Genomic DNA, 121,896 nt, shown 5'->3' on the forward strand with positions numbered 1-121,896 from the left:
ATACTGTCAGTGATTTTTTTGTGTTGAGGTTCCCCCGTTTTGCTGCCTACTTTGGCCCAGTTTTCATTCAGTACTTGGGCTTGGCTGCATTCTTTTTTTTTTTTTCTGTGGGGATTACAAAGAATAAACATTTTCTTGCAGATAAAAAAAATAATTTTTTTTTTTTGCCTTTTTAACTGCTCTGATGTTGCCTGGTCTAGAGAATACATTTTGTTTCAAGAGCTCTCTGGTATTCCGGGTAAGTCTTTTGTATTTGATGCATAAACTCAGCAAGCCCTGTCAGTGGGCTCTTAGAAAGGAAAAAAACCCCAAAACAAAAGGTAAAGTTCTTTGAACTGCAAAAGTACATCTCTAGGTTCAGCCTTTGCCTTTCTAGCCGCTCTCCTTACTGCAAAAGCAAAGCTGAGGTGGGTGATTTGGAGGTTTAAGCATCGTCCTTGTCTACACAAACCCAAAGAACAACTTGTCCCTGGTTTCGGTCTCTCTGCTTCATTCTCTCAGCAGCCACTGATCCTGTTGCCATTTTTTAATTGGGAATCCTGCAGCTGCATTCAGGGAACAGGAGCTGTCATTTCCATCTGTGCTTTGGCTGCTGCCCCAGCTGGTCCTGACATGGGGGTTCTTCTCCAGGTAAAACTTTTCAGGTACCACGATACTCCAGCCTCAGCTATTCCGTGATCCTGCTGCAGGCGCTGCCAGAAGCTCCCAGTTCCCTCAGGACACACTTATTCTTGTTTTCTTCTCGAACCACCACCAGTCTGACATACACATAGATCATTTCATAATCAAAATACATTATAGATAAGTTTGCCATTTTCACAGCTCACGTTGCAGTGCCGCAGAAGCTGCTTCTTTAGTAGCCTCCTCAGTTCAGATGGAAATGTTCCTTTAGGAAAGAGGAAAGTATTTGTAGGCACCAGTCAGCTGTGCAGGGTAAGTGAAGTGAGTGGAAGGAGGTAATTTAAGCACTCAACTCTGATACCAGCCAGCCTCTGGATCTTAAAATATTTAAATGCCTGAAATGGAAAATATCTTAATGACTCATCATAAATGGTACTTGCAAGATTAATTTATGGGGAATTTAAGAATGTAAGAGTGCAGAAGGGTCACTTAGGATATTCTGGTTTTTCTACAGTTGATTTTGAGATATTACTGCAGTATAAACACTAGAGAGATCTGCCAAAGAAAGACTGAAGTATCCAGAACTTTTTCCAGCCAGTGTAAGCCTAGGAGGAAAAGGTAATGGAAAGGCAGGACTTCTACGCAATGGTTTTGAGTACCTTGGGGTTTATCCTCACTCAAATCTGAAGTGGAGTGGAGAGCAGTATGCCATTTTATTTTTAATATTTAACAAAAAGCTGCTTTATTTATAGAATCTATTAACTGTACCAAGATGAACTGACTCCCCTTTCTTAGCATATTTCATGGTGATGGGGACGGGAGGGCCTAAGTGCATGTGTTGAGTTCAGTCTTGCTTCATCATGTAACTTCCAGAAAGTGAAGAAGTGCTGCGTTGGCCTCAGTGTCCCTCTGGCCAGCTGGAAATGAAGCTGCAGGTACCAGCTTCAGTGCAGGACAGCGGGTGAGCTGCCATGTGCCTGAATGTAGCTACTTCCTCTGAAGTGTTTAACCAGGACAGACTTGTGGTTTGTTTTTCCTTTTCCTTTCTTAATTGTTAAATCAGATTTGAAAGTTGTTTGCTTATCCCAGCATTGCCTTAAGCACACTGGCATTGCACACTAGAGTAACTGGCTCCAAAAATGATTCTTAGACCAAAAGAAACATGCCTTTGGCATGTCCTGATCCTGCCATTGTGTCCAGGAGCTGGCTGCTCCACATATGTTGCTATTGATGGCATTTGTATGCAACAGATGGGTTTTTTGCAATTCGGAATAAAAATCAGACTCCTTCCAATAGCATTGGATAGAAAAGGCTCTATTAAAAAGTTTAACCATTTCCTTTACCAATAGTGCCTGCTATTGAGAATAAGACTGTTCCCAAGATTAGCATCTGAGAGTGGGATGAGAGCCTAAGCCAAAGCCTGCACCTGACCTCCAGACAGGTTTTGTACTGGCACTGAGCACCACTGCACTGCAGCAGTGCTGCTGGGTTGGGGCTTGTTTGGTTTGTTTGCAGTTTTTAACAAACCTTACAAGTTTTGGTCACAAGCTTGATGGTTGTTTAATACTCCTCAGAGTTGCTGTGCAACGGGGGATGTCCAGTAGTTTCTTACTACTGGACATTGCCTTTTTCTTGGCATTTGGAAGCCAAGGTCAGAAATAGACCTTCAGCAAGTTAATACTAATACATTATACAAATTAAATCTGAGATGCCTCAGTATCTTAATTGAATCAGCTTCTGTGATGCACTAATACACAACCATTTGCATCATTCTAATAAAGGAGAATAGGCAGAAAAAAGGGCGAGAATCAATCAAGTTCAAATGCAGGTGGCTCATGTGGCTATAATTTCTGAGTGGTAATGATGCTGTTCTGGAGCATCTTGTCAGGTTCAGAAAATACTGTTTTTTACTGCTTACAATGGAAATCTTACCTAATTAACAAGAAATTATTTGCCATCAAGATTTAGCTGGTATGAACAACAATGGTTTGATTATAATAACACAATAGTGGCAGTTAGGGAGAGTGTAGCCTGCTCCTTTACCTTGCTAGAAATGCTCCAAGAGCAGTACACATTTTGTGGGGAAATACACCTTTTTCTTGCTTACCCCAAAGCAGCAGCCGAGCAATTTCCCTTCCTGACAACACAACGTAGTATCCTGGTCATAAACCATGTGTCAGCTTCAGGTGAATTTTCTTACCCTTTGCTTTCAAGCCATTCCATTCAAAGTCTGATTGAAACATTCCTTATGCAAAATGCATGACAATCATGTTAAAGACAATTTAAGATGGTGCTAAACCCAGGGGATTATTGCAGGATTGAAAGAACCAGCATTTTACAATCTTTATCTCTGTAATTGCTCACTTAATCTGATCTGTTTCTTCATATGTTTGCCATTATCTCCTAACTTTCATTAACACTGACTAAACAATTTGGCCTCTCGATGATCTTTTTGGCAGTCTCTATTTGTTTGTAACCTTTTCAGGTGTATTGTCACTGAAACCCATCTGGTTGGTTGTAATTTCTTTGGATTTTTTTTAAATAGGCTTAGTGTTTGTGTTTGGTTGGTTGGGTTTTTTCCTTAGACCTCGCTATGAATTACCTGCCATATAGAATAATTGCAAGCAATTTCTATCATGGGAAGATTTATGCTTCATCTGCTTTTAGTCCCATTATCAAAAAAGCCAATTGAAGGGATTGTATAAGGTACATCTGTTACCTTATGCATGGGAACATGCATTTCTGTCTGCAAAGCCTCTGGGCTCTTTGGAGGACATTAGAGCCCCCATCTGTAAAGAAACCAAATCACAGCCATCCTGAGAGACTGAAGCTTTAAAATATTGAACTGTTTTGGGGGGGGGGGGGGGGGAAGAAGTTGAAGTAGTCTTTTATCCGTGATTAGCTTGAAGAAGAAAAAAATCCAAATCCCCCTAAATCCCAAGTAAATCTGGATCTGAAACCAGGTGTTGTGATTTACAGCGGTTTACAGTGAGAATATTTGAGAGCTGGAGGGCCCAAACCCAAACCAAAGCTGTCGGAGTTTTCTGAAGGGGAGAACTCGAAAGGAAAAGTCCTTTGTGTTGTCTCCAAACAGCCACGAGAGGGCCCAGGCAGCCTGTGCTGAGCCTGGCCCTGCTGAGCGCGCACCAGGAGCACTGCTCAGCCACCAACACACCTGGAAAAATGCCATTTCTTTTCAACCAGCCATGCGATGTTATTTCATAGTCTTTCTGTTATGTGAAAGAACAGGAGATTCATCTTTGGAAACCCGAAGAGCTCAGAAACACATGGATTTGCGTGCTAATAAAAGTATAATCAATATGCCAACGTTCTCTCCCTGTGAGACTATATTATATAGAGATTCAAAGAGAGGGAAGAAAGAAGGCTTTGCTTTATCCTCCATATCTAGAAGCCTTTCTGTTGCAGAGACCACTCCAATACAGACCCTTGGTTAAAGTTTGATGCAAATACAGGAAACGTTGCACCGTGTGTACACCTGTAGTATTTCACTCGTGTCCATGGCAATGGTAGTTACCTGCTCAGCTGCCTTTACTGGGTGTCTGCCTGTCCAGCTGCAGCTTGCCTGTAGCTCTTCTCTCTACCTGCTTACCCATCTGTAAAATGGGATTTTTGTTTCTTGGCTTCTCAGGGATACACTTTAAAGCTTGCTCCATGTTTATTGCTGCTTTAAGGGACTTCACTGAGCTCAGACATACAGGAATGCAGAGGGTGAATGTAATAGTTTTCAGGTAGGAATTTCTCTGACAAATATTTCGTAAGATATTTTGCTTCCTCCTATGTCTTATCGTGCCCATAGCAGCAAAACTTCAGTGACAATAAAATGAAAACTTAAATATATGCATATTTTCAACAGAAGAGTCTGGTATCTTCTGGTATCTCTTTTACATTTGTTACCGATTTACCATAGCTAAAGAAAAAAGGAGGGATATGTAGTAATATGGTGGATGGAGACCAGCAGGACCCCCACTTAAAGCGCTGACAGGGGAGAAGCTGGAGGAATTGAAACCATGAGTTTTACTGCTTATTATGGCACCAAGCAATCATAGAATCATAGAAAGGTTTGGGTTAGAAGGGACCTTAAAGATCATCTAGCTGCAACGCATTAACAGTCTAATTTTCATGCTGTGTTTCTAAATGGCAGCAATACTTAGAAAGTCAAAATGCTTCTCAAGTATTCAGACACAAAGGCGAGAGTTACTCACTGCAAGAGGGAGCTTGATCAGTTATTCCACATGTACAGAACCACTCAAAAGGGAGCATTATCTGGTGGTTTAAGCAGAACTCTGCAAAGCTCTGAGTTCTGCTCTCAGCCCTGTCACTGTGACTTGCTGCCAAAAGGGGGTTTTAATTGAGAACTGGTAAGGCAGCTTCTTGCCCCCTAGAAACTGATCTGGAGAGATGCTGGGGAGACGGAGGAGGATTGAACAGGAGGATTTTCTCAGCACTTGCTCCTTATTTTGTTCAGCACGGCCTGTTTAGCAGTAGTTACATTAACTAACGCTTATTGATTCCCCTCTGCCTTTAGCCGAGTTTCCTTTGCAATGTCTTTGTATTTCAGTTGTGCCAGCCATGTGCCTGCCCTGCTCTTAAATAGATGGTGATCCAAGAAAGCAAAAAAGTAAGGGTAAGAAATACTGTTGAGTTCTTCCCAGCTTGTGTATCTGGTCTGGTTGACTCTTTAGCGAGCTTGTGAAACACCAAGTTTATTTGTTCCATGGTAGACTTCAAAGAGCTGTTGGACAGGGATTCAAAATGGTCACTGGCAGCTGAGCAGTGGCATGCATTGGGGTCCCTCTTGCTCTTTTTTGTGACCTTTAAAATTACTGGGGCTCTCAGCATGGCTGCACAGTCCCACAGGCCAAAGCAATCCCTGAGCTGAGGTATCTTGCTTGACATGTCAAGTTATTCCCCTTGAGCTGGGCTCTCTATGCAGTACAGCTCCAAAGATGTACATCTCCCTCCACTCTTTGCTTGGCTCTTTAGAGAAGCAGGTCCCTCAATCTAAATGAGTTAATTTGCTTTGAGTTAATTTGGACCTCTGTCTTCATCTCCCTTGCTTTTTGCAGCCAGTAAGCAGCTGATGGAGTTTCAGCCTGTTGAAAGTTTGTGGTCTGTCTTGATTGGGTTTTGGCTTGTGTGGCTGCTAGTAATACTATTTCTCAAAGCCCAGGCTTTGAAAATCACTTAGCCTTATGCTTGGCGGTTCAGTTAATAAGTTGCATAATTGCAGTTCTAGGAGCAGGTCCAGTACCTCTAGAAAGTGCAGGGGAACCTAAATACCTTCTTCCTTCTCTGCTTCAAAACGGTATTAATTTCTTTCTCTTCTAAATGGCAACAGAATTAATTTTGGAGAGACCTGTTGCTCGAAGTGGAATCAGTGGATTAATAAAAGCGTTAATTATTAAAGCCTGCAAATGCTCCCTAATGATTGTTTACTGCAAAGTTAATGTTTGATTGGAGAAGGTCACCTGCAAGCCTGAGTAGGAAATCTGTCTCTGTAATAGCAGGTAAAAGCACAATTACAAAGCACAATTCTCTTCATGATACACACTGGTGCTCTCTACTACACTCTGCCTCACCATCCTAAACAATAGGCTTGAAAGAAGGGCTCGTTTGCCATAGGGCAGCTGCAACCCAAAGGATCACCCTTGTTAATGAAGTGGGAGCAATTACACCCACTACTGTGCCTCCCAAAATGAGGGCACCTTTCTGCAGCCCTACCTGCAAGTGAGCCTCAGGCTGAGGGTGGGTGCTCATGTCTTGCACTTCACACAGTTTCCTGAGAGCTCAGTCACACATGGCAGGTATGCAGAGGAAATAAGTGGGTGCTATGGTTTTGCACCCATAGTCTCTGCTGCAATGATGTGCAAATGGAAGTGTCCGGCAATCATCTACGCTGCAAAAACTCAGCCTCCATGTGGCTGGGGCAGAGGTGTCATCCTCAAACCTCCGTGTGCACTCCTCAGGGGTAATTGAACTGAATGGCACCAGCAGGTATCTTCCCCAAAAGAGATAAGCACCCCATTGCTCCAGCTGAAGAATGAGTTTATCTATTAATTCTAGGTCTAAGGCATGCTGCTGAGCCTTTCTGATCTTGTAGGGGCAGGTTAACTGCAGGCTAGCCAGAGCCTGTGAGTGTTTCAGTACCAAACCCTGTGCTTTGACTGGTTTCCTCTACTGGTAATTAATTAGAAAGGACATCAAGAACCTGGCTTAACCTGGGTTTGATTTTCCTGGAATGATGGCTGGCAGTGCTGAGGATGGGAGGAGACCTCAGTTTTTCCCACTGTGCACTCACTGTGTTTGTGGTTTTGGGCAAACCTGTCTGTGCTTTGAACTGTTTTTCCTATTTAAAATGAAGATGATAATGTACAACCTTGACAGCACCCCTCAGAGCCTCAGAGGAAGGGCGTTGTCACAGTGCTGCCAAGGTCTGTAGTTGTTAGAACCGATGTTTAACTTTACAACTTCAAACAAAACAAACCCCTCTTTGAGTAAAGCATTGCATGTAGCTGCTGGGGTTTAGGCATTAATGTTGCAAGTCCCCGTAGACACTCCCGAGCTCATTGCTTCATCAGAGCAATGAAATTAGCGTGTGTTTTGCAAAAGGAAGCATAGTAAGAGGAGGAATAGTAAGAGGGGAGCCTCCGCCAGAGGTGAACAGTCACAAACAAAAAGGAGGGGAGCAGCCAAATGCTGTTTGGTGCAGCTTAACCTCAAGTGAATAAGGGACACAACCTTCTTTATAGTAAACAAGGCAGTATGTAAAAGCAGTTGGAAGGAGTGGTTGCTGACATGAAGAAATAAAAGCTGCTGCTTTAACTTTCAGAACTGACAAAGGCTTTGGAAGCGCCAGCTATGAAAGCACTGTTCCCCAGGAGGAAGAGAATGAGGACTTCTGAGATGTCTCCTGTGACACGTAGCACCAGGAGAATCCCTGTCAGTCTGATAAAGGATTGTGAGAGATCATCAGGTGGGAGAGAACAGAAATAATTCTGACCTTTTGGGATAGGAAAGCTCTTGCACTTCATGGACTGTCCATGCAATTGCTGCAACTTTGGGGATCTCTCCATTAACCTCCTAGATGTTCACAGGCAGGCTCAAAGCTTCTGTTTCCTGGGATTTTGGCCCCTTGTTTTGCAGCTTCAACTTAGCCAGTGAAAGGGAATTGAGCAGGATCCAGGCTGCGCTTTCTCCCATCATATCTCCTAACAGATTCTGACAAGAGGAGCCACAGTAGCAAGAAAACAAACACACACTGTCTGGGACTTCAGGGGGTTTGTGTATTCAGCCAATGAGACTTATCAGCCCTCTTTTCACTGTAATTCACAGGGACATGGGAATGTGTCCGTTACACCAGCACTGCTAGGCAGTGAATGACTGTGACTCCAGGAGCTGGGGCAGTTCCTGCTCGTAGCTGTGACTACTCGAGTGTGGGGTGAAGTAGCCTGTCTGTACTCTGCCAGAGCCTGCAATTAAGCCTATCAAGCCTGTTCAAATGATGTCAAGGCACAGCTCCAGTGAGGTTTCTCCCTTTCGCTACCCTAATTTATGCTTCTTGTTGATCACTTAATATCCCCCATTCAAGCATTTCACTCAGCAGAAGAAAGGTCAACAAGGGAGAGCAGAGTTCTTGGCTTGCACATCTGCTATGCCAGGCTCTTGAGGAACTGTCTGACACTTGTGGATCTTTACAGTGCCTGGTGGAGGATGTCGGTACTTTAGCAGTGAAGTAGGTCAGTATTTTTAAGCTGTCTGGGCAGAGCCTCTTGTTTCTGGTAGAGTGTGGACAGCAACTGACAGAGGGACCCACACCTCATATGTGAGTGCCTTCCAGAGCCTATGAAGATGACTGATTTCTTCACAGAACAGAAAAGACTCCAAATCCTGTATGCAATTGAAGCTGCAGGAGGAATTAAGGTTGGCAGAACGTCATTATCTAAATTGGAGTTCAGCCAAGACCTGGGGCTCACCCTCCTCCTACTGTGAAAGTGCCATTAGATATTTGACAGCTCTATTGGGTCCAACCACTTGGGTTTAGGTATCCTATGAAAGACTGGAGTTGCTGGAGCAGGAACCCCCCTTGGCTTCTTGCTGGAGCTAAGACTATATAATAGCACCTACCAAATCCTCCCTAGCTTGCAGCACCCAGGTTCTCTTTGGTAATCCCTATCCAGGTTCTGGCAGCTGAGAGCCTGCTTCTCCACATGTGGGGTCAGGCAGGATTGCAGCCCGTGGCCAGTACATCTGCAGCTTTGTCTTTATTACTGCTATGGGAGGTGACCACATCTTTGATCTGCTTCTCCCCTGCACCCTCCCATATTCAGCTGAACACCCCCAGAGCCTGCAGCAGGAAGGGAATGCAAGATAGGCAAGTTACTCTGTGTCTAAGGCTGTGCAGTTCCCCAAATCCCCTCTCTTTTGGCCACATCTGGAAGCATCAGTGCATGAAGAGTCCTGGATTCCCTCCTGAGGGATGTGACTGCGGGCTCTGCCCAGCCACTGTCAGCAAACATGCTCCCTCTAGCTGGGGTGGCAGAGGGTGGTCGGTGGCTGCAGGTCACTGCTTTGTCCCAGTGGCCACAACACACCAGAAAAGTTCTTTCTTCTGATTCTTTGGTATAAATATTTCATGTGACCCAGGAGAGTCCCAGCGGGGGCTGTGCTGTGCACTCTGAACACGGGCCACGTGAATGGAAGTGGTGGATTAATTATTATGAAACAGCTCTGAGAAATAAATGCAGGTTGCCATGGAAGCACCAGCAGCGACAATGTCACCTCATTTTTTTAAGATGCTTTCAATGTTCCAAACACAATTTCCCTTCTCTTTCAAAACAGACAGTGGCAAAATATTCCAGCGGAGTGGAGATGGGGCTGTGTCCATAGGCTGTGCAAAACTGGGCTCCCTTTTATTACAGCTGAGATCAACTTCATGCCTAAGCCATAGGGAGAGGGCACAGGGGCTGCAGGCAGAGGAGCTAACCCAGGAGGCAAAGGAAAGTGCAGGCTGGAGATCAGGGAATAGGCTGTTCCTTCCCCAGACGGAGATGTACGGGCTGGGGATCCACTAAGACAGCTAGTCTTGTGACCCCTGCTCCTTGGGAGGTTTGGGGTGTACCAGGAGAAGAGTTAAACATTAAAGAGGGTTAGAATATGACACAGGGAAGTGTCTCTGAGGATTTGAATGGAATAAATTGAGATCTTGTTTGAGAGAGGAAAAGAGGTGAGCAGTGATGTTGAGAATTGTTAATGCTGATTTAATGAATGCAAAAATTCAAATTATTGGAGAGCCATGAAAAAAAACACAATAGTAAATGCCTGGAAGCTGGGTTCTTCCTGCCGCCTTCAGTCATCCAGATGAAGCAAAAAGGTGACCTTTTAACCCACTTTATTTTAATGAACCTTTTGTTGCCTGTCTCGCCGCAGGAACTTGTGGGTTCGGTGCGTGTAGCCAGCACCAGCAAATCCAAACGAATAATCACTTGTAGCCAAGTCTTGACTTGCCTGTTCCATCTGCAGGCTACAAGTGTGCAATGGTGTTTAGCTGGTGGTGTGGTGCCATCTGCCAGCCGAGCCACCCTGACCAAGTGATGGCTTGGTCCTTTCTGTGAGCTCAGGCAGCTCCTGCAGCACCACAGGTGCTGATGGATTTACTGAGCCACTGAAATGTGACCACCACAAGCCAATGTCCTGCACATTTACAGGTGTTAACAGCAGCATTAGTCCTGTTCTGTCTGCGCTTGTTCTCTAACAAACTATTTTTGCCTTCAGAGCTGTGCTTGTTTTGATCCCGCAGTTAGTATCTCACTCACTTCAACTGCCTGGTTTCTCGATTCTGTGGTCCCTGTCTCATTTTTGGGGTTGTCTTCGGTGTAGTACCAGGCATGCTTAAAAACCTGTGCTGGCAGCTGCCTAGAAAAGACAAGGGCCTTAAAAGGATATTTGTGCAGTGCGCAGGGTATGAGTAGAAATAGATTCGAAACTGGTGGGGGGAAAAAAACATTAAAATTTCATAGATTCCTAAGAACCAATGTCTCTGCTTTCTGGAACCTTCCAGTGCAAGGATTTCTGCTGCCTTGGACGATCTTCATGGACACCCTAATTGCTAACATCGAGGACAGCAAGATTCATCCAGGAAGCGAAGAATCATGGTCGGGGAGCTTGGGTCTGGCTCTCAGACATAGAATCATAGAATAGTTAGGGTTGGAAAGGACCTTAAGATCTCGTTCCAATCCCCTGCCATGGGCATGTTTGCACAAAGGGGATTGTGTCCCTGTGTTTTCATCCAAACCCTGAGAGGGGCTACTCCACCGTTCATGACTGGCCTTAAAATCTTCCTTGGACTAAAAAGGAACGCTACAACCCACTGTGTGTTTGAAAACCTCACACATATTCAAGGAGAGTTACTGGAAAAAGATGCATTTTAACCAAGTAACTAATGACATAACTTAGCTCAGCCTTAGTTTTGTGTTGTTTGCTTTTGAGGTGAGGAGGTTTTATTCTAGGCCAAAACCAAAATCAAAACATAAAACCTTGCAATGTTTTTCAGTGACCTTGGATGACCATGTGCAGAAGGAAGACTGCAATATTCCAGCTGTTAAATCAAGTAATTGTGGATGCTGGTTATTTGCTGACAGGCAGTGATACCTCCCTGCAGTAATAGTGGGAGCCAGAGCCAAGCCAGCAGGCAGCAGGAGGGCAGAGATGAAAAGTAAGTACTCTCCTTAGATTCATTTTCATTCTCTCTGTATCTTGTGATAACTGCTAAATCATCAGTGTCAAGGATAGCATGTGTGGTTATTAAAAGCAGCCTCGGTTATTAAAACGGTTATAGCTGTCAGTCCGCCTAGCCACTGTAGCTGGTGCTAACCCCAGTCTGTCTGCTTTATGCTCCTGCTGTGTTGACCCTACACTCTGCAATGATAACAGGGATGCTGATTTAAAAAAGAGGATGGAAAGCAGAGAAAGATGCACAAAGATGATAGCCAGATGTCTGATACCTAAACCAGCCATGGAGTTCTGGAGAAGTCACCTGAGGCCTGCTTGGCTCCAGCTCCACAGAGCAGCCCATGACCGTCATCCTTCTCTCAGACCTTCCTCTCCTACTCAGCTTCCCTCCCCAGGGTCCATTCACACTTCATTTCTGCTTTACTCCCATATCCGACGCCCAGGTTAGTGCTGTGCAGTTAGAGCTTACCCAGGGCTCCTAACAGGGAACAGCAGAGTACAAGGAAGATAGTGATGGTTTCATGTGGCCTCATCCAGCAGAGGTGTAAAGCATCATCCTCACGTCCCATCAACTGCAGTGAGACTTAAAAGCTCCCAGCACCCTTTCACAAGCGATTTTAATGCTTTGGCATTGAGCTTGGAGGCTCTGGGGTAAAAACCCTTCTCCCAGAATGATGAAGATGGAAACCTCCTATCCCAGAGAGCAAATGTCAGCCTGAAGCTCAGGAAAGGGAGGGAAATAAACTCCCAAAGCATCAAAGGGGACACAGATGGTCAAAAATTGATGGTCAAAAACAACTCCCTGGCAGTGAGCCTGTGGGCATTAATATGAAAGCGATTGTTCTACAGATGCACAGTTCTTCTGATAAACCAAGTTCTAGCAGCTAATGAGAAGCCAGGAGCCATTTAACTAAAGAGCAATGCAGATTTTCCACTACATTTTTGATGGATTTTTTAGAAACAATGAGGTTTTGGGGTTGGTTTGTTGTTTTGGTTTTTTTTGTGTATGTGTGTGTGTGTTTTAAAAAGCTGCCTCTTTAATTTGAGTTTAAAAAAAGGTTCCAGTATTTCCTACCCCTTCCATCTCCAACCTGTTTGTGCAGCAGCTGCTGAGGAGTCCAACTCCATGTGCGGATGCCACCCAAGTGTGCAGCACCAGCAGCAAGCAGTTTTCAACAGCCTGAGTAGTCAATGGCTTTTCTGTCTGGTGCTCAGCTGCTGGCAGTGCCCGTGCTGCTGTAATCAAGCTGCTCACGAAGCCAGGCTGGGCTGGGTGATGTGCATGGGAAGCCAGCTCCACACCGAGCTGCTGGCAGCGCCAGGGCTGGGGCTTGCTTTAGCCTCCAGCGTGCAGCGAGCAGAGCGCTGTGGCCTGAGAGTGCCCTTGAACTCTTGCCATTGATAATTAGCCACGTGATCTCTCTCTTATGCAGCATTCTTCATCAGTTCATTTGTCTTTTTCTCTTCATTTGGCAGACGGAGAACCTAAAACACAGCGGGGCAACATTTTGGCCAATTGTTATCCGTTGAACCCATCTGCAGCAGCCAGAATAAATCAAAGTTCTCCAAATGCCAGCCCAGCGGTTAACCATGAGGTAACGCTGCTTCCATCCTCTTCTCCCTATAAAGTTTTATAAAATTAGCCTTATTTCTGCCTTTGACTCCTCTGCAGTACTAGAGTGCTACACACATGATTCCCAAATGACTCCCCAACCTAACTCAAAACTTCCTGCCTCTTTCTCTGTGACAGAGCACAGATATCCAGTGTGTAACATGGTACTAGCTGAGCCCACACTGACAGGGGGATTTGATGCTCCTTTGCCAAAGATGGGCACCTGGGGCTGTAGCAGTTAGTCCCTGCGCCAAGCTTGGGGGGGAAGGTCTGTCCTCACTACAACAATGCTCTAAATTGCTGATTGCTCATACCAGACACAGACCAAACATAGATTTCTTACTTACTGGGCCTCTGGTGGGCTGGAGGAGAAGCACAGCATCCCCCCTAATGCCCAGCACACCAGATGATGTTTCTTCCAGCCTGGCACTCTCCACCCACCTCCTGGAAACTGCACAGAGCTGTTCCAAAAATACACAGGATGCAATAGGAGCCCAGGCTTCAGCACAATCCCTCTTCAGCAACTGGAGAAAACGAACACTGACAAAAGGTGCCCTTAAGGGTATTTGCTTCCCAAAGGAATGTACTTAAGGGCTCTGTGAAGTGCACTGATGTTATTAAAAGGATGTGCGAGGGAGGCTTGTCAGCCCTAAGTGAAATTGATAAAAAGATGTTTTATGCAACAGGCTGTATTTAAACCTAAGGGACAATTTAAGCTGCTTTGCGGGTAATAGCATCTCTTTGATTGAGAAGCCGTGTTTTAAATATGGAATTAGTGAAAATGAGCGTGCTGGTGACCCTGTTTTCAGGGAAGGCACTGTTATGCATGTTGCAGTGAGCAATGGGACTTGAGGCACAGTGGGGTGACTTTAACCGTTCAGTGGCATTTGCCTGACTAAGAACAAGCCCCTCGGCTCTTTCCTGGCATGTCCAAGGCCTGGGTTTGGTCCCTGACCACTGTGTGGTGGCTGTGCTCAGTTGGGAGCACCAGATTTGAGAAGTGCAAGTGTCCAGCTGCTGACAACAGTGAGGCAGATCCTCACCAGCCTGGATCTGAAACCCTCCCCTGGTGAACTGCCTCCTGCCTGTGTGAGATCAGCCTCTGTTTTGGACAACTATCACATTCATTATCATCTCCGTTCTGAGCTGTCATCTGATGTTACTGTTCCCCGCCACGTTCCACCGCAGATCTTGGCTCCTTTTCAGTGCTCCCTTGATGCAGTTTGGCATCTGCCTGGCAAAAAGTGCTATTGCTGCCACCTTCCCCTATCAAGTATCTCTTTCTTGTAGTGCCCTTCTGCCTTGGTGTTCAATACTATCAACTCAGTAATTAGCATCACATTATAATTGAATTGTCAAAAGGAGCTTGCATCAGTTGAGCAAATCAGCAGGGTTACTGCTGTATGCTTTGGTCTTTAGGCATCTTTTTAACATCTCTTCTTCATCACTTTATCATTTATTAGTCATTACAACAGCTAAGGATTAGACTGGGAGCCTGCTGGGGCAGGCTCGATGTCTCCATAGTCCTTCTGCAGCATGCCTGCAGCACTGCAGGCAGCCAGAAACGTGTGTCAAGGGCTGCTGTTTGGTCCCTACCCTGTCACTGGCTTGCAGACTCTTCCTTCAAGCTGTGCTGAATCTCCAAAGCGACTGAGGAGGATGTTTCCAGAGGCGCCTCAAGTGGCAGCAGATGTGCAGGGGTTGTCCTGCCCAGCCAGGTAGAAACAGCTGCTAAAACCACAGCTGGGAAGTGCCAGTAAAAAGGGCTTGAATGAGCTCTTGTTCCCTGCTGGTGCCTCTCTTAAGAGCTGCCCCGTCCTCCTCTGTCCAGTCCCACTCGTGCTGGACTGTGCTCCATGCCCTGGTCCTGCTTTCAGCACTGAACCCTCAGCACTTGCCAGGCCAGGGCTGGCTGGTGAGCACCTCTCCTCCTCTGCCAGCGCAACTCTGGTCCTCCTCAGTGCAGATGTATGTACGAGCCCCTGGTGTATCGGGGGAAAGCTCAGAGCCTGGCACTGCTGCTTGCTTCAGCCTAATATGAAACAACTTCTCTGCTGCTGCAACTTGCCCTCTCAGCCGTGAATTTTGGGTTTCCCTTTTGGCAGCAGCATCAGAAGATTTATAGATGAAAAGCAGCGCAGCAGAGCAGCGGGGCTGGAGCAGGAAGGAACACGCTGTGGATTTGCCAGGCCCCACTGAACTCGCCTCTTGTCTGCTGCCACTTTCTACAAGATTAACACAGAGAGCACGTAGAAAATGCCTTGGCAGAAATAAACACATTTTCCATCCATCTGGGAATCCCAGCAATCTCTGTTGATGCTCCTGCTTGTAGCCAAGCCACGAGCTTTCAAAACACCACTGGGACCCATTTTACAGTAGCATTTCCAAATAAAGAAATCAGTTCTTACACAGCAGTATGCAGGGCTGAGGAAGCAAAGCCGTGTGTTGTCTCCTTTGCAGGTGCTTTGACCTCCTTTTCCTGAGACTGTTTAGCAGCAACACTTCCATTTTCCTCTCCCTTCATATCCCCACTCTGGGAAGCTCCGAAATTCCTCAGGGAGTTCTGTTGCTGTTCACACAACACAAGACTGCAGGGTGTGGAGAAGAGCCCGCATCGCAGGCTGGACAGACTGAGGCACCCGGCTGCAGCGATGGCTCAGGCATGGCTGCTTTGCACCCAGCAAAGCTTTTCAGCAAAGATGGGCACTTCTTTGAGGATTAGGCTGCGGATTCCCAGCGGATTCACGTGCTGAGTGAGGGTGGATCTGTGGAAGGCACATAAGAAGGTAGAACCGCCCAAGGGCTAGAGCAAGAGATGTGATCCAGGAGATGCGCTCTGTGCCAGCGGCTGGCAGGCCAGGACAAGTCCCTTTAGCGCTCCTGTCTACACAAGCGGGTGTCAAATGCCCCGAGGAACATCTGAGGAGGGGGATACAGTCACTCCTGACGTCGAAGCATAGCTCCAAGAAACTACTTGTGTACTGGCCATCAGCAGTGACCCGGTGCTCGCACTCAGGGCTGGCTCTGACAGCCCCGTCCTCACTGCTGGTTGCTGGGAACTTGAAGAAGTCCTCCTGCAGCTGGGGCTAGCGGGGTCCCTCAGGGCCTGTGGTACCCAGCCTGGCTCTGCACAGCCCCTGCCTTGCTGCAGAGCAGCAGCCGGTGCAAGCAGCACCACCGCAAAGCCTGCGCAGACGGGGGTTCATGTGCCAGCACAGCAGCACTTCGCCTGGTCCTGTGCTCGAGCAGACAGTGTGCTCTGCTGCTCTGTGGATGCTGCATCCCCCTGCACGTACATCAACTGGCCAGTGCCCCTACAAGCTTCTCAGCTGCTGTGTTTCTTTCCTCGCTATAATTTAAACACCCAGACCCCTGTGTTTCAAAGCCTTTCCTGTTCTACACTGACTGAGCTACCTGGCTCTGCACTTTCAATCACCCAGCAGGGGTTTGCTCAGGAGCAGGGGCTTCTGCTTTGCCGCTGGCTGCAGGAGTCAGAGCTGCTCAGTGCCTGGAGGACACTGTCCCCTGGACGGTGGGGCCTGCTTTGGTTTCCATGCAGCACCAGTGAAGGAGCTCCCTCCTCCTGCATGGAAAGCCAGCCAGCCCTGCATCCCATCCCCAGGGTCAGCGTGGAAACCTGCACCCCAGGGCTGCTGGCCAGAGAGAGGACAGCCAGGGCACAGCTCCCACACCACTGCTCTCAAATGGAGCCTCTTAGCTGGGCACGCAGCTGAGGGCTCGTCACCAGCACCCTGCTGAATGCATTTCCCACATTACAGTGCACCCCAGCTTACACACGATTAATTGAAACCTCTTGTTGCTATGGGACTGACATATCCCTGCCTCACCTTGTCTTCCACTTTTCTGTTTTCCAGGTAAGTGCTCTCTGTTCTTCCATTTTCCTGCTCAGATGTGGTGGAAAAGCTGGGACTGGGGGAGGTGAGGGGGTGGGAAGGGAGAGCTGGAGCTTGTAATAGGAAATGATGGATTTTTGTAAATACATAGACAGCTTTTGCATACAGTACAGCACGGACAATCTGCTTTTGGTGGATCAAGAGCCATGCAATTGGACTGAGGCTGCCAGAAGGGCTTCCCAGATGAGAGGCAGCAGAAGGGACCTGGTATGCTGGGCAGCTGGGGACAGGGCTGAGGAGGGTCACAGGGTGCATGTTAGTCCATCCCTGCTCTCACATGCTCTGCTGCACCCCCAAACATCCAAGTCAGCCAGCCTGAGCATGCCATAATGTGAAGAGCCAGCATTTGGCACTAGCCAGACTCAAAGCTGCACATCAAACCCCACATTTGCTGTTGGGGTGGTCACGCACTTGTTGCATGATATTATTATTATCTGTCCTGGAAACAGCACTGTAAATAGCAGCAGGGCTTAACTCACTGCCCCAAAGAGCTTAGTGTGGCAGCTCCTCCTTTCCCCAGTGGGGAGCAGAGGAAGGGACCTCCTGAGGAGATGCAGCCCCTGGGAGCTGGGTTTGGGTCTTCAATATCTGTCCCAGGGCTGTAGGGAGCCGGGGTCAGCCCCAGCACAGGACTCATGCAGGGTGGCTGCTGTCTTGGTGTGGTGGCAGAGCTAAAAGCAGCAGCAGGGACCAGTCTGGCTTCCTTTGGGGTTAGTTAGTTGGTCCCAGTGCTGAAAAGAGACCTGAGTCCAGCTGTATCATTTGTGGTGGCAGAGGCAGAACAGGAACCACTCCTCATGAGCCAAAGATGCTCATGAGAAAGGTGCTAATCCCTGCCCTGGGGAGATTGCTATTCTAACACCTTTTGTCTTTGCTCAAGGACAGTTATCTTTCTTCTTTTAAGTTATTAACATAGAATTATCGATACCCATATTCTGGTTTGTTATACCTCCTAGCAGGGTTCAGAGCAGATAGATTTCCAAAGAAATGTAATTGATGCAGTGCAAATGAGCAGAATGACATTCAGCATCGAGTTGGAGTATGAATCAGCGCTACCCAAGGCACAGGATATAAAGGTGATGTAGGGACCAGCAGCCCCCAGAGGAGCCATTGAGGGGCACGGGTGGATGTGTAGCTCTGCAATATGACCAGGAGACCAGCAGCCATGGGAAAAGGAAGCTGGATTCAGAGCAAACTGATTTATCAGATGTACCTGGCATGAAACAACCTGAAACCCAGTATGCAGCCAGCTGAGTGATTGAAAGGTCAGAGGGGAAAGCTGGGATTGCCGCTCTGGATTCCTGAATAGTAGAAGCTACAGGACTTAATTCTCCCTTTCAGCAAGGCTTAGCTTAAGTTTTTCCACTGCTGGAGGATGCAACCCAATTCTTGATAAATTGCTCCAATGGACAGTTGTCCTTATTCTTGAAAAACAAAATGCCACAAAACCCTCAATCTGTTCTGAGTCAGATGATTTATCTGGCTCCATCTTTCAGTGCTTGGATATGATCTCTTTGTCTCCCAGGCTGAAGAGCCCCTTTGGTCAAGCTACTGCCCCCCATAATGCTGCGCTGCAGATCCAGAGCAGTGGCTTTGCTTGAAGGGGAGAGAAGAGAGAATCGAGCTCATTGTAGCTGCCCCTCTCACACAAGGATCTCAAACTGCTTCCGCATGAGAAAATTCCTTTGCTTTGCAGCAGAAAGGAAAGAGAAGCCAGCAAAGGCCAGGACTTTTCCAGCAAGGATTCACTGACTTTTCAGAGCGGTCGGTGCCAGCCGTTCGCTTTGTGGTCACTCAGACCTGAGCACCAGCCCTGGCAGGGCCAAGCTCATCAGCATGTGACAGATTCCAGTATTACTATTAAAAGCTCAAGCCCCAGAGTCAGCTCCTCCCCCAGGCCTAAAGATCAACAACAAAAGTCAGATTTCTCTGCTTGCTCTCTGGATTTTTGAACTTCATATTTTCAACCACAAAAATCCAGAAACCTCATGTTTTAATGGAAGGGAAGACTTGTAATCTGATAACATAACCCTTGGGGCTGTGTGTAAAACAAGGAGGCTTGTAAGAACGGGCCACTCCAAAAGCTACAAAGCACATCCAGAGCAAAAAATGTGACCCCTGTTCTCTGCATGTACTCATCATGAAATGTTGATTTCTTTTTTAACTTGCTGGCATCTTCTGCACTGCCAGCTCTGCCTGCCCGTTCTTCACGGGAAGCTTGGAGGATGTTTTGCTGGGAAAGAAAATCCCTAACGCAGGCTTTGTCTGGATGGTTGGGCATCCCTCACCGAAGGCAATGTGCATACAGGGCTGGCAGAGGTGTCCTGGCTGCAAGGAATGATCTCAGCACACAAAGAAAACATTGGTCTGGACTGGAGGGTAAGGAGATTATAAGGATTAAACAAGATGGAGAGAGATGTTTACAGTTATTATTAGCTTCAAATTCTGCCCAATCAGAGCAGCAAGACACTGCCCATCTGTTGTCTTACATCGACACAACCTCAGTGGTTTTGTTCCTGTCTGCACCTTAAATTTGGTGTTCTGGTACAACCTGAATGTAAAGCAACACCAGCAACAGCACAGTCTGACAGTGGTGATGCACTGCTGGAGGTATTGAAACTGCCTTGTGAGAAAAGCTTGGAGAGAAAGAAATAGCCTCTTAAATGCAGTAACATAACAGGAAAGAGGACAGGGAGAGCTCTGCTGAGCAGAGACAAAAGGCAACCCAGATAGTTTTCTCAAGGAAAAACTGAGAAATCGTTATAATTAAGAAGACATTAAATTGAGCTGAGTGGTAACATTACATGAGGCGGTCGTGGCTTTTCACACAGTTCAACTTAACTCCCTTGGCATCTGTATTATAAATTCCCTTATCCATGTCTGCTCTGTAACATGACAGAGAAATGTTGCTCTGGGCTGCCACAGCAGCAAAGCACATGAGTGAGGGGGATGGAGAATCTGCCAGGAGCTTGCTTTAGGAGATGGGAAGAGGATGAAATCTTTTTCAAAGGAAATACATACAAATTAAGGGATGGATTTTCCAAGGTCTTTCCTAAGAAATCCCCATCTCAGCAATGGGGCTATTTCCTAGGGGAAGACTTGCCTCTGAAAGGGGAGGATGCTGGACCCAGTGCAATCTTGGAGGGTTGGAGGGGTGTTTGTGCAGGGGGTAACGTACGTAAACCATTCCTCAGACACAAATTCATCACTATTTTTCAGCTCATGGCAGTCAACTCTTTCAAAACACATAAACACATCCACGTGAGCGCGGGAACCATCCTCTGCAGTGCCTGGCACCGAGCATCCCTGGAAGCGAGATGCTGCACTGGTGGTGCGTGTGCTGGAGCCGCACTCCAGCCTCATCTCTGCAGCTTCTCAAAGGCAGCTCCCGTGTCCCTGCAGTGCTCAGCTTGCAGCCCTGGCCCATCAGCTGCAGCTGGACAGGCACATTGACGAGGCTGACAGGCCTTGATTGCAATTAAGTTGCTGCTACTCATTGCCCTCGGCCTGTTTTCCATCAGCACAGGCACTTCAGCCTGCGCAGCCGTCAGCCTGATTTTATTGGTGATCCAGGCAAAGCTATGGAGAAGTGAGAATAGCTCCAGAGTATGATACAAAAGCATGGCAAAGAATAGGAAACTGAGGCCATGGTGTTTGGGAGAGCACATGAGGCTGGTGCCAGCAGTGGGCATGGTAGTTGGGGTGTCACTTTGGCATCACTGGGGTGAGCCCACGTGCTGTCCGTCTGCGCTGTGGCGGCTGTAAGGGAGGTGAGAGCAGCGGGGGCTCTGCCCGCTGTGTTTGTACCAAGGACAAGGAGCAGCATGAGCCAGACCCCCAGAGGAGATCCAATATCCCTGGCTCCAAGAGGGGCAGGCTCTCAGTTCTGGCCTGGCTGCAGCTCCAGGGTTCTTAAAGATGATTAAAAACCTTACTTTTTAGCTGGCAAAACCTTCAGGATGGAAGCAGGGCCCCATGATGTGCTCAACAGCACCCATCCGGCTGCTGTTCACATGAGTGGTTCATCTCAGACTGTTTCCCACCTCCAGCTTGGTGCTGCTTTCCAACCAGCGCTGATCCCGGGCATCTGGCACAGAAAGTGTGTTTGGTGCTGCTGGAGCTGGTCCCATCCACAGCCTCCAGAGAGCCCTTTGCATGGGTGACACCATGACTGACACCCACTCCCGTGACACGCACTGCAGCCAACAGCAGCTCCTGGCCCAATACCGGTACAGTGACATACTGATTCTGCTGTATTTGACACTACGCATATTTATAATGCCCTTTCTCCGTAGATCCCAAAGCATGCTAATTGACTCATTAACAAAGTGTTAATGACTGCGGTAATTTAAGTCCTAAACACGCCCATAAACTAGAAGTTTGCTGAGGATCTGAGGCCTGGGTTGGTTACAGCTCAACCTCATAGCAGTGGGTGAGTTGAGTGATTCCTGCTGGTAGGGAGCAGCTCGGCCTTTCCTGCACAGTCCTGAGACACTGCGCAGCCGTGGGAGCACTGAGGGGAGTTTTGTCATCCTGGAGACAAGGAACATCGCCCTCACAGCTACTCACTTAGCCAGGGCAGCTCACATTATGGCAAACGAATGTCAATGAGAGCACATTTGTAGGTGCTGGTTTTACTTTCTCCTTAATGAAATGTCAAAGGAAGGGAAAACAGCAGCAAATGTCAGCAATTGGTCTTTTATCACACAGCCGGTTAGACACAGCCCTTTGCAGCAAAGATGCCAATTTGTTCCGAGGCAAACCTCGGATGGATTTGACAGAGTGGAAAGAGCTCAAATTTCCATTAGTGATCACCTTTTCGCCAGACCCAGATGTGCTAATTTGCTATAAATGCACTTTGCTATAAACATGAAGCCATTAGAGGGCAGGAGCAGAGCCGCAGGAGCGTGCACTGCCCTGGCCGGGGGGATGCAGCTCTAATAACTTGATTAATCAAAGCAGGGAGCAACTGAGCTCTGGCAGAACAGCACAATGCTGGCACTGAACTCAGCCTGGGGCTGCGTGTGTGTGTGCCGATTGCTCCAGAGAAATCAGGGATGGCTCCGGGGGCTGTGGCCCCTCCAGCTGCGGATCTTTCCCTGTCAGAATCGTGTCAGTAACTGCCCTGGGAAATTGCTGCGGAGGAAAGGATGGGAAGGAAGCAGCAGAGCAGCACACAAGTGCAGAGCGAACCAGAGCACAGAGTGATGGATTTAGTACCAAAATAGGAAACTAAATCAGGGCTGTTTCCAATACCTGCCGGTGGCTTTCTCAGGCTAGTTTATCAGTGAATTAACTGCAGAGGTGTCTGCCTTAACTCATCACGTATTGGCAAGTGGGAAGCCCTCCAGAGAAATGCAGGCTGCTGGATGAGAGCTGAGCTTCATCAGCGATTTAGTGAGACATTTGAGCTTGTGCTTAAACCTCAACCTTCAGTTAAGTCTGAGCATGTGCTTAAAGCGCAGATGCTTGAGTTCCTGCAGAGATGATCCATGTGTATGTTTAAATGTGTTCCTGACACAGCAGGTTTTCTGGTGTTTCCTTCGAGAGCTGCTCCACGTGGTCAGTGCTCAGGGGCATTCCTTCTTTCAAGTTTCATTCCCCATCCCCAGCTCACCCCCTGTGTGCTCTCGTTTAAACCAGGCGCTAAGTGGAGGTGTACTGGTGACACCTATTTTAGATACGTCCTATGGGGCTTTTTGGTCCCCATCTAAATTCTGCTCAACCCTTCCAGCACCGCCAGTGTCCTCGAAGGGGAACCGGTCATGTTGGTGACTTCAGTTTGTTGGCTCCTGGCCACAATTGTGAGGGGGAATGTTAAAATTTAACTAAAAAGGCATTTTCAATTCCGCAAATGTTTCTGTGGATAATAGGCTTTGTAAGGCATTATTCCGCAAATCCTAAATACGGGGTTTAACCTCCTGCTTATTATCCCTTTAATTTTGGAAAGCCTTTCAGGCCTTTAATCTTCCATACAATTATGTTCAGGCTGAGTTAAAAGCACGCTGGTGGCCGCGGTGACACGGATGCTCTGGCTAAGCTTTATCAAACGTGTTATTTAATATCACGTCGCATTTTCTCGGGGGGGGGGCAATCAAACACCACTCGGGGTAAATTCAACTGTTTTGGTGTTTCTTGCTCTGAATCTGGGTGGGAAAGGTGGCACCCCCCGTGGGAAAGGTGTTTGCTCTGGGGACCGGGGGGGGGGTCCGGGCCGCCGCTCACTGCGGACCCGCTCTCAGGGAACCCCCCCGCCCCGGGCTCTGCGGGGTCCCGGGATCCCCCCGCGGGTCAATGGGGCTGCTGCGGGGCGGGGCCTCGTGACGTCACGTCATTTGCATGCGGGCCCCGCCCCCGGACGCGGTCAGCGCTGGCGCCGCAGGAAAGTTTGCAGCGGGGCGGGCGCGGAGCGGGGCCGGGGCCGGAGCGGGGCGGGCGGCGGCAGCGCCGGGATGGACGCGCTCAAGTCGGCGGGTCGCGCCCTGCTCCGGAGCCCCAGCGTCCACAAACCCTCCTGGGCCAGCGGCCGGCACAAGAGTGAGACCCGACCCCCCCCGCGGCCGTGTCCCCCTGCGCACCCCTTGTCCCGCGCCCTCTCTTCTTCCTTCCCGGCTTTATCCAGCTTCGCACCCCCCGCGACCACTCGTCTCCCTATTTGAGATTCCCTTTCCTCCCTCCAGCACTCTTTTTCACGCTGCTTTGCCCCGTCCGCTCTCCTCCCCCTCCTTTTTTCCGTGCGTCCCTGTACCCCCTTTCTGCTTTAGTTCTCTGTCTTGCACTTCTTTCTTCACCCCTCCTTTTACCCGCTTTGCTCCCACGCTGGTCACCCTTTCTCCCGTACCCCGGGGGGGCTCTCCCTGTCCCGGGTGGGGGGTTTGTTCCAATTCCCCAGCCTGGAGCGAGGGCTGGAGCCCGGCTGGCGGTTTCTGGCCTCGTCCCGCTGCTGGCTCCGTCCCGCGATCGATGGCCCCTGGGCGGCCGCTCGGGTACCCTGTGGCCGGGGAAGGGGGGGCCCAGCGCGGCTGAGCCTGCCCGGCCCGCGGGCGAGGTCAAGCGTCTGGGTGTTGCTGATCTGCTGAGACTTACCCGGCCCCGCTGCGCCCTTTCACTGGGATTAAGGGCCTGCGGGAGGCGACGGGGAGCTGGCTGGCGGCAGCCGGGGGGGCTGAGCCGCACATGTGGGGTGCTGCGCCGTGGGGCTTTGCGCAACGTGCCCCATAGAGGCCCTTCGGGAAGCAGCAGCCCTGACCCTGCTATGGGGTGACCTTACAAACCACCCTGTGCCCTTTGCTGCGTGGGGCATCACATGGGATGGATGCGCCCTTGGCCTGGCTGCAGTCACTTGGTTAACGGGAGGACAGTGAGGTGGTGGTGAACAGTGCAGAATGGGATGTATGGAGGAGCATCTGTCTGTCTGCTGCCTTGGGTGCTCCTTCCTTTCTGAAAGCAGCACTTAAACCACCCGGTTTTGTCCTGTGCCAGTGTAATCTGTGGGTGGCATCATCCCGGGCAGCATGGGATGCTCGGAGGGTCCCCGTTCTCAGCAAGGCCTGGAGCTGCCCTGCGCAGGATGCAGGAGCAGTGCCTGGCAGGTCCATCACCCTGTGCGCTCGCCTGGCTGTTTGCTGGTGTCCTCTGGTTCTAGCTGGGATGCGAGGTGAATGCAGCATCCCATGTGTCCTTGGGTTTTCCTTTCCCGCTCCTTGTTTGGGACCCACATGTCAGGCACAGAGCCCTCCCGTAAGCCCTTGTCTCCCCACGGGACCGCTCCCATTTGGCTGCCGTCACTTCGACTTCAGGCCGCGGTGGTTCCTGGCACTGGGAGTGGTGCTGGCTTCGTGGCTGCTCGTCCCGGAGCTGAGTCATGGGTCACCCTGGGGTGCGGCTGCCCCGCAGCCGCCCCAGGTCCACAGGGAGCTGCAGTTCGGCCCCACTGCACTGGGGCAGCCGAAGGGGACTGAACACAACGGGCGAAGCCTTCAGGGACGTGTTTTGTCTGTGGCGTGTGGAGGCTCCTCTCTGGGGGCCCCGTTGCTCCCCAGGGCTGGGAGGCACCTAGGGAGGGCTGTGGTTTGTTGCCTCCGGCACAAAGCAAGGCCCTCCTTCAACACAAGAGTGGCAGATCCTGGGTGTCAGCTCCATGTCTGGAAGTTAGCTCCTGTGGTGTGGTTTCAGGCTTTGAAACACCCATGTGGCTTTCAGTTTGGTCCCAAACTTATCTCTGTATTTAAAACCATTCTTTCCACCCCCCCCAGCATTAAGAGAAGAGGCCGATGGCCTCCTTGGTGGTTTCCAGGGAAGAGCAGAGACTTTGCTGAGACTTCACCCCTGCAATGGCTCCTTGGGGCTGCTGGTGACTGATTTAGCAAGTCTCAGCACATCACCTGGATACCTGCAGCTGCACGTGGGCTCAGACAGCAGCAAATCCCATCTTAACCCCAGCGGGTGGGTGATGGGTAGCACAGGGTAAGGTTATCCCCGTGATGGGTAGCACAGGGTAAGGTTGTCCCCGTGATGGGTAGCACAGGGTAAGGTTATCCCCGCGATGGGTAGCACAGGGTAAGGTTATCCCTATGATGAGGCAGCCCCAACCCCTCCCCTGTGCATGGCTGGGGCTGATGCTCAGGATCAGGTTATGGTGTGGGCTTGGGCACCCACAATTAAGCTGAGGAGCTGATGGATCTTAAAGGGTTGCGAGGCTGAAGCGTGCTGTCACCCTCTTCTGACAGCCAGGTCTCTGCCCCATCTCTTTCCCCCAGCACCTTGTGAAAGCTGTGGTCGCGCTGCAGGAGCCCAGGCAGTAGCTAAACCAACACCCTGCTCATACCTAAACCCTCTCTCAGGGGTGTCTTGGGCTGTCTGGGAATCCAAGAGCCTCTTTGTTGTCTCTCTAGAGCTCCCAGAGAACTGGACCGATACCCGCGAGACGCTGCTGGAGGGGATGCTCTTCAGCCTCAAGTACATGGGCATGACACTGGTGGAGCAGCCCAAGGGAGAAGAGCTCTCCGCGGCCGCCGTCAAAAGGATTGTCGCCACTGTGAGTGTCCGTGCTGGAGCAGAGCCCTGTCTCCTGCTGTTCAAACAAACCTGTCACTGGGGAGTGCATCAGAAGTCACAGGTCTAGAGACTGTGCTGTGCGTCTGCAGGTTTGGGGTGTCCGGGCTGCAGGTCCAGCCCTTCCAGGGCTGAGCGGGCGCCTGGTGGTGTAGGTAGAACTGTGGGCACTGGGGAGCCTGCGGATGGGACAGGCTGTGGAAAGCTGTTGTTACACGTCTGAGCTCTGGCTTCCCTTGATAAGCTCGGGTGACCCTGGGTGTGGAAGAAGCCTTCAACGTGGTGAAATCAGCCTTCCCCGAGGCCGTCTCTCTTCTTGCAAGGCAGGGACAGTGTTTTGAATGTGGCCAGCATGTGGCTAAGAGCTGGCGGGCAGTTCTGGTTTCTCCTTCCTGGGATTTGGAGGGTTGAGAGGAGCAGGGAGCAGGGCAGCTTGCTCCCATTCCCAGCCAATACCACCCATCCCACTGTAACTCAGAGGTTACAGCCATCCTCTAGCATGGAGCCTCCCTGGAGCCCCTGCTCACCGGGCTCCAAGTAAGATTAACACTTCTTTAAGCCCTTATAAAAGGGAATGAGGCAAAGCCCCAGTTGTACAGTTAACTGTTGTAAAGTCAATGGGGTGTCCAACTGCGCTGGGTAATGACGGATCCATGCCTGGCACGTGCTGAGCTGGACAGAGGGAAGTGCTCGCATGGAATGGGAGCTGCTGGCAGAGCCTTTCACATCTGCTCTGAGCAACCAAGGATGGAGCCTTTAAATAAAACCCCTGGGGCTGAGGCCATTGGAGGGGCTGAGCCCGCCTGGGCATGGCTCACATGAGACCACTGGGGAGCGGGGCTGAGGACCTGGCTCTGCAGGCTGTAACTAGCTGGCTGTGTGTTACTTTTGGTCGTGGTTTCCATGTTTTCATTTTTTGGAGTGTGGGGAAAGAAGCTGGGCAGTGAGCTGAATGTAGTCTGAAGGTTGAAAGTGTGAGACTAGTAAATAAGAGAAAGTGGCATGTAAGAGTCTAGTTACTTTCTAAGCTGGCACCCTGATCTTGGCATGGAGGATGCTTTGCCACTGGGGTCTGCCAGCACAGCTTGAAGCCAGCTGCTTGGGAGCCCACATCCTGCAGGACCATCCTGCTCCCGGCACAGAGTGGTGGAGCCCCTCTGCTCCAGAGCTGGCCCTAGAGACAGAGCTCCCCAGGGTGTCACCAAGCACTTGCACAGCTCAGCCAGAACAGCCGCTGCCTCCTGCAGTGGCCACAGGGAATCCTTATGGAGCGGCTGGGCTGGAAGTGTCTTTGCACATGTGGGGTGGGTGGTGTGTGTCCTGTCTCCTAAATGCCAGCAAAGAGCTCTGCTTCAGGGAAAGAAGAGTTTTAGCGAGTGCCTTATCACACCTGGGAGTATATTCTCTAGTACTGACAAGTGCTGTTAACATGCCTATCAGGTAGTGCGTACCTAGAGCCTGTGGTCTGCTCTTGTACCTTTGGATGTATCAGTGTTAAAAGCCTGTAACTTTCCCCTCCCTCTTTTCCTTCCAAAGGCAAAAGCAAGTGGAAAGAAACTGCAGAAAGTGACTCTGAAAGTGTCCCCCAGAGGGATCGTGTTAAACGACAGCAGAACGAACGAGCTGATCGAGAACGTCTCCATATACAGGTGGGTTATGGGGTGCATGGCAGTGGGTGCACACCCCGAGGCTCCTCATCTGCCCTGGTCTGCACCCAGGCTGAGCCAGCGCCTCACTGGCCATCATGTCTGATGGGAAGCAAAAGGTGGGGAAGGAGGGTGGTGGCTAAATTTAAGGTAAATTTACATCATCTGCAGTTAAGTAAGGAAAGGTAAAGAAAGCTATTGTGAGCCTGGAGGTGTATGTGCGGACTGCAGATCCTCAGCCAAGTGCTTCATGGCCCCATGTGACTTTACAACCTGTTTGTGGCTATAGAAATGCCAAAATATCTGGGGTGACAGGAGGAGCTGGACACAGAGAGTGGTGGGACCATCTCTGAGTGGGTGAGGACACAAACAGCAGAGCCTGGGCTGCCCTCCCGTTGCTGGCTGCTCCGCACTTCTGATAGGGTTAAACAGCTCTGGCAAAGAGCAGGGCTGGGGCAGCCGCGGGGATCCAGTACCAGTGTGGGGAGGGCGAGAATGGGTTATCCCATATCCACTCCTCTGGCTTTGACAAGTATTTCATCCAAAGAGGCTGGAGGCAGGCGCAGTCTTGGTGGAACAGAGCTCAGCTCCAGTCCGGCCCTTTCCATCCCCTCCGTCCCTTCTCCCTCTCCATCCCACACTCTGCTTCCATCCTTCACCTGCTGCTCTGTCCTCCTTTGCTAAAGGTGGGGTGGGAGCACTGGGTCGGGGCGCTCTCTGTAACCAGGCTACTAACCCGCTTGCTTTTCTCTTAGTTCAAACTAAGCAGTTGTGCAGAGCTGCTGGTGCTGAGCCCCAGCCCTCCCCAGGAGAGGAACTGCTAAAGAGCAGAGCCAGGATGAGGGTCACTGCACTGGGTAACAGCAGGCAGAGCCACGGGGCTGCGCTTCTTAGACGCTGCCTTCAGTTCACCCCGGACACTGTTAACAGCCATTATAAAGCTGCTCCCCCTGGTCCGTGCTCACCTCCAAGCACCCCCTGATTCAGCTGACTGAGGTCAACAGGCTGTGGGTGTGGGGCCTGGCGCTGCAGGAGCAGGGGACACAGCAAACACTGGTGTCTGTGTGCTGGAGGGGGGTTCATGTCCCCACTCTGCAAGCATGACCTATCAGTGGCAGTCCCAGGGCTTTCCTCTAACACCTCGGGTCTTCTCTTGGGGTTCTCTGTGCACTGCAATGTTGCTGGTTCTGAGCTCTTGCCCAGTCGTGTGCTGGGGCAGGACACGGGGACCATGGCTAAGCCACAGCCACCGAGAGGCATCGGTTGTAACACAGGCTCGCTGCAGAGGCGGGTGCGAGTGACTCTTTCCCTGGAAATGAATGGCCATCAACTATGGAGCTGGTGCTGGGGGTTTCTGGGAGGGCCCTGTCTCTGCTCAACAACTTTCTGCAGCTTTGTTGTCGTCATTAAGAGTGGCCACGCTGTTTTGTGGGAAAATGGGAGAAAGGGGTAAACTTCCGGGTACCTCTTTAATCCAGAGCACGGCTCAGCTCTGGAAAACAACATACAGGCCATTGAGCAGAGGCATCCTCACATGCAACAAGAAACTAATGCAGTGTAACACATTTTGAATGTGGCTTTCTGGAAGTCATCTGGTGGGAACTGGGACCTTCCAGTCCCCTCCTGCAAACTCTGAGGGGCAGTGGGAAACCATGGGAAAACTTTCACCCAAGTGTCCCACTTTCTCCTCAGGTTTTCTTCCCTTTACCCCCATTTCATCTGTTGTGTGCTCAGGGAAGAGGCTTTGCTCGCTGCTCGTGCCTGCTGCTTTGCACTAAACCTCTGGGGCTGCTCCAGCCTCCGTTTGCTGGCTTCGGATGAGATGCTCAGTCCTGCAGCTCCTGGCATGGATGAGCCCCTGGGAGATGGTGGTGGCTGATACTGAGGGACCCACTCGCCTGCAGCAGGGAGCTGAGCCCTCAGTCACAGCCTGGGCTCCCCTGACAGGTCAGCCTGTTGCTCTGCCAGAGCCTTGGTCAGCATTTTGGAGTCAGCCCTGCCCTGGAGAGACGTGGCCATCCCAGGGAGGCTGAGCCTCCTTCCCCACGTCCCCTGTGCTCAAGGATCTCAGAACATCCTGTGCCTCTGCTACTGAGGCTCTTGGAGCCTGAATTTCAGCTTTTCCAACAGCTTTTCCTGGGCACCCCTGCATCAGTTTCTTTCCCTGGTTTGAGATGAAATCATAGGCTGAGGGCAAGTCCTTCTCTCTCCTTGCAAGCTTATCCTCCAAAGCAAATCTTGTGAGTGTCTCTTGTGGAGGCAGAGCATTCGTCAGGTGCAGTCCCAGGTGGGACACTGCAGAGCCTTCACCTTCTCTAACCTGCCGTTCCCCACAGGGTGAAACACTTTCTCTTCTCTCCTGCCCCTGTGCGTGGTGCCTGTGGCTCATGCCATGGATGCCAGAGCTGCGCTGCACTTCTCTTACATTCAAACCAGCGGCATCCACTCCTCTGCTTTGGGAAGGAGTTGCATTGAAGCCTGTTAATACTCCTGTGCTCCCTCTGCCTTCCCTGCTTGGCCCTGGTGCTGGAAGCCTTGGGGTAGGCGCTTCCTGGCGGATGAGAGGAGAGGTTGGTTGATCTCCCTCGCGCAGTGCCCCAGACAAGACGTTTCATTCTGTCTTTCAGGATATCCTACTGCACGGCAGACAAGATCCACGATAAAGTGTTTGCCTACATTGCCCAGAACCAGCTCAATGAGAACCTGGAGTGCCATGCCTTCCTCTGTACCAAACGGAAAATGGTCAGTCCAGAGGAAGAAATGGGGATGTGGCTGTAGGAGGAGGAAGCAGAGAGGGTCTGTGCCGGTGAGATAACAGCTCTGCCCCTAGAGAGAGCGAGGGGGCCCTGCCATGGGGGAGCACCCCCCTCCTGCTGCTCACAGGCAGTGATCCTGGCAGTGCTGCCCGGTGCCTGGCCATTGCTGTCAAGCGGGCATAACTCCGGGCTGGATTCAGCCCACTTGGCAGGTAAAAGCTTTCCTGCCCCAAGGTCTAGGGCAAGGGTGGGAGCACCTGGTCCTGCACCCACCTGAGCCCTGCTGCAGTCTCACCTGATGGGACCCTTCCCTGCTCACATCCACGTCCCCAGGCTGCTGGAGAGGCTTTGGCAGGCGGGAGGTCTCTGGGGAGCTGGCAGCAAGTGCCTAGGGTGCCTGTAGCCAGCGGTGCTGGGCTCGCTGCCCTGGCTCCCATCCAGTGCTTCCCATTCAAGTTCATCGTCTAGTTTTTAGTGGCGTCTCTGCAGACAGGGCCATGTGCTCCCCATGGGGGCAGCACAGGAGACCCCGCTGCGAGCCGAGGATGGGGCTCGGAGCAGAAACCTGTGTATAGAAAACAGTCTCTGGCTCTTGCTTTGAACCCGCTCATGGGGTTTTTTCCTGCTGATTCAGTACATCAGGATGGGCAGGAACCCACACCAGTGAGCTAGAGAGGGAGCAATGGGGGTCACTGCTGCAAGTGAGGCAAAGAGAGCACTGGGGGCCTCTCCAGTGGAGCCAGAGCTGGGGCTGAGCCCCGTCCCCACAGCAGGAGGGGGCTTTAGGGGAAGAGGAAGGGCAGGTCAGACCTATTTGCCCACAGATATCCTTCCTCTGCTGCCTGTTGTGGGGTCCAGGTGGAGGATGAGATCCGAACCCACAGGGAAACAAACCTGAGTGCTGGTGCATTCCAGTGTGGTGGTTCCTGGGTGCTTATGAGCATCCCTGTGCACAGCTCTTAATATTCTGCACTTCTCCCAACTCCTTGGTTGTTTTTTTTCCTGGGGAGAGAATAATGGGAGCTACAAGTTGTCTCCTTTCCGCGGCATGTTCCCAGCCGTGCAGGCAGAGATAAGCCTCGTTCTGCAAATTAGAATTCAAATCTCTCCAGTGCTAAAAGCATTATCTCGGTGGTCCATCAGCTTGGAGCATCTCCCTCCCAGTACAGTTCTCCACAGCTTTTTGTAGCAAAAACTAGAACTGATTGATTTTTTTTTTAGCTTGTCTGTAAAACACACGTGAGGTGATGCCCTGCTCCAGGGGCAGGTCCCTGGATGGGCACATGGCTTCCAGGCTCAGGCGTGTAATCAGTCCGTATTTTTAGTCCTTGGGTAATTCTCAGCAGTAGCGGGTCTATTAAACTTGATTCAGATGTGACAGCTTAAACTGTAAACAGCTGTGAGGAGTTTCATACTTAATTACGTATTTAAGGTTCTGCCATAAAGCGTTTGCACTCCATCAAGGGTGTAAATAGCTCCAGTGTTGGATGAGCTCTCCTGCTTGGCTGGGCTGGCACTACTGGCTCTCCTCGCCCATCCACAGCTCCATCCTCCGGATCCAGGGCTGCCGGCTCCAGTCCCAGCTCTGCCTTTGGTTAGTTTGCAACTTGATAAAACAAGCTCCCGCCTGGAGGCTCCTGCACCAGCCTCGCAGGGTGCTCCTGGTTACCCCTTTGTGCTTCAGCTGCTCGCGAGCTGTGCCTCTTCCTGATGAAACTGGTTTTCGTGTCACACTCATGCACCTCCAGCCGCTTGGGCTGGTTAGGGTGGTGGGGTTTTAAATGCTGCTCAAGCTCTCGGCATGGGGAGGAATGGAGGGACTGAAGGGGAAGATGCTCCTGCTCAGCCCTGGCTGTTGCCAAACCAACCCATGCTGGTGGTCTAAGCCAGCGAGACCCCAGCTCAACTCAGGAGAGCCAGGAGAAGACCCTGGGGTTTCTCTTGTCCTGTCGCATTACACCTAAAGACGTGTCTACAACAAGCTGCGTGTCCTACACGGAGCAGGTCTCTGCTTTCATCCACATTCGATGATCCCTCCCCAGCCAGAAGGGGAGTGCGCGGAGCTGAGGACTGGCTGGATCCAGGTTAACATGAAGCTGCAAAGCAAAACCTCCAAAGGGTTGAACCCCGCATGAGGAGCCGTGGGTTAATGCTGTCTTTCTCACCACTGTCTTTCCAGGCACAAGCAGTCACCCTCACTGTGGCCCAGGCCTTCAAAATCGCGTTTGAGTTCTGGCAGGCAGCTAAGGAAGGTGAGGCTTTTTCCCCTCTTCCCACTCTTTACATGAAAGCTCAAGGGATGACTTTGGGTTTTTTCCCAGCTTTCAAGTGCCTTTTCCCCTCGCCCTCTAAATTTCGAGGCTGCTGTTAAGGTTGATCCAACCTCTGGTGTGATTTAAGGCATCTTCCAGGTTTCTCTTGACAGCCTTATAAATCCAGCCGGGTTTTGGCTGTGCTCCTTTCTTGCAGGTGGTGAGTGAAGGTCTGTGGTACCCAGAGCCCTGCCACTGGCAGGATTTTTGCTTTCACCTTCAATGAGATGATAAAAGGCACCCAGAGCCTGGGCTGCTGTGAGCAGTGGAGACCTGATGGCACATCCTCGCTGTACCCACTGTCCATCCTCCCTAAAAGCTTGTGGGGAACCCCTCCGCGGGCAGTGACACGGTCTCCTCCTTTTGCAGAGAAAGAAAAGCAGGAAAGGTCCATCTTGGAAGGAGAAGGGACAAGCAGCCCCAGCTCAGAAGCCCCTGCACACCCTGACACACGTAAGTCACCAACAGCAGAGCTTTGCTTCAGGCTCAGGGATGAGGAACAGCCTGAGGTCTGCGGGGTTTGCCTTGACCAGGGCACGCTCCTGGGCGGGTTTTGGAGACCAGCGAGGAGCAAACACTTCTGTCATGGTAGAGATGCTGCCCTCAGCAGAGCGCGTGGGGCCAAGTCATTCCACACCCCTGAAATATCTCCTGCAGCCCCTTATACACAGCTGCCGCCACCCCAAATCCGGTTACTTCTGCCCCAGGCATATTGGCCGTAATGTCCTTACGAGCTTAGCGTGAACCCCCACATCCCAAGTTTGGTTTTGGGTTTGTCTTGGACCTGAAACACTTGCCATCCCGTTGGCTGAAGGAGATGGACATCCAGATGCCACTCTGCCTCTGGCTTCCGTAAGGAAGGAGAGGTGTGTGAAAATAAAACCATTAAATATAAACCTGCTCATAATTCAGTGCCTGACCATAGGTCCTCTGCTGCCTCCGAAACACAAGGTGCGTGGCCAGGGAGAAATGGGACAAAAGGCTAATCTCCCTTCCATGCTGGCCATGGAGATAAGAGGATTTGGCACAGAGGAAAACAGCATTAAACTGGGCTTCCTTCCAGGATGGCACATCTCATTTCTTCATGTGAAGGCTCAGGACTGGAGGAATTTGTCACAAATAGTGGCATGTTGGGATGAGTGAGGCCTGGGGCTGCCACGGGTATAGGAAGGGGCTCCAGCCTCTGCCTGGGGGATGCTCCACAGTTGGGGCACTTTTGATCCACCGTTACTGCAGGGTGAGGAGGAAGATTTGAGGCTTCCCTGAAATAACCAGCCTGTGGTGTACCGGCAGCCCCAGGCTGTGAACTGTTCCTCACCCAGGGCAGGATTTGTCCTCAGTCCTATAAAACAATGATGCATCTTTTATAAGACACTGAACCGTACGCAGTGGGCTGAGCTGGGGATATCGCCCAGGGCTGTTCCTGCTCTGGGCTATGAAGCCCTGGGGTGGGATCTGTCAGCTTTGCCTGGGGCTGATCCTGACTCATCCTGAGCATAAGCAGGTATCTGGGAGCTTCCCTGGTGGCTGCTGGAGGGACAAGCTGGCTGTCTCTCCCCTGTGTCCCTGTCAAGAGGTGCCTGAGCTGGGCGTCAGTAATAATTCAGGCTGAAACCACAGTGAATGGAGCTCCTTCCTGCTAAAATTTAGGGCCATCTTGAAGGAATTTGATGGAACCCTTTGATTCCCTTCTAGAGGGGAAGCGATTCCTGTAAAAAGGCTTGGTTTTATGGCATCTCTGCTTTCCTCTCCCTTGTCTCATTCCCTTTCCTCTCTGTTCACAGCAGCAGCCACGGGGAACTTGCTGGATTTAGAAGATTCTGCCAAATCGCCCGTGACGAGCAGCACAAACTCCCCACACTTGGATAACAGCATGTTTGGGCCCAGCTCCTCTGTAAACAACAACGTAGTGTGGGTAAGTGCATGCCCGGGGGTGCGATGCCACCTCTGTTTCCTTTGCTCCAGGTCCCATCACGGGGCTTTTTCTTGGATGAGACACCCCTGGGTTCAGGCAGTTCAGGGCTGCCCAAGCGAGCTGGGTTTGGTGTCCTTGAAACGATCGATCAGTGTTCAAGCACCTCCTGCCTTTCTGAGGCTCTGCAAATAAATGAGCTCGCCAGGCACCCTGAGAAATGCCACTGCAGGTGAGTGAACATTCCTTATCCTCACGCAGCAGTTCTCAGTGGTTTGTCACTTAATTGAGAGACCACCCGACTGTTCTGTTCGGGGGAAAAAATCATTATGTTGATGGCTTTCGTTTCCCGTTCACTAGAACCAGGTTAGATGTATGTTCATTGTTACTCTTATTTTTCCCTTGTTCTTGGTTGTGGCTGTATCTGGTTTGTATGAGCATGATGACTTCTCTAAAGTGTCCTCGGTCATCCGGCTTAATTGTTTCATGGACCACCAACGACCCAGCCCATGTGTCCATCACCAACCAGGCTGGGGCTGATCTTTGAAGCCCCAACCAACCTGGGACCTCATCCCTGCCACATGTTTCCCAACCTGGAAACAAGCTGAATTTTGCTAGAATTGTGGAGAATTGGATGCAAAAGGCCTTTGCCTGTTTTTTGAGTCTGCCAGGTCTGAGCCTGAGGCTTTTCAGGTTAAGCCTGAAGATCAGCTTAAGTCATATCAAATCCTGGAGGCTTATCAGCGCTCTCCAATCCCTCCTTTGTTGCAGAGTTTTCATACTTTACATATTACATTAAGTCTGTGAGTGCATCACACGATTTTTGGGAACAGTCAAGTCTGTCCATAGCAAAGCCCTTGCACTGCATGAGAAACCTTTCTCCTGCAAGCAACTCAAATTGAGAGCAGATCAGAGATAAAGAATCCCAGAGCTGCTTTCAAGCAGTGGAGGTTCCCCCTGTGCTGGTGCTTTCTGGGTTCCTGATCCAGATAAACCCTGAGGGATGCTTGGAGCATCTTGCTGAGCTATGTCCAGGTCCCTCCCTCCAGCAGAAACCTGCAGCACATACCAGTCACATGCCGAGAGCTGGAAGAGCTGAGGGCTGTGGTTAACCCCAGAGGGGGATGTGGTCCAGCTGACAGGCCACATCCAGCCCGTGCAGGCAGTGGGACAGAATTAGCCTGGTTTGGAGATGGTGGAAAAAGGCCGAGCCCCTGCCCCATCCCTGGGCTGTGAATGGAGTGGGGCATCCCTGACCTGAGCCTTGGGATCTGCTCTGAGGAAGCCTGGGCCACCCGGAGTTACATCTCTTACGCTGGGGCTTGTACAGAGAGTGAGACAAAACCTGCTCGAGGAGGCAGATTGCTGAGAGGGCTGATGCTTTAGGCACTCAGAAGTCAGTTTATATATATATACTTTTTGTCTGCTTTGCTGAAGTGTGGAGTCAGATCCCTAAATACACTTTTGTGCGTTCTCTTAGCAACTACTTCTCTCTCTTTTTATCTCTTTAACAAAGGAAATGGATGATGGTCTCGACGAGGCATTTTCAAGGTAATTCTAATAACTCCCTTTACAAGTTCAAGCCACTGGGGGCCAGCCTGGGAGACTTGACTAGTGAACTGGCTTTTAATAATGGTTCTAATCTAATCAGCCACCATGATCTGACCTGGGCAGCTGCCCCATCAGTGCCTCAGCTGTTAATTGAAAGACAGGCTTTGAGGCTGGCTCACAAGCCAAATATTTTGACAACCTTCTAAGGATGGAGGGAGGCTGTATGTGATAGGGAATTCAATTCCCCAAGTAGTCGGTGTGTTCGTTCTGCTTGCTGGCGCGGTTTGAGGCTGTGCTGATGCTGGTCCAAGCTCCTGGCACGGTGGGGCTTTACCCTTCCTCGCCCCTCTGTGAGGTTTGGACTAACTCTGGGGCCTTTTTCCCATCTGTTCCCAAACCAGCAGCAGCTGCTGAGGGCAGCCTCCCTGCTCCACTGGCCCTTCTTGCAGCATGGTTGCATCAGGGTGAGTCTGATGCACCAGTTTTGAATTCACGCACCTGAGCACAGAGTTTGTGGCCATAGCTTGATGTGCCTTAGTGCACTTCCCAATCCAAATGAAGAACTCCCCTGCACACATATGCCCAGCAGTCCAGTGATGTTAAACAAGTCCATTTTCTTTCAGCTGAGCTTTCCTGTGTGTGCTCGTGCAGACAGCCCCTGCAGGGTGATGGGGATGCTTTACTGTACGTGCATCCCAGCCTCCAGCTTTCTGCATGAAGCCACCCAGTCGGGTGCTGCAGAAACCCCAGTTTGGGCAACGAGCTGCCTTGAGTGCAGCTGGTGCAGGCAGCAGAGAGCTGCCAGGCCCCTGCTCCAGCTGGGATGTCCCGGAAGAGGGAGCTGAGCCCAAGGCTGTCACCTCCCCAAGAGCCACTCGCCTCCGCCCAGGTTTACAGCGGTGCAAAAACTGCATGCTCAGCCCTAAGGAAACAGACCTTCGTGTTTTGTTTGGCTCTCAGGAATGATTTACAGCTTCCACTTCCACAGTAGCCCTGTCCCAAGTCGTATTCGATAAAGGGGCTGCTTGAATTTATGTCTTAATGTCATCTGTTTTTCTCACCTCTGTTCCTTGCCCTACTTAATGAAGCAGATGTTGTTGGTTGCGGTGTTTTGTTTTGCCGTGCTGGGTGCTGACTGTCACATCACCCTTGGCCTTGTGGTGACTCAGTATTTGGGCAGCTCATCCACTGGGGCGGGTGCTTCTCAAAGCGTTCCTGCCACAGCATCATCGCTGGACACTTTTCTTCTTTATTAAAAGACGTGTTCAAGCTGGGTCAAGCTGAGGCCGTGCCTCCCTGGATGAAGCATCAAATACTTGAGTTAACCTTTGGCCCTGGGAGAATTGATGCTACAGTGGTACATCTTCACAGAGGTATTTAATAATACAACAATAAATTGGGGCTTGTTAGGTTTTGCAAAACATCTTATGATTCTGTGATTGGGGATGTGCTGAAATGACCTCTTCAAGCTGATCCTGTGGGTAGTAAACATCATCCTGGGTCCTGCTGTGTCTTAACCCACACTGTTAAAGGCTCAGGCTGGGCAGCACAGCCTGTGTGTGCACGCAGCACCATGAAAACTCATCTGTGGTCAGCAGAGCCCTGCACTGAGATAAAACCCAGCTCAGTATGCACCCGCCAACAAGAGCTCAGGGGAGGAGAGCGGCACCGTTCTGCCAGACCATTAATACCTGGGATGTCCAAGCTGTAAATTCCCTGGACGCCTGTAGGGGAAATGTTAGGATAAAGCAGCAGCAAATGTTATGTGCCAGCTCTCCCCTTACTGAAATATTTCATTCCATTGGAGAATTTTGAAATGTGGAACTGCAGCTGGGGTTCAGCATTACGGATGCAGTGAGCATCCAGGCTGTGAACTGCACGGATCTGTGTTCTTACTTTCTGTTTTTCTCCCCTGTTAGACTGGCTCAGTCGAGAACAAACCCTCATGTCCTTGACACAGGACTGACAGCTCAAGACATCCAGAGCGCAGAAACGCTCTCACCAGTAGACTGGAACAAAATAGATTCCAACACAGGCGAGAAAGATGATCTGTTCATGTTTTGAGGTCAGATGCATCTAAGAGCTGACAAGAGAATAACCACTCAAAGTCTATGGACTGAACCATGCTGATCCAGGTGCTGTATGCAAGGGACTCTTCTGGGGGCTCTTCACCAAGTCAGGTGATGTTACAGCACAGTTTAGACCAAAGTTTTAGAAATCTAATGCAGATTTTTGTACCTTGCTTTTATCTAAACCACAAGATGCTCTTGAACATATTTATTCATAACTGTTACAGTTTACATATACTATTGGAAGGTGTGTAGAGCATCTACAGTATTATGTGGCAATATGCCACGGAAGAACCTTCAGCAGTGCCTGTTCCTCTCTGAAAAAAGACTATGCAACACCAAAGTCTCCCTGTAGATACTTCTCTAGACAAAGGTCTGCAGATGCAAATGCAATTGCAAGCACAACTGTTACTAATCCACTGTTTTGGAACACAGCGCCTGCCTACGCGGAGCGGAGGAGATTTGCAGCAGCTGCTAACAGTGCTAAAATCAAAGAGGTAGCAGAGATCTTGCTTTTGTTATGAATGTCTGTGATACTCTCACAGTTGTCAATCACCCCTATGGGTTCTGGCTCTTTCTTTGCCAGCTTTGTATGGGAATTGACACTTTTTTACCCAAAGACTCTATGAAGTTTTGCACTTTAAAACTTGAACTGAAAGCAGTGGTCCGAACTGTCAAGGTAAGCAGTGCCTGTAACTTCTCTTCAGAAGCTATTAACCCCCAAAAAACCCAACCCAGCAATGCTGCAGATCTGTTTCAGAACTGACTGCTCACGTGCACCGTTTCTGATGTGACTCAAATACTAAGGCTCCATTGCACTGTTGGCTTGAAAAGCAGAACCTCCGGGGAGTAACAATTTGTTTTGCTGAAGCGTGTTGAAAGTTGCAGGTTGGGTGAACCCAGTAGCACAATAGATCTGTGTTCTTAGCCCTGCTAAGTGGATTTGGCTGTGCATGCCTTTTTACTGTCTCAGAACCATTTGGTTGTTGCTCACTCAATAGACTGAAATAGAATTGGATTAGGCAAGACCAATACCTGGATGTTCAATTGGCAAGAGCAATTGAACCCTTCCAGTGGTGCTCCAGTCCTCTTCCCCCCGACAGCCATGTCTCCCGCCAGGCTTGGGAAGCTGTCTTCATCTGCTCCTGGAGTTGAAAATAAGTAATGGACGTATAAAGCTTATGCTAATTAAAAGATTAAGTTTAATGATCCTAAATAGTCGCACTGACAGTTTGCAGTGTTTGTGGCCTTATGTGAAATATACTAATCTGTTTTATAGATTTGTAACTTGGGTTTGGAACACTAATTCATTCCCCACATAGCTCTTTAGAACTCTCTTAAAACTGCTTGCAGAAGACAAAAAAACAAGGAAAAACCTCTTTGTCAGCTGTAAGGATTTATTAGGGAACAGCTGAGTGGCTCTGACTAAAATTTGTTCCCCCCCCCCCCCCCCCAAGTGTTATTGTGATAAAGTATCGAGGACTCATGGAGCTGACTCATCATGTCTCTTAATAAAATGTGTGCTCTGTTTATCCACAAAATTGTGTTTAAAGCAAGTTTCCATCTTGCAGCTCCTGTGCCCGTGACTTGCTGATCATATGTAGAGCAGCAGTCTCGCAATTGAAGGGGTTACTCACAGTTTGTCCATGTTATAGAGACATGAACCTATCGCATCAGCACAGCCAGAGCCATGCAGAAGTGGTTGTAGCAAGCGCCTTGTCCCGACCTCGAGGAGTGGTGATCTCCCTAGGGAAGAGCTTGGGCTGTAGGAATGGCCCATGAGCATTTCTCTGTACATTGATCTTTCTCCTTTTCTAGAGACTCTAGGAGCATATACTGAAATGCACAGTACTATAGATGTATGTATATAGTTTTTTAAGAAAACCTTATACTGTAAAGAATATCTGTACTGAGGGAAATAAAAATTCTACCATTTTTTGGAGTGTCTGTGCTGGGAGACTTCATTTTTACCATGGTAATATGGAGACGCCTCTGTATTTCTGACTGGTTGAATCCTCCGTCTTCCTTGATGCATACCAGTAAGCAATGGGAAACATCCACGGGCGGTTTCTGGCCGTGGGAAAGCTGTTCCAGGGCCATCCGGGTGGGAAGATGACTGCAGCTGGACACTAGGCCACAGTGCTGCCTCCAGGAAATGCTTGTGGAACTGGATGTGGCCACACGGGATGCACGGAGGGATGCACAGCTGCCTGAGCCCCTGCATCACTGGGTTGGCCTCCAGGTAAGGGTGTGACAGTGGATGAGAAGAGGGAGGTTGGTGCTTCAGGCTTGTCTGCAGATACACACAATGGTGGTAACATCAAAGCCCAAAATCTCTTAATTAATAGAGGTTCTGAGTCGCTCATTTAGTGCATCCCCAAAACTACAACAACCAACCCTCAGCAGGTTCTTGCTGCCAAACCCAGGCTGGGTTTACATGTGAAGTGTATCAAGTGTTGCTCTTTCCTCTCTATTCAAGGCTTACTCTTCTGTGATGGCCAGGTCAAATCCAGCTCTGAGCTCACACACCGGCTGTTGGGGATGGCGCTGTGCAGTGCAGCAGGTACCAGCCTCTCAACTTCTCTCTCCTTGGGGCACCAAGAGTGTTTGTAAATGTGTGCCAAGCTTGAGCAAGAGCTGTCATTGCCCGGATTGGTCTTGTTTAAAGTACAAGTAGAGCAACATTTCATCTAAACACCTGAATACTGTGTTGTTTTTTATAGCCAGCCCCAGGGTGCCGGGAGCTGTGAGCAACTCTGCAAGGCTTGCTTGCGCTCTGAAGCAAGAAGAAATAACTGTCCTTGTGGACAAGTGCAAATTCATTTTGGCTGGGGATGGAGCGGGGACTGGGTGTGGATGGAGAGGGTGTTGGTTCAACACAGCTCTGCTGTGCTCTAACGTGTCAGCACTGCGTGACGCCAACAGCCAACTGCCAGAGCCCAGGGAGACTCATCCCTGCTGAAGCCAAGGGGCTGAACCAGAACAAATGCCAGGCAAAGGGGACATCTGCTGAACGCCTTGTGCCGGCCTTAGAGCCACCCAGGGCAGGGGCTTGCTCCGGGTCAGCAGCCAGTGCCAAAGGGGTGTTTTGCAAGCGTGTCACTGCCTCTGCTGTCGATCTTGTTCCAGGGTTTGCAGCACTTAATAGCAGGAGATGATGCTCAGCAGGAGAGCAGAGCAGTGGTGCAGCATTAGCAAATGGCTTTTGTTTCCATCGCAGGGAGCAGTGGAGCCACGTGCCAACATGGTTGTCCTCGGTCCGTGCAGACAACAAGGGGTGCAAGGTTGTTCTTGTCCCTTCTGTGCATGAAAGTATGTCCTGAAAATGCTGTAATGTCAGTGCCAAAAATTCCACACACTTGTCAAAAGTAACTTCTTTATGCGTGTCCCTTCAGAGGAAATCCTGCTACAGTCTGGTCCCCTTCCTGAGACCTAGAGCCTTAGTTCAAGTCGGTAACGTGGGATTGATGGTGCCCAGGTTGTGCCCCTGCTCTATGGCAAAAGAAAATCTCCCGGAGCTGCTCCTGCAGAGCAGCACAAGCCCCATTGGTCACCTGGAGCCGAGCAAGATGCAGCGAGGGCTGGGGAGGACCCAGGAGCTTTCTCCATCCACAGCATGGGGGGACCTGGGAGCCCACAGCAGCAGCCACAGAGCCAGAAGCTGATGAAGTGACCCAGCGCAAAGCGAGCGAGCGGGGCCCTGTTGCAGCCCATGGCTCGGAGGGTCTTCATGCAGCAAACCAGCAGCTGACTGCAAGCAATCTATCAGGAGTGAGCAGATACTGCTTTTGACAGAGGGAGTCTTAATATTGCATTACTTCATTTATTTAGCACCTCTTCTCTAATGCCCAGGGGAAGGACAATGGGGAAGTGTTGTGGGTTGCTGGGGGTTGGTTGTTTCTTTTCTTCCCTGCAAAGAACAAACAGCTCCAGATGGTTCTTGGCTCAGCGAAGAAATATTGGCTTTACAAAAAGAAGGGATGTCAAGTCACTAAAAGCTGCAGGAAGAGAAGTTTTCTGAGATGGGAGTGGAAATGGGGCCAAGAGAGCTGGAGCCAGAAAGCAGATGTAGGAAGCGCAGGGAGATTGGAGGTAGTTGCACAGTGAACGTGCAGTTAGAAGGCGATTACTGACCAAGTGCTGGTTCATTTCCTGCCACCAGCCTCTCACGCTGGACACATGCTTGGGCACTTCTCCGCTGGGCTCTGATCCTTGTCAGTAGCAATTGCTTCCCACTCTGGGCTCTGGAGAAGCTCCTGGCGCTGCGGCTCTGAGCCAGCAGAGCCAAAGGGACCCTCTGCTCTGCCCGGGAAGCGGATGAGGCCTCTGCCATGGGGCCACGTGCCACCAGCCCGCGCTGGCCAACAGCCAGGGCTCTCCATCGCGCCCAGCGCCCGTCTGGCACCACTCGGCTTTGGCAGCACCAAGCATCTCCTGGGGCATTGACCTGCTGGAAAGCTGCTGGCCTCGGCTGCCAGCAGAGATGTGTCTTTGCAACTGAGAGCTCATTCCCTATTCCCCGCGGTGTGGTTGGGGGGGCTCTCTGGAAGCTGTTGCAGGAGCTGGGTTGTGCCAGCAAACCCAGCGTGGGAGTGCCAGGGAAAGCGGTGCCGGCTGCGCTCGCAGGCAGGGGCTGTGCCACCTCTCAGCCCTCCTCTTTGCTTCTCCTTCCAGGAGTGAGGCATGATTATCACCAGCGTCACTGCTCTCACGTCAGGGCTCTGGGGTCGCTCCTCTCCCTGCAGAGAAAATATAAGGAGAGGCAGGTTGTGAAACGTCAGCCCCATCAGGTCTTGGCTCTAAAATCCCTGCTGACTCCTGTGATTTATCACTCACCCAGCTGCTACTTGCAGCTTGGATAAGATAAGCGAAGGGGGGTGGAAATATGGATTTTAAAAGCTTGGCTTTAAAGCCCACAGACTCAGGCCAGGAATCCTGTACTGGCAGAGGTAACACGGTAGGAACATCACTGGCCACAGCTGAAATAAAACAGCCATCCACTCCAGGCTGCACTAGGAGAGAGTAATTCTGCCACCTTCTCCTCCCTGACATGTCTTTTGAACCATGATGTGAGAAAACTGGTATTCAGGTACAAAACCCCTGCTGCCTTCCTTGTCTTTCAATTTATTACCCAGGCACCTCGTTTGATCCAGACTTTTGCTATCACTGGTTCCGTTTCAGGCAGCAGAAGTAAACCCGCGCCTGGGGCAGCCCTGAGCCATCATCTCTCCGGGCAGACAGGATGATGCCCAGCACGTTCTCCTTCCCCTCCTTTCCAACCAGCCACTCTGCAAACTCTGCTCCAGGTCACTTGCTTTCTGCCTCCATTGGGGTTTGTTTTGCACCTTTCCAGCCTTGGCCATCAGCAGTTTTATCCCCAGCAAAGCCTCCGGCCTCCACGCACGTTTCCTCCCGCTCTCACAGCAAACCACAGTGGCAGGTTGTGTCTCGGCTGTTGATAGTCCCACGGATGGTAACACCACTCCAGGCAAAGGTTTTGCTTAAAAGCCTTGATGATGATACTTTGCAGGGAGTTATTTGGCTTGTACCTTTGTGTTTCCATCTCCCTACCCGAAGCCTGCCATAACAGCCCTCAAACTTGCTGCTTGTCGGGTCTTGTTTTAGCTACAACCCTCTTCCCTTTCCCTGCTTGGCAGCATGGATTTTCATGTGACAGCTCAGCACCAGGCCTGTCACTTGGCTATTGCCTGGATCACATGCTCGTAAGTATAAGCCCCAGGTCTAATTAATGTAATAAAATGTGTAAAAGTACTAAATCTCCTCAGACGTGACAATTTGATCACTTCTATCTACTGTCACAGCACAAGGAAAACTGACAGTAAAGAATAAACCAGTTCTGTCTCTGGCATTTTTTATGACTTTTAATATGCTTCCTTTTTTGTTACTGGAAATTTAAATTATAGTGGTATGCTTCACTTAAAAAAAAAAAAAGTCTCCATAGCAACAGGAACATCTAAATTATTACAGCTGATCACTTCCCTGCCAGAGTCACATTACATGCCTTTGCCTTGCAGAGACAGTCCCAGAGGTGCAGGGTTCTAATAGAGTTTTTGTAACCTATTTTGCAAATAAACAAGTGTATACACAGCACTTTCTCCATCAATGTGCTGCCTCCAGAAGGATTTAAACCCGATATCCAGAGGCTGGGTTTCAGGCTTGCTCCCACACTTCTTACTTCACACTTCTTTCTCATCTGGGTGGGTGCTTTGGTCATCCCAGGTGAAGGTGGAGAATTCAGCTGATGCGAATTCTTGCATCGGGGCAGGTAGGAGATGAGGCGCTGAGCCTGCAGCACCAGGAACATGCTTGTTGCGTTACAAGCTGGAGTCATTTCCAGTTGTGTTTTGTTCTTTCCAAATTCCTAGTTGTCATCCCAGAAACCTGCAGTGGCCGCTTGACGTTTCAGTGGGAAGGTGCTGCCTGTTTTCCAGTCGCCACCCCTGCATCTGAACCTTCTCAGTGGCTTTGGGTCCGAAGCAGTTGGAGTTTTCCACTCTGGAGAAATTCCTTCACATTAACCATGAGAAAAGCCTGACCGATTCAGAGCTGTCCAATGGAAGAAACAAATATGCTGGGAGAAATAGACTATTTTTTTCCCCTCCAAATTATAGGAATCATATGCATCAGCTGGATCAACAGGAGGTTGAAATTGCTCAGCCAGAAAGATGTTCTATATCAAAAAGCAGAAGCCCTCCTCTAAGCTCATGTATTGTTATGTTGTAACTGAAATTACGATAGTAAACCATGTTTACAGGCTGTCTCAGAGAGCTCAGGTTAAGAACAAAAGCTTAATAAATGTACTTGTACATAGTAACAAGATCATAGACCAAGCCTGTATGTATCTGAGATGTTCAGTAATAGCAGAGATTTGCTTTTTGTGTCGTCTGATTCCCACTGCCATGTGGTGCATTCCTGGGTGATCATTTCCTGCCTTTTCCCCCAGAGGTGGCTGCAATTTAGGGATCTATTTCCAGGGCAGAACATGGCAATGACAGAGGAACGAAGCAGTCTTCACAAATATAAAACATTACTTATCACTTAACCTCTGTAGAACAAGAGCTGATGTGCGGACAAGTGGTTGTGGTTCACTGAGGCCAGCCCAAAGCAAAAATGTTGAAACCCCAGGAAATGTGTCGGAGTTCCTTGGCTGGTTTGTTTGTGAGGACGGGTCGGGAAGCTCTGCAGCGGGGCCTCAAGGAGAGATCTTGCAGGTTTTGGGTACAGTTGTCACTGGGGGGATGCCAGGCAGATGCCACCACAGGAGCCAGGTGCAGCATCTGTCAGTGGCTTTCAGATCCATTTGCTTTCAGATGTGAGCTAAAAACAGTCAGAGTGAGAGAATGTGGGTGGTGAAAGAGGCTGAGAATGATGCAAATGATCTGTCGGACCTGCAGATCCGGCTCACCTCTGAAAATCACCTCTTTGTGGCTCCTGCGAAATCACCTTTTAATAGAGTCTGTAACAGGAACCTGTAATTTTGTGGGTGATGCGTGAGCCAGAGACAACCCAGTTCACTCTCGTGTAGCTTTATTACAGTCATGGCTCGGGCTGGAGTCAGAGATATTTACTTTCTGTTGGGCACACAAGATCCTACAGGAATGCTGGCACTGACCTTTGCAGCAGGCAGCAAGTCAAAGCTGTCACTCCCTGCCTCACGTCTCCCAGTGTTCCACACCAGGTCTAGCAAAATGGTTTCCCTAATCCACAGGTGGAGCTTTTGACTCATCCAAACCCACCTCTCGCCTCTCAGGTGATTAAGTAAATCCCAGAAGCCACAGCCCCAGGTGCCTGGGAGCATTTGTCACCTGGTCTGTGGGCAGGGAGATGGGTCCGTGCTGCTCTGCTTGGGCTTTGCTTCTAAAATTGGGCCAGATTTGAACCTCAGTGTTTATGTCTGAGGCTTGGATGCATCCATAAGTGTTTTGGGGATGGGCAGTGGGTCAGAGCTAATAAGCAGAACGTGATTTTCTGTATGTGACAACAATCGGTGCTGGGAGGGCAAGACCTTTGCTTTTAAGGGTGACAAGAGGGTGGACCTTGTTTTTTCATGGTGGCTGAAACATCGTGATCCAGTGGATGGCTGGTGTATGAGTCAAGGCTAAATTCTGGGGGAAGACTGTCAGTATCCGGGTTACTTGTTCCTTCAAGGTCTTCCATTTATATATTGAGCTGACCTGACTCAAGCCAGTGGAATGTGATGGGGGAACAGGAAAAGCTGCTGGTGAAGTTATTTAAGGATTTCAGACAGGTATGAGCATAGAAGTCATTTTACAACTATGACAGGAGAAAAGTAGTGCTGGTTGTGCCTCCCCTGCCCTTGATGCTACGTGCTTTTCCAGTTCTGCTTTTAGTGTCCTCAGAATGAGAGTGGTCTCTTGAGGCTGGGCTGAGACAGAGCCAGCACAGGCTGCAGCAGATCTTTCCACTTACAAGCGTTCCCTTGTCTTGTTGACCAGACTGCAGAAGGAGGTGCAATGCCGCTGAGCTCGGAATTACCTCTCTTTATTTCCTACCTGACATAGCAGCAGCAGATGAGAGGCACCTGCCAACAACTCAGAAAGTGCTGCTTCCTCACAGCAAACTGCAGGCAAGGAGATGTTTGGGTTTCATCTGGCTCATGGGGGCTCCGGATGCCTGCAACCGCCCTGGCTGCATGACAGCGGCTCCGGGCTGGCTCCAAGCAGAGCTTTGAGGGCGCCCACCCTGTGTTTTACTGGGATTTCAGGGTTTCCTGGGATGGGGCTGGTCTCTCTGTGGTACCCAACAAGAGTCTGTGACGTGACTCCTCTGAGAGCAGGGACCAGATTCTCCAACCCCGGAGGTCCTTTGTACATCCCCACGCCCCAGCATCCTGCCTGGCAATATGATCTCCCCTGTCATCCCCTTTCTGGTCCATGATCAGCAGATCAGGGCTGATGGCTGCAAGCTGATCTCCTCATTTTACTTGGAGTGAGTGCAGGTGTGGTCCTGCCCTTGGGTTTTCAACACTTCTCCCCCTGCCAGCTATAGTTGAATGTCGTTGAATCAGTCTTTTCCAAGTGATTAACTCTCAAACCCTCGGTATGAACCACATGCTGAGCCAGGAGTGACAGAGCTGGGAGATGAGATTTGTGGTCAGAAACGGGAAACACTCAGTCTGGAGCAAGGTGAGCCTAATTCTAACCTGCCTCATGCTTCTTGCTGTGGCTGCAAAGTTTGAAGCAGGGAGTGATAAAGCCTCCTTTAACTGCTGGCTACCTTAATGAGCTTGGGCTTTATGTAATTTGGGACCTATTAAGGCCATTTCAAGAAGGTGCTGAAGTGATAACACAATATCTGGAAAGGTGCTTTCTGGCTGTGTGGTGAGAATAAGTGCAATAGACTGTAAAGCCAGGGGAAACCATTCTCAGCATCTAGTCTGATTTTAAACAGAAACACAAGGTTCAAAGATGTGTCTCTGAAAGTCCTTCCCAGCCCTGACACAAAACTGTATTCCCTTTCCTCAAAAGTTTGATCCACTAGTGCGAAAGTCCTTTCAGAGAGCAAGAAGGTGGACAATTAGCTCAAGAGGAGAGCCCTTTCCACATCAAGTGGTGTTCTGCAACCAGTTGCTTGATCATCTGTCCCTGGATTTTTCCTCTTGTCTCCAGGACAGCTCTTGGCAACGGCTATTTGCAGGCTGAAGTTCCTCCTCTTTTATCTCTCTGAGCTTCTGACGCCAGGGAAGATTTTCTAGGCTGGAATGGAAAGAGCCCTGAGCAAGCTGGGCGAAAAGCTTTCGAAGCAGACCCTTAGCAAAGCATTAAAGGCTGGGCTGCATTTGCCATTGGCAAGTACACGCAGGCTTCTTCCCAGTCCTGATTTGAGATGATGCTGGTGCTCCAGCCATGCTCAGGAGAGGAGTCCCAGTGCTGCGGTGCAGGTACCTCTGCCCTGTGCATCGCACTGCCCATGGGCTGCCCTTGAGGTCATCGCGGGCTCGGTGACTTGTGTCAGTGATGGCTGGAAAAACCACCTGACAAATTAAAGCAGACACAAAGCAACACTCTCCCAATATCAGCATAGGTGACATTGCTTTTCCCCACAAACCAGCTTGAAAATGAGCAAATACAACCTCTCTACAGTGCAAGCTAACTCCTACAAAGGTACTTGAAAGTGCATGGCCACTTCTGTGGCCATGTGGATTAACTTCAAATCCCATACAGCATTTACAGTCCATGGGCTTGTGTTGCAAGAAGCTCAGCCTGTCCTGAGTGTCTCTGGCTTCAAAGAGCCGCAGAACCTGGGAGAACAGCAGCAGCATGAAGGCTGTTGGTATTGCAGCTCCCCATCAGGAGCCATCAGCCAAGCCAGAGGACACTCTGTCCCCACAGGTCACGCATTTCACAGCTTGACCAAGAAATCTTTGGGGTTTGTTTCCTTTCTGAGGCCAGAAAAAGAGGATACTGCCCTGAAACACTCATTTGCTTACCTCTCCCTTCCCCTGTAACTTGATTTCCTCCCTCGCACTTCTGATACCTGGCAGGTATTTTTATAATCCCATAGTTGTTGTCTCCAGTTCTCATTTTCTGTTTTAGAGCTTGCCCCCTGGTCAGAGGCTCTCTAATCTGTATGCAGCATGGCCGGTGCAGCCCACAGGAGCCCTGGGTTTAAAAATGTGTGTTAATACACAACTGCTTGAGGCACAGAAATACTAATGCTTCTTTCCCCTCTTTTGGGCACTGCTGCAGCATGAGCACACTTGCTCATACAGATGTATGTACTGGGAGAGGGAGAAAGCACCGACCTATGCAAGGTTTGTTAAGGTCCTTGAAAAGGATCTATTTAGGCTGGACGAGGATCCAAGGAAGACTTTTCTTGTTCTTTTGTGTGGATTAGGTGTTGTCCTATGTGCAAGCTTAAGGTAGGAAAAGGAAAAACAAACATCTCCTGAAATGTGATTGGATCTATGGGTCCAAGATTTGTCATTCAATGCGATCTCTTAGATAACAGCTGGAGAATGATGAGTCAGTGAGTCTGGGATGGTATCATGTGGGGGTTTCAGCTCAGGAAAAGCATTTTCCTCTTCCACAGGGCTCCAGCACCAGAAAATGGTTCTGTTTTGTACTGACCCAGGAAGAACTGAAAGGCAACTGAGGAGGATGTGTCTGAGGTCAGCAGCAACCGGGAGAATCAAACCCCACACTCTCCTACCAGTACACACCAGGGTCTTTCCTACAGCACAGGCTTTGCTGCTACACTTTCACCAGTAAAGGCGCATAGTCAGAAGTGGCTGTTACTGGAAAAGAGAGCTCCTCTGTCAGTGGAGTGCAGTCACCTCTCCTATGCTGGGATGATGAGGCATCTACAAGCTGTGTCTGTGTGGAGGATGTGTTTTCCTTGCGGACATCTCTGTTCACCAGACTTAGGCTGGCAAAATGTCTACAATGTGGTATAGACCTCCCCAGGCTCCTGTACAAATATAGCGCAGACAGTGATTCATCTGAGCAGTGCTAGGAATGACCTGTTTCTCAGGTTGGGATGGATGAACTTCACCCTGAAGGTGACTTAAAAGTTATCCTGGGCTACACTGAGCCCTCTCCATACTTCAGTGTTTACCACAAAGCATAGTGCAGTGTACAGCAGAAAGAAGGCGACCATCTGAGGGGATCTGGTTTTACAGGGGATACTGGCACTCAGGGGAAAAGTTGGTTTCTGAGAAAGAGCGACAGTTTAGGTGAAAAAAACAACCTGCAAAATAGGACTGTGACTCCAGCAAGTCTGCAAAGTGCAGCTGCTGCTGCTTTTATGGCTTTAGCTTATGACTTCCCATCATCATTGAAAATCTTAACACTTATTTCTTGCGCAGGTACTACTGATCTGATACAGAAACTCCCACTCTGGAAACGTCAGCTCCACGGTGTCTCTATTTTCCCGGATTGGTTAATGTCTGGATAGGGAAAAGGGTAGCTCTATAACCTTGCAAAGCTATGCATAGCAAAGCGCTTCAGCAACTTTTACTCCTCTCTACAGGGAATAGAAATATATTTAGCTGCTGGAACATCTGCCCCATTAGCCTTTTCTTTTCTTTTCTTTTTTCCTAGGCACTATTGACCTCTTTAAAAGAGGTTTAAATTCTGCTTAGCTTGAAAGTCCCTGGGGAGGGACTTCACCTGCCAGGCACTAGGATCCATGCAAAACGTGAAGCATCTATTCCAGTTAGTAACCTGGCAGCTTCAGATCACTGCAGACAGAGGCTGGTAACATCTGAGTAGTGCCGATAAAATACTCTGGAGCCTGTGTATTAGACTTAACATAATTGCCCAAAGGGCATCTACTGACCTACTTTACCCTCAGTGTAAGTTACTGTACAGTTGACAAATGATTTTAACAGAGCCTTAGTGGTCACCTGAGGATGGCCAATATATAGTGCTTGAAGCTGAAATTTTCATTGCAGCACATATTTTAATGATTTTTAACTCTCTGGAAGTGCTGCTTTTTCCCTGTAATGGAAGCATTTACGTTACTCCATTCAAATGCTCTAAGGTGTCTTTATTTCTCTTGGCCTGGCTTATAATGGCCTAGTTCAAACACGTTAAAGTTTAAGGGAAACGAGCTTAGCACCAAGAGAAGTAGGAAAACACTTCTTCCTCTGTAAGCTGGACCTGTTCATGTGAGGAAGGTGCTTGGTCTGTAGTGGTGCAGCTCCTCATTCATCGTGTGCAGGGGAGTGTCTGCAGCAGACGCAGGGTCTTCCCACATCACTTTAGCAGCACAGGAAAATAATCAAGAGGGGCTGAAGGTTTGATCCAATGAGTTTATCAGGAATTTCCTAATCCAATCTAAAGGCAGCAATGCTGGACAATAAATTATCCTATTGGTAGACAAATTGCCAGAGGGCCTCCATGGCTCATGGAGTTATTGCTTGCCATTGCACCTAATAACTCTACTTAATAATCTGGTTTCTTGTACTGTTATCTCTGCTGAAAAAACAAGCCTAAACAAAAGCCCAACCAAGACTGTTTGTCCTGTCACAGCTATTTTGATACGTTTCTTTGCAGCCTCCATAAACTGATGAGTTTTAATCTTTGACTTATGGTCTCCTAAAAATTCATGTCCTCTGTGTATATTTCCATAGTTTACATGAACTTGGCTATTTTCAGTGTTTTTTCTAGATTGCTACAGAGCAGTGTATTAACCACTAGGCTCTGCTAACTGCAAGCTGGAGATCACTATCCTCATTTATTGGAGCACTTATCTATTAGCCCAGAATTCACATGCTAATCCTCATCTAAAACTATCCCCTTCGGGCATGATCCTCTTCAGGCTCAGCACCAGAGCTGGAAGCTGCCAGAGCCCTGCTGAAGTCACTAACCCCATGGCATCACCACTACCAGAAGCAACAGTTTCAGCCCTAGGTCCGGAGAAGCCCACTGCTCACGGGGCTGGTATAAACCTTCAGAGCTCTGCAGCAGGTAATGAAAGTGTGTGACTGTATTTCATCCTTGGCTAAAACAGAGCAGAACCAAAAGAATACGTGGGGGGGGGGGGGGGGGTTCTCCTACTTTGCGGACAATGAATCGTATGAGCAGAAAGGCTTCTCCTCCCATGCTCCCACACGATGATTAATCTTCCCAGCATTTGAAGATGTTGGTCATTATTTCCTGGCTTGCCTTGAAATCCACTCTTAAAAAGCAGCAGCAGGAGGTTATATTTATATGATGAAAGAAGATTTTGTGAAATATGCATTCATTTCAACATATTTGGAGCAAACATAACCCAAACCCTTTAAGGAGAGCAGAGATTATCACAGCTGGGGGAAAGCAGAGACTGCTGCAGATGCGGATGTCTCCAGGTTCGGGACTGACAATGGACTACACAGATGGTTGTCAAATAAATGGAAATTTACCCTTTGGGAAGTTCTTTTCCTTTAAAGAGAAACCAGTCTTCAGTGATGATTACTAAAAGCCTGGTAGTTTCTGAAGGCATCATTCTGCTTGGCTCCTTCTGTGGCTGGAAAATTCCTGTGTGTTGTCAAACAGGGTCCCCCGTCACATTTTGGAGCTGTGCTTGGTCCCCACCAAAAGAGAAGGCTGTCACCTCCTTGTTTCTTTCCAAATAGTTCAGATGACTGCAGACTTGTTAGGAGACTTTGAATAGCCAGATTTTACCTGAAAAGGAGAGATCTTCCTGCTCCAAACACCTTGAGATTAAAACCTGCTATAGACAGTGGGTAATTCATTCCCCAGGATGCCATTGGCACCACCGCATCTTACACAAACTGCTTTTTGGATTGACTCCAAACAATCTTTTGACCCAAACCAAATATTTATGTTTGGTTTAAGATTGTTGGGTTTTCTTAATGCTTCTGTTTGTCAAAACCTGTTCTGGTTTCCCTTTCCTTGGACAGCAGTGCTGAGCAAGTTTCATCAGCTTGTCTGCAGGTCTAGTCAGCCTGAGCTGCCTTTCCTGACAAGTCAACTCCTTTCCTGAAAATTATTCTTGGATGTTTCCACTTGGGACCTTATTTCTCAAGCCATCTAAAATAGGACGTTGCTCCACATTCACAACAGCAAATTCATTGCATTCTTGTGGCCCTTACCTTACTTAAGTAGAGGAAAATGGACTACAGCCATTCTGATGATGCCAGTTTTAATGAGAAACAAACCCAGCTTGTGCAGGCTGCTATATTAGTCACCTGCTGTTACAAGAAAGGAATAAACTAGAACTGCTTTTCCTCTTTCCTCCCTGCACCTTATGCTATGTTTCTGGTTTCGCATTATTCTTCATCTTGTTTTCTATTTTCCCTGGCACAGAAGAGGTAAGATTGTGGAGATGTAGACCTTTACCATAATTAAGCAAGATTCCTCCTCTTGTGAAAGCTCATTCATACCCAGTTCTGGTTTAAGAGACATAGAACAGATTGTTATCTCAGATGTGAATGGCTTTTTCCCTTGTTCTTAGAAAACATAATTCTGGCTGAGGTTGTGGTGGGTTTCATATTGCGCAAATGTTTCTCCTGCTAGCAGAGAACTGCCATTTGAATTCTCACCACGGCTTCCGTGCAGCCCTGAATGTGAGTCTTCATTCAGATAATTAATACCTTGTATATATGAATGTGGAGTTAAAAGGAAAGCAGTGAAACCTGCAGAACAGTGCATGATGTGTCTCAGTTCAGAGGTTTGGGGGCTAGATCTGCTATTTTCTGGCATTTCAATAGTTTCCCAGGCAGGGTGAGGTAGCTGCCTTCTCTGCATCAGCTATTCACTTTTGACTGTCAAAGAGACGAGGTGGCTTGGTAGCCCCTTGCTTTACAGGTTTGGCACATAGAATCATAGAATCATAGAATGGTTTGGGTTAGAAAGCACCTTAAGATCATCTAGTTCCAACCTCCCTGTCATGGGCAGGGACACCACACACTAACCCATGTCACCCAAGGCTCCGTCCAACCTGGCCTTAAACACTGCCAGGGATGGGGCATTTATCACTTCTCTGGGCAACCTGTTCCAGCACCTCACCACCCTCACAGTAAAGAACTTCTTCCTTATATCTAACCTGAATTTCTCTTGTTTCAGTTTGAACCCATCACCCCTTGTCCTATCACTCCAGTCCCTGATGAAGAGTCCCTCTCCACCATCCCCGTAGCCCCTTTCAGACACTGGAAGCTGCTCTGAGGTCTCCACGCAGCTTCTCTTCTCCAGGCTGAACAGCCCCAATGTTCTCAGCCTGTCCGCATACGAGAGGTGCTCGAGCTCCCTGATCATCCTCGTGGCCTCCTCTGGGCTTGCTCCAACAGCTCCATGTCTTTCTTATGTTGAGGACACCAGAACTGTACACAGTGCCGCAAGTGGGAGTTTTTATGCCTGCACAGCACAACCTAAATGAAATCAGGGCAAAATCCACCACTAGTTTATCTGTTCTTGTAACTTAACAGCCTGCAAACTTCCTCCTTGGCAGCACAAGATGATCGATAGATGCTGATGGGATCATTTGGAGGAGGAGGAAGGCTATTCCAAAGATGCCTTTAAACATGTCATTACACTTTTATCACCTACTTCATACTTTAGTTTTCTTGCAGCATATGTAGGCTGGTACTCCAGGCTGTGGCTGGAGGGAACTTACTCTTTTGGCTGAAGTCATCTGGGCTATACAGCCACCCTGTCTAGGTGACATTGCCATGGTTACATTATTATTACTATTATTATTTATTATTATTATTACATTTCAGCCTTTCACGTGTTTTATTAGAATACCTCCTACCAAAACAATCCCAGTAATCCATCAGCACATGGTCTAATCTAACAAGAAATCATGCTTTTCACTCTTTGTTCTTTACGTAACACAAGGCACACTCTCCTAGGTTAGAAGTAAGCTACTACCTACACTGTGAAACTGCGATCCGCTTTCACAGTGCAGATAACGAAGTTCTTAATTATCTGGGCTGCTCAGGAACCTTGAGTCCTCTGCTTGTATTTCTAAAACATTAAAATAATCAATATGAGACAGATTTCTTCTGTCCTGAGTCATTACTGGCCATCAGGGATTGTTTTGCTCATTCTCACTGCCTGTAGATGGTTTTAGAAAGTTTAGGGCTGTTGTTTGCATAATGTATCAGCCAGTTTAAATGTATGGATTTACCCCTCTCTGATCACAAGCAGATAAAATGAGGGTAGCAGCAGTGGGCCTGGCAGCCCACACACATCTAAGCCTTTAAATTGTCATTAGACCTTGCTGCTTGCAGGGGAGGAAGAGCCTCCTTGGGGCTGCATGGAGAGGGAGAATGCCTTGGAAGCTCTGTCCTCCCTGCACCGTGCCACACATGGGTGAGAGCTGGGTGGGAGCACCCATCCCACACCGCGCGAGCCCTCTGCTCCCTGCAGGGACCTGGCAGCTCCTCGGATCAGGCTTCAGGAAGCGGAGCAGCAGATGAGGCTCTGCGCCACTGGGAAGTGTCAGAAATCCCGTAACGGTGCACGGAAAGATGGCACCTTGTTCTGTCAACCGCCGAGCTTGTTCTCTTAGAGCTAAAGAATCCCTTCCTTTTTAAAGCTGGCAATTTCACCAGGTTTTGTTGTCACTATCTACACTTTGTAGTAGCTATCAACAAAGTTTAGGTGTCTGGTTTACATGCTGAGGCTGCCCTGGTTTAAGATGCATTTAAATGTACTCTCTCTTTCTTTGCACTTCAGTGAGACAAAACTGAGTTATTGGGTTGGGTTTGGGTTTGTTTGGTTTTTTTCCTTTTGCAAAATCAACTATGTTATCTCTGAAACTGTGCCAGTAATACTGAGGCTTCCCTCCATCTGCCTGCTCTATCCCTCCACTGCCCTGATGCCTAAAAATCACAGGTTTGAGTGGTTCTGAGGGTCAGAGAGGGCTTTCTGGCTACAACTGGAGTGCTGCTATAGCACCAGGAGACATCCCAGCCACTCCTGCAGCCACAACAGGAGCGTTTCCTACTGTGACAGGGGGAAAATTCCAGCCTGTTTTAAAAGATAGGCTGGAGGCTTGAATGTAATTATCTTGCCAATCTCTTTTGCCTTGAGTATTATCTATCACTCTGTAGTTTTCTTTCTCACAGAAAAGTAGATATTAAATTCTGCTTTTCTTATGGCCATAAAAAACAAAAAAAAAGAAAAAGTAATTTTCTCCAAATTATTTCTTCCAGTCCTGCTAAAAACAAGACTGATAATGCAGCAGGACCCCCATCCTTCCAGTAATTACACTCTGCCTCCTAACTCCTTCAATACCAATTTCTCAATTTATTTGGCTTATGTCTGGAACTGCAGTCACACGCAGAGACTGGGCTCTCTGTCTTCTTATTACACAGACTAAATCGTTTCAAAAATGTAATTAAACATTTACCTTGAAGACAATGCTTTGTCTTCTTTAGGAAACATGGTATCTTAATTTAACCTCATTTAGAAAACCTTGCTTTTCTAAGCTTTTCCCTTCGAGATGTTATGCTAAACACAAAGCAAAACAAAGAGTTCTTAATTTAACCTAATTAAAAGATAAGCCTTCAACTTGTCCATCACTGCTGTGTGAAATGAAGAGCTAGGGACAGCCTTTTGGTTTGTTCCAAACTGTCTATTTTATTATCCCTCTGACTTGTTCTCAGCTGTCGATTTTATTATCCTTCTTGATGCCCCCAAATCCTCTTAGAAAGCAGAGCTTTCTAACCTTTTCGGTCCTGGGGCCATCTGTAAGAAGATCAAGGGACCACTATGGCAATAGCGGAGGTTTTAGGTTTGGTGGGTTTTGTTTGGGTTTGAGGTTTTGGTGTTTTCTTTATGAGGCTGATACAAAATGCAGCTTGAGGTCTCCCCAGGGAAGAGGAGATCTGAGGAGGGTCAAGGATTATTACATTTAGTCTGAGGCCAAGGCAAGGTGTTAGGGAATGGAAGAAGGGATGAGGGAAGCCCATGGAGCGATGGTCTGTTGCTGGTCCCTGTGGACCACTGATAAATGCACAAGGCAGGGCTCCCAGCTGCACCAGTGCTCACAATGACCGAACCGGCAGCTGGCTGGCAGGTTTCAGGACACAACATCGCTGATTCTCAGTTGAACAGTTCTAAGTATGGGGGCTCCCACTGACCCCGCAATCAGATCAGGGATTCCATCCCTTTGGTGTTCATTCTTTATGAAGGAGCACGCTAAAGCGCAGGGAGAGACAAAGAGCCGATGATTTCTTTCCTTGCAGCTCCAGCTCCTCGCCAGCCTACAAAATGTTCTCTTACAGCTCTTCCAAGTTTAGCCACATCAGTGGCTGCAGCTCACCCTCTCCTGTAAGCCTCCTCCTGCTGCAGCCTCTCTGCCTTATGCTCACAGCACCCAGATCCACCTCTGGTGACCTCCTCCACACACCCAGCTCCGTTTCTGAGCAGTTTCAGGCGCCTTTGGGTGCCCCTTTTTTCTCTTTCCTCGTAAGATTTTGGTGGGGCTTTTTGGTTTTTTGTGTTTTGTTTTAATATTTATGACCAGGAATCCTTTGGTTCACCATCTTCACCTCCGGTACAGCACAGCTCACAGAGTGACTGTCAGATTTGGTTAGTGCTTGTATGGTACATTGAAGGTTAAGGTGTGTGATGAGGCTTTAAGTACTCGGGATTCGGGTGTGCTTCATGGCAGCCGGCTGTGTGCTCATAAAACGCAGACAGGACAGTTTTGCGTGCAGAAAGGCAGTTCCCAAGCCATTTCTGAGCCCTCTCTGAGACTCCTGCTCCTCACCTCATACCACGTCCCCATGGCCACATCACTCCGGGGTACAAGGTGCCACCCTGGAGGGGTGTAACCCTCTGGCCCACCCTGCACCTCGGGCTACGCGGGGAAAACCCTCCCCTCAGGAGCGCTCAGAGCGGTGCGGGCTGAAGGAGAGGTGGCAGCGGCACCGCCCACCCCGCACCTGCAGCCCCACAGCTCTGAGCCCGCCCCGCGCCCCCGGCCGCTATTTGAAGTAGCCGGACGCCCCTCCGCCAATCGCAGCGGGACGGGGCGTTCCTCGCAGCCAATGGAAGACCTGCTGGAGGGAAGGGGCGAGGCGGACGCGCCCCCGGCTGGAGCCGGGCAGCTGTGGTAAACAAGCGGGCGGGTCTCCCGCTTTCCTGGCGCTTGGAGGAGCCAATGGGCGAGGCCCGATTCCGCGATTCAGCCAATAGAGAGAGAGGGCGGGGCGTAGCCTTGGCGCGAGCGTCACGGCGGGCAGCACCCGGTGCGCTGATTGGCTCGCGGCGCCCCCGCCACCTCCCCCGAGCAGCCGTTGGCAGGGGGCGTGGCGCTGCGAGGGGCGTGGCGGGGGGCGGTGCTGCCGGCGCTGTCGCAGTGAGCGGCTGGTGCGGGCGGGCAGCGGGTCGCTGCGGCGGGGGAAGGCGGGGCGGGAGGCGGCGAGGAGCCGGCACCGCCGAGCAGCTCGGTGCATTAGGGGCTTTCCCCCGGGTGCTGCATGGGCAGGAGCGGGAAGCCGTCCCCTGGGGAGTGCGGTGTGCGGCCAGCCTCGTCCTCTCCACTTAGCGGGCACTCGCGATCGCTGGCGACAGCGGGTCTCGCTTCTGCGGGGCGCGGGCAGGGCTGAGGTTTGATCACTGCGGGACCCGGAGTGGCTTGGGCTTGTCAGCGGGTGAGTAACGGCGGGTCGGAGAAGCATCGGGCGGGGGGGTTCGATGCCGCGATCGGGGGCGCGCCCGCCCGGGCGAGCGGGGCTGGGCTGGGGCAGCTCTTTCGGACGCGTCCTGCTGGCTGAAAGTGGTCCCGCTTGCTTTCCTGGTCCGAAAGTTAAGCTCTGTCTCCTCCAGCGCCCATAAGGAGGGGACTGGGGTGGGAGAGTGAATGAATAACTCTTAACAGCGAGGCAGAGGTTTGGGAGAAAGAGGGAATTTGCCGGGATGTATTTAGCAAAAACAATAATCCGTAGAATTTTTTGCCTCAAGAAACTTATCCCGAGCCCAGCTTTCTCATGGCTTGTTACAAGCCCGCCCGTCTCCAGCTGCTGACAGCCCGGCGAGGGGAGGAGAGGAGCCGCCGCGTCCCTCTCGCTCTGGCCCCTCCGGGGGTTTCCTCGCCGGGGCGCGGATCCTCCTCTCAGCCCCAGGGCTGCCCCGCCACAGGAGCCCGGAGCCCTGGGGACGGTGCAGAGCTGGGAGCTGCTTGCAGGCTGGGGACTTGATGGCAGGTCCGGAAAGAGGGAAGCCGAGCTCGTGTGGCAGGAGGGTGGGTGAGCGGCTGGGGAGGCGGCAGTTCCTCCGGGACAAAGGCTTATAACGCCGGCTGCATCCGTCCGGGTGTTGAATGAACGCGCTCTTCTCTCCCCCGCCTCGCAGGAATGCTGCAGCATGAACCCACCGCCTAGAGAGAAGCCATCGCGCCGCCTCGGCTCCACTCCCTGAGCCAGCCCGACAGCAGCGTCCGGCGCGGAGCCTGCACGGGGACTGACGCCGGGAGCCGCTCCGCCGCCCGGCTTCGGCGGGATGCGCTCGCCGCCGTCTTCATGCCGGAAGGAGGGACTCTGAGCCGCTGCTCCGCGCCCTGCAAGCCTCTCGGGCACGGACCCCGGGCAGCGGCGGGGCCCCGGACGGGAGCCGTGCACGTGTCGCCCGCCGGCGGTCCCCGGTGAAGGCGCCCGCTGCAGCCGGTGCTGAGGGGGAGGCACCCCTGAGCCTTTCGCCGCCGAAACGAGCGGCGCATCCCGGGGTGGCGGCGGGTCCCAGCCGGCGGCCGCGATCCGGTGCCCCATGGTGCTGCTGCGGAAGCTGCCGGGCATGCCGGGCTGGCCAGCGGCGCTGGGGCTGCGGCTGCCGCAGAAGTTCCTGTTCCTGCTATTCCTCTCGGGCCTGCTCACGCTGTGCTTCGGAGCCCTGTTTCTCCTGCCCGATTCCTCCCGCTTCAAGCGCCTCTTCTTGCCCCGCCGGGCCACCGCCTCCACCTCCTCTTCTTCCTCCGCCTCCTCCTCCTCCGCTGCCTCCTCCTCCTCCACCCGCGACACCGACCTGCCCCGCAGCCCACCCGCCGCCGCCGAGCCCCGCCACGCCAGCCCCGCCGCGCCGCGCCGCCTGCGGGAGAAGCTGCGCGCCGCCGCCCGCCCCGCGCCCCGCGCCCGGCAGCAGGTGCAGGGCGGCGGCGACGGCCGAGCCGAGCCCGCCACCGGCGCTGCCCCCGCGCGGGACACGCGAGCCCCGTTCCGCTTCGACTACGAGCGGTTCCGCCGGAGCCTCCGACACCCGGTGCGGGGCAGGCGGCCCGGCGAGGACCCTGAGACCCGCGCCCGCAGGATGAAGATTAAGGAGGTGAGGAGCCGCCACGGCCGCGTCCCCCTCGGCCAGCCCGCGCCTCCTCAGACCCCCCTCACTTCCCCAGCCGTGCCCCCATTTCCCACAGATCCCCTTTGCGCCCCTTTTTCCCTCCTTTTCCCAGGGAATGTGATGGGAATGGGGGAGGCTCTCTTTCTGAGACGCTCTCTTTCCGAGCCCTGCACACGTGCTGGTCAGCATCTGCACGCACCTACTCGCTGGAGAGGAAAGGGTAGGGCAGCCTGACAGGCTGTGACTAGAATTTAAAGGGCTGAAATTAGGCAAAGGGAAATTTCATCTTGGTTATTAGGGGAAAAAATTGTGCTTGGCGGGAGGTGTCTGTGGTTGTGCAAGAGGCTGCCCTGGTGTCGGTGTAAACCTGGCTGCTTCCACCCAGCGCTGATGGATGATGAACATTGCGTTGGTGCATGGGGATGGTGGGATGGGATGTGCCCCCGTGGCTGTCCCATAACCTGCTCCGGTGCTTGCTCTGGGTGGAGCTGGCTCGGGGCTTGTAGCCCACTAACAGCGACCCGCCGAGCCCAGGGAATGTCACCGGAGGCGGGGCACGGGGGTGACAGTGGGGACGGGCTGGCCTGGTGCCTACAGCTCGTGCATAAAAGCCTGGCACAAGCAATGCAGAGCGATCTGTGACCCAGTTAACTAAGAGCTATAGATCCTGTGTAGTATTTGATTGTGTTTGTCGTATCTTTTGCTATGATGGATAACCAGCTTGGACTGAATTTTGGTCTAGTAAGAGGTGCCAGTAAGTAAAATGCATGGATGTAATTAAGCAGAGTATAGTTTTCCTGGGTTCATTCTCTCACGAAGGTGTAGGCATTCACCGAAGTTGCTGCCCCACATTGAACAGAGAAGGAAGTCACAGAGTAACGTGCCAAGGAGTTTCATCCACCATAACCTGCATTTTAAAACCAGGGGCTTTTTAAAGCTCCCCTCCTGATATCTCTGACAGTCATTAAAACAAAGGCTTCACCGCTGGTAAAATTCCAACTTCTCTGCCAGACAGCCAGACACAACACACCCAAGGTGCTGGGTTTCTGTATGATCCCAAGCATGATTGAGCCATCCTGTCATTCTGCATCTTGGCTGCAGGGTATGCAGAATATTCCAGTTCCCAGCCCTCGTGTGCTTGGAGTTGTGGAGCGTGTGCTTGAACATGCAGCAGATTCCCACTTTCAAGGTATGCTGGGGTAGCACAACACACCCATGTATAACCCGCTTCTACTCTTTGTACAAACAAATCGAATTGGAAATCACATTTCTGAAAGCTAGTGGCATACAGTGCTTTATTTGTAGTTAATTAGTTTTGAAATATAGGATTATTTCAAGTTGTATGGATTCAGCCCCATCTGTTTTTAACAGCCATAATCAGTGCCGGGGAGCAGAGTTAGTTTTTTTTCAAGGATGAGAATCCATAAGTACTGGTTTTATGCTGACAGCTAATTACTCTTCAGACGGAGCCCTTATTCCTTAAAAGTGCCTGCGCTCCTATTTATTCAGAGCAAGGGAGAGAAACAAATATGGTGCTGAGGTAGGAGCCTGAATGCGCACAAGGGACGCAAAGTGCAGCTTGCGGGAGGGATAAGGTGTGTCCTTTTTTCGTGAATCAAAAAGACATGAAGAAAACAAACCAAGAGAGATTGGAAGACAAATGCTGTATAAAAAGAAACAGATGGGTAGAAAAAAATTACCAAGGAAGAAATAAGTCACGATACAGCATTTGGGTTAGCAGATATTCTTTACATGATGTGAGAGACGCCAGCAGGGGCAAGCGGTGGGTTTGCTGCTGTTGGAAGGCAGTGTGTGCAGTAGCTTTTCTCTCCTTCTAGGGCTTTAAGCCCTGTAATTTGATAAAATGTGTTCCAAACTGTCCTGGTACTTAAAGCTTTGGGTTCCCCCCACTCCCCTTTATGCCATTCTTACAGGTCAGCACCTCTGTAGCAGGGAAGATGGATAGGGTTAGGATTTGTTTTCCCCCATCTGTCTGCCAGAGCCTAGATGAAAGCCAGGAGAAAGAACTGGTGCATGATCAAAGACTGGGGCTGATGCCCAGCCTGGAGACTTGGAACTTTCTATCTTCTCATAGGACCCTTCAGTCTGAGCAGGCGTCTGCCCTTTCCCACCCAGCCTCTAAGCTGCTTGATGCTTCAGCCAAAGAAGAGGGTGTATCATTAGTTTCTTGGCTGTTATGTGTGGAGAGTGTCGACTAATGTAGTCCTGTTAGACATTTTCTGCTTAAAAGACAGTGCAGCCCAGAGTAGGAAACCCACCACTGTGGCGTCTCCCACTTTGCTGCTGTCTGGGAACGCTCTGAGCAGTGCTGGGGCATCAGAGCTGTTTGCAGATGGGTCTGGCCATGGGGATATCTGCCTCACTCACCTTGTGCTTTGAATGCTGTGTTTCCTACTAATGCAGCAAGGAAAAGGGGTGGATTAGCAGGTTGAAATGACTCCTAGAAGCCTGTTAAAAGGAGTAAGTGCTGCAGTGTGCTGAGCTGTTGTGCGCATGCAGGTATACTGCTTTGTGCTGGTGGGTAACTTAGCAGAGTGGCTGACTACTTAGGTTTGACTTGCCTTTTTAAGACAATTCCAGAGTCAATAAGCAGTTGTTTTCCTGAGAAGGAAAGAAGAGATGCCCTGTACTGCACAGACTGCTCACTGCAAAAGGTCGTTGGTCACCTGGAGAATTGCCTGGGATATGCTGCTCCATGTTCCTGTGGGCAGCCGAGTCCCGGCGGCACGCTGACCTTTTGAAGAAAGCTGCAGTGAAATCGGATAACGATCTCTCTATGCTGCAGGTTGGGAAATGTAAAAGGGCCTGGGATTATTCATCTCTTAAACTGACCTCTGAGAAACGTATTAGTTGTGCAGTTGATCAGTCAGGCTTGGCTTCAGGAGTAGCTGATTTTTTACACATGCCAAATACTAATCACTGATGTTGAAGAAATCAAAAAAAAGGAGAAGTGATTGTAGTCAGAAAGTGGCTGCAGAAATGCCACAGTGGGATTCCAGAGTTATTTGCTCTCAGCAATTTCCAGATCAGATTGGCTCAGTGAAAAGTCAGAATGATTTCCCCTCCAAGTGCCACTACTGCAAACTCAGCCTCAGAGCTCGGAAAATCAGACCGTGTGGTTTCTGCCTTTTGCATCATAATCAGTAAAAAAGGTGTTGCTGTTGGAGCTGAACTGACAGTTTTGCTGATGATGGGTGAAGCAGAACAGGCTGCTCCGTGCTGTGCTGTTGCTGTGTTGGCTTCATGGGTCTCACAGGTAGGGAAGTGGTGGGGAGAGAGAACGGCATTTCCCTAAAGTATTTTTATACCAGCTCTGCTAATGCCATCCAGTGCTTAAGTACAACCACTGTAACAAGCTGGACCAGAAAGTGTTCATCAGTGGAATTAAACTAGCTATCTGTCTTCCAGTCATGAGATGGTGGAGAAAATGGGAACAGTGAAAGAGATTTACTTTTTTTCTTTTCCTCTTTGGGTACGAAAAGCAAATTTCCTTGTCTGGTGTCTGAGAATACCCAATACCTTAACCTGACTGTGTCCTTTGTCCCTTTCAAATAAGGGAATATGTCAAATTCAGGCAGGCTCTTAGTCCTCAGCTGGGATTGTACCCTTGGGTTTGACACATGCATTCATTTCCTCCAGACTAGTAATGCTGAAGCCTATTCATTTTACAGTGTGGTTCTCTTCATCCTGGCTTTTCTTCTGTCTCCACCTTCCTCTCCCTCTCCTTGCTGTCTTCTGGCCTCTTTTAACACAGCTCTAAAGATGGATTGGCTTTTGAAAATCAGGCCCCAGGGGGAAGAAGTCCATCAGAGGCCGTGCACACAGCTACCCTGCATCACTCTCCAGATTAGCAGCTCCTGTTAAGGTAGATCAGTCTTTTAAACACAAATATATTGACAGTTTGTCACTAAAAGATAATTGGCAAGAAACAGGAATGTTATCAGGAGCTCAGCTTTTCCGGACAGTTTCTTGGTGTTGGCTGCTGTTCCCGTTGTGTGGTTTGACAGTCCTGAGCAGCCATCCAGGAGCAAGCTCCTGGTTTTAGGAAGCTCTGCTTGTTCTCCTGAGTTTGTGCTGCAGCCCTGGTGGGACAAGCACCTGATCAGACCTTGTTGTGTCTCACACCTCTGTGGACAAGCCGCGGCTGTTCTCAGGGGGCTTCCCAGAGCTGCATGAGCACTGGGAACTGGACTGTGATCCCCAGTTTATTAGGAGTGGGGCTTAGAACAGTTCTCAGGTGAGTTACGAGTGGCCTATTCGCACAACCCTGTGAATCACATTGTTGGTCGTCCTGAGCCATTTCATATCTGAAGCCATCAGGAAAACTATTTCAGATCTCTCCCTTTCCCTACACTGTGCAACTTTTATTCTTGGAGAAAAATGCTTTTTCTGTCTGTAATCTGCGGATGAACAGTACTATAAGCAAATAGTGTAATCCCTCAGTGGCTTCCATCTGTGAGTAACACCACAGCACCTCCCCATGCACACCTTACTCACCAAGATCCATGGAAGACTTTGCTCAGAGAGCATTTCTCTGCAGTTTGAGGCCCTGGCTGTCTCCAGGCTTGCTGGAATTTTCCCTTGCTCTATCTTCCTTCTCATGCATTTATTTACTGAACCTGTGCAAAAGGGTTTTCCATACTGCAGATCCCTCAGGTGGTGCATCCAGTGTGGTTTTTGCTTCCCCAGCCTCCGGTGGATTCATGCAAAGTTCTGACCTCACCTGTCTCAGACTCTTTTGGCTGTAGAGTATGCAGGTAATCGACTAAAAATGTATTTGTCCTGGCATGATGCACAAGTACAGAAAATAGTTCCCATGCTGTGATCCGTGCTGCAGTGCTGTTTGCCTTAGAGGTGCCAATGACACCTTAGTGCATTTTGGAATTTGGGAGTACTGTGAAGGCATTTATTCTTACCTACAAAATGTAGCATGAAAGCACTTGTTCCACAACAACTGAATTTGGTGCAAGGCTAATTTATAAACTACCACTTAAAGACCGATGCACTATTCACACACAACAAACTTTTTGGAGTGTGGACCTCTCCAGGCAGGTTACAGATAATGTCTGACCGTGTGTGCTGGATGTGAGGAAATGAGTTTCCAGAACACACACAAGTATGTTGTGCAGGAGGACTTGGTGAATGCACAGCAGCTATTTGAAAGTTCTCAGCTATAGAGACAAAGGGTTTGGGAAGCTGGCCTGGAGCCTGGGTACCATCCCATACCCTGGGGGGGCAGGACCAGATGTGGCTGTGTCTGAAACAGGGGGTGCATAGCTGGGGGGTGCATGGGGTGAGGTGCCCCACTGCTGGGACCAGTACTAGTATGGGCCAAGCTCCCATCACCCCTTTGGGCATCAGGCTGGGGACTGTGTATGTGCACTTGTACAAATATTTACTGCAAAGCAGCCGCCTGGGTTAAGATTCCATCTTTCCAGCCAAAATATTTATAGACTGGTGATTAACTTTTTAATCAACAATTAAATCTGCCCCTTAATGGGGAAAGATTTTTGTGTCTGGTGTTCTTTCCTTTGGATCTGTATGCAAGGCTTTACCAGATGATGTTAATCAGTCATGTTTGGTTTACTCTATCAGCCTATTATTGTTTAGCTTGTTTATCATCTTGTTATGATGTTTTTCAATATGTTTTTTCAGTATTTAAAGCAATTCATATTTTAGATGGAAGACAGAGGGGGAAAGGAGAATGTATTTTGAATCAGTCTGTCACTGGGTTCTGAATATGAAACTTAGATGAAGCTGCCAGAAGGGGAAAGCAGGAAACAACATTCACCTCGTTGGTGGGAAGAGGGAATCTTGTGCTTGGAGCATTCTAATTTTTAAACATTCCCCAAAAAGCACTTCTCCCTGAGTGCTGTGACTGGATTTGGCATGAGGAGTGAGCACACTCCATGATTGCTGTCTGTACTGCGTATCCCCGTGGTGCTTCAGGTCATCATATGACAGAGTGTTCTGGAAGAGCTCCAGAGAGGCTGTCACCAGCAGTGGTGTCAGTGAGCCGTGCTTAATGTGAGTGGATTGTGCGTGATGGACCCAAACCACTGTTAAGACACAGAGCACAGTGGGAACACTGAAGGACTGGATAATAAACATCCTCTATTTATGGCACAGGGATGTTACTTGTTTGTACTCTTATTAGAGGGGACAGAGCACCTACTGTTGATCAGAATAGGACACTTGGTCCCAGGTTCTGTTCCTGATGGCAGATTCATTGAGTCACTGTATGGATCCAATTTGCACCTCTGTAAAATAGGCACAGGGGGACTTTTTATCCCTAATCCAGCAAACTGATACGTGACAAAACTGTTTCCTCTCAGGCACTTTAGCATTCCCTGGGAGTGCACTGGAGTAGAAGTGATAGCTAGAGATTGCACTCAACTGAAGTGACTTCAGTGCTTCCCTTTTGCATCTGCTTATCTTGACAGCGAAGATGCAGAGTCCCTTGTGTGTATGTCTGCTGTGTACTAGAATCAAAGGCGAGATCTCGACGGTGTTTGAAAAGGGAAAGTGTGAGATGTGCTCCTAAGACTGACTTCTTCCCTCAGCAGAAAGGTAATGGAGCCTGGCTTTCTAGCAATAGGAGTCCTGTGTGCTGAAACCCGCCATGTCCTTAGGTCCCCCTCATGCAGGTTGTGACTTTCCCCTTCCTTGTGTCTGTAGTTCCTTCTGTGCCACCCACCCCTGCCCAGTGGTGTCTTGCTCTTCCCAGTGTCCCCCCTGGGCTGTGTGGGCCAGAGGCGATGATCCAGCTCCGGGTGCTGGTACCCACAGCTGTCTGCAGCAGCTTGTGCTGCTCTCCTGCCTTCAGTGGGGCACTCTGTGGGTCTCCCGCCAGTCTGGGGGCTGTTTGCACTGAACTTCATTGTGTTTGTGGCCTTTACCCTCTGTCAAACCCCATCGAAGGTTACTGAGGAGGACGGGCAGGTGACAGCGGAGCAGAAAACAGTTCTCAGGCTTCTTTGAGCTGATTGTTGTTATGGTCGTGATTGAGCGGCAGCCAAGAACTCATTAGTTCTAATCTGGCTTCCAAAAATTCTATTGCGTGGCCATAGAACTGTTGTTATATTTCTTTCTCTCCTAGTTTATTAGTGAATACAGCGATATCGTGAGAGGAAGGCTGCAAAGAATAATAAATGCAAGAGATTTAGAAATTCTGCAGCATCTCCTCGTGCCAACAGCGCTTGCACAAGATGATGATATACAATGAAGTTATACATTCAGTACATCCTAGAGAATGTCTCTTCTCTGAGAGCTGGTACTTGCTTCAGAGGATGTGTGACACAGCTCTCACTGATTTATGGAGCAAGATGGCTCAGAGTCTGTGCTGAGAATTGGAGCTGTGTTAGTAACGTCCAAGCAAACCGTGCTTAAACCAGGCTTCTTGCTCTAATTGTGTTAACATGATTTCCCTGGGCAGTCAAGAAAGTGCATAACCATGTTTTTGCAAAGTAACGAAGGTAATTATAATGTAATCACATTTCATCTGTCCTGAAACCCTCCTGCTGTCTGGGTTAGCCAGCCCAGCTCATGGATAACGGAATTCCAGTGGAAGTGGGTTGTTTCTGGCTCTTCCTCCACGCCTCTGTTTTAATCTGGAGCTATCTAGGAAGGACACATGTTTATGTTGGTAGTTCAGCATTGTGCTGGATGAACCCAAACAAACCCTTGGCTGATTCCTGGTGCTGTTTTGACTTTCTTGGTGTCCTTCCTGCAGTACTGAGACCATGTTAGGGTTCCTACCATAGTTGTATTTGATTATCTTATCTATCAGACGTTTGTTCTGTGTGTCAGTGGCCCTCCAACAACCAGACGGTTGTCGCTGTTGGGTGTGGATCTGCCCACTCTCATCAGTGGCTGCATAGTACGATAGTTCAAGAGATGGATTTTTTTTGAAGGCAGCTCCTTTTCTGGGGTAGGATGAAGCAGTCGACAGTTGTCTCCTCTTCCGGTTCTTTCATTTCTGGATTTCAAAGACTTAAAATAAAAATTCGAGTTGAATATTAGGGTAATATTTGGTAAATAGAACAGTGGAAGCTTGTTCCTTAGGTCTTGAAAGGAAGCACAGTCAGAGCAGTACTGTGGGAGCCATTTCTACGTTGACAGGGACATGGAGTTTCTGACCTGGGAGGTGCTTTCTGTCTCTAATTTTGATGAATCTTTATAGTTCTTATCTTTAGTTTATTACCCAGATCCACAAACTTGCCATTTCTTGCTTTATTCTTTCAGTAGTTCATTAATCATTGTTGTATGATGATTGTCTAGTGCAGTGCTGGAGTGAGGCCAGGCCCTGGTCTCTCCTGTGGTGGGAGGTCAGGCTGAATGAAAACGAGTCCCTTTCTTCCTGCAGCTCAATTCTAACATTGTTCCAACATCCCCTCCACCAACCTCAGCTTTATTAAAGATCCAGTATTTGCAAGATTTGTATGATTTTTTGTTGGCTGTGGGACTATTGGAAGAGTTTATCAGCCTCTGGCCCATAAATTTGTTACTGTGGTCCAAGAATTTCTTGTAACACTTTTGTAAGGTGACATCTCTGACTCGAGGCTCTAGGAAGGCTGTGAGCAAGATTTGTTGTGTCTGTTATTAGCTATTACCTTTGATAAATTATTAGACTAATCTCTGCTGATTACTTAATGCTTAAGAATTGCTCTGTTCCTCTCTTCAGAAGTTCACATCACCAGTAACTTGAAAGGGGAGAGGAGGCAGAGGACAGCGATGCTGCAGTTGGCCCCTCGGAGCAAAGTCTGCAAAGACAGATGGGGAGCAGGTGAACCAGCAAGAAAGCATTAAACTAAACTCATCCTCCCACATCTCTCCTGTTAAGCTATCCAAGTGTGTGATAAAGCACGAGGTGTGCTGCCAGTCCTTGACTTCCCTCTTTTTGCCTGTTCCAGCATTTGGATGGAGACAAAGACAGTTTTCAAACACATTGAAAAAGAAAGAAAAGAAAAATGTCCCCACACTCCCCCCCTCACCCCTGCAGTCAGTCCATTTTGGGTTAGTTATCACTACAGCTTCTTTTAGAGCATCCCCTTGGGCTCTGGTTCTCTAGAAATGAGAATCCTGTGCAGATGGTATCTTTAGGGAAGGAGAAAATCACTTACCTTGTCATAATGCAGGTCTGGAAAACCAATCCTGCTTAGTGTTTGTGTTTCCATCCACCTTCCCTTTTAGTGTGGGGGTATGATGGTGAGGAGCTGATGGGTTCTGGCCTGGGTGTTTAACTGATGGATGTACATAATTCACCTGGAATGCTGGTCACTTTTAAAGTGAATTTGTAGTCTGTGTGTAATTAGGGATTCACTGTGAAGACTGTGCTGTATATGCTTGAAGGGACGTAGCTGAAATGTAAGAGCCCTAAGGCAGCCTATAGGTATGTCACAGTGCCCAAAATCTTGAGAGCTGGGGGAATTTCCTGCCTGATTTATGCTGCAGGCACTCAACTCGGGAGGGGGACTCGGGGGTGACGTTTGAAGAAGCACAGTTACTAGGTAAGTAATTTTTTCCAGTTTCTTTCCTCAAAGCTTGCTGGAATGAAACAGGAGTTGCTAAGAAAAGCCATTGCCACAGTGTCCAACCTAGAGGTGAAAAGACTTGAAAAACCCTAATGATGGTGTCACACACAGTGTGTTGCTCGCTGTCAGGATCCGCCTGCCATCCGTTGTGTTTGCAGCCCTGGCATAGCTGTGGAGTTGTGTGTTTGACGGACATCTCCTACTACGCAACTCTGTTAGCAAAAGTAATCTTGTGAGGCGAACCATTGCATTAGGATGTAAAGGTGATGATCTGTGACATGGCAGTAGTGTTGGGGAAGATACTTGCTTGAGTTGCCTCTTTGTGCGTGGAAGTCTACATAGATGCATTTGGATATACGGTACCTGCACTTCCAAAGTGCAGCACGTACAGTAATCCCTGAAACTATCATCACAGTAAAGCATAGCACAGTGTGGTGGAGTTCGTAGGTATATTTTAATACTTTTAAGTATCTGATATTCTAATATTAGAATATTATTATTTAGTATTCCAATATCTTACAAAAAGATATTTGTTTCCCATCTCCTGTTGTTACTTGAACACATTCTGATACCTTCTACTTTGAAATCACTTTTAAGTGCTACAGATACATCCTCACAACTTAAATTTCCAATTCCGAAATCTGAATGCATGGAAGCAGTAAATGAGAGCTAAGGTCAAATTCTGCAGAGTATCAACCCCCCCAGTCTCTTCTAAGGACCTTAAATTTCTTTCCTGATTTCCTCATATTCACAGATGTTGCTGAAATTACTGCTTTTGCCTTCGTTCAGTGGTAATAACAAGGGAGATGGGAATGATTTCTTTGGATTTAAGCTCATCTTTCTGGCAGTGTCCTCTCCAGTTTTTGATCTTTCCTGTATCTCGCTATTCCCTTTCTGTATATTTGCTGGCACAACATCTTCACAAGCTATAGTTAGATTTGCTATTTGACAGTGACCCAAATGGTTTTTGCAGGATGCCAAACTACCTTTTGAGTGTCCATTTATGAGAGAAACCATCTCTCAAGTTTAACAGAGCGGCTTCCTCTCGCTGAGTCTGCTGGGTGCAAACTGAACATCATGGGTTGCCTTTTTGTGCAAGGTCTCTAACCCTCATGACAAGAAGTCCTTGAACCACAGGCAGAGGTAACAAGATTAGGATGAGAAACTGAACATGACCCAGCTTCAGTGTGCTCTTGCAGCCCAGAAACCACCCGTGTGCTGGGCTGCATCATAAGGACTGTAAGAAGAATGTCGAAGGAGGTGATCCTGCCCCTCTGTTCTGCTCTTGTGAGACCCCACTTGCAGCACTGTGTACAGTTCTGGTGTCCTCAACATAAGAAGGACATGGAGCTGTTGGAGCAAGTCCAGAGGAGGCCACGAGGATGATTGGGGAGCTCGAGCACCTCCCGTATGGAGACAGGCTGAGAACATTGGGGCTGTTCAGCCTGGAGAAGAGAAGCTGCGTGGAGACCTCAGAGCAGCTTCCAGTGTCTGAAAGGGGCTACAAGGATGCTGGAGAGGGACCTTCATCAGGGACTGGAGCGATAGGACAAGGGGTGATGGGTTCAAACTGAAACGGGGGAAGTTTAGGTTAAGTACAAGGAAGAAGCTCTTCCCTGTGAGGGTGCTGAGGCGCTGGCACAGGGTGCCCAGAGAAGTGGTAAATGCCCCATCCCTGGCAGTGTTCGGGGCCAGGTTGGACAGAACCTTAGGTGACATGGTCTAGTGTGAGGGTTGGAACTGATTGATCTTAAGGTCCATTCCAACACAAACCATTCTATGATAAGAAGAATCTTCATGTGTTTATTGCTGCTTTGCTGTACAGCGTCAGCTTGGCCATGGTCTGGAATATTGTATGTTTAATCAGTTCCAGAGGCTGACAGCATTGGGGTGGCCGAGAACACAAATCCCTTTTCTTTCTGTTAGAATTCCCACAAGCTCTGATTCTGAGAAGCGAAGGAGATGAGGCTCCAGCTCTTCTTGTCACTCTACTAAATCACCCCGTGCCTTGGTCTAGACTTGCAAATTTGTTCTCAGACCCGTTGCCGTCCTCTTGCAGGCTGGCATCTCATTAAGAAACTAACTGCAAAATCAACTGCTCTTGCTGACATGTTTCCTGATTTAGATGCAGCTGGATCCAGCTGGGTCTTAATGCCTCAGACAGCCCTATCAAAGGATTATTATTTTTTTTTTCCCCTCTTGACACAGTTAAATCTAGTTGCATTAGGAATTTAATTAGGAGTTAGTTTAATTGTGTTTTGAGCTGTTCTTTCTCCCATTCAGCTTTCCTAGCAGGGGCTGTGAGTCAGGAAGACTCTTGGGTTCTATTTCTGTCCTTGTTGCTAACACTGACGACCTTGGACTATGTGCTGGGTTTCTTGTGTTCCCCCAGTGTTCAGGCTTCTGGTCCTGCTTTTCTCCTGGTTGTCGTGGGAGGGAAGGATGCTTCCCCCTGCGCATCTGAGCTCTGTTTCACACTGCTGCACCCACTGCCTGGGAACAGCAAGCAGAACCTGAAACTTTCCTTTATTTCCTTTATTGCTGGAAGGAGCCCTGTGGCTGTCTGATGGAAGGTGGTTTCTTCTGACTACAGACAGAATTCCTCCTTTGCTTGCAGTGCTGGAGATCAGTTTTCTGAGCGATGGTCTGCTGTGTCTTTGGCTGCTGTGCAGGAGGGAGTGAGCTGATGTGATAAAAACCACCCGTGCAAGTTGGAAAACAAGCTGCCAAGGCTTTGCCAGACACAGCTGAAGCAAAGCCCCACTCACCCGCTGCTTGAATTACTCGGTTATATTTGCTTACAGATGAAGCGACATGTAGCAAGTAATTGCCAGTGTCTATCTCCCATCGAACAGTGAACAATCAGCTGCTGTATTTGCAGGCAGTTGGCTGCCATGGTTTGAAATTTGGGTTTAGGATCTGTTACAGGAGCTGGAGCCCACGGGGGGAGCTGTGTGCTCGGGCTAGTGCTTGGGCTTAGGAACACCAGACTTTATCTTGTGTTTAAGGAACAAGTGAGTACAACAGTGGCAAAGGCAGCTGTCAAAGAGCTGAGGCTTTCCTGAGCTTTGAACATCATTCCAGAGGGTGTATGTGCAGAAATTTGCTTTTGATGAGCTGGGTTTGTGACGGGAACCAGTCCTGTGTTATCTGGGGGCTGATCAACCTCCTCCCCTGGTACAGTGTGTCTGTAATCCCAGCGTCCCCTCAAACAGATCACCTCTTACACCTGGGGGTGTATGAGAAGGGTCAGGAATGGGAAACAGAGAGGAAATACCCATCCTGTTAGAGTCAATGATTATCTTCACTTGGTTTTGCCATTGGGTACGAACAGCCTCAGGTTTCATGTGCAGTCACCCCTTTACCATCAGCTCAATCAACGTGGTGACGTTGGATTGACGCTGACATGAGACTCTCAGGAGGTATCAGTTGTTTGAAGGCCATGAATGAAAACATCTGCAATTCACTTGATGGTTTATTCTAAGATGGAAGCTAACATGGATGCTATAAACCAGGCGGGTTACCCAGCTTGTCTCTAAATTGCTCAAGTTCCTGTTGGGATCTATTGGATTTACTGTAATCTTTAATTATAAAAGGTAATTACTTCCAAATGGATTATCAGTGTTGGTGTCCGTTCCCGAGGGTTGCTTGGTAACGTCTCTCATGTGCTCGAGCACTGTGTTTTGTGAGGAACAGGCTTGGAAACTCGGGAGGTAAAAGCCGGTGAGTGGATATTAGTGTTGCCTAAATGGAACCTTTCCATCAACTGGAGTTAACACGCAGCTTTCTTGTTCTTATTTTGCTGTTATGTAAAAACATTTCTAAGGACAATGTCCCAAAGAAGTGGCCTGAGAAGTTATTTGGCTTCATGGTAAATTCTAGCATTTTATAACATTCTGTTATAAATATAAAACAGAGCCATGCTGTTTGTATGGAGATATATCTCTATATCTCCATGTGATAATATTAAAACAACAGCAGGTAATAAACATGGTGCTGTTCCATTACCTTTCCCACAGTCGATCCTGAATTGTACAAGTTTATGCAAGTCTGATTAGAAAAAAATACCCTCCATCATTCCAAATAGAAATGGCTCATGCCGATGTGTTCAGGCAGACTTTTATTCTGTCTGCAAGACTGACACTTGGTTCCTCTTTTTCTGTGCATCTTGTCATCTAGCAAATCATTTTTATACGGCTGGGGAAAATGGCATTATATTGCAGGTTAAAACTCCAGGCTAGACAAGGGCTATTTTGGGGTAGCGAGAAGGTTAGAGATGGGAAAGAACAGGTCCTAGTATTGAAAGTAATGACAAGTCATCTTCCTCCTGCTGAGAAAGGAAGAGAGACCTGTCTGGTAATTTGAGGTGGGAAAAATCAAGTAAGAAATACAATTGGGAAAGAAATACTTAAAATTACACCCACCACCACCTTTTTACTTAAAAAGAAACAAACACGAAAAAAACTCAAACCCAACAACGACAAACCCACAAACCTCTCTGGAAATTTCTGAGCTAGCCTAATAGTTAAATATTTGAAAGGGAGTTGAAGAAAGGAGGCAAAAGAGCCACAAAAGTGGTTACCTTGTGAAGATAATGGCTTTGTGTAATGTTCCTTGGAAGTACATGGAAGGGGCTGGTTGGTTGGTATATTTAGATTTCATCTTTTAAGCATTTACTAATTATCCCAGCCTAGATGGACAAAACTAATCAAATAGCTCTATGGGAATGCTCTGCAGTTTGGAACCTTCCTGCTAACAAAAGGAGGGCAAGTGAGAGTGGGGGGATTTGGTTTTTTCCCCTCTCATCTGTCTGCGTTTTGCAAGAACAGGACACTAGGGATTGTCAGTGGTTCAGGTATTACATGTTAAAGAACATCAGATTTACACAGCTGTTCAGGGTGAAAACACTTCCTTGGTCAAGTTTTTATCCTGAGCCTTGCTTCTTCACTAGTGGGATCACAGGATTTGCTATATCCCTTTTTGGTCTGAATTCTTCCTGACTGCCTTTCCACTGGAGTCTGATTTTTCCATAACCTCAGGTTCCCTGAAAATCAGTAACGTGGCGGTGCTCTGAAGATCAAAAGTGTAGTACACATGGATCAGAAGCTGTAAATCCCAACTGTTGGACATCTCCAGTGTTGCAGCCCCCATGGACTCTCAGAAGCGCTTCCAGAGTCAGGAACAGTGGTGCCTCCTGCAGTACATCACACAGTGTGTGCAGACAGCGAGTGCCATCAGCTCTGCTGATGCTTTTATTTACTGGGCCTGGAGTGGTGACTTTCAGTGTGTGATTTGGCACGTTTGATCTCAGAAAACATAAGAATTCTTGCGAAGACATGTCAACAGCAAATGGAAATGAGAGAATGGGCAAAGCAGTGGTAGCAATGTTAGGTGCTGCTGTGGTGTGCTCATTAGGTGTAGCAGATGGAGAAGTTTGGGGTGTCAGTGGAAAACATTAAATACTTGTATGATTTCCTGCAGTCTGTGAAGGGACACAAGGGTTTAGTGTTTGGCCCAGTATTTTAAAGGAGAGTATTTATAAAGTTGACTTCCAAATAACAATATTTCCATAGGTTAAAAAGAAAAGCACTGGAAGCAGTTTTAACCTTGTTCTACACTGGGTTTGCGCAACATGAACGCTGCAGTGTCAGGAGTCTCCAAAGATGTAGTTGAAGACTCTGAACCAACAAAGAGCTCGGTGCAGGACACTGCCCTCAGTGCCTGGCTCTGTGTGGCTGCAGGATGCTGCCCTGTGAGATACACAGGGGCTTGTGAGCAACGTCTCTATTGGGCTTGGCTGGAGCAAAGCACAAGAAAAGGTAATGGCTTGAATGATCAAAGTGGCAGAATTCAGCTTAGCTCCTGGCAGTTGATTTAACAGGTAATCATCTGGCTGGGAGCTGAAACTTTTGAAAGTGAAAACTGACTCTCAGATTATAGAAAAGAACCAACATGACAAGTTCCATTATAAATTTGGAAGTCTCTGCTATAGATCAGCTGGAAGCCAGGGTGAGTTGAGTCTCAGGGCCAAATAGATGATTGTCTGTCAGACGGCACACTGTAAGAGCAAAATCTGAAATTATGAGTCTATTTCCATAACTTTTGTGGTTCTGGTGCCATTTTTCAAATCTAAAATGGCATAACGTTAATGCTGACGTATTGTGATCTCTCATGACTACAATGACGATCTAACCTTGGCATCTCATCGCAAAGCTGACTTGAACACCTCGCTATGCAGTTTTGGCACCTCTCAGCTCCATCCCCTTCTTTCAGCCTGGCATTTGGAACCTCTGTCAAAGCTTCTGAAAGCTCCTTCTCAGTCCTCCATACGGTATATAAATATGGTGTCCCCACTTTTAGAAACTTGATGAATCTCTGTAGTGGTTTGGAAGTGGAACTGCTAAATTTGGATTGGAAAGACAGCTGCAGAAAGCCAGAATGGGCAGAATGGTGCAGATGCTTTTGGCTTTTAAACTTTTCCAGTTGCTACTTTTGGACCCATCATCAGAGAGAGGAAGGCTTGATCTTGGAAAATGGGAGGGTACCACATTATGCATCCTGCCTCCCAAACATGGAGGGTTTAAAAGCAGTGAGCAAAATTCTGCTCACGTATAGGAAACCTGTCAGTTTGATGAGGCAGAGTCTCATCCATCCTCTGCCTGATGATCTGCTCAGGACAGAACAGAGGAGGAGAGTTTTAGACACTGCAGCCAGCACAGCCTAAGAAATCATTTTGTAGTGGAACTTTTGCAGCACTGTGACAAATGCAGCTTAAATGCTTCAATAGGCAACGAATAAATGTATGAATTCAAAGCACAAGAAAAGGTAATGGCCTAAATGATGAAAGTGACAGTGAGTCACTCTGGGGACTCTGCAGCAGCCTCACGCAGCTCCTCCTTGTGCCAGAAGACAGCAGGAGAGGAAGGAATTTCCCTGGTAGGATCTAAGTGGCTGTTGGAGGGAAACCCGGGGTGGTTTTTTGCCTGTGATGGAGGTGGCAGTGAGCTGGTCCCAGAGAGTCACCGGTGCGGCAGAGGGGCCTATGTCTGGTGTGTGCTTTGAAGAAAAAACTTCAGACCTTCTGGCATGGAGGGGTTAAAGTTGAGGGAAGGAAATAAATTTCATACTCAGCTTAAAATGAGGCTGATTCAGAATTACAACGTTAGGAGTTTTATGCAGCAAAATAGAGTCCTTTCCACATCCTGTCCATGTCCAGGCTCTCTGTGTGCCAGAAGGGTGGGTCCTCCTTCCTCAGCTCTGATTTAGAAGAGAAATTAAGCAAATAGATTGCCTAGCTGTTTCCTTTCTGGGGCACGAGCCCTATCACTCACTGTGGGAAAGCTGTCATTATAGGAACACCATCTTTCCAGCAGTAAACTTCAGGATCAAGCTCTGAGACATAAAAGCATTCACTCAGTACCATCAGAGAGAGTGCAGAGTTCCTGCAAAGATGCCCTGTTAGGTTAATGAAGAATGAGAACTTCCCGCTTACAATAATGCTGCCACCTAAAACCCCCCAAAGATCTACTGAAAATCAAGTCAGATGATGGAGGTGTGTTTGATGGATTCTGTGAAGGTTTCTCCTCCCTCCTCGCCTGGTCATGATTTAGTTTTCTCGGGAGCAGAGCGCTCCAAGTGACTAATTCATCCAAGTTGACTTTGTTTGTCCAACATTCCTTCTTTTGGTGGTGTTGGGGCCTGAATGTTATCAATCAATTCAGCAAATGTTTATCCTCGTCCATATGAGCAGCTCTGTGAAACTTTACTTTGGAAGCTTGATGTTTGAAAAAGGGGGGGGGGAGGATCTGGTGATGGGGCTCTCGGCGTATGTGTGCTAATGAAGGAGAGGAGATTGCCAGAGGCTTGCAGTGTTGGGTTTGTCAAACACTCAGCTGGAGGGAAGGACAATAGTAAGAGCTGAAATGATGCTAGCAATTTCAGACCAAAGAAACCTGCATATTCTGATCCTGATATAGAGCAGTAAATGCTGTTGCAGGCAGTAGACAGGGGCACTCTGTAGAGGAATGATTTGTTTTAAACTGTCATATTCTCTCAAATGTCTTGTTTGAGTAAAGCATTTTCGAAGTCTCTTGTCTTTGTTGGATGGCAGTGGAGGATATTGTCAATCCTCTGACGCAGCCTTCTTCCCCTTTGTTATCTTTTTGCCAGGGATTGAATCAAAGAATGTACAGGTCACTGCGATGCTGGAGCTGCAACTGCTCAGAGTCAGGCTGTGTGAATTCTAAAAGGCAGCTTTATTTAAGGCACTCCTTAGAAGCTGACAAGTCCCTGGCTCTCCTTCCTGAACAGAGGATACTTGTAGGTTTAATTTTTCCTACCAGCTGGAGCCAAAGGGGCAGGAGGACAGAAAAAGCTGTGCTGGGCTCTGGGGGTGTGTGTGTTGGAACTTGCACAAAGACGCTGCCTTGCAGTCCTCAAAGAAAGGTTAATGTGCTGAGCCCGGGCAGGACAGTTCAAATGTCCCAAAAGGAATTGTTTGAGTTGGAAGGGGTTTCTCAAAGATCACCCAGCCCATCTGCAGGACTCTCTTAAGAAAGCACTTGTGAGTTTTGATAGGAAATATCAAAATGTCATGGGTTTCCCCTTTCTCCTTTATGAATAGATTCTGTTAATTCATAGAACACTTCAGTGCAGCCCTTAAGCAAAGACCAACTTCTTCCTTTGCTCACCACAATATTAAGTGCGTCGTGTTCCTTCGTGGTGCTGCTTTGCCAAAGTCCTACATGTGGCTGCTGCAAGATGGGCACCTGGGAGGTGCTTTTGCACTCTGATCAAGTTTTATTATCGCTATGGTAAAGAAATGGGAAAACTCAGGCTGTAACATCCCTGTAATTGGGGATGCATCAGCTTTGGCCTTAGGTATTTAGCCCATTTTAATTACCGTCCTGTGTAACGTGCTGTAAGTGGCCCTGCCTTGACAGGGGGGCCGGACTCAGTGATCTCCAGAGGTCCCTTCCAACCCCAGTGATTCTGTGATTCTGAAATACTGATACTCCATGGAAAAAGTCACGAATTCTGAGCTGGAGACATCTTTCTAAAACTCCCACTTGGTTTGCACAGGACTCTCATCGTGCTGGGAATTGTAGTACTGCAGAAATGTGCCAGTCCCAAGTTCTGCCCCAGGATGAGCCTGAGACTCCAGCAAACGGCTGAGTGCAGCCCTGTGATAAGTGTTCAGTGCAAATCGAGGGTTTATAATGAATTGGTTGCTGGGTTCAGCAGTGAATGGGAAACTCGTGTTCTTTCCCAGAGCTGAAGTTCAGGAAACTCTCAGTTCTGTTAAGCACTTCCACTCAATTTTTCTTTTTGCAGATGATGAAATTCGCTTGGGATAACTACAAACTCTATGCACTTGGGAAAAACGAACTGCGACCGCTGACCAAGAATGGCCACATCGGGAACATGTTCGGTGAGTCCTGGAGCAGCTTGGGTGCAATTGCATTGAGTTTTTTAAAGGTCACACGTCCATGTCCGTTCCTCTCTCTGCAGTGCACTGAGGTACCTGTAATGGCCTTGATCTCTTTCCTCTTTCCATTTTTATGGCACTTTCAGCACAGCTCCTATGTGTTACCTGCCCACATCCCACATTGCTGGGAATGTCATTCCTACAGACATCCCTCAATGCGCAGCCTGTATCAGCTCTGTGTACAGACCTAGCACCAAACATGTCTGAGAGCAATGCTGAAACCAACCAGTGTCTTTATTAAAACATGAAGTCAGTCCAAACCTGACAATGCTGCTGTTTTACTAATCTCATAGACATCAGGACATGACCAAACTGAGCATTTTCTCTCCTGTTGCTCCACTGTTGAGCAAGATGTGAATCCCATGAAATATTGAATGAGTGAATCAATATTAAAGGCTCTTTATACCATGTGCTTACTGGGCTGTATAGTTTTACTCTTTAGCAGATTACCTGTCATTATATGAGCGACTTACATCGTTTTCGTGCTATCCCCTGCTTGTTCCAGTGGGATACTTATTGACTTTGGGGGATATAAATTGTCTTTTTCCTCATTTGCACTCAAAGCATTTCCCTGCTCTGCTCACTCTGCCTTACCTTGCAGCTGTGGGGAGCCACAAGGTACATGTGGAAATGAATGTCTGCACATGGAAATAGCATCCTGGGTCTTCTAGAATGGCCAAAACCTTGAGGAGCAGCAGTCCTGTTTGGTCTCTGGACTGCAAGGGCAGGTGGCCCTGCTGGAGATGCCAGAGGAAGGGCTGGCTTTTAGTTTAGCCGCAACACGGAGAGAAACCTAGGTGTTCTGCTTGTGGTGCCACCATGAAGTCCTTTTATTGTCCCAGATGAGGCACTTGTCTCTTTAGTTCCTGCAGAAGTACCAAGGCAGTTAACTCACATCAGCTTGTGCAATACTGCATGTTGCATGGAAGCCACATTACCAATTGCTGAGGTATCTGGAGGAAGCAGCTCTGCAAACATGCATCGTTCTACCAGCACAGGCTGTGTGTGACCAGCCACTGCTCTTGTCCAGTCTCACTTTGTCAGGAGCAGTGGTTTGGGTTGGTTTGTCCTTTGCCTTCCCCTTTCAACACCCCAAGAACAGCCAGGTTTCTTACTTGAGAATTTGCATTAACTTCAGCAGTAAGTTAAGCACTTTGTAACTTTTCCATTCTGGCAAACTTGTCAAAATCCTTCAAGGAACATGCCTATAAACAGACAAAAATATTGAAAGCTTTTAAATGCATTTATCATGCTAAAACAATTGGCAGTACTTCTGCTTGTTTGCAGCGTGCCTGTGAACACTCTCAAGGAAAATGCTTTGGAGCACAAGGATTTGCAGAAAAGAAGCTACATGGTACATTTCAGACTCTTAATAGGCTTTTCCTCCTTTTAACTGTGGCTGGGAAAGAATGGGAGCATTAGGCAATCCATTGCTCCAGCCCTGTCCCTCTTGTCTTCAGAGACTTCTAGAAATGAGGACAGGGCACTGCTCACCTTCTTCATTGTTGCCTCTTCCCCCTCCTGTCACATCATACATCTTTTGATTCCAAACTCTGGATGTAATGGAGGCAAATCAGGTGCTCTCTGGGCTGGAGGTGTCAGTATTAAGCAGAGATTTCTGTGCAGCTGCTTCCATGTGGGAGGGAAGGAACTTCTTTTCAACTATGTTTGTGTGCATGAGCAGCAGTTGAGTTCTTGAAGGGTGATCCATTTTCCTGTTGTGGATGTGATGCTCACTTGGAGCCCATCCTTCAGTTCAGCAGCCTGGGGGGAGGGGGGGAGATGGTCTGTATCAAATATTCTTTCTAATCGAAGTAGAAGTACAAAATAAACACTCGCCTTCTGCTCTTACATAGCATTCTGCTTCTCTTAACAGCCCCGAGCCAGCATCCCTCCCCTACATCTGCCCAGATGGCAGGAAAATCACAGGCAGAAAAGCTCTTGTATCTCCACCCTAGTTCATCTCATTTATCCTCTGCCTTGGAAGGCAGCAGCTCACGTCTGGGAGAGTATCTGTACAGTTTCTATGCTGCTTCATAGCCAGAGATCAGGCCTGCCCACTACCCAAGTAAGTGCAGGGCTGCTTTGTACAGGAGGGCAGCATTCCCACTCACTTGGACTTCATTCTGGTGACTTGGTCTTACTTTCCTGCTTGCAATTGATGCCCTCCAGATCCTATTGCTAGGGCATCAATTTCGTCAAGATTCTCCCGTGTTCTTATGTAGCTATTTGTACAGAAGTCTTCTGATTGCTGTCATTTATAATCATTGCAACTTGAAAGCCCTTTCCTTAAACCCAGTAGTTGTGGTTCTTTGATAAGCATTATTTATTCATTTGTGATGCTTGTGATAAGATGCACTATGCTAAACATCCCATTCCATGCCCTCCAGTGGGGTAAACATGTTTTATACTTGCAGCTATTTCAGATGTGTGATGATTTCCCTGGGAATTATGCCATGGAAATGGGAAGAGCACACTACTAGAGTGGAAGGATGATCTCTGTTAGTATAAAACCTGCACCACAAGATTCTGGTAGGAATGGCTGCACAACTGTGGGGTTTTCAGAATAATCTGCAACATTTCTCTCCACACTGCAGCACACTCAAGGAAGACCTGCAGAGTATCTGGCCACTGTTAGAATCGGGCCCAAAACATTCTTGTTTAAAGAAAAATGGCGTGGCTGGGCTGTGGGTAAGGATGAAGGCTGGAGATACACAGCTATGGATTCTACTCCCAATGATGAGCTAGTTATTTTACCCTTCCTACCCCAGCATCTCACCATTCCTGTCTTCAGTGCTGTAAGCATTAAGATCGTAGAATATTTGGGGTGGAAAGGACCTTAAGATCATCCAATTCCAGCCCCCTGCCGTGGGCAGGGACACCTCACACTAGACCATGTTGAATTCCTTGGAGCAAGGCTGCTGGAGGGGGCAGTGTGTTCTGGAGCACAGCACTTGAGATGCTCCTGTGCCTGTGGTACGCAGCATTAGGTGGCTGTATTCTCATCTGCCTGCTCCCTGCGCCTGTCAGAGCCACTTATTTTGCTGACAAAATGGTTTTAAACTCCTGTTAGCTTTGCAGAGTTTCTCTAGCTATGGGAGAGTGAGCTGGCATCTATTTCTGCTCGTGCATCAACTGAATTGTCAGTTACATTTGGATTGCAGAGTCTTTTAACAATGATAAGGTGAGAAGTCTGATTTTCAGATATCTCTTGAAGTGTGCAGTGCTGGCAGCAGAAGAATCCTTCTTTGACTTTTAACTTGAGCCAATTTGCTCTGAAATCAGTGACAGCAAGTAAATATGGAACCTTGCTGTGCTGTTAGTCATTTTTCGCCACCTAACTACACATTAGTATATTAATTTTAGTGTAAAAATAGCAATCCTTAACTAGGTTCCCCCCCCTTTTTTCCTCTCTCTCCACTTGAAATCATACTTAAAATTATGCCATTGCTTTTCCCAGCATATGCTGAATTTGTGCATTGTTGTGAGGCTCTGTAGCTTTATCTGATTTGAATCCATGTGACAACTGTCACATCTAGGACACAGGCAGGTCACCAGAACTGGGTGGCAAAGACCTGACAGCAGCTGGATCTAAAAGATGTAACGTGTTTAGACTTCATCCTCATATTGTTCCACGTTTGATTGCTTGGTGACACAGGGCTATCTGCACAGGATGGATAACAGTTCTTGGAAAAATCAGTGGCTGCTTAGGCAGTGTTTGTGTACTCGGCTCAGACCTTGGCCTGAACTGTCCTGACAGTTTGTTTTGCAGACCAGAGGTCACTGCTCTCAGTTGCCTGGAAATATTTTGCTATTTTGGCTCTGCAGGATAGAAAAAGGGTTTGAAGTGCTGGGGAAGAGAAGTAGCGACCATATGAATATACACAGGGAGGCCTCTAGAACGTACCAAGATGATCCTGAGATTCAGAAGCCTTCAGGTGCTTTTCCCCTGGCAAACGCAGTGCAATCCCACTGTGCTGCGTCACTTTGAGCAGCCCAGCCTCTGCCCTGGATGGAGATTCAAGTGACATCTCCCTGCAGGACCTGGCACACCAAGCTCCTTTCACGGGAGCTTTCAGCAGGTAGAGTGCTCTTTGACAGCCACTCCAGTGCTGGGCCCAGTTGGACGCAAAAGGCTCGCATCCCAGAGTTGGTCCCTTCCACCATCCAGTTCTGCCTGTTGAGCCAAGCGTTTTCCAAATGGCTACTTCCTTCATCAGTGGTTTAGCTCAGAAACCATGAAGCAGGCAGGGAATGTGCCCACCTCAGTTAGAAGCAATAGGAGTTGATGTATGAATATTTAACATAGGAAATGTAATTGCATGAAAATATTAATTTAGCCATATCCTACCTACCAGAAGAGAAATGGTAACCTCCAATTGTGCCATCATTTGGTGCAACTTTTCTGTCCTGCCTATGAGTCTCTTTCCCTGTGATCACAAAATTACAAACCCCTGGAGTGTCCTTTTTTGTGATTCAAATAGTAATACTACTAATTGCTCTCTGAATTTGTATGCTGAATTATTCCTGCTGCACATGACACTGGATGGTTGGCTCCATGGGCTCTTTAAGGAGAGAAACATATTGTAATGAAGGTGTTGCCATAACACTGTTGCTCCCTGACTTCATCATCCTTCTTTTTATGTATAATGTTACCTAGTTGAATATTATTTTCAGGAAGGGCATTTTGAGTTGATGTTGGCTTTTACTGTCACTGAAATCTGTAGCAACAAACTTATTTCCTGTCAGCAGGAAGCAGTGAATCAGGATATCCTCCAAATATCAAACTGTTGGAGATTGGTTGCATGATTCATGTTAGAGCTGACATTTGTGCCTGTCGTGTTTCTTTCCTCTGCTTTCCACCTGCCAATAATCACTCCTTCCAGACACCGGGATTGTCCTACATACTGCAGGAGATGTGTTTCCACTCTGCTCTCACTTTGGGTCATGCTGAGAATGGTGGCTTCCTTCAAATGTGCTGTTTCAAGCATTAGCTCAAACATGAGGGCTCCACTGAACCCTAAACCTCACGCAGAGATTTAAGCTTATTACAGTGGTTCAGCTGACAGGTAGTAACTTGTCAGCTTGAAATAGTCATTTAAAGAGTTTAAACAGAAAAAAACCCTATTAATGTCTCATGTAGTGGCCTAGGGCCTTCTTCAGACACTTTTGCTATTGTTCTGGGCTTGGACCTGGTCAGCTCTGTTGTGGCAGCAATTCTTGACAAAAATATTGTATTTGAACCTAGTAGATTCATCTCCCTTCAGCTGAGATTAGAAACATCTTAGAAACAGAAACAAACTCGAAAAACCCTGTGGAGAACAACCTTGGCCTAAGAGGCAAAGAACAGGCATATGTTCCAGTGTTCTGATGGTGTTCAGCCCTTCAGATATGAGGAGGGCTGCACAGACTGGACAGCAAGGGTTTGGTCTGAGCCTGCCTTTAGCAGGAAGCCAGGCAAACTTCACATTGTCGCAGTGTAAAGCCATTAATCATCGCAGGCTTCCTCGCGAGTCTCATGAACTTTCCATTGACCCTGAGCAGAGTTTTGAGTTTAATGAGGCCTTAAAGTAGGAGAATGTCTTGGGATTTGTCAGAACTACTTTGCAAATGGAGGAGAAGGAAACAAGAACATTTAGAAAAACGGCAATTAAAGTAGCAAATGAAAGCAAAAAAGAAAGAAAATTGTGTGGAGATGGTATGACCAGAGAGTGTTCTTTGGGACCTCTTTGCAAAATGCTGCGGAGTAGAACACAGAGTGGTGTGGAGGAAGCAAGCCACGTGTAAGCAGGGGATCGGTCCAGGCTGTAACTGTCTCTCTTTAAGGGAACTTCTCTTTAAGCTTTTCTTATCTTTCTGTTTAATCACCCCGTTATGGATGTTGTTTGTGCCTCATTCTGGACACTGATTATGCGGAAATAATTGTCTAATCTTCAGAGATATCGAGCGTGTGATTAAAAGGCAGCTGCGAGTGGGAGTAGTTGGACTGCTCACCGGTTCCTCGCTGGATTACAGAGGCGTTGTGGCAACTCCACAGCAAAAGCTGGGTTAGAGATTTGGCGCTTCCAACTGGCTTCAGCTAACGTCTTACCAGCACCCTCTGTGTCGACTTGATAGTAACACAGAATGTAGGGAGTTGAATGCCACACTTGTGGCTCCTGACTCCACAGATACCTCTGCTTTGGTCAGAATGTGTCTTTCAGAAATGCTGAGAGCTGTTTGTCTTCCAGCCACCATTTGCAGTCAGATGCTTTCCATAGTGTCTGCTGCAGACACAAGCCCACCTGCAAGATGTGCACTATGTAAAACACCAGAGCAAGTGCAGAGTAGTTTAAAATGTGCTTTTAGCTCTGCATTTTTATGTTGGAAATATCTTGAGGTTTCTGGTTTTCATATCTGTATCCCTCTGTATTTAGCTTTTCCTTGTTTATTCAGAGGAGATTGGTAGCTATAAACTGTGTTAGCAAAAAACCCACTGATCTTCTGTGGTTTTAATTCATTCCTTTTCCACTCTTGAAACTTCTGAAGAGATTAGGCAGGTTCAGAACTTGCTTTGCTGTGTTAGATTTCATTTAGAACGTGACTACTTTATCAGGGAGCTGTTGGAGCGAGTCCAGAGGAGGCCACAGAGATGCTGCAAGGGCTGGAGCAGCTCTGCTCTGGAGCCAGGCTGAGAGAGCTGGGCTGGGGCAGCCTGGAGAAGAGAAGGCTCCTGAAGGGGAGACCTTAGAGCAGCTCCAGTGCCTAAAGGGGCTACAGGAAACCTGGAGAGGGGCTTTGGACAAGGGCCTGTGGGGAAAGGAATGGCTTTAACCTGCCAGAGGGGAGATTGAGATGAGCTCTGAGGCAGAAGCTCTTCCCTGGGAGGGTGCTGAGGCGCTGGCACAGGGTGCCCAGAGAAGCTGTGGCTGCCCCATCCCTGGCAGTGTTCAAGGCCAGGTTGGACCCAGGGGCTCGGAGCAACCTGCTCTAGTGGAAGGTGTCCCTGCCCATGGCAGGGGGTTGGAGCTGGATGAGCTTTAAGGTCCCTTCCAACCCAAACCAGTCTGTGATTCTATGATCACATCTCTCTTTATGCTACTGCTGAAGTTTCTTGCCACCTTCATTATGTATCTCATTGGATATTCATCTAGATTACTGTTAGATTTTGACATTCTCTTCTTAGGAGATCACATTTCAAGTGGCTTCTGCTCCAGAACTTTCTTTTCTGTAATTAATTTCTCCAGGTACCTGTTTCCAAATTGTTTCTTTTTTTTAATAGATATCTACTGCCTTTTGGGATGAGCAGTCTCTTATCTCACTTAATCAGTAGGTTTAACATCATCCTATACGATGTCAACTTTCAGATTTGTCACTAGTTTCAAGGTTGGATTTATGTGTTCAGAATGTTGTGGAAAGCATTTGTCATTTGAAGACCTTGATACCTTTAAAACATACTCTCTTTTAGCCTCTCAGGATTGTTCTTGGTTTTAGGGAGAATTTTTTGGAAGCTCAAGAAAATCCCTTTAGCCTTTGCTGGAGGCATCAGTGTGAAAAACAGGGAGGATTTTTTTTGGACTTACTAAAATTGTTCATCCTTCTTATGATGTTTTATTCTCAAAAGATCTACCGCACCCTAAAACACACTGTAATGCAGCTCCCAAAGGGGAAAAAGGAGAAAAAACTCAGTGCAGGAAAATGAAGGTATTTCAAGTCCAAGTTCTAAAGGCAGAGGTTGTTTCCATACCAATCTCAATATACCCATAACATCCTCCCTCTGATACAAACATGCAGTTAACACCGAAGTTACACCTGTTTCTTGTCCTGTTCTTGGGGATATCATTGCTTCACAGAGCTGGAGGATGGGAAAGCACAAACTGTGTGAGTACTGATATAGAGTGTGCTGCAACATCACAGCATTCCTGGTGACGGTCTTCGCAGCAGCCTTGATTTGTCTGTCTCTCATCTTCATTTACAAACTCAAATCTGTGCTGTGCTCCACAAGCAAGAGCAGGTAATTCAGGAACAAAAGAAACTGAGGATCAAGTTCTTCTTGTACATAAGAGCAGAGAGCTTTCACTGAGGCCTTCTTCAGGCATCTGGAAGTGGAAGTTGCCTTCAGGCATTAAAATTAACACCTTTTGACTAGGCTAGAACATTCCTTCTCTCTTGGCAGGCTGCATCCTGGTTGCTGTGGGAACCAGCATTTTTAATTTCCTGACTTCTGTGTACATCCAGAATTGTAACTGTGATGTACTCTGTCACTAAGGTAGCTTTGGGGTTTTGCAAGGAATAGAGCCATCAGAAAGCATTTTATGTAGCACTTCCTGCCCTCAGAATCACTTTGGTGCATCTCAAGGGGCATCTTCATGAGGCTTTTTGGGGACCTGCAATTCATATCAGCTTGGTGAGTAATCACAGAATAAAATAGGAACAGTGAGAGGTTGTTCAATCCTTCCTTTCTTCAGCTATCCCTAAGCTACCCCATGTTGGAAAGTCATCACAGGCATTCTGCTTCAGTGCTCTACAGTTTTAAAGCTTGAACTGGTGTCTGACCTCACTCTCCTGTGGAAAGTTAAGCTGTGACTCCTTGGCCTCTCCTGCGTTGTGGAGAATGATTTTGCCATCCTATTCTTTGCAGCATCTCTCTGCCTCTTTGCAAAATGTTGCCAAATTCCCTTCAGTCTTCTCCCCTCAAGGCTGAGCAACCCCAGACCTTTCCAGCTTTAACTACAGGTCATGTTCTGTGGCCTTCTCAATGCCATTGCTTCCGTCTGAAGTCTCCAAATGAGCCACACGTTACTTGGTGGAGTCCATGCCCTGGCCAAGGCTCTGCTAGTGCTGAGTGGAGCTCGTGAGCCCTTCCATGTCTCTTTATCCATCTTGGGGTGGGGTTTGCTCCAGTTTGCACCATTACTACGTTGTTGATTGGAGCTGCAGTTGTGATCTGCTGATGCCTTGGCACCATTTGCTGCAGCGTGTTCTCTAGCCATGTATTCTGTATGCTTCATGGTTCGTTGTTCTTCACTCAGGGTAAAACACACTGTGTGTCCTTATTGAATTGCATCCTGGTTATTTCAGACTATTTTCCTAATTTGCTAAAATTATTTTGATATCTAATCCTGTCAAGCAACATGCTGGAGAGCATTTGGAGTCTTTCAGCCAGGGTCTTGTTGGTAGGACTTCAACAGTATGGGAGAGAAAAGGAAGAATATGGACAGATGGTTTCAAGTGATGGAGTTACCATGGCTTAATGTGTTCCTGCTCATCAGCTGAGATGTGGTAATGGACCACTGGCATTCTCCTGACCCTCTGCATTCACAAATAAGATGTATTTAGATTCTGTCATCATTGATTATTAGGAATCTTAGCTCAGCTCCTGAGCCGGAACCTGAGTGTTTAGCAGGATCTGGGTTGATAGCAGGTATCCAGGCCCAGAACCTACCATTCTGTTGCATACGAAACACGTAATTAATCCTATTGACTTTATTTTGAGGTTCCTCTATATTTGGATTCCGCCCTCACACCAGGGCTTGTGTTAGGGACCAGATAATTTCTGTGAATGCTCTATGAGAGGTGACGTTTGCTTGTCTGGACTATAGATAAACTCATGTCAGAGATGAGTAGTTTTATAACCCAAAGTAGAATGCACTGTCTGTTCTGCAGAGCCCTTCCAGAGCTATCTTATCTGCCGAGGGAAAACTGCTGTCTGGAGTTACAAGCTGCATCTCTCTCCTGGGCTGTCATAACACATCTGCCACAGCCACTTTTTGGGAAGTGAGTTTGGAAGATAGAAGGGCACCTTCTTCCTGCTTGTTATAACAAAGTGTCTCTCCTTTGAATTCTAAGATGAATTAGCAGTCCCTGCTCATTAACTGCTACCTGTGTCTCTTGGAGTCCATGGATAATACTTGCAGGTAGGACGTGTGTGTTTGTTTTAATAGGCCTATTGGGACTCTTCACATTAAATGAGGCAGGTCCTCAAGGAGGTATGTGAAGTAACAATAAATAGTATATAATCAGATTACCTTTAACCAGTCTAAAATTAATTTCAGGCATCCAGAAGAGGAGAGACCAACAGTGTTTTGCCCCACCAGTACTGCTGCTGTTGTCTTCTGCTTAACCTTCTTGAACTGTTCTTCCCAGGATTACTCATTGCTTGCCGAATTACCTGTATTTGCCAGAAGCAATTTCCTCTGCTTCACTGGCATCTGAGCCCTGTTGCCCAAAAAAATGCTTCTTTCCCGAAGGAGCATTTGAATGATTATTGCTTTCAATTTTCTGCTGAGCTCTCTGCAGCCAACATAGTCTGCCTGCAGTAGAATCTGTGTGTCATGGGTTGGATACGTGTGGAGAGTGGATTTGCAGTATCTCTCCTGTATCGGGGATTGTGTTCCCGAGGCTCAGTCAGACTGCTTCCCCCTCTGTGACACTTTCAAGTATAAAACAGTTTGATTTGAGCTCCAGGAGGTTTGGTGTCATGCAGTGACGGGACAGTGCCTGTTGTTAGAGGATTGCTAAATGATGAAAGATGGTTGGAGAAACTGGGGAAAAGAGGATTAAACTGGGGAGCTGCTGCCAAGCATTAAATGCTTAAGTCTCAGTCGGCAGTATGTGCTTATCGTATATCTTCTCTCCCCTTCCACTGAAGGAAGTAACTGTCTGAAGGGCTGTTACTGTGACAAGCAATTCATTTTTATGCTGAACACCTTTCTTTTTCTTTCCCCAGTGTGCAATAAGAGTATTGCTAACCTGTTCCCACCAGCCTGATCTCCACAGACACAGTCTGCTTTGCCACATTCCTAAATGAGCATGAGCTTTCTTTTTCTGTCTCTCTCCCATCACTTGTTCAGGGGAGAGCTGCCACTGCTAGTTCAGTTTGAATGATAGACTTAATTCTTCAGGGGAAATTGATATTTGAAAAACATGAGTGGTTTGTAATCCAAAAAAGCTATTTCTTCCCCAGCTGGAACACATTCTGTATTAAATTTGATCATAGCAACCTAAAAGCCAACACTTCAAGATGCTTCTCTGTGATGCCAGATTCACCTAGAGACTGTGCAGCACATCTGCTGACACCCATTGCGTGGTGCAGCTGGAGCCGTGAGTCATTATCACTCCCTGTGAACTCGCTCCTAGTGACAAGGAAGAACAGATTGAGCTATCTTGTGGGCCAGACGTTTGGGCCATCTCCCTAACGCCAGTCTTCAAAATCCCTTGCCTTTAGGTGGGAGGTGCACCATCATTGCTTAGCAGATGGCTCTTTCAAGGTGGTGTTACCTTTTAGTCTCTGCACGGTCTGATGTACCATAAGCTCTGCTTCTTCCAAGCCACGTGCTCCAGTAGCTCTCTTGTTTCTAAGCAACTTTTCAGGGAATGATCAGCACTTTGTTCTTTCCTTACTTGGAGCAAACATGGTGTTATCCACCTTGCAATGTGTAGGACTAGGTCTTGAGTAGATTTAGGTATGAAGCTTATAGAGTGACAGTAACTTCAGCGTTATGTTGAGTGATGCCCTGCGCCTAGTAAAATGCATAGATCCACTAACTATTTCTTCCAGAACTGCAGGAAAATCAGCATCTCAGGATCAGATGATTGATAGCTGAAGAGATTAGAGCCAGCTGGTAGCCTACAAAGCAGGGTCATGGTTCTGTCAGCTACCGGAGCTAAATCTGTAAGGAATCACGGTACGGCAGGGATCAGGTGTGGCATGTCGGCGTAAAGGAAACAAAGGTGGTGCGTTGGGGTCTGTGGAGGCTCGGCACGATCCACCCCGTGTCTGTTGCCCCTGCTGCAGGTTGGAGCAAGCACCAGGGAGAGGTAGGCTCTGAAGCCAAGCAGCCTGGTGAGCTGCAGCCACAGCAGTGCCCGTGTGCTTGCCTGGAGCCACTGGAGGCTCCGTATGGTGGGTTCTGCGCTTCTGCACACTCACCCCCTGCTCTGCACATCAGGGAAACTTGCATGGGGTGAGAGCAGTTGGGGTATAACCTTCTGAACAGTATCTACAGAGAAGGGTGAGGAAGATTAATACGGAGAAGACAGAAAACAACCTTGGGTATGAAGTGATTTTTGATGAAGTCCCTGAGGTACAGGTACAGTGGTTTCTTTGGAAAGCAAACTAAAATGAGGTTGCTCAAAAGCTAATGGATTATATTTTTTTTTGTAGTCTGCAGAAGAATGTGCTGATAAAAAAAAAACCATACATCTTTTCTAATTGGGCTACATTTTTGTCCCCTTTATCTCTCTACTGCTACCTTGTTACTCAGATGTAATTTGTTTAGTTTACCTTACATAAAAGGAATAAAGTTACTCTGTGTTATTGGATTCGCAGACAAAAACTTCAGTAACTAAGAGGCAGTGGCAAGGCTGTAACTCAGCTCTGGTGGAACTGGCTTTGCAGGCATCGTCTGCAGTACATAGGTGCCGTTCACAGGCAGCTGAAGGACTGGGTTATAATGAGGCACTTGTGAAGACTTAGCTCAGAAATGTTCTTTCTTCCTGAAAAGGCCCGTAACCTGTTTCCTAGTTCCACTTGATTTTCTGTTTAACTTGTGTCAGCTGAATAAATAGTACCAAGCCCTGTCCTAGAGGTCACTGACGACTGGCTTGATACTACTTGTAATGTGAGCATGTTGTTTTTCTGCTTGAGAGTATCTTCTGGAACTGGAGTGTCTCAGTGCTGATGCCTCGTGAGGTTTCTATGCTTGAGGGCAGTTCTGACAGGAAAAGTTAAAAATAAACTGGTGGGATTGGTTTTGTGTGGCCATTCCAAGGGGAAGATGAGCAGGTACTGCAGGGAGCTTAGCATGAACAGAGGCAGAAACACCAGCTGAGATGGTGGTGGATAAATTCAAGTGATGAATGCAGATGGTGAGACAGCAGCAGACTGGGGGACAGGCCCTGTTCCCCTAGTGTCAGAGGGGCAGCGTGTGCCTCACTGCCTGTTGACTCTTGTTTCTTGTCTTGCTGTACTGGTACTGAGTAGAACAGACTAAAACTTTGGTCAGCAGATGCAGCACTTTTCCTGAATGTGGATTTTGAAATCTCTTTATTTCTCTAACCACTACGTTATCTTTATTTAAACTCTTTTTTTCTTCTTAAACTCGGAGGCAAATGCATCCTGCTATTTTGCTGGCAGAAGAAACTAAGGCCCAGAGCGGGCATGGAGCTCTGGCCTAAACCCGGATCCTATCTAAGGAGTTCAGGGTCCCAACTACTTGTTCTGCCTGACCCAGAGCACTCTGTAGAGAGCACTGGCAAATCTTTGCTGCAAAGCAGATTGTCCAAGAAACTGTGCAGTGGTTTTCACAGTTTCCTTTGTGCCAAGATAAGGAATTGGACAGTGTGCCACCACCAGGAGCTGTCTGGTGATGTGGTCCCAGCCAGCTCCCAGGCTTCTCGCACAAATCTCTGGATAAATGTCAAAGGTTCAGTCTGGTCTCCAAGCACTGTAAATGAGAAAAAGGACCAAAAGGAACAAGAAAAGCAGCACTCAGAGGTGGTCGCTTTCCGAACTCCTGTTTTAACAAGGCACTGATTCTGATCAAAGCCAGTTCCAGCTTTTGAATCCGTCGGTGCCAGCATAACCAGAAGAAGGGATCACAGTGTTTTCAGTTCTTGTTTTGCCCTGCGTTGCCTGCACCCCAAGAGGTGAAGATAAATAACTGTAACAACTGGAGTCTTTTGTGCTTCAGCAGTTAACAAGTTCATCATGTTTCATAGAAACTGCATCCTCATTTTTATTCCAAACAAGATTTCAGCTCTAATTTTTGTTTTGACAAATACGATCTGACATAAGAGCAGTGGGAGTCAAGACCTTTCATTTTTGATCTAGGTTTACATTGCGCTGATCTAAATTCCTCCCCCTTTCACTCTTGCCTTTCAATTGTAAACTTGGTTATTAAAGTTAGCAAAAAAAAAAAGCTATTTGAAACTCTCTGCTCTGTAGCATTTAAACAGTCCTGCTATATGCAAGATTAAGTATGATAGCTTCCTAATGACTTGTGCTGTTCATTTGAAGCATTGGCACAATGCATTACTGTACAGATTTTTTAAATGGCTTTGTTGAAAATGAAGGATTTGGTTTCTGTTCACTGAGAAACTTCATAAAGGGTCGTTTGCCAAATGGCAGGGCCAGGCCCCCTGGGGCTTAGTCTCCATGACATCGGAGATGACATTGCTTAACCTCTTTGCTCTATTGCTTTGGCACTGCCTGCTGAATAGTTGTGTTGGTGAGGTTAGTTTGGGCTTCCATCCATCTCTGTGGCAGAGAATTCATAGCAGCAGGTAATAGCAACAGCAGGGCTATGTGGGTCTCTAAATGCGGGTGACACGGCAAAAAGAAGAGTTTTATTTGAGCTAAATCCTACCATCAGGGAGATGTGTTGAAAAGCTGGTGAAGATGCTTCCATCTCCAGCTGCTTGGGAATTAGAGAATCATAGAATGGTTTGGGTTGGAAAGGACCTGAAGATCATCCAGTTCCAGCCCCCTGCCATGGGCAGGGATGCCTCACACTTGACCATGTCACTTAAGGCTCTGTCCAACCTGGCCTCAAACACTGCCAGGGATGGGGCATTTACCACTTCTTTGGGCAACCTGTGCCACCGCCTCACCACCCTCACAGTAAAGAACTTCTTCCTTATATCTAACCTGAACTTCCCCCATTTCAGTTTAAACCCATCACCCCTTGTCCTATCACTACCGTCCCTGATGAAGAGTCCCTCTCCATCATTCTTGTAGGCCCTCTTCAGATGCTGGAAGGCTGCTATGAGGAATCCTTGCCCTGTGCCCAGTGTTGCAAAGGCAGTGCCTGTAGGCACACACTCCATCGTTATTCCTTGCACCCAGCTTGCAGAGCTGGTGGGAGTTGAGGCAAGGAGCCGGTCTCGTTGCATGTGGTGTATGTGCCTGTTTGGCTTTGCAGCAGGGCGGCCACACTTTAGGTCCTGCAAGCCATCGCGTTTGGTGGCTGCCCAGGATCAGAGTGGCTGTGGGAGCTGGGCAAAGCAACTGGTAAAAGGCCTTTCTCCTTCCTGATGGAGAGAGCTATTAAAGACCCTACTCTCAGCTACCCGTTTGCTGAAGCATCACTTCTGCAGCTTTTTTTAAGACTTTTAAGGGGCAGATTTGCAGCTGGGAGCCCTTCAAGTCTCATTTTTGGCCTGTGATACTCCCAGTTGGCTATTTTGGGAAGAAGGCAGTGATGGAAGGTGACTTTCTCTGTCCCTCCCATCACAGCTGCTCCACTTTGTCTAGAAATTCCAACATTTGCTAAGCTATGGAGGCTGAGCATGTCCGGGGGTTGGGCCCCTTGGTTGGCCATTGGGAGAAGCAGTTGCAGGTCTCTGTGCTACATCTGAGAGCAAAAGGACTTGAACAGGGAGATCCTCAGCCTGTAAATACCATAATGGGCAGAAGGAAGAGCGAGGTCTTGGTTCACCATGTGAGCTGATGCAGAGAGCATGGTACAGGCGTGTTCTATGAGATTCTGGAGCAGAATGCAAGCTGCTGGACTGGCTGCCCCTTCTCTTTGGGCCTGCTCTTCTGCATCCTACTTAATACAAACCCTCTGAGGTAGGACGGAGGTAAACGAATCATGCTTTGTTACCAGTGAGTCACTCTGTTGCCTGACTATTGTCTCTTCTCTTGTCAGTGAGTCACTGACACCTCATTAGATAGAGCAGCCCACGGACCCCAGGCCCTGTTCCCACTAGAAGGAGTGTGGTGGGGCTTTGTTTCAGCTGTATCAGCTGGATAGGCTGAAGGGATGGCATGAGGCTGGAAGGCGAATAGATTTCCTCTGTTACAGGTAACACTTTGGCAGTTTGAACTGATAAGAGCAGGAACAGAGCAGAGGAAGACAAACCATTTTCTGAGCACAGCAAAAACCACAATCTATCTTCTGGTGCCAAGGGAACACATTGAAAATAGCCTGGATGCTCTTGCAAGTGCTCTGCAGTCTCTTTGGTTTTCATTTTTCTTTCTTCATAGTCTGGTGCTATTCCTCTTCCGTATATTTTGTGCTTTCCTTCAGTCCCTGCTCACTCCTCAGTCATGTAATAAAGTCTACCCAGGACTGTGCATCTCAGCTTGCTCTTGTCTGCCTGCAGGGTGCAGAGGGTGGAGGCAGAAGTCCTTTCAAGCTGAAGGTTTTGACCTTGGCTGCAAGAAGCTGTATGAAAAGTTGTGGCTTTCTCTGACATAACCGTCTCCTGTTGTGTGTAGCTCCCACAGAGACTGAAGGAGAACTAAACCCAGGGTAATGTCACAGTCTCCTGATATAAGGCAATTCTTCAGTGTGAAGGCTTTGTCTTTTGCTCTGCAGATCATCTTACTTCCTAAAAAATGTAATCCCATCCTCTAGGCCCTTTCTAATGGAGGAGCTCAACTGTGCTGTGAGAGCAGTGCCTGGGTCGATGTTCCAGCCTGATACAACGTGTGGGCACCCCTTGCTATGGAAGCAAGCTTGGGTTGTAAATGTGAGCAGATGCAAAGTGTTCACATCAGTTGAATTCACATGTGGCTCATGAAAGCTTCAGCAAGTCGAATGTAAACTCTTATTGCTCAACTGATGATCAAACATGCAGTTTCTGTTGTGTACCTGATGCTGGTGGGGTTTGATTGGCCTGTTTTTGCCTAAATTGTTGGGTTTGATTTGCAGATAATGGGTAGCTAACAGGAAGTTCACAGATGCAGCAGCAGTTGTGATTGTTCCACAGTTATACTTAGTCCCTGCTTGGTGCTTTGCAGTGCTTTTCAAGTCTTAATTAGCCCTTATATGTTTGGCAGGAGGTAGGGCAGGTATTCTCCACCTTTGATCAGCCCTCATGGCCTCCGTTTAAACTATATGCTGAGAAGAAAGCTGTTCCCTTTTCTCCTCCAGGCACAAGCCTGCAGGATGCTGGAGGAGAGCATGGTTGCGGTTCATGTGCAGAGGGGCCCCATCTGCTACTCATAGTTTCTCCACTCACCTCACATGGAGGTTTTCACCCTTGACAATCCTCGTTCAGGTTTTGATCAGCACCTCATACCCATCATTTCGTGGCCAGTCTTCATCTGTGTTCTTCAGACATAGCACTACTCTTAATTCCCGTGAAGGCCCTCCTGAGGCTGTATTGCTTGAATGGTCTTGCTCCTCCAGACAGGCATTAAAGCCCATTCCCACTGAGGCTGTGGGGTATGGTGTGTGTACAGTGCCACCTCCTCCCTGTGGAGTGCTCCATTCAGCACCTTTCACAAGCAGAATGTCAGTTAATGGGATGTTTGTTGGTGATTTCTGTGGCAGCGTTCGCAAGCGAGCGGGTGGATGCTCATTCCTCTGGGTGGGTGGAAGCAGGAACAGAGCAGCCTTGTTGCCAACATCGATGTCTCCATTCTTCTCATGCACAAAAGAGCAAATACACTTGTAGGTCGGGACGAGGTGGTACAGGCCCTCCTTCAGCTCAAGAAAAGATGAACCTTTGTATTGCTACCATGAACTGCTGCTTCTGGTGTACTGCTGCTCCCTCAGGGCTGAAAACTCTAGGCCCTGACACTTGCTGTCACAAGAGCTGCCATGAAGTTCTCCAGTTAGAAATGCCCCTGGACAGCCCCTGTGTTCTGCCTGTGGTCCCAGTTCTTCCCACTGCTCCCAGTGCAGGGTTGCTCCTTCCCATTCAGGATGGCCATGGGCTCTCACTGGGCAGTGTAGGAGCTGGTGTGGATTCCAGAGCTCTGTCCTTCCCTTTTGGCCATCAGTGAAGTGACCTCGTGTCTCCTGATCGTGGTGTATCTCCACTCCAAGCCAGTTTTGCAGCAGCATCATAGCACACAGGGCCTTAGATTTGTGGAGACAGGCAGAATCTCAGACATGGAATCCTCCTTAAGTCATTGCTACCATTACTGGATACTTTCAGAAGGGTTTCTTTTGGGGAGTTTCTTGGTTTCTACTTTAAAACTCCCTCAGAGAGAGTACAATGAGGCTGAAACCAGTAATTCAGAGAGGGGAGTGTCAGCAAGAGTCAAAAGTGACAGAGTGGGTTTTGATTCTGTTTCCTTTTGAAGCTGCTTCCCCTTTGATTATATCCCTCACATTACAACGTGCAGATCTGGAAAGGTGATTATTTTTTAACGTCTCTCAAAATAAGCAGCATGTCAAGCAAATATCACCACCTTTATAAATGGTGCCTATATATTGTAATAAACATGCTACGATATGTATAGCACCATCTTTTGACAGCTGAGTATAATCAGAGCCATTGTACATTGTATCACGAGCTCTGTCCTGATGTGTTGGAGCAAAGTCTGAGCAGGAAGGAAGGAAGATGCTCCTGTAGTGAAGAATAAACATGCCACCATGCACAGGGGGGTCAGGATCCTTCCTCCATGTCCTCTGTCCTGGCAAGTACCAGAGACACAGCAGCAAAGTCCTGATGCCTGGTTTGCTCTCTGCATGGTTGTGGCGGGGAAGGAGGTTCATTTTTGTCATTCCCGTGACAGCTGAAGCTGCCAGGGTGGTTCTTGCTATTGCGATAGATGTTGTTAGCTGCAGGAAGAAGGCAAAGGCAGCCATGCAGTTTGCAATTGCTTCAAAGCTGATGCAGAAGAAAGGAAACACCAACAAGACCCTTGTACAGAACACACAGCCCGCGGTTCTTCACATACCCGGTGTTGAGGGGAATGTTTTAAACAAATGTTTAAACTGACACAAAGACAGCCCAGCAGGGAAGCAAGGTTTGCCTTCCACTTTGTCAAACACAGGGAAGGGAAAGCTAAGCAACTCCGAGCTATGCTTTAGTGAGCATGTTCCTAATCCCCAATGCAATTCATGTATTTAATGGCCTTACTTGCTAAGAACATAAAAGGCTTTCTCAATTCAAGCAATATTTTTCACTTTAATTAATCATCCCAGAAACTTGTCTCTTTGTTCAGTTTGAACAAATCCAACTTTTCTCCTTGTCTCCTTGCCGATTATGAAAGGCTTTGTGGATTAGATCATGAAATGCAATCGAGCCTGTTGGTGTTACTCACAGAATATCACAGTGATGGGCTGTACTCAGGTGGCCTTGCCCTTCCTTCTCTTTTGAAAATGTTCTGCCTGCGTTGCTCTGAGCTGGTGTCTCTCCCTGCTAATAGGAATGTACATGAAACTCACATAATCGTTAATATTGAAGAATCATTAAGGTTGATAAAAGCAGCTCTGGCTGCGATTATGTTGTTCTCCATGGTCACTGCTTGTGGAAAACATGATATACAAACATCAGCTCAGCTGCTTTTTAGAGCCCACCAGTTGATCTAGTAGCTGTTTGACTCCATCTATTGCACACTCGGAGATAGCTCCAGTTAGATGCTCATTTTGCAAGCCTGCAGGAGTAAATGGATTTCTAGAGGCTGTCTCTGCTGCCCTCATCCTTTTTCCACAGCCCCTGTTTTTGATGCAGACAGCATCCGAAAGGCAGCAATCTGTAGCTGAGCACTAAAGTCTTGGTTGGCTTTTTATTAAAGCAATAATGTGCTGACTGGCTGAAAAGTGTCAAAACTGCAATCTTGTAACATCAACAAAATAAGGCAGGATGCCTTTCTTAAGGAGAGGAATGCTGAACGCATAAATGAGCCCTGCAGGAAACCAGTAGATCTGAGCACTTCTGCTATGGGAAAAGTATCCACAGTTGCTTTTTTCCCTTCGTAAGAAAAGACCAAAGTCCGAAGGTTCGTGACTTAACTCGCCTTTGCCTTCCTCTCCTCTCTGCAGTAGTTCCTCAACAGTGCATCCAGCCGGCTTTTCCCCCTCAAGCAGAACTGGAATTGAAGTAACACCGAAGGTATTATAGGAGTGAGCATGCAGTGAAAGGCTGGGAAAGCTGGGGGAATTTGGGGTAGTGTTTTAAAGCCTGTTAGTGAGCAGAAGGAACTGGCCTGCAGCAAATAGAAACATGTCTCAGGAAAACCCCTGGGCATGAGCGGCGTGTGTGGGTCTTTGCGGTTACAGTGGGAAGGGAGATGGTGGGGACAGAGCCCGTACAAGAAATGAAATCTGAACCTCATCCAAGCGACTTCCAAGAGACTCGGCTCTGACTGTCAGGGGGTGGTAGGAACGTGGCTGCAAACGAGCTGTGTGTGTGGGCCCGCACGTGCAGCCTGTGACAGCAACACAGAGGCAGCTTCACGCTGTGTCCCTGGTGCGTTACATGTGCGGAGGGATGACTGATGATGATTCCAAACTGGGATCCTCCATGTGAGCATTAGTGTTCGCAGAGTTACCTAGGAAGGCGATGGCCTTTGTAATTAAAGCACAAAGGGGTTTGAGGCACAATGTGCTTCTTACCCTTTGCTTTCTTATGCTAGGAATAATTCTAGGGAACGCTAACAGAGATAAAACTAGCACTGAGATGTTCCAAACCCAGGCTTGTCAACATGTCTAATTTAACCTCAACTGCTACAAGATTGACTGTCTCCACAGCCAGTGTAGTTTTCTTGGCATCCCGTGCCATGCCACATCATTCTGTCTCACTGGAAGTTCTCCTGCAGCCTGTTTGTGTAAGACAATGCTTGGCATGCAGATGTTTTACATGAATGGTCCAAGTTCTTGGTTGGCATTTGCTTCATCTGCATGTGTCCCATTGCCATCTGCTGGAGAATGGTGAGTGTGCTCCTAGGGTCTGTTGTGCCAGCCAGAGGAAGGGAACTGTCCCTGAGGCCACCCACTGCCTGCTGAAGATCCGTTGAGGTTAGTTCCTGGCCTCTGCTGCTGGTGAGGCTGTTTCTGTGATACGCTGGTAGCGGGGAACCCTGCGTCATGGCATGTGCCCCAGACAACAAACACTGCATCAGGACAGAATGACCGAAGTCGTGTCTTGGATGCTTTTGCACAATAAAAGCACAATTCTCTCACCTACGCTTGTAACTGGGTTAGAAAGAGGCTGAATTTAGGTTTACAGCTGAATAAAGAGTAGGGGTGGAATTGCTGAACCACTTTGGTGTAGACAAGACTGGAAAGCACGGCCAAGGCATGCAGCATGACTGGTGGCTTGAAGTGTGGACCTTGAGCTCTTCCTTGAGGGTATTCTTTCAGAAGTGTCAGGCCTTGGAAACTGGGCCTCTCCAAAGCAGCCTGTTTTGGATAGCAGAACTCACTAGTCCTGTTAGAAGATCTCAGCCTAGACCACAGCCAGTCTGGATCCCATCCAGACATCCCCAGTATTGGGACTGGAAGCTGCTGCCTGTCCCAACTCCTGCAGATTGATGTAGAGCTAAAAAAGACTGCATGAATGGGGCTTCATCACGCTGTTCTGTTTGCAATGCAGGAGGCCTTCGAGGAGCTACAGTGGTAGATGCCTTAGATACTCTGTACATCATGGAACTCGAGGAGGAATTCCAAGAAGCAAAGAAGTGGGTGGAGAAGAGCTTTGACTTGAATGTGGTGAGTCAGTTTCTGGGAATGCCTGTCTGTGTCACCAAAATTATGTGTATCTGGTCACTTCTGATCACAGTATTCTCAGAATCATTTGGGGAGGGGAACTGTGAAGTCTGTGGGGGAAGAAACCACTATCGTGATTCTTCTGTCTATACATGGCACAGGGGCCACCAGATCAGACTCACAGTGTCTACCTGAAAATGAGATTCAGTGTTTAATGTTTCTCGTGTTTTGGTCTGGGTTACAAAAGCAGCTGTAGATACTCCAAGGAGGTTTTATTCATCAAAGAACAAGTTCTGTTTCATCTCAGTTAAATGTCTGCCTGTGGTAAGACCAGTTTTCCTTTTGCATTCTATAGATTAAGATGGAAAACACTGATCTCATTGACTGGGTGCTTTGATGGTATGTCATTGCTGTGTGCACAGCAATGTGGAGTGTCTCCACAAGTGTCCACACTCCACACGTGTCTCCTCTTGGAGCACTGTGAGCAGTGCTGGTGTCCTCAACATAAGAAGGACATGGAGCTGTTGGAGCAAGCCCAGAGGAGGCCATGAGGATGATCAGGGAGCTCAAGCACCTCCCGTATGGAGACAGGCTGAGAGAGTTGGGGCTGTTGAGCCTGGAGAAGAGAAGCTGCGTGGAGACCTCAGAGCAGCTCCCAGTGTCTGAAGGGGGCTACAAGGATGCTGGAGAGGGACTCTTCATCAGGGACTGTAGTGATAGGACAAGGGGTGATGGGTTCAAACTGAAACAGGGGAAGTTTAGGTTAGATAGAACAAAGAAGTTCTTCCCTGTGAGGCTGCTGAGGTGCTGGCACAGGGTGCCCAGAGAAGCTGTGGCTGCCCCATCCCTGGCAGTGTTCAAGGCCAGGTTGGACACAGGGGCTTGGAGCAACCTGCTCTAGTGGAAGGTGTCCCTGCCCGTGGCAGGGGTTGGAGCTGGATGAGCTTTAAGGTCCCTTCCAACCCAAGCCATTCCATGGTTCTATGACCAGTGAGGATGTGGCTCCTTGGCTCAGAGTGGGAGCACATAGCGCATACATTTGGAAGGAAGGGCATCGCTCTCTGGGCCCCTGTCCTAGCCACTTCCTAGAGCTAGTGTTAGACCTGCTGGGCCTCTGGGTGCAGCACAGCGCTGTCAGATGAAGGATGCTGTCCATTATCTCACTTTGCGGATGGGGCCCCTTGCCATAGCTCTGACTCTTGTCTCCATGCCAGCTCTCCTAGTTCTCATGGGAGAGCTGATGGGACCTTCTCAGGGCCATATGGAGAATGTTAAAACCAGAGCACAGTTTAAACTTTGAGGTTTTTAATGCCAGCCCTGTTGTCTCTTGTGAAAAATGGTTCTCCCCATTGAAACAATACATGCAGCTGCCTTACAGAAAAGCATCATTTGGGAGGGCACGACTGGCATTCATGTGTTCATAAAAGGAGGACCACATCTGATAAATTTGGTGAATGCTCTCAGTACGTTACTGAATCAATAAACAAGGGACAAAATCAACTGGGAGATAATTTATCTGGATTTCATAACAGCTTTTAATCTTGGCCTGCAGAATAGATTGATCTGCAAAGACAAGAGTGAATGCTCTGGATTGATCGGTGGAATCAGGCAGCACAGCAGAGGGGGAGAGGAGGGAAGTTAATTAAAGATTGGCTCTGTACAAGGAACACTGATAGTCCAGAAACGGGGCTCCAGCACCCACAGGCTCTGGTTGAACCTGGGTGCCGTGATGGCTTGTGCAATTTCAGTTACCATCTGCAGAAAGCACTTGCTCTGCTTTGTAACCTGCAGGTGTTTGGAAAATGCAGGCTAGTGCAGAGATGTGGGTGCCCCTTTGTTGCTGTGTTGGTGGAAGATCTTTCTGGTTTTTGGCTTTATACACGTGAGGGTGGGAATCATTTATCATGCAGATTCAACAGCCAGGAGCATGTAGTTTTTAACAGTACATTTTGCATGCAATCATTTTGACATTGGCTGCTCATCAGCTGAGTAGGTAGAGCAAAACGTGTTCCAGGTGAGTGTGTTCTGGAGTGATTCAGTGAAACTTATCCACATGCATCTGCTGTGTGTGGTGGTGGCACATGGACACCATGCAGGTTGTCTCTGTCAGCATGCCCACCACAGGCTCCCTACAGGCTGTGGTCCTCTCTGAGCCTGCAGATGGGTGAGTTCTTGAGTGACAGAAAATACCTGCCAAATGCAGGCAGCGCATCACGTCTGTCTAGTGCAGTGCCCTCTTCACAGGAAAATGGAGGAAGTCATTTTTCCATGTGGCTGTACGATTTCCTCTTTAAATAAAACATTACAACGGGCAAATTTGTGCCCTGAACTAACTCACAGCTTTCTGCAAGGCGTAACCCAAGTCAGGGTTGGATGGATGGACAATACAGCTGCTCTAACTGATTGACATACTGTCAGCTGGTGATAAATAGGCAGTTTGGGTGTTTCTCCTCCCTTCAGGCTCCATGTGTCACTGTAGAGCAAATAAAGTACTGTGAGATCTTAGACAAAAAGCTGTGTTTCACTGTGGGTGAGGACGGGGAGACTTAAGTATCTGCGTACAATCTGTTCCCCTTAGCTGCCATTTGTGTGTGCAGACTTTGCAGTCAAGTATATCATTATGTCTTTTCAGAATGGAGAAGCATCCTTGTTTGAGGTGAATATCCGCTATGTTGGAGGACTGTTGGCCACATACTACTTAACTGGAGAAGAGGTTTGTTTCTGCAGCTCTGCATGTCTCAACACAGTCACCAATAATGAACTGAGAGGGTTCTCCAGCAGCTTTTCTCTGAGCGTCAGATAATCCCTCCATAACAACAGGCCAAACCTATTGTTTTTCTCAATATCAATATGCCACTAATGTTGTTTTAATTAAGTCTCACATAATTACCTTGCACACACCGTGCATGGCTCATTGGTAAAGGTATTTTCTCCTGTGGGCAATTCCATCAAGACTCGTTTTCAGCTGGATAGAGTGTTCCCTAGTGAAATGCCATTTGCAGTGATCATTGTCTTTGTCTGTCCCTTTGTATTCTAAACATAGGCAGTATTTCACCAAGCATCATTCCACATCCTTGCTCAGGCTAAGGAGGGCAACTGCTTAGTGGCAAGTGCTCCAAATGCTACCTGGACAGTCTCTCTCTAGCAGTAATCCCTAAGACAAAGTGCCCTGGGCTGCAGGGAAGGGAGGTGGCAAAGGGGACCTGCATCCTGCCAACAGAGTGCTGCAGCGACACACAATGTCCCCTTGCCCAGCAGCTGTGGGTGTCACAGACCCATCATAGTGAAGCAGCCCTGCAGTGGATGCTCCCATACTCACTTCCACTTCCCTTCTTTCTCTCCAGCCTGGCAGAGGCCAGGGCTTAATGCTATAATCTGTTTTATAATGTGCCTGGCCTGGAATTCTACAGATGGCTGTAGAGAGATTAAGAGATTATTCCTTTGCTCTGGAAGTCTTAGGCAAGCAGAAACTCTGATTCACAGGGGAGTTTTGTGAGTGAAGGAACTGGAAGACTGGCTCTTAAATGAGAGCTTAGCTCCCATGCCACACACTCACCGTGGCTGGGTGTTGTCCACCATAATAGGATGGGATGGCTCATCACTGATCCGTGGAATCACAGGAGGAGCTCTATTACTTTAGTTGCATTTTAAATGAGTTCCAGGAATGACTTCTTTCTGTGATTTCCCTCTAGGGAAAACTCTCAAAGACTCGGTGCCCCAACATAGGGCTTGTCTTGGTCACAACTTCAACAGGCTTCAGATCAACAGAGCAAAAAGAAACGACATTAAACCGTAGAACTCCAGCAGTGACCTCTTGAAGTGCAGTCAGCAGCAATGCTCATCAGCCAGGGCAGTGCCTGGCATATTCCCACTCAGTGTCACCACTGAAAGGCAAAACTCGTGCCCCAGTCTCTTGCTTTCCCTTCTGAACCAAACCCCTATCTCCTTGTGAGTGTATCAGAGGCCTGCAGGCCCACAGGAGAGCTCAGATTTCTTCAGTGCTGTATTTTTAGAGCAATAAATTCCTGCTTTCTGTGAACTACTATGACAGCTCAGACTGGTATGGGGGGGCTAGAGGTAGAAGGCTTGTGCTTTATCTCCTGAGTCACAGGCTTCCCTTGGTCAGAACTAATCTCTGGAGCAAAGATTAGTGCTTTTATCAGTTTGTCCCAAAATAATTGTATGTGGTAGCTTTGTGCTGCAAGCCACCATAAGCTATAATTTGATTTGAAAGCCCAAAACAGAGACATTACAAATGGAAAAGGAGCGGTGTAGCCATGAAACCATGAATCCTTCCTGGAAAAGAGTTGCAAGTAAAAGATTGTTCGTTGGAAACCATGTTTTTTCCAACAGGAGATGACACAAGCTAGGCAAACCCATGTTGTAAATCTAACATGTTGTAAATTCTAACTCTAGAAAGATTTCTTTTAATGTTAATTCAGTCATTTCACCTCCCTGTGTCCTCTGCCACCTTGGAAAAAGGGAGGAATTTGTCCCCAGGGAGTGCTCTTCGGATGAGTTCAGATCACAGAAGTCTGCTGCTGAAGTATAGGGGTGTCCTGAGCTCTGCAGCTCTGAGTGCTCTCATCCAGGCTGAGGGTTTGGCAGGGGACTGGGCCTGCTCTAGTGGAGATTCTTAGAGGACACTAATGTAGATACCAAAGTTCAGCATGACTTCTGGTTCAAGTCTGTCGTGCAGTGGAACTAGGGCAGCAGCACACCTGAAACAGCAGATTCTTACAGTGCAGCAGGTTTAGGTTTATATAATGGTGTGTTTGAAAAACTGGATTTGAAAGAATCCAGCGTGACTGGTCTTCACAAGCAGCCCATCAGGTATTGATCCTCTCTTCTTCTTTTAACAGGTCTTCAAGAGTAAAGCTTTGGAACTTGGAGAGAAACTTTTGCCAGCTTTTAACACCCCCACGGGTATCCCACGTGGCGTCATAAATCTGGGCAGGCAAGACACACGTCCTTACAAGCATGTCAATTTGTTTCTGAATGTTTGTAAAAGACCAGGATTCGAGCAGCAGTTCCTCAGAGGTGCCCCCCTCTAGTGCAGATTCTTCGAGGTCATTTGTTTTGCCAACTCAAACCCAAGAGGTGCCTTGGCAGAGATTGCAGGTGACTCAAGTTAAACCCAGCTGTGTTTTAGTAATCTGGGGCTCTCTGCAGCTTCCTCTTCTACCTCTTGGCAGGGCTCCCTGCTGCAATAGCATTTTCCTCACTCTCGTCTTCTTTGGAAGGTTATTTGTAGTCTGCACCTAGCATGCACGTAGCTCTGTATCTTTGCAGTGTGCCCAACTAGATGCATGTGAATTTATCCATGTTTGGAAATCTTGGGAAAGGAACTGGATGGGACTGGCTGAGGGGGGGACTAGAAGAGGGGGGACTATACAGATCCTCTAGTTTTCTCCTTGCTGCCAGCACTCAGCCAGTCTTCTTCACTTGGAGCCAGAACATTTCATGTCAGGTAGGTGGTGGTCTCATGCTGGAGGGGACTTTTGGGTCAAATACCTTGCTGAAGGTCTCTGAGCAAACAGAGGCACACGTGGCAGCTGGACTCCCAGTCTCTGATTCTTGCCAGCAGACAGTGTTCCCTGCCAGTGAGGGCTCATTGCCTCATTTTGATGCCTAGACACAAATCCCCCAGGGTAAAAGCTGCAGCTGAAACAGAGACAGTTGGAAATGTGGGTTAACAAAAGCCTTTCATCCTTACCTCTTGCAAAACTCCGAGCAGCAGCCACGAAAATCATTATTCATCTCTTAGCCCAACTCTCCTGTTTGGTTCGTGTCTCTGTGAAGTGCAAGACTTTCAGATATTTGGCTCAAACTGCTACGTTGCTCAGGTATCATTGACACCCCTCACTTGTCTTACCTGCACGTGAGCCTGGTGAAGAATGGAGCAGACACCACCACTTTAATTGTCGCTTTTTACAGAAGAGACTTTCTGCTTCCTCTGTGGCTGATAAAGACTCTGTGGCACAGACTAACCTTTCACAGAAATGCCAAACCTCCCCTGCCCTTTGTGGAGACAATTGAAACAGACTGTGCCTGCCTAGACATTCCCAAAATGTTTTGCTGATGACCTTGACTAAGAGCAAAGAAAAGCAGCACTGAGCCCACAGTCAGAACCCATATTACTGGCTTAAGCTCTGGCTTCAGGGCCATGAAACTCCTCTGAGGGCTCGGAGGGTCAATTGATCAGGAGCAAGGATGAAGTAGTCTGACTATTTCTACTGACTGCTACTACTAAATCTGTAGTCTGACTACTGCAGGAACATGATGAACAGCCAAAGGCTGTGAACCCAAAGGGGCAGGGAGTTACTCAGTGTGAGATTGCATGTGGAGGTGGAAGCAGAGGAGAGCGAGGTGGTGCTGTACAAGCACACTGACCCAAATGTTGAGGTGAAACCAAAGCCCAGAAGAGTTTTGCAAGAAGGAATTCTCTCTCCAGTTCTACTTTTGCAAGAATGTGCGAATTCCAGAAAGAATTAGCACATCAACCCAGAGGGAGGGGAGTCTTGCAGCATGTGTAGGTTTTTGGTGGTGTTAGCGGGGGGGGGGGTGGTGGTGGTGTTAAGAATGACATTCAGACATTTGAAACAAACAGAAGCGGGCATTAAGTCAATTCCTATACATTTTTGAGGCCCCAAGTACATAGACCCCCACCCCCCAGCTCCTCCCATAGCTAACTGCCTTTATCTCTTCCTATCACTTCACACACAAACACCACCTTTTCCTCTTGTGTCCCCTTTCCGCTGATGTGCTTCCCTGTGGCCTCCTGTTTTCACACAGGCACCGTATCATATCTCACACAGGCTTGTTTTCCATCCTGCTGCTCCAACTGCCACGCTGTCTGCCACGTCCTGGAGTACATTGTCTTCTCAAGCTGCTGCTCCATGCTCCCTGCCCTGTGTGTTGCTGCGTTGTGACTTCTGTCCTCATGCCTCCCATTCTGGGTCCATGGTCCATGCTTCCCTTCTCCTAAACCCTCTACACCTCCAGATTTTTCTTCATCATCCTGTCCTGGTCTCTCTCTTGACTTGGCTTTGGATCTTTGTGAGGGAAGGAGATGATACAACCCCGTTTAGCAGCTTCCAGGTCCTGCCCGTCTGAACTGGCTCAGAAGGCAGCTTCTGTTTGTGAGATGGTGTTTGTTAGAGTGTCCCTTCAGGGCAGTAAATGAAGAAAAAGTAATTGACTCTTTTAGATAGAACACAGTGGGATGGTTTCGCACCCCAGCGGCTGCCAGGTTGTGTCCAATGTGATATTAAAACCAGCATCAGCCTGGGCAGGCTGAAGGCTGCATGGGGAGGTTTGTGCCATAGACACTCCATGTTCCTGGGTACCCGTTTCAGCTGCATCCTGTGTTTTCAAATGAAAAGCTGGTGCTGCAGCCTCCTGACATTTCACAGGAAGGTTGACGTTTGGCAGTGACTGAGCAATTGGAAACAGTGTGAACATATTGCTGATCTAATGGCTTTTTTTGTCTGGAGGCGAAGCAAACAGCTCTGGACCTGAAATGGTTTTCCATAGATCACATGGAGGGGAAGCTTTTTTTTCCCCCTTCAGAAAGATCATTAGTTTTGGCCTCCTGTAAACAGCAGAAACCCTTTTCCTTCTACCAGACACTTTTCAGGCGCCATCTAGTGCTACCCCCTCATCACTGGAAACCTGTTCCCTCATCAGTGTCAGCTGCAAATAGCACTCACAGAGATGTGAAAATCAAACCACTTCACTTCTGAGTCCTAAAAATGTGTGTGTGTCCTTTCCATGGCCCCTGTTGAGACGTGGTATACACTGCAGGCACATAGCAAAGGCAGGATCTGCGCTGGGGGGACCTCAGGCTGTTTTTCCTGGCAGTGAAGGTTCCCTTTTCCCTCCCTGCAGCGGCATGAGTTGGAGCTGGGGCTGGGCATCTGCTGGAAGCAGCATCTTGGCAGAATTCGGTACCTTGCACTTAGAATTCCTGCACCTCTCGGAGCTCTCTGGCAACCCTGTGTTTGCAGAAAAGGCAAGTACTTCCCAACTTGGTCTTTAGTGAATTGGTCTCTTCACTGTGCTGGGATCCGTGCTGTAGCAGAGCAGCACTGTGGTCTGCCTGCAGCAGATGACATGGTAGCAAAGTGTTCCTTCTCCCCAGTACCAGTAGAGCTCACAGGAGGAGAAAGCTTCCAGAGTGGGACAAAGGTTCAGAAACCTGTGCCTTGCAGGTCTCCAGGCCTCAGAGCATCTCTGAGAAGGTGCCAGTGAGCTCCTGTTGGAGATCCTGCCACACCAACAGGCCTTGGAAGGCAGCTGCCCCAGTGCTTCCTTTGGCTGTTTCCATTTGCTGTAGCCCCTTCGCCTGCCTCTCCGTCACTTGCAGCCCCCGGGGAGATAGGGATGTCTTTTCCAATGTCTGTTGTGTGAAGTTGTAGCAAAAACTCACTCAGACAAGGACACAGCCAAAATGAAACCATCTGTTGGACGAACAGATGAGAGAGACTGCGAAGATAATTGTTAATTCTGATATCCTAATAGTAGTGCCTTGTACTTGCAGACCTCTTCACTCTAAATAGGCATTAAATGTACACTCCAGCCAGCAAGAGTTCTGCTGAGGTTTCTTGTGTAGGAAAGGCGTGACAGTTGACATATTGGATTCCTTTTGTGTAACTTGTAACTGAAAATCTATTAATATTATACATTACCTTGAGCTTTTTTTTCCACAAGTGATCTTGTAGTGCATGTGAGCAACTTAATAAGTGTGCTGCTGGATACCAGCAAGCCATTAGCTTCTGCTGCACATCCCTGAGGAACCAGCTTTGAGGGAGGCAGACTGTTCCAGTTAGAACCCAAATACCTCCGTGAGCCCAAAGGAAATGGGGCCTCTCCACAGCCCCACAGTGGGGTGAAAACAGACAGTGGTTCTAGAAATGCCAATAAAAAGCTCAAAGTATTACTTTTCTAGGGTATGTCCAGTGCAGATCTGTCAGTTGTGAAACAAGAAGAGAAGGTGATGAAGAGAGAGGAAGAAAGAGAAGAAAGAAGCTAGGAGACCAAAATGGAGAATAGGATGGAGTATATGGAAAGCAGTAAGGGTGGTGTAAGCACAAGGAATGTCGCAGAGGGGTGAGCAGGAGAGGAAGGCAGAGGGTGAGGGACAACTAGAAACCAAGGGAACTCTGTAGGGAAGATAAAGACAGAGTGGTGATTTGAAATAAAGGAGACAGGCTAAAGATTCCTGAGGACAGTGATAATGACAGATTGCTCAGAGGAAGGGGGGAGCTGAGAAAAGACTAGTAAAGGGAACAGTGGTATGGAAAGAAAACGTGTGTGAAGGAAATGAAGGGGGGGGGGAGAAGATGAGCACTGGAATAACAAGGGTGAGAAGATGCTCTGTTAGAAACTGGAATTGGATCCATATTCTAGGGCCAAACTGTGGCATTTTGAGCCAGGGTCAAGCCTTTGTCCCCAGCCTTATAAGCCCAGGGAGGGGTAAGGGTAGAACCTTTCTACTGGACTCTGCTGAGCAGAGTGTGCCTGGTGTGTGCCACAGAACGTGTCATCGCCTTCATGCTGACAGCCTCTGAGAGAACACAGAGGATGGTGTGGGCTCCATCAGCCCATCCCCTGGGAAGCTGCTTCAGAGGAACAGATTAACTCATTAACTTGCAGCTTGGGATTTGTGTGATTTTAGCAGGAATAAAGTCCATCTGTGTCTTTTATTCAAACATGTCATTAATATGCCACACTACTGAACTCCAGTAAATACTCTGCAGCATGAGGACTTGGAAGCACCAACTTAAGTCTGTAGCCAGCTTTTGGTGTACAAATTCTCTAATTTGATAAAAGGTTTAGAGTATATTAGCTGCTCTGTAGGTTATAATAGAATATTTATGCTGCGTACCGTTTAACTTTGCCCCCTATGGGAAAGGCCTATTGGAGTTAATGGGGGTGAAGCCAAGGGAGGTTTTAGAGCTGTTCTAGCATATTGAAGAAGCTGTCTGTTGTTGAAATTAAAGGCCCCAATTTATCATGTTAAGTGACCACATGGTGAATTTAAGTACTATGTGAGTCACTCATCCCTGCCACTCCTTTCCTTTGGATCACAGAAAAAATCACATACATTTCCACCCAGATCTCAAATGCTCAGGATTGATTCTGGAGCACCGTTAGCGAGCTGTTCCCACTGCTTGCTGAACTGGGGCCTTGCAGGGTTTGGAGAATCATTTCTAAAACCCCACAGAGCTGGACAAAGCTTGTGCTGAGAAGTCAAAGCTGCTTCTTCATTGCAGAGCCTTGTCATGGGGTTCTGCCTGTGCGAGGACTCACAGGGTTACAGGCTGCTGTGCTTGTTCAGCAGGGCCCAGCACTGAGGAGCTGCAGAGCTCGCAGTGGCAGCGTAAGACCATTGGCTTTTTCAGCAGAGAAGTAACACAGTTCTTGTCTCTCATCTCTCCTAGGTGATGAACATCCGCAAGGTCCTGAACAGAGTTGAGAAGCCACAGGGCCTTTATCCCAACTTCCTCAGCCCAGTGACAGGGAACTGGGTGCAGCGTAGGTATCACTCTGCGTTCAGACTCCTGCCGGGAGCATTTCAGTCTTTCCACTACTCTTTAGGAAGCAATAGCAACTGTCAGAGCTGCGCGCCAAGAAAATGTCTTGTCAGGCAGCCTGTTATACGTATGATTAGATAACACAACCCCATATGTAAGATGCAATATAGTAATTGTACACTTATTCCATCAGGCTTGTTCCCACCTTAGTGTCTCACCTCCAGAAAGAAATAGGGCCTCTCTTGCATGGGGGAGGATAATGGTACATGGTTCGTCACGCAGATATTAGAAAGCAGCACATCTCTTTAAGACCTCATCCTGCAGGCATCACGTAGCCCACAGACCTATTTGGGAGTTGCATGTGAAGGCTGTGAGCAGAAACACTGTTAAGATTTCCTTCCCGAATGTGCTGCAGCAAGTAAGGAACCACCAGGAAAGGCAGAGGGCTTATGGAATCTCACATCCCCTGAATATCTAGGGATGCATCCTCTTGTGTGCATCTGTGTACCTCTTACCATGATACCTCTGTGTAGTGCGGTTTGGTGCAAGGGTGCAACAAGTATGTATTCTCTCTTGTTGGGAACCCAGCACTGGCCAGCAGTGGAGATATGGACATTAAATAGATGCTGCTCTGATATGAAAGAGGAGCAATAACTACGAAAGGACTTGAAAAGAGCAAGGAAATAGTAGAAGCAGTGTAACTAGAGAAAGATTATTTACTTCCCTGCTCTACACACACAGCCCCTTCCTTACCCAGAGAAGAGACTGTACCTCTCTTTTTGTGCCACCAAAGGGCAGAAGCTTGCCTTCTGGTAGGCACATGAAAGGCTACTTCTGCTGCTGTGCCCCACATCTGTGAGCTCTCTGTTGGGGATTTGCTTGTTTTGGTTGCTGGGTTTCCTGTTTCTCTGTCAAAGGAAAGAAAAGTCTTTTTTTGGCTTTTTTTCAGGAGCTGTTTTTAACCTGTCAGCGGGTTCTGTTTATCTTGTTTAAGATCTCTTTTGAGTCATTGCATTACCTGGTGTTCCCATGTCTTTCCCTGTTTGCTCTGCTCCAGCCCTTTCTAACTACTGTGCTAATGGCTCTGATTGTAGCTGACAGGCAGTTGCATGAGACAGAGTGGGAGCTCTAACCCTGAGCAAGCTCTGGCCTTTCACTGCACAGCAGCACCTCTAATGCTAATTGACAGGGTTTGGCTTGAAAGGTATCCCAACAAAGCATCTTGGATGGTTGCAGTTGTCCCATTAAACCAGAGCTGTCCTTTGGTGCCATGAGGAAAGAAAATAGGCTTCTGTGTTTGTCCCATTCACTGATGTTCGAAGTTATCCAATCCCTTTGTAAGCAGTTTAGCTGCTCCTCCACACTGGTCTCTGCAGAGTTGCTGCAGTATGTTCCACTTGGAAAGCAAATCCCCCACACCCTGAGGTGCCATTTTCCTTAGGTTATTCCCAACTGGCAGCCACACTGCACATTTTACCAGACACAACATTAGTTCTGCCTATTCATGGCTGCCTAGGAGTTCTCCTACAGCTCCACATCATGAGGGCAGCTCATGGGGCAGGCTGTTTGTGGCAGCGGTTCATAATATGGCCTTGTGGTCTGAATCCATATTCCAGTGAGGGAAAAGTCTGATCAGCCTCTTTTGCATGTCCAATGGTGAGAAAGAGATTAGGACCAAAGCAGGGAGGCAGCTGCAGCCTGTCACAGAGATGTCCCCTGTAGGTGCCAGGCTCTCATTTTCTCTCTTGTCATTAAAGCTCTTTGCAGGAACCCATTTTTCTTGGAATTGCTGTGATTTTCTTAAAAGGTGTATCTTTGACCTGGCTGAATGAGCACATCTTCCAAATGAAGAGGCAGTGCTGCACCTCTCCTGAGCACAGTCCTTACCTGGAGAGAACTAAAGCGCAGTCCCCTGCTGAAATCAAGAATTTGTTTATGCAGTGCCTTGGAGGCAAATGCTGGCAAAGCTGATGCCATATGGAAAACAATTATGTACCAGAGCTCCTGCTTTGGTGATTTTATGAATGACACACTTAGAATCACAGAGCTTCTCTGTTAAGACAGGCTGTGCAGCCCATGTTTGCAAATAGTCTGTCCTCTGTTTTGTTCGATTCATGCGTCTAATCTCGTTGTTTTGCTATGGATTATTCCTGGATCATTGGACACACTGTATCAGCAATATTTGCTCTTCAGGTCAGGATGTCATGGCTGTTGATCTCTTCTTTTGGTAGGATTTACCATTTAGAATAAGCCTCGGGACTTTATAAACATACAGTGATAGGGAAAATACAAATCTGACCAGCTAACTCCAAACCCTGCTGCATCTGCTTCATTGGCAATGAGGATGCACACCCAGAGGTGGACACTGTTCCTTAGCAGGGATAGTTCAGTCCATGGTGGGTAATTTGTCTTGCTCTTCTAAAAAGGGAAGAGCTTGCCTGCTTGAAAGACTGAATGCTGCCTTTCCCCCTGTGGTATAGTTTGCAGGTAGAAATCAGCCAGCATTTTGCCCAGGCAGAATCCTGCAGCTGCCATGCCCATTTCACAGTGCAGTTCTTTAGCATCCTCCTGTAAGGTCACAGCACTGTGTGCTCTCAGCAGATAGCCTTGAAAATCCGATCTCTGCAGAGGAAAGTATTCAGTGCACATCCTTGGACCTGACTTTATCATTTTAATATGCCGACAGCCCCAGCCTTCCCCAGGGCACAGAGTCCCACCATGAGCCAGGAATACAAATGGCATGATCGAGAAGTCCCTACAGCAGCCCCTTGCTGGCAGGTCTGTGTGATCCAGCATGCTTTTTTCCTTTCCTGAGGCAGGGAGGCAGCATCCAGTGGCTTCATATAGGTAGAGATCTATCAATACCTGCCACTGCTTTTGGTTTATGAGGCTGGAATTTATGATGATTGCTTCATAAATAGGAAGCATCTTCAAGTTGCAGTATAAATAAGTTGCAAAGTAAGAACTCTGAATAGTTTTGGTAAGGGATACTAATGCTTTGTAAAATGACAGAACATTTTTCTTCTGATTGCACCTTCCACCTTTCTTCCTTTTTGAAAAAGAAATGCTGCAAGCTCTCCCCAGGAAACTGGAAAGAAGAAGGAGAGAACAAGGGCATAAAACAAGACATGGTTGGTTGTTCTTTGTAAAGCAACTGCTCATTGTATATCATGAAGCTGAAGTTCTCTTCTGGCTTTCCCACTACAGACCACGTCTCCATTGGGGGGCTTGGGGACAGCTTTTATGAATATCTCATCAAATCTTGGCTGATGTCGGACAAGAAAGACTCCGAAGCTAAAAAGATGTATGATGATGCACTAGAGGTAAGGAGCAAATTGCTGCTCTGTTTTTTGGGGGAGGCGGACATTGGTCATCAGAATGTTTCAGGCAAAGGTATCCTAGATCTTTGGGTTTCTGTGGTATTTACTCCACTCCTGCCCACTAAGTAAATACTTAGTAAGTGAGTTTCTGTCCACTAAGTATCTTAAAATCCTGGATTTCATCCCTTTAGGCAATAGAAAAGCATTTGGTCAAAAAGTCTGCTGGAGGATTGACCTACATCGCTGAATGGAGGGGTGGTGTCTTGGATCACAAAATGGGCCACTTGGCTTGTTTCTCGGGGGGCATGATAGCCCTTGGAGCCGAACACGCTGGAGAAGAGAGGAAGCAACATTACATGGATCTCGCTGCGGAAATAACAACCACATGTCATGAGTCTTATGCACGCTCAGGTAAACCTGTGGGCTGCCTAGAAAGTGTTAGTAAGGGATCACGTACAGCCTTAGGAGGCTCAGCTTTTGTGTGGCAGAGGTTTGCATCCCTGTGTGTGATTTTCACTTGTCTTTTCTGGCCTATCTAGAAGAGAAAGCAGTCTGGTTTACAGCTGGAGCAGAGGGACAGGCAGATGGGAGCTCCTGTGGCAGAGCTGGGAAATGAACCCACAGCTGAATCCTAGTCCCACCTCCAAGTTACAGAACCGGCCTTCTCCCAACTAGACTACAGTTTGAGTCTATCTTTTCACATCCCTTTGCAGATAAAAAGGGGAGATTAACAGATTAATTGCAAAGCATCCCACTCGATGGAGCAGAGCAGCTGAGAAGCCCAGCAGCAGAGTGTGGGAGACCTGCAGCTGCTGGTAGGAACAAGACAAATGAAGTTAGTGTCTCCTGCTGTTGAACAGAGGCTGGCTAAATCTTTCTGTTTCCCAAGGCCTGGAAAATTAGTTTCACCACCCAGCGTGCTTATCAGTGAGGGCTTTGGGTGAGCAGTGACATGATGAATGAGAGTCTGGGTTAGTTCTCTGCCTACAGGGCTTTCAGCAAGGGGGGCTTGCTTTGGACACCACTCCTTCCTTTGTAGGCATCTGTGTAGCTCTTCTGAGGCTGCAGGCAGCGAAGCAGCAGTCTGCTTTCCGGGACCTTGTCAAGCGCAGGTCTGTCTACTCAAACTGTTCCCAAAGGTTGTTTCACACCTTCACCACATTAGCAAGCCCACACTGGCAGCCAGTGTCCAGCGCGTTTGCCCAATAACCTTAAAGCTAACCTGAAATGTTTGCAAATAACTCTTTTTTTTCCCCCCAGCACTTCCAGAACTAAAACAAGCCACCCAAACTAATAACCCTCTGGTTGTGAGTGCCTGGAGCTAATTTTCGCCTTCAGCAATATCCATCAGCATAGAAAGGACAGTAGCAAGCTGCCCACACTGGTGACAGTGCTGTCAGTTCAGCAAGCTCATTGTTTTATAGAGAACGTCTGTGCATGTCACCCTGGCTCTCAGCAGACGGCCCAGCTTGGGAGCACTGTTAGATCCCCATGCAGACAGGAGCGCCCGGGGGAAGGTGTGCAACATAGCTGGAGAAAAGAAATGACTCCCTGAAACACAGCCTTGTGGTAGACACATGGGAACAGCAAGAGAAACACTGTGGCATGATCACAGTCACAGACTGGTTTGGGTTAGAAAGGACCTTAAGATCATCCAGTTCCAGCCCCCTGCCACGGGCAGGGACTCCTCACACCAGACCATGTCGCCCAAGGCTCTGTCCAACCTGGCCTTGAACACTGCCAGGGATGGGGCATTTATCACTTCTCTGGGCACCCTGTGCCAGCGCCTCAGCACCCTCTCAATCAACCTCTCTGCTCAGTTTCGCTGTTTTTTGAATAGGGAGAGGGTTGGTGTTGGAAGTAGGGATCAGAGTGCTAGCTAATGCTTGCAAGAGACTGAGATTCTTACGTAAGGGAAACTCCAAAAGACCAAGGTACTTTGAATGTTTTATCTATAAAATCCCAGTGAAATCAATGAAGCCTTCCCCATCATCCCGATGTTCTCCTTCTCAAAGAGGCTGCTAATGGACCAGGGGAAAGGCAAGAAGAAGTGATTGCAGGTCCCAGATACCGCTTCTTACAGCTTCCTTGCTGCAGTGCAGGCAGAACAGCTCAGTCTGGTGGACAGATACTTGTGAGATAACCCCCTGCCTGGGAGCAGTGATCATTGTGTCAGTACCTGTGTGATGGCGGGTCAGCTGCATGGTTTTTCTTTGAATGTATTTTCTCTTTGAGGCTTTACAACAGGATCTGCCTCTCTGTTATGTCTCATCTGGGTTCTGAGTTTGTCTTTAGTGACAAACTCTGCTCTCAGGATCAGGGGCTGTGCAATTCCTAGGAGCAAATACCAGCCTAGCAAAAGTGCCAGGACATGGGGTAGATTTGTGCCTGCCCTCTGCATGCTCAAATCTGGTCCAAGTTTGTGGGTTTTTCCACCTTCAGAAATACTTCATCCTCACCTAGATAGTACCCACATACCACAGCATGAGCAACGCCTGGCAGTGGGCACAGCTTGTGCACTCTGTGGAGCTGCCCCTGTTTAGACATCAGCTTGAGGTTGATCTGATAGACAAGCATGACTGCTCTGCTCACGCAAGCCTTAAGTACACATTGGCAGCCTGAGCAGTATAAAAACACGTGGACAGTCTTTCCTTCTCCTCAAAGTGATTATTGCACGTGTGTGATTTTTGTCTAGATACCAAACTGGGCCCCGAAGCCTTTCGCTTCGATGCTGGAACTGAAGCCATGGCAACCAGACTCAGCGAGCGCTACTACATCCTGCGGCCAGAGGTGGTGGAAAGCTACATGTACATGTGGCGGCTGACACACGATCCCAAGTACAGGCAGTGGGGCTGGGAGGTTGTGAAGGTATGGTTGGAATAACGCTCCCAGGCTGCTGGATTCTTACACAGCTCTTCCCTTTGGAGAGAAAAGAGCAGAATTTCAGTCGTGTTGGACACTAAGACACATTAGCCATGGGGCAGGAATGCACAAAATAGCTTGATGTAGTGTGGTGTCTCTGATAGTTGTCAGTCTTTTTTTCTCCCTTTTGGGCTATGCTAAAATCAGTCAATCAAAACAGTGGAGGTTTATGGAGAGGAGTGCTGCAGGCAGCAAAACCTGCTATTAATGTAACAGCCCTCTGCACAAAGGAGTCAACGTTCTATCTATCTGCAGTATCTAGGCTGCTCAGAACCACGGGTTCGTAATGGGCCAGGGAAAAGCAGGAAACCTGCCTTTGCCCTAGGCCTTGTCTTCTTCCCACAAAGGCCTCCCAGCCAGAAAGTCTCTGGCTCTTTCTAGCTCATGCAATAGCCCATTAGCCCCTGCCCACATCCTAGCAGGAGCTGCATTTCGGTGGCACAACTGTCATTTGTCTACTCCCTGGAAAAGAGCCTCCACAAGCAGCGAGTTACCACTTGAGGATCTGGTTGTGCTATTTCTGTAACGTCAAGGTCAATCAGTCCACTAGCTTAGGTGGTTTATGTTTCTCTTGCTATTTCATTAGAACTAGCTTTATTCCCAGAGTCTGGAGTAATCACCACACTCTTAGTGAGAGACAGAGCCTACTATAAACCTGGAATTTGATTTGTAAAGCTGGCTTGTAATGGAGCTGATGATGATTAATGAGTTACTGCATGCTATTGTGTGTTACTGAGATTTCTTTTCCTTTCTCAGGCCCTGGAAAAACATTGTAGAGTAGAAGCTGGTTTCTCTGGCATCCGAGATGTTTATACCACAACCCCAGCCCATGACAACATGCAACAGAGTTTTTTCCTCGCAGAGACTCTGAAGTAAGTCCAGTGTCACAGGGGCCTTTCAGAGTAGCATAATTCCTGCAGCATCAGCACTCTTGTCTGCTTAATTAGTCTCTAATAATAAGGGGGAAGTCTTATCCTCTGTGGGGAAAACTGGGCACGGCTCTGGGTGCTGCAAAGCTTTGGTAGTTTTCTCCTGTAGAACTACTGCTGTTATTGGCACTCTTGAGGTTTTTGCTTGTGTGCAGGATTTAAAGGACTCTTCCTGTGATTTAGAACTGCTCTAAGTGGGAGGCTCTGACTGCTGAGCTCCCTTGCATTTAGCTAAGAGACAGCCTGTCTCCTCTGCCAGGTTGATGTCCTGTATACAGAGGAGACATGATTGTGGCCTGAATTTGCTGCCCCTTGGTGCAGAGCTGCTTTTTGCAGGTAGCATGTGCTGATGTTGCTGATCACAGATGCCCTTCCCATTGTGCCACCTTTGCACCAGGGCTGGTAGTTTCAAGCAGGAGAGCAAGGCAGGGAGTGGGGGAATGTGTCACCATAAACTGTGGCAGCTGAGGCCAATGGCAGCCCCCGTCACAGTCCTGCTGCCAGGGCTTGTGTGTGCCTGGAGTCCCACTCGCGTGTCCTTTCGTCTCCCTCACGGCTCCAGGTACCTCTATCTTCTGTTCTGTGAAGATGATGTGCTGTCTCTGGACGACTGGGTGTTCAACACAGAGGCTCACCCCCTGCCAGTCAACCACACGAACTTTAAAGCAAGCGTGCAGCAGTGAGGCCACTGCCCAGGCCCTGCTGCTGCAGCCTCGGCGCGTTACGGCTTTTCCTTTCCATTAAAGGAATTTGCATTGTTCCTGAAATGGTATTTTGGGGCACTAGTCCAATTCCGGACAGTATTGTATGGGGAAGATGAAACCATGATGTAAGCACCTTCTTTTCCTCTGTGAGGAGCTCTATTAGCCTGATACTGAGATGTTTATTCTGGGCCATATCGTACACAGTTCATAGACATTCCTTTATACAGAGAATTTATATGAAATCCACTGACTTTGCTTTATAGTGGCCAAAGGACTGGAAGTTTGCCATAAAATAGACTTTACACACACACACATCCTCCTTTTGTTTCTCAGTTTCATTTTTGCCTTTTATATACTCATGGATTGATCACCTTTCTAATGAACAGTTGCCAATAGACTGTGCTTCCTAGGCACTTAGGAAGGACAGGACAGGAGCACAAGGAAGGGGAGATGCCCTTCATGTGAGAGAGCAAGTGGAGTGCGTGGAGCTCTGCCTAGGGATAGATGAGGAGCTGACTGTGAGCTTATGGGTTAGGATTAAAGAGAAGACAGATAAAAGTGACATTATAATGGGTGTCTGCTATGGGCCAGCTGGCCAGAAAGAGCCCACTGCTCAACAAGACAGGGGACCTGATTACACAGGACATGGAAAAGGTTGAAATACCAAATGTCACCTTTGTCTCAGTCTTTACTAGCAAGACTGGTCTTCAGGAATCACAGGTTCCATAGACCAGGGGGAAAGGCTGAAGCAAAGAAGATGTACCCTTGGTGGAAGAGGATCAGGTCATGGAATACTTAAGCAACCTGGACCTACAGAAGTCCATGGGCCTTGAAGGGATTCACCCACAAGTGCTGAGGGAGTTGGCAGATGTCACTGTCTCAATAATCTTTGATTGACCATGGCAACTGGGAGAAGTGCCCAAAGACTGGACTAAAGCAAATGTTCCTCCTATCATCAAGAAGGGCAAGGAGGAGGACCCAGGAGCTATAGGCTCATGAGGCTCACCTCAGTCCCTGGGAAGGTGACACTATCCTGGAAACCATTTCCAGGCACAGGAACAACAAACGATTCCTCAGGAGTAGCCAGCAGGGCTTCACCAAGGGGAATCAGGCTTAACCAACTTGCTAAACTTCTATGCTGAAATGACTGGCCTGGTAGATAAGGGGAGAGCAGCAGATAGAGTCTACCTGGACACTGTCAAAGGAGAGCATCATAGACAAGCTGTTGATCTATGGGGTGGCTGAGCAGTGAGGTGGGTTGAAAACTGGCTGATGGTTGGGCATAGAGGTGGTGATCAGTGGCACAACGTCTATTAGAGGCCAGTAACTAGCAGAGTATCCCAGGGATCAATACTGGTCCAGTCCTGGTTAACATCTTCATTAATGATCTGGATAATGAGGCAGGGTGCACCCTCAGCAAGTTTGATGATGACACAAAACTAGGAGGGGTGGCTGATAGACCAGAGGTCGTGCTGCCATCCAGAGGGATCTCAACAGGCTGGAGAAAGGGGCTGCTAAGAACCTCATGAAGTTAAATAAGCAGAAGTGCAAAGTCCTGAACCTGGGAAGGAACAAGCCCATGCTCCAACATGTGCTGGGAAGGAACAAGCCCATGCTCCAACATGTGCTGGGAAGCCCGGCTGGAAAGCATCTTGGCAGAAAAGGACCTGGGGGTCCTGTGGACACCAGATTGACCATGAGCCAGCATTGGGCCCTTACGGCAAAGAAGGCCAGTGGTATCCTGGCCAAAGGATGCATTAGCCAAAGCATTGCCAGTGGGGCGAGGGAGGTGATCCTTCTCTACTCGGCACTGGTGAGGCCACACGTGGAGTGTTGTGTCCAGTTCTGGGCTCCTCAGTACAAGAGAGACATGGACATAGTGCAGTGAGTGCAACAGAGGGCCACAAAGATCATTAAGGGACTGGAACATCCCTCCTATGAGGAGAAGCTGAGAGCTGGGACAGTTTACCCTGCAGAAGGCTCAGGGGGAATCTTTTTTATATATATATATATTTATGTATATATAAATACCTGAAGGGAGGGTGCAAAGAGGATGGAGCCAGGCTCTTCCCAGCGGTGCCCAGTGGCAGGACCAGCAGCAATGGGCACAAACTGAAACACAGGAGAGTCCCTCTGAACATCAGGAAACGCTGCTTGTCCTGAGCACTGCACAGTGACTGAGCACTGCACGGGTTGCCCAGGGCGCTGTGGAGCCTCCATCCTTGCAGGTGCTCAGAAGCCACCTGCAGCCAGGTCTGCGTGGCCGTGCTTGAGCAGGGGGTTGAACCAGATGCCACAGAGGCTCCTGCCAACCTCCCCCATCCTGTGATTCTGTGGTGTCAAAGCTGTAACTGAATCAAAACCTGTCTGCAAAGTTCTTGATTCTAATGTATTTTTATATACTTTTTCTGTGCTCTTAAAACACGTTTCCCACACGTGACATCTCATTTAACTTCCCTTCATTGTTTTTGTGTTTTTCTACTTTTATTTGGAACTAAATGTTATGAGTCACTTGTAATAATTTCACTGCTGTAATAGTCAAATCTGTGAAACAGAATAAAGTCTTGTAAAATAAAAAGCATGTTTGGGTTGATCCTCTGTAAAGCCATCTGCCAGAGACCTGCTACATCATGCTTGGAATAACTAGGTGACAATACTGCTTGATTTCAAGAGTATTTCACAATAGATGTTGATTTCCAGAGTAACGTAGCCAGTGTATGTGGACAGCAATTCCCATCTGCACCAGCTCTCTTAAATTGCTTCTTCACCATCTGATACGGGTTAGCAGAAGTTCTATTAAATGTCTCATTTTTCTAGCACAAATAAATAATCCCCAGCCAAGTTTGCGCTTCCGTGTGCATTGTTTCTGGGATTAAGTAACAGAAGAAAAGGAAAGGGAAAAACCTGAAGCCACATTGTTCCATGCCTCAGGCCCTGAGCCAGCGTTCAGCCTGCGCGTCCTCCGAGCAGGACGAGTGTGCAGGGATGCTCACACACAGCTCCTGCTCCAGCCGCGAGTATCTGCTTCTTGCAACAAGGGCTGGATCTGGGATCTGGAATCTGCATCCTTCCTCCCGGCAGCCGTTCCTCTGGTCACTG

At 48.3% G+C, this 121,896-nt stretch overlaps 2 protein-coding genes across 12 annotated transcripts; both read left to right on the forward strand.

Moving 5' to 3' along the window:
* Window positions 1-23,258: 23,258 nt before the first annotated feature.
* LDLRAP1 (low density lipoprotein receptor adaptor protein 1) lies at window positions 23,259-40,138 on the forward strand. 8 transcript variants are annotated; one of them, XM_030504452.1, is made up of 10 exons: window positions 23,263-23,433; window positions 25,791-25,933; window positions 27,487-27,599; window positions 30,224-30,338; window positions 32,532-32,604; window positions 33,034-33,117; window positions 34,449-34,579; window positions 36,093-36,127; window positions 37,352-37,484; window positions 38,047-38,181. In XM_030504452.1, exons 1-10 carry the CDS (start codon window positions 23,349-23,351, stop codon window positions 38,080-38,082), a joined length of 948 nt encoding a protein of 315 aa, XP_030360312.1. In that variant the 5' UTR covers window positions 23,263-23,348; the 3' UTR covers window positions 38,083-38,181. The 8 variants fall into 8 exon arrangements, with proteins under 8 accessions (XP_030360314.1, XP_030360312.1, XP_030360313.1 ...); XM_030504454.1 differs by lacking the exon at window positions 37,352-37,484 and having other exon boundaries at window positions 23,259-23,433; window positions 34,452-34,579; window positions 38,047-40,138; XM_030504453.1 differs by lacking the exon at window positions 37,352-37,484 and having other exon boundaries at window positions 38,047-40,138.
* A 17,830-nt stretch (window positions 40,139-57,968) lies between these two features.
* MAN1C1 (mannosidase alpha class 1C member 1) lies at window positions 57,969-121,378 on the forward strand. 4 transcript variants are annotated; one of them, XM_030505176.1, is made up of 13 exons: window positions 57,969-58,291; window positions 58,992-59,954; window positions 78,857-78,953; window positions 100,272-100,387; window positions 103,017-103,097; window positions 105,247-105,341; window positions 108,275-108,398; window positions 110,830-110,923; window positions 114,130-114,245; window positions 114,434-114,653; window positions 116,938-117,110; window positions 117,921-118,036; window positions 118,656-121,378. In XM_030505176.1, exons 2-13 carry the CDS (start codon window positions 59,403-59,405, stop codon window positions 118,774-118,776), a joined length of 1,905 nt encoding a protein of 634 aa, XP_030361036.1. In that variant the 5' UTR covers window positions 57,969-58,291; window positions 58,992-59,402; the 3' UTR covers window positions 118,777-121,378. The 4 variants fall into 4 exon arrangements, with proteins under 4 accessions (XP_030361036.1, XP_030361037.1, XP_030361038.1 ...); XM_030505175.1 differs by having other exon boundaries at window positions 58,058-58,291; window positions 58,602-59,954; XM_030505177.1 differs by lacking the exons at window positions 105,247-105,341; window positions 110,830-110,923.
* Window positions 121,379-121,896: the final 518 nt, after the last annotated feature.

The sequence above is a fragment of the Strigops habroptila genome, chromosome 12 (genome assembly GCF_004027225.2).
Source record: "Strigops habroptila isolate Jane chromosome 12, bStrHab1.2.pri, whole genome shotgun sequence".
Taxonomy (NCBI): domain Eukaryota; kingdom Metazoa; phylum Chordata; class Aves; order Psittaciformes; family Psittacidae; genus Strigops; species Strigops habroptila.

What these genes read in the sequence shown, in the direction of transcription:
- LDLRAP1 (XM_030504450.1), top strand. Translation starts at nt 23,349, where the DNA reads ATGGACGCGCTCAAGTCGGCGGGTCGCGCCCTGCTCCGGAGCCCCAGC. An exon ending in GGCCAGCGGCCGGCACAAGA is followed by an intron (nt 23,434 to 25,790) that starts GTGAGACCCGAC and finishes TTGTCTCTCTAG; the next exon opens with AGCTCCCAGAGAACTGGACC. An exon ending in GAGAACGTCTCCATATACAG is followed by an intron (nt 27,600 to 30,223) that starts GTGGGTTATGGG and finishes TCTGTCTTTCAG; the next exon opens with GATATCCTACTGCACGGCAG.
- MAN1C1 (XM_030505176.1), top strand. Translation starts at nt 59,403, where the DNA reads ATGGTGCTGCTGCGGAAGCTGCCGGGCATGCCGGGCTGGCCAGCGGCG. An exon ending in CCACATCGGGAACATGTTCG is followed by an intron (nt 78,954 to 100,271) that starts GTGAGTCCTGGA and finishes TTTGCAATGCAG; the next exon opens with GAGGCCTTCGAGGAGCTACA. An exon ending in TGTATGATGATGCACTAGAG is followed by an intron (nt 114,246 to 114,433) that starts GTAAGGAGCAAA and finishes TCATCCCTTTAG; the next exon opens with GCAATAGAAAAGCATTTGGT.